At 44.7% G+C, this 144,179-nt stretch overlaps 1 protein-coding gene across 3 annotated transcripts; it reads left to right on the top strand.

The window, feature by feature from the left end:
- Positions 1-27,889: 27,889 nt before the first annotated feature.
- On the top strand, positions 27,890-136,943 carry LOC115473911 (serpin B6-like). 3 transcript variants are annotated; one of them, XM_030209130.1, is made up of 7 exons: positions 27,890-27,952; positions 71,053-71,227; positions 80,301-80,438; positions 89,802-89,919; positions 92,859-93,001; positions 102,124-102,291; positions 135,405-136,943. In XM_030209130.1, the coding sequence occupies exons 2-7, from the start codon at positions 71,063-71,065 to the stop codon at positions 135,807-135,809; spliced, it is 1,137 nt and encodes a 378-aa protein (XP_030064990.1). In that variant the 5' UTR covers positions 27,890-27,952; positions 71,053-71,062; the 3' UTR covers positions 135,810-136,943. The 3 variants fall into 3 exon arrangements, with proteins under 3 accessions (XP_030064990.1, XP_030064972.1, XP_030064981.1); XM_030209112.1 differs by lacking the exon at positions 27,890-27,952 and adding an exon at positions 27,995-28,132; XM_030209121.1 differs by lacking the exon at positions 27,890-27,952 and adding an exon at positions 42,158-42,224.
- Positions 136,944-144,179: the final 7,236 nt, after the last annotated feature.

The following is a 144,179-nucleotide window of genomic DNA, read 5'->3' as shown; positions in this document are numbered from 1 at the left end:
ATGCTCCATGGGATCTTTGGAGAAGATCAGGATATCATCCAAGTAAACAATTACCGTAGTATACAACAGGTCCTCGAGAGCGAAGTTTATAAACCTTTGGAACACTGCGGGAGCGTTACACAAGCCGAAAGGCATCACCCGATACTCGAAATGTCCCTCATGTGTATTAAATGCAGTTTTCCATTCGTCCCCCTGCCGGATATGGACCAAGTTGTAGGCCCCACGGAGATCCAACTTGGTGAAGATCTGGGCCCCCTGCAACCGATCAAACAGCTCTGGGATAAGGGGCAGAGGGTATCGATCCTTCACGGTGATGGCATTTAGGCCCCGGTAGTCAATACAGGGCCTCAAGGAGCCATCCTTCTTGGTCACAAAAAAGAATCCTGCCCCGGCAGGGGACGTAGAGGGACGGATGAACCCTTTCTGGAGATTCTCCCGGATATAGGCTTGCATTACCTTAGATTCCTCCCGGGACAGTGTGTAGAGACGGCCCCGAGGTGGCATTGTGTCAGCCATCAACTTAATAGCACAATCAAAGGACCGATGTGGCGGTAGCACATCCGCTTCCACGGGACTAAATACACCCGCAAACTCCCGGTATTCCTCTGGCAGAGTAGCTTGACAGGCTGGCACAGTTTAGGGGTAGCTACTACCGCGGGACAGCTGGATTCCCAGCCCTTCAAACAGGCCTCAGTGCAGGCGTCACCCCAGGCCTGGATCTTCCCTAAAGTCCAGTCTATAACAGGGGTATGGCACTGTAACCAGGGCAGTCCCAGCACCACAGGATGAATAGTGCGGGGTAAGATCAGAAATTGAGCCTCCTCACGGTGATCCTCCCCCACCTGAAGCCCCAAAAAAGGGGTTACCTCTGTGATAGGCTGGGGTAACGCAGTACCCTGGATGGATGTTACTTGCAGCGCAGGTCGATAGGGCAGTGTGGGCCATTCCATCTGCTGCAGGAGTTCCTGGCAAATGAAATTCCCCCCAGCCCCGGAGTCCAAGAGGGCACGGGTGGGAACCATCGTCTCCTGCCACCGCAAAGTTACCGGAAGTGTTATCAGATGATCAGGTAGGGGAGTAGAGTGCCCCAAGACCCCTCCCCTCAGGGCGCCTTGGGAGTGGTGTTTCCTGGCCGTGCGGGGCAAGTGCGAATGAAATGACCTGCCTCGCCGCAATACAGGCAACGACCGCCCCGCAAACGTTGAGTCCTCTCCGACGGAGTCAATCGTTGGCGGCCGATCACCATAGGTTCTTCGGAGGTCTCCCTAAGATCTCGGGAGCCACGGCGGGGGGAAGGTCCCTGACCAGGCCGAGACACACCCCTGGATCCCTTCCACCGGTCTGCTCGAGCTCTAGCCCTCTCCTGGAAACGGGTATCCACCCGGACACAGAGCGAGATCAGGGCATCCAGTTGCCCCGGGACCTCCCGGCCCGCCAGCTCATCCTTGATTCGATCCTGAAGTCCCTCCAGGAAGATTGCAGATAAGGACTCCTGATTCCAACGCAACTCGGTTGCCAAAGTCCGAAATCAAATAGCATAGTCTGCCACGGTCCCTTCGCCCTGTTGAATCCGCAGTAGTTCAGACGCGGCGGAAGACGGCCTTCCGGGGAGGTCAAACACCATGCGGAAGCAGCGTTGGAACTCCGCATAATTGTCCAAGAGTGGATCCTGTTGTTCACATAACGGGGATGCCCATGCCAGGGCCCGTCCCGTAAGCAAGGAAATAACATAGGCCACTTTTATCTGGTCTGATGCAAAAGCTTCTGGTTGCATCTTGAAGTATAAGTTGCACTGGTTAAGGAAACCCCGGCAGCTTCCGGGAACGCCATCAAATCGTGCAGGCTCAGGGAACCGAGGTCCCGGGAAGGACCCTCACGGACGGGGAGCCGCTGCGGCACCCTGGACCGCAGCGGCCTGGTTCTGTACCTGGACCGAAGATAGCTGAGAGCATACATTCTGGAGGGCCCCCGACAAGGCATTCAACTGCTCCTGCTGCTGCTGGAGAACTTTAGCCAGGTCCCGCAGGTCAGGTTGCGTAGGCGAGCTCATGGCTTCAGGTTCCTGTCTTGTCCACAAGGAGGGTGAGCCCTTAGGTCCCGCAAGGCCCAAAAGGACCTCAAAGGACAGCCGCGCATCCCTAAGTCTTCACCCGCGGCGACCGCCGTTCACCAAGGGTTGAGCCCCCAGCTGCAGGTGGTCAACGGGACTTCTGGAACCGCGGGGTTACCGGACTGGCCTGGGCTGGAACCGGGAGAGAAGCGGGCAGTTGGAAAGAAGAGTCCAGAGACTGGCAGCAGATCAGGACCGGCAGCAAAAGCATAATCGGGGTCAGGCAAGAGGTCAAGGCCGGCGGCTAGTAGAGAAGTCGAAGTCAGGTTGGAGGTCGAGGCAGGCAGCTAGGCAGAGATACCAGGAAACAGTCCAAATTCCAAAATCCGCAAAACCAGGAAAACAACAAAACACAGGAACCACGGAGATAGGCTTCGGGAACAGAACCTGAAGCAAAGAGCTAGCTCAGTTCCCTTCTTTAAATACAGTACAACATCAGCCGCCCCGCCCCCGTAGGAACAGCCGACCAATCTGGTCCCGGGTATCGGCAGAGCCCCTCTGATTGGCTCTGTCCAATTTCCCAGGCGGGACCACCAACTTGGCCTCCCAATCCGGCGCCTCAGAGGCAGAGCTCCGGGACCTCCTGCCCAGGAGGAAGGAAGACGCCGACCAACGCGTCCTGGCGCCACCTCCTTCGGTGGCGCGAACATCGCCCCCACAACCGGCGACCGAGAGACCAGCGGCCGCAATTGCCGGCCTCCGGTCCCGGCCGGAATGGCCATCACTGCGGCGGGGCCCGACTCCACGCCGAGGACTTCGGGCCGCTACCCCTCACCGCGGAGGATGCTGGCTCCCGCCCCCCGCGGCGGAAGAGCAGGTAGGGGTGCAGGACGTGACAGTTGTGAAATGTTTCCCTCGGGAAGAATTGTTTCAAGCGTTTGAATTTCCACATTGAGTGGAATATTTTCTTTGTTGTGGATGCCACTTGGTTCTCTAGTGTTAAGTTGCGATTTATTGTAACGCCGAGGATTTTCAGGCTGTCTGATATAAGAAGGGTGTAGTCTGGGGTGTTGATACTTGTGGGGTTGTCCGCGCTGTGTTGGGATGAGAGGATGAGGCAATGGGTTTTTTCTTTATTGAGTTTTAATTGAAATGCATTTGCCCATGAGTCCATGATGTTCAGGCTGAGCTTGATTTCGTTGGTGATTTCTGTCAGTTTGGTATTGTACGGAATGTATATTATAACATCATCAACATATATGGAAGGGTTAAGGCCTTGGTTGGATAAGGTCTTGGCTAGTGGGGTCATCATTAGGTTGAAGAGTATCGGTGATAGCGGTGATCCTTGCAGTACTCCACAGTCTGCTTTCCATGGTGGCGATATGTTTGAGTTCGATTTTACTTGGTATGTTCTTGTGGTTAGGAAGCCCTTGATCCAGCTAAGTATGTTTCCACCAATCTTGAATTTATCTAGTAATCTCAGTAATATATTATGGTTTACCTTGTCGAATGCCCTGAACATATCGAATTGGAGGAGAAGGATGTTTTTGCCTGTTGCTATTTCCTGTTTGAATTTGGCTAGGAGAGTGATTAGTACTTTTTTAGTGCTGTGGAAGGAGCTGAAACCTGACTGTGATTCATGCAATATTGAGTATTTGTTTATGTAATCTGTAAGTTGTTTGGTTACCATGCTTTCCATGAGTTTGACTGTCAGCGGGATCGATGCTACTGGGCGGTAGTTAGTGATTTCATTAGTTTTTTTCTTGGTATCTTTTGGTATCAGGGTGAGTAGGATATTGCCATTTTCCTTGGAGAAGAGACCTTGCTGAAGCATGTAATTTAGGTGGGATGTGAGGTCTCCTATGAAGCGGTCAGGGGCGGATTTTATTAGGTAGCTGGGGCAGATATCTAGTTTACAGTGAGTATTGGAGAACCTACTGATCGCTTGGGTAACAGGGGTGGGGGCTTGACTGGCACCGGCTATTTTCATGTGATGTCTGTGCAGATTGAATCTTGTCTTGTTTCCGTGTAACACAGCCAGCTGCAAACTATGCCAAAACATTTCACAAGACCCCACAGTCATTCACAAAGGAAAAATATTCAGCATAAAGGACTATTTTACATGCTCATCTTCCAATGTGGTATATATCATTCAGTGTAAAAAATGTAACGAAGGATGCTATATTGGAGAAACAGGCCAGATGCTTAAGACAAGATTCAATCTGCACAGACATCACATGAAAATAGCCGGTGCCAGTCAAGCCCCCACCCCTGTGGGCCAACACTTTACAAGACCAGATCACTGCACCAGTGATTTCACAGTAAGAATACTGAAAGGTAATTTTAAAACAATACAGGAACATAAGACCTTTGAAATAAGAATGATTGAATATTTTGACACACAACAAACAGGACTTAATAAGGATCTGGGTTTTCTAAGCCATTATAAACCATAAAGCTGTATTTCTCTGTTTATTACCCTCCTCTCACCTACCAACACCCATTCTGTTAGAATATCAATGAAATGCTTTGATGTCCCCATGCATACCTCCACCCTCCCTCTCTGTCAGACTGTCAAAGTAATGGTTTGATGTTTCTCTTATATATACTATCTGCTACCACATTTGCTTATTTCCGATCTGACGAAGAAGGGCAACCTTCGAAAGCTAATCAAGAAATGTATTAAGTTATGTCCAATAAAAAAGATATCATCTTATTTTCTTTTCCATGTTTTATTTTGTTTGATTTCTATTGATAACCTTTAAGAGTGGACTAACACGGCTACCACACCTCTGTTATTAATGAAGAGTAGATCAAGGTTTTCTGACATGATCCAGTCTGTTAGTACTGCTGTTTTGTTTACAGCGGATCTGGCATAGATGTACTTGGTTTATTTGGAATGGGTCTTCTGTGTTTGGTGATGAGTGGACTTAATAGTTGTCGTTTCTTTGTTAAGGTGGATTTGTTTGGGCCCTTCTTTTCCTTCTTTTGTGATTGCCCGCAAGTTGGTGTTTTTCTTTTGTTCTGGTTGTTGTCGGTTTGATGAGGTGTGGTGTGTCTGATCAAACTTTGATGATTGTGTAGGATGGGTATGATATTACTTTCTGCAGGTGGGGTGGTCAGTGTTGAGTGGATCAGTGTTAAGGAGTAGATTATTAGGAATAGTTTGGGGGTGTTCATTTTGGATTCTATTCTCTGTGACTACTGCTTTGACCGTGTACTGATAGTTGGATGCCTGATAGGCCTTCGTTCTTTGGTGTGGGATCTGTTGATCTGGTCTTGTGTGTAAAATTTAGCTTGCCTTTCAGCTGCTGAGATTGGTATTGGGTCCGGTTTCAGTGGTAAGTTAATGAGCAAGGGAGATGGGAGGGGGGAGTAGCTCTGAGTCAGGGTCCTCCTTTGGTCTATCTCACAGCAGCTAATGCTTCACACCCTCTTGCCCAGAGATTCTCCCGACTCCTGTTACCAGGGTTTGTCTGGAGACAAGCAAGGCGCAGTGCCTTGCGGGTGCATGGAGCCGAAGATAACATGGCGCCGTGCCCCGACGGGCATGCACGCCGAGGCCAGCGGGGAGCGAGCGAGGCGAGGGGGGCAGGGTCCCGTCTCCAGGGGCACCCCATTGGCAACAGGAGGAGCTACGAAAGGGGTTAAAAGCCCCTGGAGGGAGCCCAGACGACCTCTTCCGGTGTCCAGGGCAAGCAGACTGCAAGCAAGCAAGACAGAGGAGCCGAGGAGCGAAGGAGGACCGAACTTACATATCTTGAGAAGGCCTGAATCGTACACATTTACCTCTTTCAAGGGGCTTACGGTGGTTTGCTTTAATTTTGTAATGTCCGGTTTGCTTGCCTTAGATGGTTTGCCTTAAGCAGCGAGGCTCCAAATTCCGTTGCCTGCTTGGTAATTATCTCTAAACAGCTTTCAAAGGGGCTTAAGGTTGTTTGCTTTAATCAATAACGTTTGTAAATGTCCGGTTTGCCTGAATTAGATCGTTTCCCTTAAGCAGCGAGGCTCCACATTCCGTTGCTTGCTTTGTAATTACCTCTCAACAGCATGGGTTAAAAGGTCCGTTTTTCTCCTATTATCCATTCCCACATGCTGCGTCTTAGCCGTATTAGATACGCTGGTGCGCTGCACGAATGCACTTCACAAGCATCAGGGGGGTTGCGGGGGAGCTCGCTACACGTGGCTGCACTCCACTCATTTAGAATCGTGGACGCACTTTAAAAGTCGCAGTGGAGTTTAAATTTAGTAGAGCACTATCAATAATCCACGAACGTTTTTGACTTTCTTGCGCGCTACAGGTTTGCTGCTTTCGCGCCATTATTAGCAGGTGCGAAATTTCCACTGCTTTTCGCACGTCCAGCCCTCTTTTAATGATGTGTATGGGGCGGGGATTTTAGAATCCTTTAGATTGTAAGCTCTTCCGAGCAGGGACCGTCCTTATTGTTAACTTGTACAGCGCTGCGTAACCCTAGTAGCGCTTTAGAAATGTTAAGTAGTAGTAGAGGGCTGTATGCATTACGCGGGCTAGAATTACTTTTGCTTTCAGTAACTTGATGTTGTAATATTGTGGTTGGCCAGCAGAGGGCAAGGTTGTACTATGAATCTGCATGCAAGTTGCATCTCTCTTTTCTGGAAACGGAATGCAATGTGGTTGTAGGTTTTTCCGCCACTATGCTGATTTATGATATTCCCAGGGTTAAGGCTTTGATGATTTGCTCATTACCACATCAATTTAGTAAAACTAATTATCTTATGCATCAGCTTTACATACTTTGTGTATGCCTAACTTATGGCACTATGCTGGGCAAGTATTAAAATAGGTTTGGCCCTAGTCCATAAATAAATAAATTAATTAATTAATTAAATAAATATAAGACGTCGTTTAAATTGTCTTAATGATATAAGGCGACATTAATTATAGATCTTTAAGTCTAGTTAGATTCCTAAATTGTTATAATGTATGATGAGATCTTAACTGGCTGTCTTTTAAGTCTATTTAGATTCCTTGTGTGTCGACACTATTACCCTCCCCTCCCTCGCACAGAATGGAAACAACAGCAAAGCCAGATGCCGCGGAGGTGTGCCCCACATGAGAAGTCGGAATAGCGGAAGAGGAACACAGCACACCACAAGCGCAGGAAGGTGAGACAGCTGCATACGAGAATGACTCGATCGACGCAGCAGGGAAGAAGCGACCGGCAAGCAGTGTGAACAAAGGAAAAGGCCAAAGAAAGCTACCCGGCAAGAAAGCAGCCAGACAAGCCACCCCCGCAGCAGCAGCCACATTATCACTGAAAAAAAGAAACAAGAAGAAGGCCACAGAGGGTGCCCCTGGGCCAGCAAGCGGCGCAGCCGACAATTTGGAGACCCTCCAGTTACAACAGAGGCCAGGCGTGCCGGGAGGCTGGCCGCACCCGCCGACTTGCGCGGGATGGACTCCACATTCAGCGGTACAGGGCGCCGTACCTCAGGCGACGGACAGTCCGAGGCCAGCGGCAGGACATGGCCAACAGGCAGTCACGCCCGTGTGGCCATATGGCATGGGCTGGGGCTACCCTCAGCATCCTACATACTGCGGGGTATGGCCAGGATTCCCCCCCCCCCTCTTGCCATACATGGCAAACACCATGTGCTTCACAGCACCCAGCACCCGCAATGGCCTCGGGCACCCCAGACCCTGGTTACAGGTGCCCTACACCAAATATCCCCAGGCGGGAACCTGCTCACACGGAAAGAGCACCACCGCTGGAACACGCAGGTACGTCCAGCGGGGTGCACGGACATGAGAATGTAAATGTTAATACGAATTTGGGGGAGAGAACAGGCAGGATTGAAGAGAGTAGTGCTGTGAACGGGGGAGAGCAGGGCACGCACACTGAGAGAGAGGGAGTCAGCGGGGGGGCAAAACACGACAGATAAAGAGGTAGGGCCCTCATCAGGCAAGAAGGGAAAAAAGAAAAAGAAGAGGAAAGGAAAGAAGAAAAGCAAGCGCAGCGGCTCAGACAGTGAGAGCAGCTCAGATTTATCATCCTCATCTTCCACCTCCTCATTGGATGAGGACGATGAAACACAGAGCGCCGAAGGAGCGGTAGCTGGTACCAGGGATGACCGTCCCCCACCACTGGCAGCACTACCTCACATATGGAGATTAGTACCCAAATCCACCAGAAAAAAAGATAAAGAATAAGAATACTTTGACATATTTCAAGTGCTGGAAGGGAGAAAAAGGGACAAGAAAAGGAAAAAAGACACAAAAGAGAATACAATCACACGGGACAAAGGCACATCAAAATCAATAATCAACTGGCTATGGGCCTTCCTAAGGGTAATAGATGTAGCCGGACACGCCGATCCCACCCAATACAGTCCAATGCTAGCATATGCCCACAACATAGTGCAGGCGTACAAGGATTACGAGGGACACAGATGGTTGAAATATGACGAGAAATACAGGGACAGGATGGATGATTGCTCCGCTTTAGGGTGGGGGTGGAAGGATGTAGATCTGTGGTTACACAACATGACAAATAGAGGGGCAGTAGCCGGCACCCAGGGCAGATCCTTTCGCCCGGGAGGGTCAAACAGCGCGGGGAGAGCGTTGGGGTATCAAGAAGGGGCTTGTTGGCAATTCAACCGCGCCGCATGTACCCTGCCAAGCTGCAAATACAAACATGTATGCACCACGTGCTGAGCCCTACATCCTGCCATCAAGTGCATCAAGAAAACCCCAGACAGAACAGCCGCTCAACCCTAACATAGATCACAGGGTTATAGCACCTTCCCCGGTCAACCTACCCGCTATGCGGCCATGGTTGGCCCATTACCTGAGAAGAAAGGATGCATATATAATTGAAGATGGTTTTGCACATGGTTTTAGAATTCCGTATTATGGCACACGGATAAGAAGAGCAGTTAGAAATTCCCCCTCAGTGATGCGGCTACACCTGGAAGCAAAAGCGCGCATCACTAAGGAGGTGAGCTTAGGAAGGGTGGCGGGCCCTTTCCATCATATGCCTTTCAAACAATTCATCGTGTCCCCGTTGGCAATCATCCCCAAAAAGGAACCTGGAAAATACAGACTCATACATAATCTATCTTATCCTGCCAGCGACTCGGTGAACGATTTTCTCCCTCCCGAGGCAAGTTCAGTGCACTATGCCACCTTTGACATGGCAGTCCAGTTACTGCAGAAAGCAGGACAGGGATCCCTCATGGCCAAAGCAGACATCAAGTCCGCTTTTCGACTCCTGCCGGTGCACCCCGACAACTTCCCCATATTAGGCTTCAAGTTCGATGGGCATTACTACTACAATAAGTGTATGCCCATGGGCTGTTCAGTATCCTGCTCCATATTCGAATGTTTCAGTACATTTCTGCACTGGGTAGTAGAAAGAGCATCAGGGAGCAAGAACATCATACACTACTTAGATGACTTCCTGTTTGTGGGTCCAGCAGACAAGCTGACTTGCCAGTCCACACTTACCCATTTCCGCGCTGTCGCAGAGGCCTTCGGTATCCCTCTAGCTAAAGAGAAAACGTGGGGCCCGTGTACGCGCCTACAGTTCCTAGGCATTGAGCTGGACTCCTGCAATATGGTTTCTCGACTTCCCCTTGAAAAAATTGACAAACTAAAAATGATAATAGCAGAGGTGGTGAGTAGAGAGAAGGTCACACTGCGGGAAATTTATTTATTTATTTATTTTATTGCATTTGTATCCCACATTATCCCACCTCTTTGCAGGCTCAAAGTGGCTTACAATACATCATGGATAGTGGAAATGAGAAGAGGTTAGGCATTTGGAGTTACAGCAGGGTTTGATCCAGCTTGTTCCAGCTTGTCTAACTTGCCTGCTCACTCACTCCTACCTCTCTCACTACCTATGGCCCCCATTCACATTCTATTCCTCGCCCTATCCCTCCCCAATCTCTTCCCCCTCCCTCCACTCTATACCACACGAACTCACTACCCATCCCCCCCATCCTGCTCAATACTGCAATACCCTACCTACCCCTATCCCCCACCACCTCACCATCCCTACTGTCCTCCTCCTCCTTCCTAGCTCTCAACCTCCAACACCTCCTTCCTGCCATGAACCCTTCCCCATTCCTCCTCAGCGCATCCCGCCTTCGGCGCCTTCGTCGCCCTACCTCCCCCACCCTTCTCCGCTCTCTCTTGCTCCTTCTCCTGCTCTCCGCGGGAGACATCAATCCCAACCCAGGTCCACCACACATGTCCTCGTCTCATCTATGCAAACGTTCCCGCAATATCTCCAATCTCATCTCCATTCCCCTCCTCCCCCTTCCTCCCTCCCCTTCTTGTGTGCCCTGTGGAATGCCCACTCAATCTGCAACAAACTTACCTTCACCCATGATCTCTTCATCTCCCATTCCCTCCATCTGCTCGCCCTAACCGAAACCTGGCTCACCCCCGACGACTCTGCCTCAGTCGCAGCCCTCTGCCACGGAGGCTACCTTTTCTCCCATTCGCCCCGCACAGCTAGCCGCGGTGGCGGCGTTGGCCTACTACTTTCGTCCTCCTGCAGTTTTCAACCGCTCCTCCTACCACAGTCTCACTGCTTCTCATCCTTTGAAGTCCATTCCATCCGTCTATTCTACCCGCTGCCACTCCGAGTTGCAGTCATCTACCGCCCCCCTGATAAGTCCCTCCCTTCCTTCCTTACTGACTTCGATGCCTGGCTCTCCGTTTTTCTTGAGCCCTCATCCCCATCCCTCATTCTTGGTGACTTCAACTTACACACGGATACCCCATCCGACTCATACGCTTCTCAATTTCTCACCCTAACCTCCTCCTTCAACCTCCAACTGAGCTCCACCACCCCTACTCACAAATCTGGTCACTGTCTTGATCTCGTCCTCTCTTCTACCTGCTCGCCCTCTAATCTCTGCGACTCTGCTCTTCCCATTTCTGACCATCACCTGATCACATTCACACTTCATCACCCTCCCCCTCAGTCCCGCCCAACACTAACCACTACCTCCAGGAATCTCCAGGCTGTTGACCCCCCCACCTTATCCGCTACTATCTCTGATCTCCTCCCGTCCATCACGTCCTCCGAGTCTGTTGACAAGGCTGTTTCCAATTACAATGCCACTCTCTCCTCTGCCCTTGACACCCTTGCACCATCTGTTTCCCGTCCCACAAGGCGCACTAATCCCCAGCCCTGGCTTAACCCTTGCACCCGTTACCTTCGCTCCTGCTCCCGATCGGCTGAACGCCTATGGAGGAAATCCCGCACCCATACTGACTTCATTCACTACAAATTCATGCTATCCTCCTTCCAGTCCTCCCTATTCCTCGCCAAACAGGTCTACTACACTCATTTGACTAATTCCCTCAGCTCTAACCCTCGTCTCTTCGCCACACTCAACTCCCTCCTCAAAGTGCCCTCTGCTCCCACCCCCACCCCCCCTCACTCTCTCCTCAATCACTGGTCGACTACTTCCGCGACAAGGTCCAGAAGATCAACCTCGAATTCACCACTAAACCTTCTCCTCCTCTTCATCCTATCACTCACTCCCTCAACCAATCAACCCAGGCCTCCTTCTCCTCTTTTCCTGATATCACCGAAGAGGAAACCGCCCATCTTCTCTCCTCCTCGAAATGCACCACCTGTTCCTCAGACCCCAACCCCACCAACTTACTTATCACCATCTCTCCTACTATCACCCCCCCCCCCCCATCTGTCATATCCTCAACCTCTCTCTCTCCACCGCAACTGTCCCTGACACCTTCAAGCATGCTGTAGTCACACCTCTCCTCAAAAAACCTTCACTTGACCCTACCTGTCCCTCCAACTACCGCCCCATCTCCCTCCTACCCTTCCTCTCCAAAATACTTGAACGCGCCGTTCACAGCCGTTGCATTGATTTTCTCGCCTCTCATACCATCCTCGATCCGCTTCAATCTGGCTTTCGCCCACTTCACTCGACAAAAACGACACTATCCAAAGTCTGTAATGACCTGTTCCTCGCCAAATCCAAAGGTCATTACTCCATCCTCATTCTCCTCGACCTATCCGCCGCTTTTGACACTGTCAATCACGACTTACTTCTTGAAATTCTGTCCTCTTTTGGGTTCAGGGCTCTGTCCTCTCCTGGTTCTCCTCTTATCTCTCCCATCGTACCTTCAGAGGACACTCTCATGGTTCTTCCTCCACCCCTATCCCGCTCTCTGTTGGAGTCCCTCAGGGTTCTGTCCCTGGACCCCTTCTTTTCTCTATCTACACCTCTTCCCTGGGCTCCCTGATCTCGTCTCATGGCTTCCAGTATCATCTTTATGCTGACGACACCCAGCTTTATCTCTCCACACCTGACATCACTGCGGAAACCCAGGCCAAAGTATCGGCCTGCTTATCCGACATTGCTGCCTGGATGTCCAAGCGCCACCTGAAACTGAACATGGCCAAGACCGAACTTCTTGTCTTCCCACCCAAACCCACTTCTCCTCTACCTCCTCTCTCTATTTCGGTTGATAACACCCTCATCGTCCCCGTCTCATCTGCCCGCAACCTCAGTGTCATCTTCGACTCCTCCCTTTCCTTCTCTGCGCATATCCAGCAAATAGCCAAGACCTGTCGCTTCTTCCTCTATAACATTAGCAAAATCCGCCCTTTCCTCTCTGAGCACACCACCCGAACTCTCATCCACTCTCTCGTTACCTCTCGCCTTCACTACTGCAACCTACTCCTCACTGGTCTCCCACTTAGCCACCTATCCCCCCCTTCAGTCCGTTCAGAACTCTGCTGCACGTCTTATCTTCTGCCTGAACCGATACACTCATATCACCCCTCTCCTCAAGTCACTTCATTGGCTTCCGATCAGGTACCGCATTCAATTCAAGCTTCTGCTACTAACCTACAAATGTACTTGATCTGCAGCCCCTCCTTACCTCTCAACCCTCATCTCCCCTTACATTCCTACCCGTAATCTCCGCTCTCAAGACAAATCCCTCCTTTCAGTACCCTTTTCCACCACCGCCAACTCCAGGCTCCGCCCTTTCTGCCTCGCCTCACCCCAAACGTGGAACAAACTCCCCGAGCCCATACGCCAGGCCCCCTCCCTGCCCATCTTCAAATCCCTGCTTAAAGCCCACCTCTTCAATGTCGAATTCACCACTTAACCTCTACACCTCTACCCAGGAAATCTTGACTGCCCCAACTTGACATTTTGTTCTTTAGATTGTAAGCTCCTTTGAGCAGGGACCGTCCTTCTTTGTGTACTTTGTACAGCGCTGCGTAACCCTAGTAGCGCTCTAGAAATGTTAAGTAGTAGTAGTAGTGTTGGATGGTAATGGAAAGCATAAAAGTAAGAGACAGGAGGCCTTGATTTACATTCATGGTATAAGTGTGAGTTTTACATGACTTGGTCTTTGTGATAGGTCTTGTCGAAGAGATGGGTCTTTAGTAGCTTCCGGAAGTTGGTTAGTTCATGGACCGCTTTCAGGTTACGTGGTAATGCGTTCCAGAGCTGTGCGCTCATGTAAGAGAAGGTTGATGCGTGCATTAGTTTGTACTTTAGGCCTTTGCAGTTGGGGAAATGAAGATTGAGGAATGTGCGAGAAGATTTTTTAGCATTCCTGGATGGTAGGTCTATCAAGTCTGACCTGTATGCTGGGGCATCGCCATGGATGATTTTGTGTACTAGGGTACATACTTTGAACGTGATGTGCTCTTTGAGTGGGAGCCAGTGTAACTTCTCTCGTAGAAGTTTAGCACTCTCATATTTTGGTTTGCCAAATATGAGTCTGGCTGCCGTGTTCTGGGCTGTTTGGAGTTTTTTAAGTATTTGCTCCTTGCAGCCAGCGTAGAGTGAGTTGTAGTAGTCTAGATGACTGAGGACTAAAGATTGAACCAGATTACGGAAGACGGTCTCAGGAAGAATGGTCTTACTCTTTTTAATTTCCACATTGATTGGAACATCTTTTTGGTTGTGTTTTTCGCGTGATTTTCAAGTGTTAGGTGTCGATCAATGGTGACACCAAGGATTTTCAAGGTGTCCGAGATAGGTAGGTTTATCTTTGGTGTGTTGATGGTGGTGAATTTGCTTGTGTTGTATTGAGAGGTAAGTACTAGGCATTGGGTTTTTTTCTGCATTGAGTTTTCGCTGAAAGGCATCTGCCCAGGAGTGCATGAATTTGCAGTCATTGGTAGGCAACCTCAATTTTGCTTGCAGAGTTATTGTCATGGGTAGGACATTCCTGCGCAGATTATCCAGCTCAATGTCCGGGGTGAGAAAACCATCACATCACATCAGACTGACAAGGGACATGAAGGACGACCTCAGGGTATGGGATATTTTTCTGAGGCACTTCAATGGCAGAGTAGTATGGCTAGACTCACCAATATCCAACGCAGATTTGCAGTTATATACTGACGCAGCAGGTGGTGTAGGTTTTGGAATTTACTTCCAAGGAGAATGGTGCGCAGATGTATGGCCACCTAGCTGGAAAGAACAGACCATCACAAAAAATATCACCCTCCTAGAACTTTTCCCAATAGTAGTGGCAGTCGCCATATGGAGGTCGAGGCTTAGCAACAGGAGAGTAGTATTTTGGTCGGACAACAGAGCAGTCGTAGACATAATAAATAGGCACACTGCGTGATGCCCACTAGTAGTAGACTTGGCGCACGAGCTAGTAAGGTTGTGTAGTTTATTCAACAACATATTACTGCATGCAAAGCATGTCCCTGGCGCATGCAGCCCAATTGCTGATGCTCTTCCAGAAATTGGCACCACAAGTGGCGGCGAAAGGAGAGCCCGTACCCGGTTACCTATGGAGGTTCGGAGCCCCGAGGCATGGCGACTGCTGAAACAGTCCTTAGCGCCGCGAACAGAGGGGAAGCAGGGGGAAGGGGGAACTACAGAGCACTTTCAAGGTAGTTAACAGAGAGGTGTCACATATGTGGCTGGCTGTCTTTTGTTGCTGGCAGGTTGACCCAGAGGGAGTGGTTGTTTTTGATCAGGGAAGGGTAATTGGAAGACAATAGTGGGGTACTTAACTTAATTGTTCTTTGGAATGTGTTAGGCGAGGAATACTAGCGCTTGAATGCTGGTTTTAGATTTCGTAGAATCTTTCACTGAGTCATGTATATTTTAGCAGTCTTGCTTCTCTAGCTAAAAGGTCGCTTGCGTGCAGACCAGTCAATGTCAGGCTGATTCAATCATAGCCACAGGATCAGTGTGTCCTTTCCAGTTTGACCAACCCACACAAATCCGCACTCCTCACAAGCCCTGCATCTCTGACCTAATCATATACAGTGCAGGAGGCTCCTTCAGAGGCACTCTGAAAGTGTCCTCAGCTCCCCTAGCAATCTCTACATTGGTCTTTGCTGTCAGTCCCTTCAGAGCATGTCAGCTGCAGAGTCTTAGCATCCCACGGTGCAATAGGCAGTCTACTCACAGTGTGATATTCAGAAGCGCTGCCCAGGGTACCGAAACTCTGCTGCTCCGAAAGCTGTGACCGTGGTTGGGGTAGGAACTAGAGGAGAGGTAGCAGTCTCTACCGCCATTGTAGCTCTGCTCCGAGCCCCTCGGAGCCTGTCTTCGGGATGCCTCCGCTGCGCTGTTCCTGCATTATGGGACCTGCAGCACAGTGGCCTGAGAATCTGGGGAACAGGGCTCGATTCCCATTGCAGATCCTTGTGACTCTGGCCAGATATGACGAGCAGAACTGAATGCAATACTCTAGGTACAATCGCACCATGGAGCAATACAGAAGCATTATAGTATTTTTGGTCTTATTCACCATCACTTTCCTAATAATTCCTAGCAACCTGTTTGCACTTTGGCTGCCACCGCACACTGAGCAGAAGAGTTCAGCATATTATCTACAACGGTTTCTCTCATTATGTGGGTAGGTCATGTATGCAGGTCTCTGGAGCACTTTTAGTGGGTACCGCAGTGCACTTCAGGCAGGCGGACCCAGGCCCATCCCCCCTACCTGTAACACTTGTGCTGGTAAATGGTAGGCCTCCAAAACCCATTGTACCCACATGTAGGTGCCCCCTTCAACCCTAAGAGCTATGGTAGTGTTGTACATTTGTGGGTAGTGGGTTTTGGGGGAGGGGGGTTGGGGGCTCAGCACCCGTGGTAAGGGAGCTATGCATGTGGGAGTGTTGTCTGAAATCCACCACACTGACCTCTAGGGTGTCCAGTTGTTGTCCTGGCATGTCAGGGGGACGAGTGTACTACGAATCCTGGCCCCTCCCACGACCAAATGGCTTGGATTGGGACGTTTTTCAGCTGGGCGTTTTTAGTTTCCATTATCGCTAAAAAAAACAAACGCCCAGCTCAGAAACGACTAAATCCATGACATTTTAGTCCGAACAAATCGTATTTTCGAAGCGGAAGATGGACGCCCATTTTTTTTCGAAAATACGGTCTGTCCAACCCCTTCACATACCCGTTCTCGGACATAGACGCCCATGGAGATGGGCGTTCGCGTTCGATTATGCCCCTCCACATCTCTCAAAATCAGGTTTTAGGAAAGATTTTAGTAGGGAATCAGCTCATAGTACATTGCTTTCTTGAGGTGAAAACTTGGTTGGGTAGAAGCTCTTACGTTTTACTGATCCAGTTTGATTTAGCTGCAGTGTTTGATGTTATATATCATATAGCCCTATTAAATCTGCTAGAAGAAATTGGCATTGTGAGTCCAGTGTTGAATTGGTTTAGGGGCTTTCTTATCCTCAGAACCTATAGTGTGAAAATGGATAAAAAGTATTCCTCATCATGGACTTCCAAATGCTCTCCAGCTTTTTGCAATCTTCGCACTCCCATCACTACTCTGAGCTTTCTTGCAGCTAGCGCATGGACCCCGGAAACTCTCACTGCACCAATGCCACCTGTCTCCACCACCAGTGTCGCACCTGCACTCGCTCCTCTAGTCCCCAGCACAGGGCCACACAAAAGCACAACCTCTCAGCACTGCAGCCCTGTCACGGAGTCATGGGCGTAGTTTGGCTGTTTTATTTCTGTTTGCCCTCCAAATCCCAACTCTTTATCCTTCCTTACCAGCAACTCTCCATACCATGCCACATGGATAGAAAAAAATAATCCCCCCCCCCCCCAAAAAAAAAAGGCAGCACTTTCCCATCCTCCCTCCCACCCTTTGTGGCCAACACTTTTTTGTCTAGCCCTCCTTCCCCAGGTAGCACTTACCCTGCCCCTCCCCCTTTGGCATACATTTTTTCCTCGTGTAGCCCCCTCCAGTCCTCATGCAAGGGATAAGGTGGTACCCCCCTCAGGGCACCCAAAAGAGAGGATCCTTTAGGAAGGAGGATGAATAGGTCTCCTCACTCTAAACACTAGTCAGGCAGTTGTCCAAGGAAAAATAGAATGCAATTTATATTTTCAAGCTACACAAAACAAAACAAAAAAAATTGCCAACATTGGCTATACTCAACAAAAATTATTTGAATTAAATTTACTTACCTGGAACTCTAATATATATATATATATATATTCTTGACTCTGCATTGTCACAGTGTTAAATACAAGCATATATTTTGCATCCACAGGAGCCTTCCTCCTGCAACAATGACTGCAGAGCTGAACTACAGCATTTCCCCATAGAATTTCCCCATACAATATAACAGTTGATACTGATTTCATCTCAGTATCAGCAACATAACCCCTCTCCAGCAAACATACTGGGCCCGATATTCAGCTGACAGCAGTTAGTGTTTTGTTGACCGCTGCCAGATTTATTCCCGGATATTTCATGTCAAGCTGTGTCCATGCACCAGCACTGAATATCCAGGCATATGCAGCTGGATAGAGCATAGATTATGTGATATTCAACACTTAACTGGCTAGGATGAACTGCATTAAGATAGTACTGTGTTTGATGCAGTTATCCTAGCCACTTAAGTGCTTTATCCCCCTTACAACTCACTATAGAAAAATATTCAAATTGTGATCACCATCTCAGGAACAGAACAAACTTAAAGCAGATGGAGTTTTGTTTGTCCCAGTGCCTGCATTCAAATAGGGCCAGACACTTTATGAAACAACACAAAACCCTGCAAAAAGACACTCAAAACCTATACAGAAAACATAACACACCTTAACAGCCCTAACCTACCTATGAAAGAATAGTGCTATAAGCCCTAGAGCACCAATATACCTTCTACTGGGAAACTTCTGGACTGTTACACATTTCTACACAGTATCATTTGTATTATAAATGGTGGAATGAAACAGTAAGTTTGCAGTTTAAATATAAACTATTGAGAAAGAGAAATTTGCTACAGAATAACAAGCTAGCATTGCAGGGAGGAACGTTGCTTGAAGAACCATTGGAAGGTGGAAGGATAGAGTGTCTGGCGATGAACAAGTTGAGTATGTGTGGGTTTTAGGAGTGAAAAACAAAAGATGAAAAAAGATGCAAACCAAACTCTGTGAGTGGAAATAATTTATTATTGTTATAATTCTATGCTTTCTATCAAAAGAGCACAAAGTGTGTTGCATAAAGTTGTAAATAGAGTGCCTGAAATGATAGTAACAGTCAGGAGTGTACTGGTAGCACAGCAAAAACTTGCCTCAAAACCAGGCATAAAAACACATTCTCTATAAGTAATATAATTAGAGCTGCTATTTGTAGGAGTTAATAAATTGTACATTTGACTATTTGCTTTTCATCTAATTCAGAGTTCTTTCTAAGTACAAAATAAAATTGTTTTTCGGTGGTGTTCTGGTGCAGTTGCCGTTGCTGGGTACCAGCAGAGAAGTCGGGGGCACAGAAACAGAGTGAAGGATCCCAGGCAGACAAGGGGAGGGATGAGAGAATACTACAGGAAGTGGGAGTATTCCAGTGTTTATCCAGTAAACACCTATTTGATTATTTTTTTCACCAGTGGTGTAGGTTAAGCCCTAATTATAAGATCTTGCTTCTCAGAGGTTTACTATGTGTATAGTGCAAGGATCAGAAGATTGGGCTAATTAGAGCAAACTACTCTGAAACAGAGTTTAAATATAGAGGTAAAATTTGATGGACTAAGATTCAAGCTAGTGGCGTAGCCAAGGGTGGGCCCGGATGGGCCCAGGCCCACCCACTTTGGGATCAGGCCCACCCAGTAGCAGCACACCTATGATGTGACTGGCAGGGATTCCCCAAGCCCTAGCAGTCGAAAACTGTCCCTCCTGCATACTTTGTAAATAGCAGATCTTTGCCTGCAGCGAGTAGCAACTGATACATACTGCTCGCACCGGCCCCACAGCCTTCCCTCTGATGTATTCCCGCCTATGCAGAAACAGGAAGTTGTATCAGAGGGAAGGCTGTGGGGCCAATATCAACAGTGTGTATTATTTGCTGCTCGCTGCCAGTGAAAATCTGCTATTTCAAAGATATGCGGGGGAGGGGGATGTTTGAGAGACCAAATGGCATGCAGGTGAGAGAGGGTGAGACCATATCACTTGTGGGACAAGGCGGAGTTCTGCTCACCCATCTTGGGCCCAGGCCCACCCAAAACTGGGTGTCTGGCTACGCCCCTGAAATTTCAAGCAAAAACTACAACAAAGTTAATTGGACTATAATGGTCCAATTAACATGCATGGGATAAACACAAAGGAATCATGGTTAGAAGGAATGGTTCCGCGGAATCTTAGCAGAGATTGGGTGACGCCGCTGGAAATTGGGAAACAAAACGGGAGCTGGGCAGACTTCTACGGTCTATGCCCTGATCGTGACTGAATAGATAGGGATGGGCTGGAGCGTAAATTTTAAGGGGCTTCGACGTTAGCTTCAGAACTTAGTACAAGAACAGTGCTGGGCAGACTTCTACAGTCTATGCCCTGAGAAAGGCAAGGACAAATCAAACTCGCATATACATATAAAGTATCACATACCATGTAAATGAGTTTATCTTGTTGGGCAGCCTGGATGGACTGTCATTTACTATGTTACTATGTAACACTACATGCTAGCAGAATCCTTCACCTAAGTTGCACATGCAGAACATGGACAGATCTTCACGTGATACAAAATAGGGAAAAGAGAGAGGGTAGTGGAAGAATCTTCCAACATAAGACACTATCACACAGGTAATTGCCAATAAAGCCTCTTGAACAATCACCTTCGTATTAGTGTCCTATGTTGAAAGACCCTTCCACTACCCTCCCTCTTTTCCCTTCTACTTTTCATAGTGGTCATCTATTTCTCCATTATACAAAATAGGGAACCACAGAAAAACTGAAATAGAGATCTCCTCAAGAAATCCAGACTCTGTAAGCAGTGCAAACACTGGTAAAAGAGAAACAAAAATGTATTTTCTCCTGCACTCTGCAAAACACAAAAATAGAAAAGATGTACATTTCACAAAGAAGGCACATCTCAGGCCTTGAAAAGCATTAAATATATATATTTTTCTTTTCTACTTTTGTTGTCTGAGCATTTTATTTTTCTAGTTGAGTTGGTCCCTGTCTCTTTTTCCACTTTCCATGTGTCAGTGTTCTCTAAATTCTTTTCCAGGTTGGCTTTTCCATTTCTTCTCTCTCATCTTGTCTGTCTGGCACTGACCTTTCATTTCATGTCCCCCCTCCCTTTTTTTTCTCCTCTGCATTTATCCCCCTTTCTCTCACCTTTTAATCTTTGGTCTCGGTTTCACTTCTCATCTGCCTAGCTCTTTTCTCTGCTGCTGCCAGGACTCGGGAGAAATCGAGCTTCTTGACAATAGAGTCAGAGACTGAGCCGCTTACTGGCAGAAAACTTATAAACAGGAGATGGTATGAGGTTATCTAGCACATTATATGGGTTGAAGGAAGTAGGCAGATTTACAGGTTCACCCAAAACAATAGCAAACACTATTGAAAACAATAGTAAAAGATTATTAGAAATAACGGACTGCCTGTGCATGGTCCATCTGTAAAAAATCAAAAGCTATTCCAGTTGGAAAAGGTGGAGGACAAAAGATTTTTTAAACCTATTTGACAGCTTTTTAGTTTATTTGAAATCTCCCCATATGTAGATGCGTACGTCTAGTAGCGCTATAGAAATGATAAGTAGTAGTAGTAGATATAAATATCATGAAATAAAAACTGAATATCACTAAAACAGCTTCAAAATTATTGTAGCTGGTGGAAACAGCACTAATAAAGGCTGTATTTTTTGCTCATTTTTCTATACAATACAGTAATACACAGTCAAATTTCAGTGAAGATATCCTGTTTACTGATGGGTTCACCTTAACTGTTGTAATCTGCCTTGGGAAGCCTGGTGTTATAAAGATTGGAAGTAAAATTAAATTCTCCTTTCATTGGGGTACATGGAATCACATCTTCACCTTTTGTAAATTGATTATTTTATTTTGAGCATATTTCAGGGACAAGTGGTTTTCATAAGTCAAAATAATAAAAAATAAATATTTTTTTCATGCAGATCTCTCATTTGTTTAAAACATAACTAAATGGGCTATAAGCCCCTAATGCAGTCCATTGGTTTTCTGATATTTTGTCCTTGTGATTATATACTGTTCCAAACTGGAAATACAGTGAAACAGAATAATAGAATTCAGTAACATCCATCTTTATTCAAAGCATAGCATGTTGTTTGATAAGCTTCATACAGAACAAGAAAAAAAAAAAAAAACAGCTGTGAACCATCCAACATTGCACAATAAAAACGTTTACTGAACTCATGCTAGTTCATTTCTCCGCGCCAGATTTGTTCCTCTCATTCAGCTCCAACTCTTTTACTGCTGCTTTCCCTTAGCCATCAAGTGCATTTTTATAATATATCACTGCATTCCACAAAACAAAAGAAGAAAGTTCCCACAACCCTCTTTCTCTTTTGAAGAAAGATTTTATATGCTCCCAGGTTTCAACCTAATTCATGTTTAATGTGGGATATAAATGTCATAAATAAGTAAATAAATAGATAGAAACTCTAAAGGCCATGTTTACTAAGGTGCATTAGCGTTTTTAGCGTGTGCATAAAATTAGCGCACGCTGTGTAGGCACCCATAAGAATATTGTGGGCGCCTACACAGCTAGCGCATGCTAAAAACACTAACGCATCTCTAGCGTGGCTCAGTAAACAGGGCCCTAAATGTTGAGCACCTGATTTTCATAACAACATGATGCCTGTTTTAGTGGTGCTTTAGCAGGAGAAAAAAATGTCTGCACAAATACAATGTGTGTCCTTATAAGCAGCCCCTACAAATGACACACACTGATTACGATTTATAACAAATTACTACTCTACCTATGAAAAGTTATTCCGTTATTATATTTCCATACTGGCATGTTTGAAAATATAAGTGAGATTAAATAATAAATGCTTCCAGTACCAACAATAAAGAAAGACAACGTGACTGGGACGGTGTAAAAACCGGATACAGCGGAGGATCCCGAGGATCCCGCAGATCTGGCTTTTACACCGTCCCATTAACAGGGTAATGAGAATGTGCTGGAGCAGGAAGTCTACCTCCTTTCTGTTGTGAAGAACCACTGCACTGTTATCAAAATAGTGAAACCTGAACCTGTTATCTGTCCCTGTTTGTGACATGTTGGTTAGATGTATCATTGTAAAGTGCTATAAATTTATAAATTAAAAACCATTATTATTAAAACAGTACTCAAGATAATTGTTTCCTTCTACCTCTTTACTTTTATACAATCATTAAAAAAATAAATTTGAAAATACTAACAAGTCACTCTGAACTTCTGCATTCATGAATCATAGCAGCTGAAGAATAGAAAAGTTAAACATTTACACCTAGGAAAGATGGAATTTTTGAAAACAAGCAGTAGATTTATGAAAACATGATAACACATTACCACATATTATGAATAATTAACATGCTGGGAGCTATTTTATTACCTATGTGCATTAATACAATAGCACACTTACAAAATCCAACCCCTTATTGCAACATGCACATCCGTTGGCTGATGCAAAAAAAATGTTTTAATTTGGTACACAGCTAAAACAATATCTTGCAGTAAGTGTAGAAACATTACCAGAGCTATAAGGAAGCATTTCTCTTGCTAATATTAAACCTTGGGGCAGTGTAGTGCTTCAAACAAATAAGGAAGACACCATAAGAAGCATTCAAACATTGATAAGTAGACACAGAAATCAACAAAAAAAAAAAAAACAAACAATTAAAACCACAAACAGGACAAAGGCAATGGAGCACATAATTACTACTACTACTACTATTTAGCATTTATATAGTGCTACAAAGTGTACGCAGCGCTGCACAAACATTGAAGAAAGACAGTCCCTGCTCAACAGAGCTTACAATCTAAATTGGACAGATGAACAGACAGCCAGAGGTGGGGAAAGGGGAAATTGCAGTACTGGGGGTGGTGATAAGTGAGGATACTGAGTAAGAGAGTCATGGTTAGGAGTGGAAAGCAGTAGCAAAGAGATGGGCTTTAAGCCCAGATTTGAAGACAGCCAGAGACTGAGCCTGACATACCAGCTCAGGGAGTGTATTCCACGCATAGGGAGCAGCGAGATGGAAGGAACGGAGCCTGGAGTTTGCAGTAGAGGAGAAGGTGGACGACAGGAGATATTTACCCTGCAAACGGAGTTCACGGGGAGTACAGACCTTATTGGTGGAGAACAGAGACAGAATTGGAAATGAGAGAAATATGAACAATGTTAGCTGTTTCACAGGGACAGTTTTAATAACATCATTGCACTGATGCACACCCTATATCACTGCAGAGAGATTAGTGTGAAGGAATAGAACAATACTGTGTCCTACTAAGAAATTGTGGTTGTCACATGAAGACAGATAAAAACCATAGAATAGACAGTAATGGTTCAATACTGCTTGTCCAATATAACAATGGTATTAAATTCATTTGTGCTTTAGCACTAGCAGAATTATTACATAAAAAACATATAATGCTTTAGAAAAAAAAAAGTATTTTCTGTACACAAGCAATACAACATACATAACATTAATTTCATGTTTGTGTGCTAATGAAACACAATTTATATATCCCTACTCCACAGGAAAATAAATCTTTCACAGAAGTATCTAATAAAAGAAATGTCTCACAGTACAGAACAACAGCTTAAAAGAGTAATTCATCATTCCATAATGAAATTGTTAAAATGTTATCCTAAATCTTCTACATGGAGTAATCTGTGTTCAAGAAATAAAAAGAAAGAAAGAAACAATCCAAGCACCAATTAGATTTCTCACAAGAAAGAAACAGTTGCAGGTGATTCCGAATAGAATTCTTACACAAAAAGATTGTATGGAGGTGTGGAGGAGTTGGGTATTGGTTACTGCTACAATGTGTAGTATTGTATAATAATGCTAAAGTATGCATACATTTTTTAAAATTTGTTTTTAACAGTTGTAACATGTTGTTCTGTATGTGCAGCATGAATTATGTGTAGGAATTAATTTTTCACAACCACAAGAATAAAATGTGAAAACCTGTCACCTTCCACAACAAGAAAGATAATTGATTGATAGACTGAAATCTTCTTCTATCTTCAACAATTTAAAATGCATTGCATTAAAATGTAAAATACGTTACACTTTCATCCCAGTTCATATTACTGATTATTATCATTGCACCCATCCTTAAAATCACAAAGCAAGCAGTGTAATCTTTAAAGTAGTAATGCTCTGAGAAAAAAAGGTTAGATATATTTTATTTACAATGTTTTCCACTCTGCCAGCAGAGCTGTAATGGTGATAAACAAACATGTGCCATATTGGAAAAGTCATAAAACAATATTAATATTATGTTGATTAAATTTCTAATGGCTGTTAAATGGATTCAGAACACAGAACCACAGGTCAGATATGCATATCTAATAGTAATGTGCATTAACTTACCTTTGTGAAGAAACTGCAAAAATCTATTACCAAACTGTTTGCAGTGTTCCCAATGGATGTAGTTGGGGTCCTGCAAAGTACAAGCGATTTGAACAACTTCCAATGAATGTTCAAATAAATCAATGTAGTTTAGTGAACCTATTAAACATGTGCAATGCAATAGTATCTCTATCCTACAAAGTCCTCTACAGACAGATTTCTGAAGCACTAGTGCACCCTTTTATATCAGTACAATGCAAACCCCCATTCTGAAACTTGGCCTGATGGGAAAGGCATTGGAGATAAGCCGGCACCAGATTTAATCAGTAATGGTGTGACCTTTGTGTCACAGAACTGAAAGCACCTCTTTTTTTTCCTTTCATGTATTTTCAAAAACCCCATCATGTTTTCCACCATGAGCACTACAATTTGTTTCTTCATAATTGGTTATTATTCAATGTTTACATTTTCATACTTCACTGTCATCAAGATTGAATATATCAATGTTTAAAACACTAATATGTAAGGTTTTCTTTTTTATCACAATATCTGTTTCTTATTTGTCTTGCATTTCCTGACCACTGGATCTTGCCCCTCTCCTGTCAGTTACCCTGCATGCCCCCCCCCCTTCACATAGTAATTAGTGATGCAGCCTGCAAATCTCCACATAGGTTCCTTGAACACACTAATTATAAACAGTGCATGGTATGACTCATTCAATTACCTGGCCAGAGGAAGTAGGGAGGGGTGAGAGGTACTTGCATGAAACCAATGTTTATAGTTATCCATTGTAATTTAGCCCTTCTGATCACAAATTTTTTTTTTTTTTACATTTAGACCCCGCGTTTTCACACTCATGGCAGGCTCAATTCGGCTTACATATTATATACAGGTACTTATTTGTACCCGGGGCAATGGAGGGTTAAGTGACTTGCCCTGAATCAAAAGGAACTGCCTGTGCCGGCGGTGCCCACTTTTTGCCACACCTTAGTAAAATGACCCCACAAATTTTGAAAATCTCAATACATGCTCAAATTCATGTTTGCAAATATGTTATTTAGAGTACAACTGTAACAGCCAAAGGGCGTGAAGAAAACAGCTTGTGATATGACTTAATGGACCCAACTTTAAAATTATCAAAAAGCAATGATATATGAACATTTAAGACCACAAGGTTCCCTTTGAAGAGTAAGACCCCTATAATTTTAAAAATAAGATATTACGCAGCTTCTAATTTAACACAATAATGAATATTATCAGAATCCTTGTTTATTTTGCACAGGAGGCCGAAATACACCATGATCTTGGTGTACTTGGGTTCAGAGGGCCGGCATGCATCAAGATCTTGGTGTATTTTTGATTAGAAAGCCCACATACTGCAGGATCCTGGTCTGTTTGTGATGTCAGGGGCCACATAGGCTGGGATCCTTGTTTATTTCGCGCAGGAGGGCGAACTACACCATGATCTTGGTGTACTTGGGTTCAAAGGGCCGGCATGCATCAAGATCTTGGTGTATTTTTGATTGGAAAGCCCTCATACTGCAGGATCCTGGTCTGTTTGTGATGTCAGGGGCCACATAGGCTGGGATCCTTGTTTATTTCGCGCAGGAGGGCGAAATACACCATGATCTTGGTGTACTCGGGTTCAGAGGGCCGGCATGCATCAAGATCTTGGTGTATTTTTGATTGGAAAGCCCTCATACTGCAGGATCCTGGTCTGTTTGTGATGTCAGGGGCCACATAGGGTGGGATCCTTGTTTATTTCGCGCAGGAGGCCGAAATACACCATGATCTTGGTGTCCTCGGGTTCAGAGGGCCGGCATGCATCAAGATCTTGGTGTATTTTTGATTGGAAAGCCCTCATACTGCAGTATCCTGGTCTGTTTGTGATGTCAGGGGCCACATAGGCTGGGATCCTTGTTTATTTCGCGCAGGAGGGCGAAATACACCATGATCTTGGTGTACTCGGGTTCAAAGGGCCGGCATGCATCAAGATCTTGGTGTATTTTTGATTGGAAAGCCCTCATACTGCAGGATCCTGGTCTGTTTGTGATGTCAGGGGCCACATAGGCTGGGATCCTTGTTTATTTCGTGCAGGAGGGCGAAATACACCATGATCTTGGTGTACTCGGGTTCAGAGGGCCGGCATGCATCAAGATCTTGGTGTATTTTTGATTGGAAAGCCCTCATACTGCAGGATCCTGGTCTGTTTGTGATGTCAGGGGCCACATAGGCTGGGATCCTTGTTTATTTCGCGCAGGAGGGCGAAATACACCATGATCTTGGTGTACTTGGGTTCAGAGGGCCGGCATGCATCAAGATCTTGGTGTATTTTTGATTAGAAAGCCCACATACTGCAAGATCCTGGTCATCTTGGATAGGAAGGCACAAATAACTGCAAATCTAATTTGCTATAGTTTTTGACAAACGGAGATGGCTGCTGTTGGGGGACTGGCTTCAATTTGATAGTCATACTGTCTCCTGTGGACCAGATATACTTATCTCATGTCCCCTGAAGGAGATAACAGTTTTTAATTTTGGCACAGTATAAGACATCACAAGAAGAAAATATAAGAAAAGCACTGGACTGCATTTAGGGCTATTTGCCCATTTAGTTATGTTTAAATGAAAGAGATCTGCATGAAACAAAAAATTTATTTTTATTTGGAGTTATAAAACGGGACGGTGTAAAAGCCAGATCTGGCAGATCTGGCTTTTACACCGTCCCCAACGTGACTGCAGCAGCTCATAGGTTTGATTGCTTTGTTTTTTTAATTTATTTTTGTTTTTTAATTTATGAAAATTTATACATTTATAATCAAGCAAATGCTTGTTTGAAAAGCAATACATTTCAATCTGTTTAAAGGAAATAGAAAACAAAAGAAAAAGATTTGAAATTTGATTCATTGCTTTGTTTTAACTGTACGCGGAACGACGGCTGGGAAAAAGAGATTAACCTAAGTGGCTTCAACCTTTTGACGTAGTGCCGTCTCGTGTTCTCAATCAAACTTACTTGACAAGGAGTGCCTGGCCTCCCAGGCGGCAGCCTCTCCTTCTAGCAGTCTGGGTGTGTCACAGAGGAAGAATAGAGGTAATTGAAAATGAGACGTCTGCTGCCCCGCCCCTCCGCCGGCTCTACCCCCGCCTCCCTCCTTCTGCTTTATTTTCTACCAGAGGTGACTGGCAGGAACACACAGTGACAGCTCTTACAGACACATCTTTTTCAACTTCGATCACACACGAGCAGCGGACAGCACTTTCCATCTCTTGGGTATGTCTTCTCCTTCTCTACCTCCATGCATAGATGTGTAATCGGGAAGGAGATCTGTTGCGATCGTAGAACAAATCGAACATGTCTTCAGTGAGAAAATACTTTTTTTGGTGGTTAGGTGGTGTTTAAGGAGTATTGTGGGTTGTCCGTCTTTCTTTATGCAAGTAGTGTGCTGCTGCCGCCACGGGGATTCCCTGGGGGAGGCACGAGTGGCGACAGACCCCTTAGTGAGTGAACTGCAGGAGACAGCTGACTGGATTTAGCTTCACTTCGTTGCCTATCACAAACTAACCTCTTGAAAAGAGAAACCTCAGGTTTTGACTATTTTGTGAATAGCTTGGGTGTGGTTCTGTCTTTTTGTGAATGTTCATTCTTGCTTCTGAATTTCTTTATATTCTCGTATTTTCTGTGCGCATATGGATTCTGACAACCAACTCGGAAGTAAGTAAAGATATGTAAATATAGGCGAAATAAGGACATCATACTCAGTAGGATGAGCAAGATAAAACTTCCTGTTTTCTAAATGTTAAAAGAAGAAGCCGAGGATGATTTGTTGTCCCAGTGGGTTTTTTTTTTTTTTTTTTTAGTCGGGTGTAGGACTTTGGACTCCTGGCTCTATGCAAGTACAGCAGCAACTCCATTATACACAAACGTGAGAAATCTTCAGCCCTAAGCTATTACTGAGGTATAGGTAGAAAACAATGCGAAAACATTGAAGGTAGCATGGACAGGTAACAGGAGACACAGCAGGCAAAAGTAGAGGTCAGCCTCTACTTTTGCCTGCTGTGATTCTTTGTTGTAGAGGGATCCCCTGCTTTGTCTTGAGATGCCAGGGCCCACCAATAGATACATGATGCCCGCCCTGCCCTCTTCTATTTTTTTTAACTAATATGAAAAAGTATATTTTTATAAGTAACTAGTAAAAAAGGCCCGTTTCCGAAACCAATGAAACGGGCGCTAGCATGTGGGTTTTTTTTTGTGTGTTTGTGTATGTGTCACAGAGTTATTTTGTGTGAGTGAGGGTGCGGTGTGTGTGCAGGTTGCTGATGTGTGTCTTTTTTTGTTTTGTTTTTTGCTTGGGGGTTGGGGGATGTGTTGTGCTGTGCTGGCAAAGTGGGTTGGATTGGTGTGTGGCTTTGAGGGTGTGTTTCTGTTGTATTGTGTGTGTGTGGTTTTGTCTGTCAAGGAGGTTTGTGGAGGGGGGTCTTTCTGTTGGTGAAATGTAAATGTAAATTTTTGCACATACCCACAGCAGGAATATTCTTCTCTTGTTCCAGCGGTGGTTCTGTGCTCTCCGTGCTGCAGTGTTGCCAGGTGGAAAATTTTTTTCCCACCCAATCCAGCGTAAAAACAGCCCAAAACCCGCCCAAACTCAAACCCCGCCCCTGACACCCCCACCCCCGCGTCATCACCCCGCCGTCATCAACCCCGCCGTCACCGGCCCCGCCTCCCACGTCATCGGCCCGCCTCCCCCATCATCGGCCCCGCCCAAAACGTCACTAACCCCGCCCAAAATGTCACTAACCCCGCCCCCCGCGGCCGAAAAAACCGCCCGAAAAACCGCGGAAAAGAAAAAAAAGAAGCCCAAAAAACCGCGACCCGCCGCGGGCAAAAATTACCCGCGGCGGGTTGCGGAAAACCGCCCAATTGGGCGGTAAAACCGCCCACCTGGCAACACTGCCGTGCTGCACAGATAATGAGCCATTCTGCTGGGGAATGCTCCTCCCTTATTGTTGTTGGAATGTAATTGTATTTTACATGCATTGCCTGTCACCTATTATTTCTCTGTGATTACTCTGTGACCTCTGATGTGAATTACTTAGAGAGGTCACACAGCTATGCAACTTCCTGTGGGGGCAGATGCAGCACATGCAGCACATGGAGCACATGGAGCTCATGATCTCTCCTAACCTGAGAGGATCTATGGTGGTGTGAGCATCCATTACCATCTAAGCACATGGAAGGAGCTGATAATACAAATGTATAGTAATATGTATATATAAGCCTGTCTGATTATAATCTAACTACAAACTGTGAGTAAACAGATGTTTTGTTACTTCAACTTTAAAGTGACTCAGCAGTGAATTATTCAGGGGTGAATGAGAGAGAGATGAAGAAAGAAATTAACATTTCTAAAGCTGAAGCTGTGTGTACTAAAATCTGCTAATTATTTACTACAAATAATCCAACAAAAAGGGTTATGGGCCCAGGGCTCAGGAATTGAAAAAGAAGAGAAATATTACCAGGCAGAAAAAAAAGCCACATTTTTCTCTTAAGTTTTAAAGGAAAGATTCAGTCTGTCTCTCTCTCCCCCCACACAGCAGACAGAAGGCTAAGAAAATGGCTGAGGGAAGAAATTCACCATTTTTCTATTCTCTCAAGGTGCCTAGATTAACTGAGTTTAATTATCGGCAGTGGGAATTAAGATTCATATGTCTCCTTCGAGCAAAAAGATTAAATATATGCTTAGACCAAGACAGAACAGCTGAAAATATGGCTGAATGGGACAATGCAAACTATTATGTGAAGTGCATGCTTTTGGAAGCTCTCTCAGAGAAACAAGCCATATTAGTGGAGGGAAAAGATACACCAAAGGACATTTTATATAAACTGAGAACTATGTATGCAACTACATATGCAAAGCAGCAACCAATTTGGTTAGCAGAGTTGAATGAAACCAAATTAAGGGATAAAAGTAAATGTAATGATCACATTATGCATCTTGTCTTCATTTCAAAAGCTAGAACTTTCTGGAATTCCCATGTGTGATGCATTGAAAAGAGCATTTCTTTTTACCTCACTATCAAAGAAGTTTGATGTTTTTAGGTCTGTAAATGAGGCCATTGAAGGGCAATCTTTTGAACAGACAACATCAAAACTAAGGCAGGAATGCATAATAAATGATTCTGAGGAGATGTGTTCTCAAAGCAAGTCAGAGAGAAATGAAACAAATTTCTTGGCAAAGAACAGAGGAAGGCGGAGCTATGGGAAAACTCCACCCAAGGGCAAGCTGATTTGCTACTCATGTGGAAAGGAGGGACATGTATCTAAATGGTGTAAGGAAACACAAAACACTCCCTCTAGCTCACCTAAGCCAATGGAACTAAAGAATTTTCAAACCAGGAAATGTATGAAGGACAAAGATAAACACAAGGGCTATCTAATGGCAGAAAAATCTTTGACTATGGTAAATAATAATTCAAATGAAAGTACTTGGATTTTGGATTCAGGGAGCACATGCCATTTAACCAATTGTAAGGATTTCTTTCAGGAAATGTGTCCAGAGGAAGGTATTCTTAAAACTGCAAACGCAGGGACTGCTAAGATCCAAGCAAAAGGTATTGGATTCTTAAAATGCAAAGTGTCTAATGAAGTTAAAGAAATTCCTGTAAGTGATGTCTTGTATATTCCCCAAGCAGTTTGCAATATGCTTAGTGTATCTACATTAGATAAGAAGGGATTTGTGATTCATTTTGAAAACAGTAAGTGCACAATCTCTAAAAATGATGAAGTGTATGCTGAAGCTTTTATGCATAATGATGTTTATAAGCTGAACATTTCAGGTGAAGCCTCACATATGGTGCAAGTAAGGAAGAATGATGGTAATGTAGTCTGGAAATCTGGCACCGCCGCCTGGGACATCGTGATTCTAAGGTGATCCAGGATCTTTACAGTAAGCAACTGGCCACAGGCATTCAGATAAGTGCAGATGCTGGTAATATGGAGAAATGCATAGACTGTGTTACTCAAAAAGGTGTGAGACCCTCATTTCCTGCATACACAGGAAATAGGAGTAATAAAGTGCTGGACTTAATACACAGTGACTTATGTGGACCGTTTAATATCCCATCATTGGGAAATAACAGATTTGTGCTAATATTCTTGGATGATTTCTCTAGATACTGTGTGGCCTATTTGCTGAAAGAGAAAAGTCAAGTCACAGACATGCTGAAGAAATACGTAGCCATGGTGAGCAATAAATTTGAAAGAAAACCAAAGGTTCTTCAGACCGACAATGGTGGTGAGTTCACTTCACAAAGCATGCGCACATTCTAGAACAAGAAGGCATTCAGCATATCACAACAGTAGCTTATACACCAGAGCAAAATTCTGTTGCAGAGAGAAAATTTAGGTCACTTGTGGAAATGACCAGATGTATGCTGTCAGATAGCAATCTCCCTAAAAGACTATGGGGGGAAGCCATTCTCACAGCAGTGTACCTACAAAACAGAATGCCAACTAAAGGCGCTCAGCGCACACCACATGAGACATGGCATGGTAGGAAGCCAAACCTGTCACACATAAGAACATTTGGAAGTACAGCATATGCTCATGTACCAAAGCAAAGAAGGCATAAGCTGGATTCCACAACAGAAAGGGGCATTTTAGTTGGCTATGCTCCAGGACACAAAGGATATAGAATTTTGAATCTGAAAACTGGCATTGTTGGCATAAGACATGTTACATATTTTGATGAAAACAAAAGGGTTGATAAAGGCTGGATTATCCCAGATGAGCCTTATCATCCAGAATATGAAACTAGAACCATAATAGACATGCCAGTGTATATAAATGCCATACCAAGGCAGATGTCTGAAAGCAACTCACCTGTATCTAACGAGGAACAGGCAGAGGAAACAGACACAGAAAGGATCATTGAAGAAGACAGTACAGTTGGAGAAGGGGAATCAATTGGAGAAGAACTCTCAGATTTAGAGGATGCGGAAAGGTCAGACCAACCTGTTGTCAGACGCTCATCCAGGGAAAACAAAGGTGTTCCACCCCCAAGACTGTCTTACCTAACAAAGTCAGCAGAAGCTCAAGAGCCCTTAACATGGGATGAGATTGAGAAAATGCCAGCAGAAGAAGCTGCTGAATGGCATAAAGCTGCACAAGAAGAAATTGATGCATTGGATAAAAATAATACTTGGATTCTTACAAAATTACCTCCTGGCAAGAAAGCTATAGGATGCAAATGGGTATTCAAGTTAAAAAGGAATGCACAAGGAAAAGTGGAAAGGTATAAAGCCAGATTAGTGGCAAAGGGATATCTTCAAAAATATGGAGAAGATTTTGATGAAGTGTTTGCACCTGTAGTGAAACACACGACAATAAGAACACTTCTGAGCATTGCAGTCTCAAAAGGCATGCAAGTCAAACACATTGATGTGAAAACAGCGTTTCTTCATGGAGAAATAACTGAAGACTTGTACATGGAACAACCAACAGGTTTCATAAATACAAAACAAAGACAGCTAGTGTGTAAATTAAACAAAGGTCTTTATGGATTAAGCAAAGTGCAAAATGTTGGAATGATAAATTGCATGAAATATTGACAAATTTAGGATTTAAGCAAGGTGAAGCAGATAAATGTTTGTACACTAGGTGCAGAAATGGACAATATACATACATTTTAGCTTTTGTTGATGATCTGCTCATTGCAAGCAAAAGTGAGCAAGAGTACAAGGACATTGTAAAGTGTTTAAACCTCAATGTTGAGATAAAAGAACTTGGTAATGTGTCATACTATCTTGGTATAGAAATTGAGAAACAAAATGATGGTTCTTATCTTCTAAGCCAGAAGCAGAAAATAAATGAGCTTATTGAAAGTTTAGGTATGCAAGATGCCCAAGTTGTAAGCACTCCCATGATCACTGATTTTCTGAAGGATGAAACAGTAAGAGAACCTTTACCAGATAACATCCAATATAGATCAGCCATAGGTAAGCTTTTATATCTAGCTACCACATACAGGGCTGATATAGCAAATGCAGTAGGAATTTTGAGCAGAAGGGTCAGCTCACCTACCAAATCAGATTGGACTGCAGTTAAAAGGATGGTAAGGTATTTAAAGGGTACCATTGATTGTAAATTAAAGATTTCAGCCAATAGTAATCCAAAACTAATATGTTACTGTGATTCAGATTGGGCAGGGGATCATTCTGATTATAAATCCACAAGTGGATATGTGTTTATGTATGGAAATGTACAAATTTCATGGGCCAGTCATAAACAAAGTATTGTGAGTTTGTCTTCTACAGAAGCTGAATATGTGGCCGTATCGGAAGCGTGCAGAGAACTGATGTGGATTGAAAAACTTTTGCTGGATTTCGGAATAGCTGAAAAGAGACCAATCCAGATAATGGAAGTTAATCAGAGCTGCATCCGACTGTCACAGAATGACAAGGTTCAGTCACGCACCAAGCACATCGCAACGAAATACCACAACGTGCGAGAGTTGGTGAAAGAAGGGGTCATCAGTCTACACTATTGCCACACCAGTGAGATGACAGCTGACATCATGACCAAACCGTTACCCAGAGAACATTTTGTGAATCTGCGTATAAAGCTTGGACTTTGTATGAATAAATAATTGCATGACAGTTATGCATGAGAAGGGGTTTGTTGGAATGTAATTGTATTTTACATGCATTGCCTGTCACCTATTATTTCTCTGTGATTACTCTGTGACCTCTGATGTGAATTACTTAGAGAGGTCACACAGCTATGCAACTTCCTGTGGGGGCAGATGCAGCACATGCAGCACATGGAGCACATGGAGCTCATGATCTCTCCTAACCTGAGAGGATCTATGGTGGTGTGAGCATCCATTACCATCTAAGCACATGGAAGGAGCTGATAATACAAATGTATAGTAATATGTATATATAAGCCTGTCTGATTATAATCTAACTACAAACTGTGAGTAAACAGATGTTTTGTTACTTCAACTTTAAAGTGACTCAGCAGTGAATTATTCAGGGGTGAATGAGAGAGAGATGAAGAAAGAAATTAACATTTCTAAAGCTGAAGCTGTGTGTACTAAAATCTGCTAATTATTTACTACAAATAATCCAACAATTGTCACGTAATTTCCTCTGATTGGTCCGTTTTACGTTGCCTAGTGTTGTCTGGGAACGGTGTTGTGATGGTCCTTTGTGTTTCAGAATGTTGAGGGTGTTTTTTCTGATTGGTCCGTCATGTGAGGGCGGGGCAGAGAGACATGGTCAGTGTTGAGGCTTCACCACCATGAATCCATGAATCCTTCAGTGACTGACTGAGTGACTTCAGAACGTTGAGGGTGAGTTTTATAAGTACACTAGTAAAAAAGGCCCGTTTCTGACACAAATGAAACGGGCGCTAGCAAGGTTTTCCTCGGAGTGTGTATGTTTGGGAGAGTGTATGTGAGAGTGACTGTTTGAGAGTCAGAGTGAAAGTGCGAGTCCAATCCATGCTCCTCTGTCACCTGGCCCCTCCATTCATCCCTATCCAGCAATTCCCCTCTCTGCCTGAGGCCTGCCCTGCAATCCATATCCATCCATGCCCATCTGTCCCCTCCATTCATCCCTATCCAGCAATTCCCCTCTCCCTGAGTCCTGCCCTTCCAATCCATGCCCATCCATGTTCCTCTGTCACCTGGTCCCTCCATTTTTCCCTATCCAGCATTTCCCCTCTCTGCCTGAGGCCTGCCCTGGAATCCATATCCATCCATGTCCATCTGTCCCCTCCATTCATCCCTATCCAGCAATTCCCCTCTCCCTGAGTCCTGCCCTTCCAATCCATGCCCATCCATGCTCATCTGTCACCTGGCCCCTCCATTTTTCCCTATCCAGCATTTCCCCTCTCTGCCTGAGGCCTGCTCTGCAATCCATATCCATCCATGCCCATCTGGCCCCTCCATTCATCCCTATCCAGCAATTCCCCTCTCCCTGAGTCCTGCCCTTCCAATCCATGCCCATCCATGCTCATCTGTCACCTGGTCCCTCCATTTTTCCCTATCCAGCATTTCCCCTCTCTGCCTGAGGCCTGCCCTGCAATCCATATCCATCCATGTCCATCTGTCCCCTCCATTCATCCCTATCCAGCAATTCCCCTCTCCCTGAGTCCTGCCCTTCCAATCCATGCCCATCCATGCTCATCTGTCACCTGGCCCCTCCATTTTTCCCTATCCAGCATTTCACCTCTCTGCCTGAGGCCTGCTCTGCAATCCATATCCATCCATGCCCATCTGTCCCCTCCATTCATCCCTATCCAGCAATTCCCCTCTCCCTGAGTCCTGCCCTTCCAATCCATGCCCATCCATGCTCATCTGTCACCTGGCCCCTCCATTTTTCCCTATCCAGCATTTCCCCTCTCTGCCTGAGGCCTGCCCTGCAATCTATATCCATCCATGCTCCTCTGTCCCCTGCCGCCTCCATTCATCCTTTTCCAGCAAGTCCCCTCTCTCCCTTCCATGACCCCCCCCTCGCATCCATGCTCCTCTCTCTCCCATGTGCCAGCCTGGGCCGGCCTCTTTCCCCCCCCCCCCCCCCCCCCCGCTCGCATCCATGCTGTGGTTGGCCACCCTCTTCTCTCCCCCCCAACATGTGTTTTTTTTTTCTTCCACCCCCTCCCGCGAACCTGTCGATCCCCCCCCCCCCCCCGCCGGAACGCCGAAAACTGCCGCCGCCGTTGTTATACTACCTTCCCTTCCCGTAGGTTGTTGAATCATCTTAGAAAGTTTAACTCCGTGCGTCTGACGTCAGACGCACGGAGTTAAACTTTCTAAGATGATTCAACAACCTACGGGAAGGGAAGGTAGTATAACAACGGCGGCGGCAGTTTTCGGCGTTCCGGCGGGGGGGGATCGACAGGTTCGCGGGAGGGGGTGGGTTTCGAGGGGGCCATAGCGCGGGGGGGGGGGGGTGACAGCTGATTCCGAGGCAGTAGGAGGAGTAGGGAAACACTCCTCCCCTTGTCTTGCAATCAGCTGTTTTGACGTCAGTGACGTCAGTGCGTGTCTGCCTCACAGACCACCTCCAGCCAAGGAGCCACGGTCCCAAGCACAGAACGTTGGAGGTGAGAATTATTATATAGGATAAGCAATGCCATACTGGGAAAAGACCAAGGGTCCATCGAGCCCAGCATCTTGTCCACGACAGCGGCCAATCCAGGCCAAGGGCACCTGGCAAGCTTCCCAAACGTACAAACATTCTATACATGTTATTCCTGGAATTTTGGATTTTTCCAAGTCCGTTTAGTAGCGGTTTATGGACTTGTCCTTTAGGAAACCGTCCAACCCCTTTTTAAACTCTGCTAAGCTAACCGCCTTCACCACATTTTCCGGCAATGAATTCCAGAGTTTAATTACACGTTGGGTGAAGAAAAATTTTCTCCGATTTGTTTTAAATTTACTACACTGTAGTTTAATCGCATGCCCCCTAGTCCTAGTATTTTTGAAAGCGTGAACAGACGCTTCACATCCACCTGTTCCACTCCACTCATTATTTTATATACCTCTATTATGTCTCCCCTCAGCCGTCTCTTCTCCAAGCTGAATAGCCCTAGCCTCCTTAGTCTTTCTTCATAGGGAAGTCGTCCCATCCCCGCTATCATTTTAGTCGCCCTTCGCTGCACTTTTTCCAATTCTACTATATCTTTCTTCAGATGCGGCGACCAGAATTGAACACAATACTCAAGGTGCGGTCGCACCATGGAGCGATACAAAGGCATTATAACATCCTCACACCTGTTTTCCATACCTTTCCTAATACCCAACATTCTATTCGCTTTCCTAGCCGCAGCAGCACACTGAGCAGAAGGTTTGTGTGTTATCGACGACGACACCCAGATCCCTTTCTTGGTCCGTAACTCCTAACGTGGAACCTTGCATGATGTAGCTATAATTCGAGTTCTTTTTTCCCACATGCATCACCTTGCACTTGCTCACATTAAACATCATCTGCCATTTAGCCGCCCAGTCTCCCAGTCTCGTAAGGTCCTCTTGTAATTTTTCACAATCCTGTCACGAGTTAACGACTTTGAATAACTTTGTGTCATCAGCAAATTTAATTACCTCGCCAGTTACTCCCATCTCTAAATCATTTATAAATATATTAAAAAGCAGCGGTCCTAGCACAGACCCCTGAGGAACCCCACTAACTACCTTTCTCCATTGTGAATACTGCCTTCTCCATTGTGAATACTGCCCATTTAACCCCACTCTCTGTTTCCTATCCTTTAACCAGTTTTTAATTCAATTAGTTTATCTTGTTGGGCAGACTAGATGGACCATATAGGTCTTTATCTGCTGTCGTCTACTATGTTAATATTGGGTCTGTTTTCAAAGCACTTAGATTTATAAAGTTACATAGAAACCTATGGAACTTTGTAAGTTTAAGTGCTTTGAAAATGAGCCCCTGTGTATGCTATGATTGGGTCTAGCATATCTCTCTCTTTCTCTCCCCCCCCCCCCCCCCCCCCCCCCCCCGTGGATTAGAATCTCTGTGTCCAGGAACTTGTCGAAACCTTTTTTAAATCCAGATATGCTCACCGCTGTTACCACATCCTCTGGCAATGAGTTCCAGAGCTTAACTATTTGAGTACAAAAATATTTCCTCCTATTTGTTTTAAAAATATTTACATGTAATTTCATTGAGTCCCCCCTGGTCTTTGTGCTTTTTGAAAAGTGAAAAATCAATTCACTTTTACCCATTCTACACCCAGGGCCGCCGAGAGACGGGGCCGGGACAAGGCCGCCCCTGGGCCGCCCCCCGAGGTCACGGCTGCTCCACCCGCCACCGGGCCTGGCCCCTGCACTATATGTAAATCCTTCAAGAGGTAGTGTGTCATGATTTAGGCTCTACACTTTTTCTGATGTTTTGGTGCTACCTCAGTAAGGTCAAAACACAATCTCTCCACTGCAAAACACTATACACAAACTTGTGCAAAAACCCACTCATAACCTTACCAAACCATAACAGCACTAATTCCAAGGACAGGACGAGCTACAACCTTATGCATGGAAAGGCAGCACTATAATTACACCGGGCTCTAAAACACCAGTACACAACCTAATGAAAAACAAAACAAAAAGGGCTGCAAATACTACACACTAGCAGAATACTGTACCTTATCACACATGAAAAACACATGGCAACAGATATGACACAAAGAACTAGAAATAAAAAAAAATATGAAGGCAAAATACTGAACTAGAAAGTTACCTGAAGAAGTCAGACTCAGCATGCAGCAATACTAGAAAAATTCAGCAATTTCCCCTCCATCCATGAGCATTTCTCCTCACTCCCCTCCATCCATGTGCATGTACTTCCTGTCTTCCCTCCCCTCCATCTATGTCCAGCATTTCTCCTCTCTCCCTTTCCCTCCATCTGTGTGCATCTCCTTCCTGACTTCCCTCTCCTCCATCCACCCATATCCAGTAAATTTCCTTCACTCCCCTGCCCCTCCAATCATCCATCCATGTTCAGCAATTCTCCTCTCCCCCTGCCCTCCTATTCAGCGATCTCTTCTCTCTCCCCCATGCCTCTACCCTCTTATCCAGCGATCTTCTCTCTCCCCCATGCCTCTACCCTCTTATCCAGCGATCTCTTCTCTCTCCCCCTGCCCTCCCCTCTTGTCCAGCAATCTCTTCTCTCTCCCCCTGCCCTCCCCTCTTGTCCAGCAATCTCTTCTCTCTCCCCCTGCCCTCCCCTCTTGTCCAGCAATCTCTTCTCTCCCCTCCTGTCCAGCGATATGTTCTTTCTCCTCCCTGCCCTCCCCTCCCTCCGAGATCCAAGGCCCCCCTCCCTCCCTCCGAGATCCAAGGCCCTCCCTCCCTCAGAGAACCAAGGCCCCCCCTCCCTCCCTCCCTCTGAGATCCAAGGCCCCCCTCCTTCCCTCCTTCCGAGAACAAAGCCCCCCTCCCTCCGTCCGAATGTCAAAAGCGATCTTCTTACCTCGTGGTTACAGCGCGAGCAGCACACAGTGAAAATCGTGCAGGCTCGCGCTTCAGCCTTCCTTTGTCTGTCTATCAGCTGAGGTCCCGCCCTCATTTCCTGTTTCTGCAAGGGCGGGACCTCAGCTGATAGACAGACAAAGGAAGGCTGAAGCGCAGCCTGCACGCTTTTCACCGCGTGCTGCTCGCGCCGTAACCACGAGGTCAGATAAGAACAAGAAGATCGCTTTTGACATGATTCGGATGGAGGGAGGGACGAGGGAGGGACAGAAGGTGGGCCCTGGAACTCGGGTGAAAGGGACGGACGACGGGTGGGCCCTAGAACTCGACGGATGATGGGCGGGCCCTGGAACTCGGAGGGGAGGGGCAGAGCTATGGGCATGCGGCGTGAGGCCCGGCCCGGGGACTTTTGTCCCCCCTGTCCCCCCCTCTCGGCGGCCCTGTCTACACCACTCAGGATTTTATAGACCTCAAGCATACCACCCCACCCCCAGCTGTCTCTTTTACAAGCTGAAGATCCCTAACCTCTTTAGCCTTTCCTCATATGTGAGGAGCTCCATCCCCTTAATCATTGTGGTTGCTCTTCTTTGAACCTTTTCTAATTTTGCTATATCCTTTTTGCAATATGGCGACCAGAATTGGAACGCAATACTCAAGATGAGGTTGCATCATGGAGCAATACAGATACATTATAATATTCTTTGTCTTACTTACTTTCCTCCCTTCGGCTCACAATCCGGCATCTCTCCTCCCCTTCTCCCCAACCCGTGATTTGGTAAGTGCCCCCTTTCCCCTATGGGTTTACCTTCAAACTTGGGTTTACTTCTAAATGTCCCCAGCCTGTAGCTGCCCTGGAATCACACCTTGGAGAGAACTTCAGGGTTGCCGCATGTGCCTCTGCCGGTGAACTTTCAAGCTTATGTTTACTTCTAAAGGTCATGGGGGGGGGGGCTGACTTGCGGAAGGGAGAGGGAGGAGACGGTACAGAAATGCTGGACTGCAGATGGGGAAGAGTGCGAGAGATTGCCACCCCTAAAATCATGCTGCTGCCTGGTGCAAGGGCTGGCTCTGTGAGAGACACCTTCAAAATCTTTTATTCCATGGAAAAAGTTCACATGCCACAAAAATGACTGCTGTGATAGAATATATTTGAAACTGGAGGACTGTAGGACAGAGTGGGATGTTTGTTTGTTTTTTTAAATCCTGTCACACTAATTTTTTCCAGAGTGCCAGCATACCCTGAGAATCATGCCACTTTTCTGAGTGTGGATGAGGGAGCCTTGAATATTACAAGGATCTAGAGTAGGGCTTGATTAGTCCCAGATGCCAGATCACTATGCCATGGCACCGCCCCACTCCAGGTACATTTTCCTTAAGATGAGCCTTCGGAGCTCTGTAGCACCAAGGAAAAAAAGAGTAGTGGCAACCCGTAAGATGTGGGTGAGATGGAAGGAGTGTGGAAGTGTGGCTGCTGTAAGATGAGAGGGTTGATGGCTGGCTGGGTGAGGGTTGAAGGAATGTGCTGGGGATAGGGAGGGGCATTTGAGAGACGTACTGGGAAGTCAATGCAGAAAGCCATTGTGAGTCTAGCCGCATAGTTAGTGCACTTATTAGATGCAGGATTCGCAATTTAACACACACAGGAGCCATGGCTGCATGCTGTATTAAAATGTATGATCATTTAAGTATTCTGAGCAATGTAGAGAACTTTGGACGCACGCACAGAGAATTTTTTTCACCAGGTCCAGGGCAGCATTGAGGGAATCAGATAACCCACTAATGGCATAACAGTTGAGAACCTGCAAATGCAGGACTATATGATGAAGTCTTAATAAAACCTGAAACAAATTACAAATTGAAGATAGCATACATGATGATAGAATAATAGATAAAAATGGTTTGTAAAATCTAGCTTGTATTCCTATAACATGGCACACAAGTCATAAGATTATATAAAAATAGATTATGAAACTGGATGTTTCTATAAAAGATAAAGTCAAGATGTTCAGGGTGACGGAAATGATATGAAGTTTTGAAATAACAAAAACAAGAGATGTTTACCGGAAGAGACAGTTGGGTACAAATAGATGGACACCTGGGGGGGAAAAGAAATGTTTCAAAATAACTAGAACAGGAAAGAGTTGGTACAAGATGTTACAAAAAGTGCAAATGACCATCTGCCGGAAATTGGTACAGAGATATTGGGTAATAAGATGGAAAAAAATAGGTACTGCCATAGGCATCTATTGAGATCTTTGCCTATAAAAGAGCAAACATTCAGACAGAAAAGTTAGAAGCTTCTTCAACTCTTGACCGACAGCAGAGCTCTGTACATTTGAACCCAGATCTTTGTATTGAACTGAAGACATTCTCTTGGTAAGAATAAATAAGATATTATTCATGAAAACTATCTTTGTCTTTATTATATGCACTCTTTCCTTATCATCTGCTATACACAAATAAGCCACACACACTGAACCACAGACTAGATTAAAACATATATGTATATATATGTGGGAACATAAATGGCCCAGAGTACACCTAGATCCAGAAAGACAGAAAGCAGTGGTCATGGGGATCAGGTTTGAACTGCGGCAGCTGATGCCTCCCCAGAACAGACCCCCATGGGACGGGGTAACCCTGAAGGTTAGGGAAACAATTCAAACCCTTTTGGATGAGTTAACGCTCTTTACCCCTCCGTGTAGAGGGGTCAATAAGGGGTCTAAAAGAGGTCGGATTATAACAGTGGTGACCTGGCCGATCGCTGACCGTTCTCGCAGTCCTTCTTGAACGCCATTTGAACGCAAGAGGGGATACTTAATCTGTGCGTTCAATGTTCACTGTTTTCTTTCTGTCACTTTATTTTACTTTCTCTTTTTCTCTCATATTTCCCTTTTCAATGTCTTCTTCTTTCTCCTCCTGCCTCTCACGGACATTGCCCACTTGAGGGGTATTGGGCACTATTATTCTGTCCGTTCTCCCTTTTTTCCCCACCCCTCACTCTAATACTCTTCCATTTTTCTGCCCTCTTCCCCTGTTCCCTGCATGCCTTATTCTCCTGCGCTGGACTGGCACTATTGTTCTTTTGGTTCCTGTCCTTTTGTCATTCTGTCCATCTGATAACCACCTTATATGTCCTCTCTTCTTCCTCACCTATATACTGTCACTTTTGAGTGTTTGGTGTATGAAAGAGTATGAATGGCATCTCGGTTCTGGGCAGGGCGACCTAGCCTAGCAGATGCTGATTGTTTTTTCTTATTCCATCACGATTGTCATTAAGCGGTCTTATGCGGGCTATTCTTTGCCTAACGCCTTGACATTTCGTGCCTGCACCCCAGTACACTGCACTTCCCTGGAACCTTATATGTCTCCCTACAAATCATTCTGTTCTCTCAGTCCTCTGTCAGTCTAATAGCCCACAGCCCCCCCCTTCTTCCTACTCACACGCTTCAGCTGTCAGTTGTCAAATGTTCTCTGGCCCTCTAAGAAGAAAAAAATTTTATAAAGCGCTGCATTGAAACCTCCGATTTGGTTTTCACCTCATGCCTTTTTGTCACTCTACTTCAGTGCTTCTGTGACAAATCTATAGTTTCTATCTTATGATTCCTTGTAATCTTTTGAAAAAAAAAATAAATAAATAAAAACTGCGCAGCAACTCATAATTCCCCTTTTCACTTCAGTGACAGTATATGGCCGTCTTGTTGTCCGTAGGCGTGTTCGTTCCCTCTTCCATCTTTCTGTATGTCTCTTCCCCCGTCTCATCGTAGCACTCTATAGCTGTAGGAAACATCTGCTTCTTCCCAACGCTATTTAAAAGTGCCAGTGTTTTATTACTGTTATCTCTCATTGTCTCCCACTCCCCCTATTTTCTGCTCGTACTGCTTTGACTTTTAGGCGCTGCCCTCTATTTCATTTCATTTCCCCAAAACAATAGACCGTCTGATATTTTAATGCTTTCTCATTTTTTTCCGAGGTAAGTTTTAAACCCCGAGACATGTTTTTCTTTATTTCTACGCTGCCACTGACAGCTTGATAGACCTCATCGTGTTCCACAATGTGGTTACAAAGTTTTATAAGTGTATTTTACCTTCAAACATAAAATACAGTACTTTCCCTTCAGGAGCCGGCTTTCTCCTTCTTTCCTCTGGCTTGGTTTCTTGAGGCTTCCTTATTTTATTTTTGATATAGTGGATAACTGATGGCACACGTACTCTATAGTTTATTTGCATGGCCCCTTCATACTTCACTATTTTTATATTTTGACATTTCTTTAGCCCGGTACCGATACTTGTCTTAATAATTCAGAATAATGTCACCTTAACCTTGGTATGATTCATACGCATTTAGTTCCTGCTGAACGATGAACTAGTAGCATTTCAGGAAGGCCGTTGCATATTAAACCACAGAATTTGTTTTGCCGTTAAGAAGCAGGTGTTTTTGTCCCTTTAGAATGCTCTCGTATTGTGCTGGTGTTCTATGAAAAAGGGTGTATTGCATTGTTTCCAAACCATGCATTCATTTAATTTTGTATAACCTAGTTTCTTGCTTTTGCCATATTTCTTTATATGCATTATGTTCTCTATTTTTATTACATACAAACTCTGTCCAGCAAAAATATTTGTGCTTGAATCCTCTAAGTGTTACTTTCATGATGGCAGTGCTGGTTCGCTGCTCGGAATGTAAAGTATTTCTTTGACTTTTTCTGCCTTGCTCGTTTTGGATGATTAATTTCGTACTGCTTGCCCTAACTCCCTTCCTGTCAGCTGTTCCGCTCTATTGCTTTAGAGTCTCCCTTTCATAGTTTGTCGTGTGGCAAGTTTTTTTTTTTCCCCTTTTCCCTACCGTATAGTGAATGTTCCTTACCCGAAGAGCTTACATGTTCCTATTTGGCTTTAAAATATTTCTTTCTTTTGTCTTCCTTTTGTCTAACATATCTAGATATTATTCACTACTTTTGTATGGAACCTTATCTTTAAATCAATTATTTTTAAGTCCCGTCTTTCTGTTTTTTTCTTTTCTCTTTCAATTTAAAAGTGCGTAGCTGCTCAACTTCTTTTTTTTCTTTTCCCTGTATGTGCCGAGCTGTTTGGCCAGTGCCCACTTCCTTCCTCTTCTCTGCATTCTCTCCCTCTTGAATCTGCTAATCTTTAGCTTTGGCTAATTAGTTTCTGTTATAACGTCTTGCTCTGTATTTCTTAGCTATATCATTTTGTTAGTTATTTCTTTTACTATACATATTCCCTGTGACAGGTCTGTTGCCAGTTTCTAAGTATTGTCAGCCTGTGTCTCTATTTTGCAAGTACATGCCTTGAGAGCTTGCTGTCCGTTCGTGCGCTGTAAATGTTTTGTGCCTTTACTTTTGACAGACTGCCACCATCTTCCGTGTTGATTATACTTTTGCTTTTCTAACACACCCTCCCATTATGGGCGTACCTAGGGGCGTGATCGTTGATGTCACTCCATCCTTTGGGCCCACCCCTGATACGTCTCTCTCTATCCTGTCTTTCACTGTTTTTTTTTTTAATTTAACATTTCTATTGTGAAAGAAATTTATTGGACAATCAGTTGGATATTACTATAAGCAATTGATTGTTAGCATTCTAACCAAAGACTATTGTAAGGATATTTACATTTGATACCTTGCAATGTAATATTGGGAACTGTAATTGTGTGAGTCCGTTTTTGGATTAGGACAAACATATGCAGCATCTGTTTAGCTGTGAGGGGAAAATTGACGTGACAACCCGTTATGTAGTTTCCATATTCATACCCTTGTTTGTATGTTATTTTGGACTCCGCCATTTAGCTTACGGCATTGTTTTAAAACAGCATGATTTATATCCACTTGTTTCCTGTAGAACTGCCTGTCCCGTACTTTTAAGGATGCAAGTTAGATCGTAGACTACTGATTAGTTCTGCCGTGAACAGTTTGGGGTTTTTTTTTAATGTCACTTAAGGCTGTGAGACTGTGTTCGCGTTCTATTAATAAATGGTGTAGGGCATTATTCTCAGTCCAATCATATAATCAGTTTTCTGCAAGATGTTTTATGCTACATTTTCTCAGCATCCATAATTATTTTCCTATCTACTAGTACATATTCTTTTAAATCACTTATCTGTTGATAATTTAGTTGACGGCTCTCTAACTTTTTTGTATGTACCCTCTCCTCCGAACAGCAGTGTTTGAATGCTTTCGGTTTCATCTGTATGATCACAGCGCTGCATTATTGCTTGTCTAGAATGGGTTTTGTTTTTACAGTGTAGTATTATGCGAGCTGGGTTTCTTTAATTACAAACAAAGTCACTTTTATTGTACAAGTTTTTTTCCCTCCTCTGATATATGGTGAACATACGAAGTCGTTTGTTCATTGGTTCGCTCTGCTTGTCCATCAAAATCACTCTTGTTTCAGACTTTTATGTCTGTGTATGCAGCATAACAGTGTGAATGATTTTATTTTGTATCGTATTTGTTTTATTTTAGTGCTTTTGAGTTCCCTTCTTATGAATTATTTAGTAGAAAATCTATCGTCTAGTGACTCTTTTATGGTACCATCCCCCAAGAGCTTACATATGTTCAGTGTTACAAATCTTTCTTTTAAGTTCCTTTTTTTTTATTATATCTATTTTATCTTTACTATCTTTGTACTTTGTTTCAGGGGCTCTTCCCTGGGATAGGCTACCTTTTTATTTTGCTTTTTATTTCTATTTTCTTGTATATCAGTGTCACGCTATTGGGTTTGATACCGATGTCCGGGACTTACATCCATTTGAGGGCCACAAATCCTTCAATGGATGACGGTATCGCAATTACTAGGAGCAGACTTCCATTCCATTTTCGGAGTGGCCTGCGGATTCGGCATTATTGCCCACCTAGGGGTTACCTGTATAGATGATCGCCGTGACAATAAAGGGACGCCTAAAGACATTGGTTGAGATTGTATACAGGTTGACTCGGGCATCTAAAATCTTATAAAGGTTAGTTGTAGATGAACTCCTAACCAGGGCTTTTAGGACAGTTAGTTGTAGATGAACTCCTGACTGATTTAAATTTATTAAAGGTTAGTTGTAGATGAACTCCTAACCAGGATCCAGGGGAGGTTTTAGTTGTAGATGAACTCCTAACCAGCGGAGACCCCTGAGACCCGTGTCCTCCGACTATGGGAGCCTTTCTTCCGCGTCTCCCATATTCTTTAAGGGTACTAGCAACCCCCATTTGTTTTTTGGGGTTCTAACATTTGCAGTCTACTTTGGAGGATAAGTAATTTGGGATAGAGTAGAATATATATAATTGCTGACACCACTCCCTCTGGTACAATTTTCTTACCCTCTCCTTTCACCTCTGTGACTTTTAAGTGTTTGTTCCTTTAACCTGCGGCAAAAGCATTGAGCTTTCCGCCAATTAGTAATTTCTGTTCTAGGTTCCGTCACCGGGACGCTCTTGAAGACGCGTGAGTATAACAGTGTTTTGTATACGCATGATGCATGTTTTTGTTTAAGTAATTTTCCCTTGCACGTTATTTGTATACTTTAGTGGCCCCTATTATACATCTCAGAAATTTGACTTGACCCATCTCACTTATAGATATTGCATTATATTAATTACACTCTTCTATGAGTTCCTATGTGGATTGTCTTCCCCCTGTTTCAGATCCCACTATGTCCCCCTCCTCATCCCCTAGTCCCCTGGAAAGAGTCCTTAATTTCTTTCCCGCTGATAGAAAAGAACTTACCCGCTTATGTCAAACCTGGCATACCGGTTGGTCCGCTAAGGATCAAGGATTGGAATGGCCATCAAAGGGCTCATTTGATCAGGGCAAACTCCAAGCTTTGGTCTGCTACAATGAGTCCCACAAAACAGGAAAATCTAGGGATAAACATTTAGCTGCCATTAATAAATTCATACTTATTGCACAAAATCAGAACGATAGGAGTTTAGGTAAGTCCGATTGCGACCAAGCCCCCTACCAAGATCCAGTAACACCTACCGCCCCACCACCTTACGACGCAGCTGCCGCCGTAAGCACTACTAAGCTGCTACCATGTGCAGTGGGATATACCCCAATACTCCCTGGATATTGTGATAAACCTGTCACAAATCCTCACCTACAGAATTCTCAGGGATCCCAGACAGAGACCTCCTCATCTCAAGGATCACAGACGGCGACACCCCCGCTGCCTGTGGTATCTCCTGCCCCTATGATATTTGACCCACCTACCACTGTGCACATCGCTGGTGTTGTTGATCTATCTCCTCTTTCATCTCAAAAGAACCCTATCCCTATGTCCCAGGGGTCGGCACCAACTCAGCCGCCCGTAACCCCTGCAACAATACCAGTGGCTCAGACTGTTACTCAGTCGCCCGCTGCTATAACTGCACCAACGATGCAAGCAACTACCCAAACGCTAACTCCACAACCTCATGTCCATCGTACTATTGGACCCAGATACACTGCTGACAGCAGCGTGGCAGGCAGATGGGCCGCGGCCTGATATTAAGATTTTTTTTTTCTTCGCAGATCTTGTGCTCCCATTCCCTATGTACCACATGTTGCAGCTGCTGCAAGCCCTCCACTAAGGCCTGAAGTAGCCTTTCCATGTGTCTGATGTAATATTGGCGCCCTGAAGCATGGACTGACTGAGGGAACAAACATAAAAATCTGCCTGTCTGGCACTAACTAGACAGACAGACAAAGTTGCCAATTCCGCTGTTTGGCCGTGGAATTGGGCAGGTTTCGCACAACTGCCGCAGTTTTCTTTGAAAGTCGCAGGTTATTGGGTGGTTTTTTTTTTTTTTTGCCACCATGGCCGCAGGTTGGCTGCTTTTTCCTGTAGGGCTTCCAGTTGGACCAATAGAAGCCCCGCAGAGGCAGGTTGCAGGCTTCTTTTAAATGCCTGCAGTGCGCTTTGTGCGCACCCCCAGTACAGAGCAGACAGTGTCGGACAGACACACATACACTGTCCTTGGGTGGTCTGCTCCTGCAGGGCCACAGCATACATTCCTGTCTCTTGGCACAACATCACACTCTACTTATGTCTGGCCTGGCTCACCAGCTACCAGTGCAGTATCTGTCCAGTACTCTGGTCAAAATACAAAGTCTCTGAGGTTCCATCTGCTTCCTGGGTCTCTCTAACCCAACTTTGGCCTTGTGTTTTATTCTTCCTGGCAGCTGTTCTCCTGGTTCCTCTTCCTCTTTGAGTGGGACTATGGGGCTTAAGGTGACTCTGACTCTGTGAGGGAGTACTCTTAAGGGAAAGGGGCAGTGTCCTATACTCCCTCACAGGGAGCCGTTTGCCATTTTACTAGCAGAATGGGCCTTCCCTCTGAGGTCATACACATTAGCCAGGTGCTACCCTGTGACTGCTGCTATCTGACCAAATGACTGGCTCAATGTTAAGTCACCTAAGGCCAACCCAAATTATCTTGTTAAGGGAGAAAATCATATGTTGGTCCCGTGAAGTGATGTTCTGTGTTGCTCATCCACTGTGGGGCAGAAATAGAGCTGGAGGATGGGGCATGTGCTGAAAATAAAAATCCTTCTCTAATAAAGTCTCCCCCTTGGCATCTCTGCTCTCCTCAAGCCTCGCTGTGCATCTGAGATGTGGCATAGTGGCTCAGTAGATACTAACCATTTTGGGTATTAGCTCTAAGTCCTATTCATAAATGTTTCTGTGTGAGCCACAGACAACAGGAAAGTTATGAGATGTGGATCAATTGAGGAAGGAATAATGAGGATAGAGAAGTCTTGAGGCCATGAACTATTGAGGTTTTCTCATCCTCTTCCTCATCAGCCTCCCCTCTACCCCACAAAGCTAGGGGGGTGAATGCTCTGGAGGGGAATTGAAAGAAAAATTGTAAAATAGACAAAACCTGTGATGCTACCTTGAATTGTTACTATTAAGTAGTCTAATAGTGACAATTATCAACTAAACTAAAACACTGTTGCATCAGCCTTCTCTTCTTCTCCCCCACCCACCCAAAAAAGGTGCACAAATTGCATGACCCAATTAGGAATGTGCATTGTTAGCCAGAATTTACTTTTGTCTTTTTCACTGATCCATGCCAGTCAGCAGATGTCTGTCGGAAGAGGTGCTGGACTCGCCAAGAGGGGGTGGGACTTGCTGAGAGGGAGGGGGTGAGGACACTGGATTCACCGAGTGGGTGGGGAGGAGAGAGAGAGAGAGTGGTTGAGGTTCTGGACCTGTGAGGGGAGAAATGCTGGACTATAGGTGAGGGAACATGGGGGTGAGGGGGGAGATGCTAAACTAGGGGAGGAGACAGGGAGAAATTGCAGCCTGTGGGATGCTGGGCTGGGTCAGAGAGGACGGACAGAGATGCTGAACCACATAGGGGGTGGAATGAGAGAGACCATGTTGGGACACAGAAGGGAGATGCTGGTGTATATTCCTTTCTATACTAGGCCTGTAATATGGCCCAGCTAGCCCGCAGATTTCCTAGTTTGCTGTCTTCAGCATATTTTTAGTTTCTTCCTGCAGCTGCATGTAAGTTACAGTGCTTTCTCAGTAAATGGAAAGTACATGTTACATGTCAAGGTGACAGGAGGAAATGAGGCTATGCGGTCCATATATGGCAGATACAATTGGATATAACCTTGGTGGTGATGAGAGACTGAGGACCCTGCGAGTCCAAGATGTTCCAACGGAAATATGTGTTCAGAGAGGAAGGGCATCAGGTGTTTCATGCTAGCTTGCTACATGGTTTGGCACGTTGTGAGCACGCTTTACTGATAAGGAATTAGCCAATTGCCACAAAGTGTGCATGTGAACACAAGTAGGAGAGGATGGTAGAATACAGGAAATTGCCATTTTTGTGTATTACTATATTGTGTGGTGGAAGGAAACTGGATAATCCATATATGACCATAAGTTAGTTTTGGAGAAATCACATGATTTGGGAGAAATGAAACTTAAAACAGTATATATGTGATGGCTAAGAGTTTTTGCAGAGCAGTTTTGTTATTCAGTCTGTGCGTCTGGCTACTGAGTGACAACCTGCTCCAGAGAGAACAATTACTTTTGTATTGGCTTAGTGAGATACCAATAAAGATTTTTACTGGTTGTGCCTATATCTAAGTCTGATTGTCTCTTTTATTCCAGCCTCTAGGGCTAAAGTGTTTTCCCCTCCCCTGGGGCAAGGGACAGGATTGCACACTGGGCATGGGGGAGCATTGGGACATAGACACAGATAATGTTGGATGGGGTGTGTATGCAGAAGGACAATGCTGGATACAGAGAGGGGGTATGGACAGGTACACTGCAGTGATGTTAGACACTGGGAGGGGTAAGAACACAAAGGGGTGATGCTGGGTATAGAAGGATAAGGAAATGGGGGGCAGGGAAACAGAGGAGTGGTGATGGGTATGGGGAACCGGAATGCAGTGGGGCAATGCTGAACATAAGGGGGAGGGATATAGACACAGAAGAGAGATGCTGGACAGGGGAAGATGCTGAACATAGGGAGAGGATAGGGACACAGAGAAAATGGATGTTATACACAGAATAAATGTCAAGTGAACAGGTTACACTGACAAGAAAAATAGAAGAAAACAGTGACTAGGACCAACACAATAAGAAAAATGAAATGACCAGACATCAAAGGTAGAAAAATAATTTTATTTTCTATTTATTGATTGGAATATGTCAGTTTTGGGATTGAGTCTCTGCCAGAGCTAGTTTTAGACATGGCTGGGGCCTGCAAGAAAAACCTCACTCATTGGCCTTCAGTCTCTAGATTGGAATGGGCCACCCTTGGTGTCTCTGAAGTAGTGGCATGGGTAGTATTGTGAATAAATCAATTTCAAATTATAGAAAAGGATGTTAATACCAACAATAAGAGATTATTACAAAAATATAAAACAAACTCTTTAGAGGATAGTGGGCTATAAGTTGGGCCTCCTCTCTTTGCAATACTGCAGCCAAGAATATGTGATGTTCTGGGTGTGGCAACACATTTATATTTACAGTGGGAGTCGCTAACCAGAGGTACCACAGGTTAATGACTTTTGTGGTAAATATTACTGAATTTTGTAGCTGCAGTAAAAATGCATTCTTACCTCCCTCCAAGTTGTCCTGCCACCAGATATTTTGTACTATTAATTGCCCACTGGAACAGAACTAGGTAAAATCCATTTTTGGTACAATGTACATTCAATGGTTGTACTTCAGACTTTGACCACCTGTCAGGTGATAAAATTAGACAAACTCATCTATCAATTGTAGCAATTTAGGTACAATGAGCTCAGGTTTTGTTATAAGAAATATATACTACTAAATAAGGAAATGCCTTTTATTCCAGAATTTTGACGCATGACTATTATAGAGGGTTCCTGTTCCAAATTTATTAATATATATAGCCTTTTGGAAGGTCAGCTACTTAACTCTTGAATCATATTTATGAATTACTATCCAAAGCTGAACCCTTAGCTTGGAATTTATATGACTGCTCGATGCAATCAAAGGCTTTCTTCACATCTAGAGATATGGAAAAAGCTAGAGCCATCATTTGTTTAATAAGGCAGAGTAGGTGAAAGTATAATTCATTGTTATCTAGGGACTGCCTGCCTGTCTCTCTGCTGTAAAACCAACTTGATCTTGATGTATCTAGTCTTCTCTGAGGACAAGGAGGCCATGAGGCTCAATTTCAAAGCCCTTAGACTTACAAAGTTCCATAGGTTACTATGGAATTTTGTAAGTCTAAGTACTTTGAAAATATGCCTCTATATCTCACAACTGGATGATGTCATCCGACTGAGCTTAGTGCAGATGCTACCCAGGACGTGGTCTGTTTAAGAAGCCTTTGCCAGCATCCCACTACTTATACAGCTCTTCAACAAAGCCTACAAAGAGAACCCATAGCTTTACAAAACTACCCCATCATCTACCCAGCTATGCCATTTCCCTTTATATACAATTCTCCCTAACACCTACTTCACTCTTCCATTACTTAATCTTTGAACATTACCAATTATATCTGATACCCTGTAATCCTGTAATATCCATGTCATAACAAAACTCTGTAAACCAAATTGAGCCTGCAAATAGGTGGGATAATGTGGGATACAAATGCAATAAAATAAATAAATAGGTGCCTTTTACCCAGTGTGCAAGCACAGGATCAGCAGTCTTTGTTTTTCCGTGGGAAAGAGAGGTTGCAGTTTTGATCTCTCCTCAACGTGTTCATTTTCACTTTGTACTGGTGCCTTCACCACAAGGATTTTTGCCTATTTTTCTTTTTTTTTTTTTTTTTTTTTTTCTCTTTCCCTCCTTAGTGTCTAGTCATTTTTGTCATTTTTTTAAAGTTTTGTTTTTTCTTTCTTAAATCTCTGCTCCATCCAGGTTTCATTGACCATTTTTTTTTTTTTTTGGGGGGGGGGGGGGGTGAGTAGACTTCTTTTCTTCCTCACTGTTGAGCCATTTGATTTGACATTAACTGTTTTCCCGTCTATGACCAGAAGGTTCCCAGTGGCTTTAAGTTCTGTTCCCAGTGTAATCAGGTCATCTTCGTGGCTGATCCCCATAACTGGTGCTCCAATGCTTAGTGCCAAACCATGACGCTCATATCTGTGTCCTCTGCTCGCGCAAGCAAAAGAGGAGCCAGAGAGCAAGGGAGATCAGTGTGAAAACCTTTTGGCACCAAATCCACTCTGTTGATTTCCTTATGAGCCCCAATGGTGGATCATTTCAACACAGGGAGTGCACCAGCATCGAGGACATCTCTCCTGTCTAATGTCGGGTGATGTATTAGGGCCTCGGGTGCGGTCTGCATCAAAGGAGATACTGAGTGTTGTGACAATTCAGTGTCCTCTTCATTAGTACCACGAAGAGCAAGCATCGGTACTGGAAGCACTGGGGCATTGGCACCACTGATATCCGGGAAGCGTCGGCATCAAGAGGAGTGTTCCTCCTTTCTTGAAGAGGTGCTCATGCTGCAGCTGCTATGCAGATGGATGTGGGTTTCTGATTTGACTCGGACACCTTTGCCACAGCACAGTGCATTTGCATTAAGGACGCTTGTGCCAGCCACAGCACAATTCAGCTTTTCTTGGAGGCTAGGTTGTGCCTGTGCAGCAGCTGCTAAAGCCGTTGCCTTGGCAGGCATTGGAGTCTCGGTCATCCAATGCGGTAGCCCGCTCATTGTCAGGTAAGGAAGCTTCCCTGAGATTAGGTGGTGGATCTGTACCTCAGCGCCCTGACTGGCTTGGATGTTCCTCCAATAGACAAGAGGCACTCAAGGACTCAATTTCTCTCATGAAGAGTTCCTTGAGTCAGAGACAGACCAGTTGTGGAGAACCAGACTACTTCTCAGAAGAGAGGTCTTATGGTATACCCTCAGACCCTTCCCCTCCACAGGAGAGAAGGAAGCCTCCACCTGAAGTTTGCTCCTTCACCAGTTTTTCAAGAGGATGGGGGCTGTTTATCCTTTAAGTTAGAAATCAAAGAAGAACCTAGGGCAGAGTTGTTTACAGTTCTGGACTATGACTCTTATCCTAGGGAGGTGGTCACTACCATACCCCTCCACACTGTCCTCTGAGAGGAACAGATAAGAATTGGGAGACCCCATTCTGTGCAAGTTATTCCTAAGACGGTGGATTTGATATATCGCATCGAAAAGACTCCTGGATTCAAGAAAGCACAGTTGTCCCACTATTCTATAGTGGTCGAATCTGCTCTCAAGAGGATCAGGAGTTCCAGGACTCAAGCCTCAGCTCCCCTGGGCAGAGAGGCTTGGACACTGATTTCTTTTGGGAGAAAGGTGTTTCAGGCCTAGATACCCATTTCTTGTATCCATACCTACCAGCTCTAGACAAGTCTGTACTTGAGGTCCATGGCGCAAAGTGTGCAAGATTTTATGGACACACTCTCTCTGGAGCAGGCTACAAAGGTTCGCTAGCTGGCCATGCAGCAGAAGGTGTGCAGGAAGTATCTAGCAAGGGGCACATTTTAATACTTTGATACTCCCCAAAAAAGGTGGCCCCTTCTAACCTTCAACCGCTAGGATCTCTAAATTGTCCACCATGGTTATTCACTCCATTGGCGAAAACATCCTCCAAATTGCCCATGAGGGCATCTTACCTTGGCTCTCTGCTCAAGGAAGTACTTGCAGAGGAACTCTTTGCCCTTCTACAGACCAATTCAGTCAAGCCCATTCTACCAGAGCATGAAGGGAAGGAATTCTATTCCAGGTACTCTCTTGTACCTAAGAAAATGAAAGGATCTTGTCCCATCCTGGACCTCAGGTGCCTAAACAAGTATCCGGTCAAAGAAAAGTTCAGGATAGTTTCTCTAGGCACCCTTCTCCACATGAGTCAGGAAGATGATTTGTTATACTCTCTGACTTAGATGCCTATACCCATGTTCAGATACTTCCTAGTCACAGGAAGTATTTGATTTTGCATGGGGAAATGGCACTTCCAGTACCTCATTCTGCCCCTTTGGCCTTGCGTCAGCTCCCTGGGGTCTTCACCAAATGTGTAGTGGTAGTTGCAGCATCACTAAAAAAAGACTGGGAGTGCATTATTTCCCTACTTGGATGATTGACGAAGGAGGGTGCTCTTTAGTCCATGTAGAGAACTGTTCGGGTGCTGAAGCTACTAGGGTTCATGGCAACTACCCAAAGTCTAAAAATGAGGAGTGAGAACTGGATCAGACTCTTCAAAAACAGACTCAGGACTCCAAAACTGAAATTGTAGGTGTTTATTCAGGTGCTATTTACCTTCGATTTACAAACGGTCTTTTTAAAGACCAGCTTATGTTTATTTTAACAGACGTATCACCAAGGATTATTTGATTGTCATGAATATTTATTAAGACTCCTGAGGCAAACATGATATCGTGTCAAGTCACCTGAATAAACACAATTTCAGTTTTGGAGTCTTGAGTCTGTTTTTGAAGAGCCCGATCCAGTTCCCACTCCTCATTTTTAGACCAAGGCTCATTTTCAAAAGGGATGGACATCCAAAAAGTGACATAAATCGGCACTTGGACGTCCATCTCTCAGAGATGTCCAAATCGGTATAATCGAAACCCAATTTTGGACATCTCTAGCGGAAGTCCGTCGCAAGGACATCCAGATCTCAAGGGGGTGTATTGGAGGCGTGGTGAAGGCGAGACTTGGGCATTCCTAAGATTTGGACGTCTTTGAGCCATAATGGAAAAAAGCAGAGATGTCCATGACTAAAACTTGGACATTTTCACCTGGACTTGTTTTTATTACGAATAAGGCACAAAAAGGTGCCCAGAATGATCAGATGATTACTGGAGGGAATCGGAGATGACCTCCCCTTACTCCCCCAGTGGTCACTACCCCCCCCCCCCCCCCACCCTCAAAAAAACATCATTAAAAATATTACTTGCCAACCTCAGATGTCATACTCCAGGCCTATGACAGTGCATTCAGGTCCCTGGAGCAGTGCACTTCCATACCCCCTCTACCTGTTACAATTGTGGAGGAAAGGGCGAGCCCTCCAAAACTCACCAGAAACCCTCTGTACCTACATCTAGGTGTCCCCCTTCACCCATAAGGGCTATGGTAGTGGTGTACAGTTGGGGGTAGTGGGTTTGGAGGAGGGGTTTGGAGGGCTCAGCACACAAGGTAAAGGAGCTGTGTACCTGGGAGCATTTTAGAAGTCCACTGCAGTGCCCCCTAGGGTGCCCGGTTGGTGTTCTGGCATGTCAGGAGGACCAGTGTACTACAAATACTGGCTCCTCCTACGTCTAAATGGCTTGCATTTGGATGTTTTAGACTTGGATGTCTTTGATTTCGAAAATCGCTGAAAATCCAAGGACATCCTTGGTATTTTCGAAACGAAAGATTGATGTCCATCTTTTTTTCGAAAATGCGCTTTTCCCCACCTCTGGATTGGACGTTTTACAAAGACGTCCAAATCCCAACTTTGACATTTCTTTCGAAAATTCCCCTCTATGCCTACTCTGTGGGACCTTTGTGTTCTGTCCACTTTGGGTAGTTGGAAAAAAAAATACTACACAGTCCCACCTACAACCTGTACAGCTATTAGAATTCATTGGAGCCTTGAGACAGTACAAGCTTGGACCTACTTCCTGCATGTACAAGCAGATGCTCTAATTGCCATCATCGCTCAGATCTGCAGCGGCCAGAATGTCAAGCCTCAGCAGCTGTAGAAGCTATTAAGTCACATGGCCTTGACAGTTAATGTGATGCCCATGGCATGGCTCCGTTTGAGGAAAGTCCAGTTGACCCTAGCTTCCCAGTAGTCTCAGACCAGAGGGAACCTGATGGATGTCATCTACATCACTTCTAATTTGGCTGAATTGCTTCTCTGGCGGGTCATTCGCTCCAATTTCACCCAGGGACTACCATTCCAAATTCTTCCACCTCAGAAGTTTGTAACCACAAATGCATTCAGCTAGGGTGTAAATATAATAAATCACAAGTCCAAAAACTGTCACTAAATAGCAGCAAAAGCCTGTGTGAACATGTATGTGTAAAAGATATATAGTTAAAAAATAAAATAAAAGTTTTTTCCCTACCTTGGGAAGGTTTCTAGGGCGGGGGGGGGGGGGGCTCCTTGGTACTCCGTTGGGCTGCAGCTGGTCCTGGGGCTGCTCCGATTCATTTGGGATCTGTTTATGGGGTCTGGAAGCATTCCAAGGGTGGCCTGGAGGTCCGGGCATCTTCTGGGCCAATTTGGGCCTGATTCCAGCCGACATTGGTGGTCAGTGGCCAGTGGAGAGCTTTCAGAGGGTCCATGGCCGGGAGCTTGCAAAATGGCGACCAGCCACAAGTGAGGAGAAGCAGGAAACAGCCTGGCAGGAAAATTGTCTGCTTTTGGCCTAGCTTGCTGGGTGGGAGCATGTGCAATAATACGGTTTGGGCCGGCTAAATCTCAACATTTAGGTCAAATGTTGAGATCGCTGGGTTTACAGATGGCCGGCTTCAAAAAAAGTGGAAAAACAATTGAAGTGCTCATTAGGGATGGCTTTTTCAGTAGTACCAGTGGGATTTGAACTGGCCACCTCTGGATTACAAGACCGGTGCTCTAACCACTTGGCCACAGCTCCATTTACTTGGATGTCCCTCCATTTTGATTATGCCCCTTCAGGTCTCTCTCACAGACAGGGGTCTCTCTCAGCTACTCACAGACAGCTAAATGCGCTGTGATTGGCTGAGAGAGACCCCTGTCTGTGATCGACTGCAAGCCTGCAAGTCAAACAGGAAACCCAAATGTATTTTTTGATTGAAAGTGACTGTGAGATGGACATTTTTTTTAATAGATATTATAAGCAGGACATCCTTTTACATTCAGGTTGGATAGTAAAGTCTATGGTAGGCATTTATCTATCTGTTTATTTTTAACTGGTCTTGCAGCACCAAAAGCTGCTGCCATCTAGTCACCATGGGATCAGTGCACAGGAAAGTTCCGCATTAACACACAGTAAGCCCAGATTTTGCTCTAGCTTAGTAAGAGTCCCTAAATTATTATTTTTTTTTAAATACACAAAAATTCAAATAATTTAACTGAAGGGCCCCTTTTACAAATGCACAGTGGGCCTACCGCTGGCTTCCTGCGTGGTGATTCGGCTGTTCCGCCAGGCTCCTGGAGGAACTTGGCAGTAGTTCCGGCTCCCACCATGCACTGGAAAACAGTCTTGTATTTTCTAGCATTGGAGGCATGCCCAGTGGTGAACAGACAGCACCAAGCTATATGTCTGTTTTTGGCGGGTTCACAATTTAAAGGGGGAAAAAATAGCTGAAGTGGGAATCAAGCCTGGATCCCCTGGTTTACAGTCCACTGCACTTTTATTTATTTTATTTGTTACATTTGTATCCCACATTTTCCCACTTATTAGCAGGCTCAGTGTGGCTTACATAGTACCGTAACGGCGTTTGCCAATTCCGATATGAACAAATACAAGGTGAAATTCTGGTAGAATAAGGTTCAGGTATGATGAATACTTTGGTGGAGTTTAGGGGGAAGAGGAAGAGTTTGGATATCTCCATTACGGTCTTTGGTTTCATTATGTTGCAGATATCCAGGTTTATGTTGGTTCAGTGGGGTATGCCTTTCTGAACAGATTTGTTTTTAGGGCCTTTCGGAAATTTGAGTGGTCGAGCATAGTTTTTACTACTTTGGCAGTGCGTTCCATAATTGTGCGCTTAAATAGGAAAAGCTGGATGCGTCAGTTGTTTTGTATTTGAGTCCTTTGCTGCTTGGGTAGTGGAGGCAGTAAGGGCTCCTCCAGGAAATGGCCTCATGCTGATACCTTGTCTTAGTACACAACCATTTCCTTCCCCTTCACAGAAGAGAGTTTTTTTTACCGGTGGCGGTAAAAGGCTGCCTTAGCATGCAGCAAAGTCGCGCACCAACACCATCGCAGGGCCCCTTTGACACCGCTTTGTAAAAGGAGCCCAAAAGCTTTTGTTCCCACCCACCCCCAGTTGATTCCAAAGATCGCAAAGACCCAAAGGTGTGTGGGGAGCAAGATGAATGGGGTTCTGATTACATATGTGTGCATACTTTAGAAATATGTGGGAAATGGTAATAAAGGTGCTTTTTGGGGCCATCCTTCTCCTGCTGTTTCAGTTACTTCCCCTGTTCCAGAGTTCTGCAAGAGTTAATTGGGGACATTTTGGTGTGGTGGTTAACATTCTTTTTTTTTAACTCTTAATTTATTTTTTAAGCAAACGTAATAAGTACAGAAAGGAAAATTTTCCAGTCACCCTAGACCACATACAAAAAGGGGTGGATAAGGAAAAGTAGAAACTTATACCAATAAAGGAAAATATGCAATAACATGAAGACTTAACATGTATACCCCCATGCACCTTACTTTATATTGTCAACCATTTAAACAGCATTCTCAGGTTTTGATCTTTAAGTCTATGAAAGTCCTCAAATGTTCTGGAGAAAAGAGAGCACATTTCTGACCTCATGTGCAACTTTCTAACTCTTCCTACTTTCTTACCTATCTATATTTTACATCTTTGCTTTACCCTTCACTATCAGTTATAATGTTCTATTAAATATTGTGTTGACATTGTAAGTTGTATACCATAGAAAACTGCACTATGTATTGTTTTTGAATTTTTACTGCTGTAATTGCCTATTGCTCATGTTTGATCTATTCTTACTGTACATAGCCTTGAGTGAATTCCTTCAAAACGGGGGGGGGGGGGGGGGGGGGGGGGTGTAAATAAATCCTAATAAATAAATATTTCAATCCAAGATATTTAACTAAACATTTACACAGATATGCCAATAGAAAGGAAGCCTCCAGAGCTAATATAACTTTCAAAATATGCACAATAGTCCATAGAATCATCTACGGACTTGCACCAAATTACAAGACAGAACTTATCGATCTACTAATAAGAAATGTGACTAGAACAGCAAGAACCTGCCTAACCCTTCACTACCCCAATTGCAAAGGTATAAAATACAAATCTTCACATGCCGCCAGCCTCTCGTTTATAGGCACACAACTTTGGAACTCACTACCCAAAGACCTGAAACTCACAGAAAACTACCTACAATTCAGAAAAAGCTGAAAACACATCTTTTCAAGAAGTCTTTTCCCCCTGGATCTGCCTAATCCCACACCAACATACATCACAAAAAGTTCAGAAATGGAAAACAATAATTTCCATTTCTCACAATATGCTAATATATGAACCTTAGTGTTTAATGTACTTCTGTATTATGTACTAGACTTCTACAAATCTAAATTTTGTAACCGCCTTTTTAGCAATATGTAAGCCACACTGAACCTGCCATACAGGGGAAGGATACAAATGCAATAAACAAATAAATAAATAATATATCCTGCCTCAAAGCCAAAAATAATTTTCTATGCTCCTGTGTTGACTTAATTACATTGGGATAAATACAAACCTTTCTAAAGCAGAAAAGAGTTTGCAAATTCTTAAAGAATAACCTCATTACAACATTCAAGTCCTGTTCAAATACAAAGGAAACAAATAAAGTTGCCTTTCTGAATCTTCCGTTAGAGATATTTCCAGTATTTCTGAGACATTTAAAGCTTCAGATCTAATTCTTGATTCAAAATTTCAATCCCTTGGCCCATAGTGCCAGACATCTCATTCCAAAACTTTAGAAGAAACTTAATAAATGCTATTTATTGGTGAATAGATCGAGAAGAAAATTTCAAGACTTAATTAATTATCTCGTAATGGCATCTATGGGTGCAATTCCCAGCAACCTTGGGAAATTCAAGAGACACAAATTAAGCCTCTGATTAGTTTTCTAACTGCTGAATTGTCCTAGTCAATGTTTTCTTTAATAATAGCTAATGTTACTGTAACAGGGGGTTAAAATAAAGAAGAAAAGTTTTTTTACCTGGGGAGTCTTGTGGGGAAGTCCGGTCCCACCTTGTGGGGGAGGGGGTCGTTCTGGGGCTGTTCGGGCGGCCCGGAGGGACGGGGTGTCTTCTGGGCAGGTGTGGGCCCGATCGCAGTCCGGAGAAGCAGCGCCGTGTTTTTTTTATTCCCGGGAACGGTTGGGTACGTTCCCGGGGGTGGAGGGCCAGGCAGCGCCACGAATTGCGACTCCCGGGGACGATTGAGCATGTCCCCGGGGGTGAAGAGTTGTTATGGCGCTGCGGGAGGCATGTGGATGTCGGGGGAGGTGAGCTGCGGGAGGCAGCGGCAGCATTTCCGGGCTTGTTCCGGCGGGCCCTCTGCACTGTGAGGAGAAGAAGGAGGAGTCATCGCGAGTGTGCATGAGGCAGCGCGCGTCCTCGCGAGTAGGCCGAAGCCGGGGCCTAAATTTTGGGCCGGCTTCGGAGCTTTTTTTGTTTTGGCTCCGTTTTCGCGTCGGGTAGTCGTGGACCGGAACGGAGGGAAGGGGAAACGTCAGGAGAAAATCCCGGATCAGGTAAGGGGTCACTTGACCAAAAATGTTAATCGGGTGATTTTAAATTTGCATAAATAGCGTTTTTTATTTTTAAAAATTCGGGGTTTCAAGTTATTTAAATTTAGTTTTCAGATTTGGGTTCTGGGAATTTTTTAGGATTTTTGTGGTGATTTAGTTTTTCAATTTTTAATTTTTAAATAGGGGTTTTGGGCGAGTGTGGGTTTAACAGGGTTAGGAAAGGGTTAAATTGATAAATTTGATGGGGCAGGTTAAGGAAGTACTTATTGAATTTTTGGAATGGTTTTTACTGAGTTTGGGATTTTTGGAAGGGGTTTAGGTGGAATAATGGCGGGCGGACGTTAAATTGTGGGATATTTAAATTCTAAAAATACAGTTTAGTAGGGAATGGGAAGTTTAGTGGGCATAGTAAATTTGGGGTGATTTAACATAAATTTATTGTGGTTTTTAAATAATTTAGGAATTTCCCATAGATTTCTATGGGGATTTCTTATTTAAAATGGAGATTTAGTTGTGCTGCTCAGCATTCCGTTTGTCAGCAGGCAGCTGCGGAATGTTGAGCAGGACTTAGGATTGGCTGCTAGGGTTTGGAACCCCAAGCTGAAGGGTCCGTTTCCTAGGAAACGGCTTGGTGGACAGTTGGTCAGAGTGGTTTTGACCTTCAGAGAGTGAGGAAGCGCTGTGGTGTTGTGAGTGTGGAAAAGTGATTTTGGGTGAAAAGAGGAGAATAAATAATTTTAGGGTAATAGAATTATTAAGGGTAGTTAGTAAGTATGTATGTGTGATTAAAATTTAGAGTGAAGAGTGTTCCATTAAGTTGATTTTGAGTTTGAATGTTCTGGGGGAATAAAAGGTGATTGAGAGTGAAACTTAGGTTAGATAAGGTGAGGGGGGAGGTTAAGTGGTTGAGTTAAATATTTTTCAAAGTTGGGTTTTGGGATTTTAGGTGAGGTTAAAGGAAAGAATCTTCAAAGGCTGTATGAGTGCAGGGAAGATGAAGGAGCGGAATGTTGGGAAGTAAGGCTGGCAGTGGAATGTTGAGCTGCACTGCTCTGCTGCAAGTGATCAGACACTCTGTTTAGCCTAGGGCCTATATAAAAGAAAGCCTAGAATTGACATAGAGGGGTGTTTAAATTAATTTTTGTTTAATTTTAGCTAGTGTGCCCAGTTTAATATTATAAATTCCCAGAAATAGAATGTTCTAAACCATTTAAAATAAGAAGGTAGGGTTTTGCTCCCATTTTATTTATTAAGAGAGAGGTGTAGCACAAAGACGTCACGGAGGGAAGAGTGGACATCCGAAGTTTGGGCCCCACCGCAAGAAAGATCCTGTGTACAAATTTGGCGACAGCTAAGTACAATTGAATAACAAAGAGAGTTAAAGAATACAGATAACAGAAATAGACAAAAGTTATTACTTACCATAAGTCTCCCGGGAGTGAAGATCCTTGACACCTGTAAAGAAAAGAATAACAAAGAATCAAATTCTAAAAAGGGGTGGGTCGCTGATTATAGGGGTTTTTCTTAAACATATACATTTTCTTGTCTAAAAAGGGGTAGGGTGAATGTTCTAGTACTTATCTGATTTGTTCTTGTCTGCAATGGTAAAGTTGAGAAACCTGTAAAGAAAGGAAAAGTTAAAAGGTTAAGGTTGTGTAAATGTATTGATTCAACTAAGGAAACTGATAATAGAAATTCTAGTTTAATTATTACAAAAACTGTTGACTATTTTCATGCACTGAAACTGTGGGTGTTATTCAATAAATATAAAAATTATTCCATCTTTCAAGCTAGTCTGGTTTTCCTCAGATTCAGGAGTAATCCAATTTTTAGTTTCTTTCCCCCTTTAATTCTAGGAAGTAAAGGGCGGGGTTAGTGACCTGTGCAGCTTTCTGACGCTCAGTGGTGTAAAAGCTGGGAGTTGGCCACGACTAATACCATCAGACTTCCAGCCAAACACTGTTAACTGAGCGTGAGCAGAGCTGATTACATTACTTCTTGTAAGGATTTCACATAATCTTTAACTCTTTGAATCTGCGACGTAAATTCCAAATTTGTAGTTTCCAAACCTTTAGATAGAGAATCAACTTTACTCATAAGGGTGGAGACATCCAATGCCAACTTAGCAAGAGTCAAATCCACTTTTTCCAGAGAAACCACCATGTGAGCCTTCCTCACTTCCTCAGCGCTGAAGCTCCAGTGCTGATAATCTCACTGCTACACTTCTCAGCAGCCAGACCCCCAATTGGAGCTTCCATCACCACGAGGTTTGCAGTAGGGATTTTCTCCAGCATCGCAGGGTCAAGCAGGCGTGATGGATGGTTGAACACCGGGGGTGATAGTGACATCCAGCCCATGGGAAGCAAGCTCTCCTCCACCTGAATCCTCAGCAGGCTGCTCTCGCCTGTTTGAATTTGCAGGGATCCTGGTGGCATACCTGACAAATTGACTGCTGGACAGAGGATGAGTTCCCGGCTGCCAAGGATGCGGTCTTGACCTTCCTCTTACTATGGAGCATTTTGGTGAAAGGCAAAAAAAAAAAAAAAGAGCAAGTAAGATTGCTGGAGAATGCCAACCAGCTCATGCTGCCATCGTGTCTGCACCCGCCCCCCCCCCCCCTACTTTCTTCTGGTAGTCAACATTCTAATATCTTCTAACAATTTCCCATAGAAAGCAATTGGTTCCGTTATCTGAAAATACTGATCTGGTTCCTTTGGTTTTTAAACTCATCTAAAGTATTCAAAATTTCTTAGGTTTTTTTTTTTTTTTTTTGGAGGGGTGGTTTAGTACTTGCCTTTAACACCTATGTGCAAGCATATAAACACTTAGATGCCTGCTAATGCACGCATTTGCCAGTATTACACACATCTGTCTTGCATGATACACATGAGTGGAGCTCTCACTCTTACGTGTTACTTACAGAATACTGTAAGAGAGTGCATTCCTACAGTATTGTGTAAGTGCAGCACCTAAGCATTAGGCATGCTGATACCAGGTTATGCTAGTATTCTATAATGGAACCTAGGTGCTTAGGTTCTGTTATAGAATAGACCTACCATATGGCCTCGGAACACTTAAAATAGAAGGGCCCAGTTATATAGTTACCCACTTACAGAGCGTACAGACAGATATCTCTCATATTTACATTTTCCAACATAGGGTATGTTGAAGGAGTTATGTAAGTAAGGAAAGGATGTAGAGACATGAATTTAGGAATGCTTTCCAGTATAGATTTGTAGAACAGGTGTGTGTGGGACAGTTGTGGCAGGACTCTGACAAGAGTAAAGGATAAAGATCATGTTTTTGATATGCTGCCTTTCTGTGGTACAACCAAAGCAATTTACGTATTATATGCAGGATGTGGGGTTGTGTATGTATGTTTGGGTATGTGCATATGATAAAATGATCAATGTTTTGGGGTCTTGATGTAATTTTTTTTCCAGTATTGAGCAGCTTTATATGGTTTTAAGCTGTTTTTCACTCTTCACTCTTTCTTCTATTGTTACACTTTCACAGACACACAATGTTCCTGTCTGTAGTAACTGTTCAAAATCTAATCAGCAATTTGTAGACCACACTAGACCCAGCAAGATGTTTAAGGCAGTTAACAAAAAGAAGTAACTAAAAAAAAATGATGAATTACAAAATTACAATTAATGATAAAATACTAACTATAAAATGTATCAAAAAAATATTTTAAAGTCTTTTTGTAAGCGCATATAATTCATTTCCAAACGAATTTGCATAGGAAGAGCATTCCAAATTGTAAGTGCTTGACAAGAAAATAAAACTTCAAAATGACATTTTTGTCAAATGCCATTGAATGCAGGAAGATTCAACAAAAAAGATTCACACAGTCTTAATGAAGAAAAATATAAACCGGGAAGCATTTGAATAAGCAATTCAGAGGTATTACCATACAAGACCTGAAATATTATACAAACAGATTTAAAAGCAATATGTGCTTTAACAGGAAGCCAATGAAGTCTAGAAACTCTATCAAATTTTTTTTTCAAACGGAAAATCAAATGAACTGCCGTATTTGGAACTAACTGTAGTTTATACAAAAATTTGTCATTCATTCCAATATACAAAGAATTACAGTAATCAAGATGAGGTATCACCAGCATCTGTAGCAATATAGCAAAATGTGACTCAAGAAAGTACAATTTAAGTAAATGTAATTATTTCAGACGATGAAAAGTAAGTCTCCATAAACTTTTAATCTGAGATTCATAAGTCAGTGAATCAAGTATAACTCCTAGAACCAGAAATCACTGCGGATACCCAGGCCAAAGTCTCGGCCTGCTTATCCGACATTGCTGCCTTGATGTCCAACTGCCACCTGAAACTGAATATGTCTAAGACTGAACTTATTGTTTTCCCACCCAAACCCACTTCCCCTCTCCCTTCACTCTCTATCTCAGTTGATAACACCCTCATCATCCCCGTCTCATCTGCCCGCAACCTCGGTGTCATCTTCGACTCCTCCCTCTCCTTTTCTGCGCACATCCAGCAGATAGCCAAGACCTGTCGCTTCTTCCTCTATAACATTAGCAAAATTCGCCCCTTCCTCTCCGAGCACACCACCCGAACTCTCATCCACTCTCTCATTACCTCTCGCCTTGACTACTGCAACCTACTCCTGACCGGCCTCCCACGTAGCCATCTATCCCCCCTTCAGTCCATCCAGAACTCTGCCGCACGTCTTATCTTCCGCCTTAACCGATATACTCATATCACCCCTCTCCTCAAGTCACTTCACTGGCTCCCAATCAGATACCGCATACAGTTCAAGCTTCTCTTACTCACCTACAAATGCACTCGATCTGCGGCCCCTCCGTACCTCTCTACCCTCATCTCCCCCCTTACGTCCCTACCCGTAACCTCCGCTCTCAAGACAAATCCCTCCTTTCAGTACCCTTCTCCACCACCTCCAAATCCAGGCTCCGCCCCTTCTGTCTCGCCTCACCCCATGCCTGGAACAAACTCCCTGAGCCCATACGCCGTGCCCCCTCCCTACCCATCTTCAAATCAATGCTCAAAGCCCAAAGCCCACCTCTTCAATGTCGCCTTCGGCACCTAATCACTACACCTCTTCTCAGGAAAACTTATCTACCCCAACTTGACATTTCGTCCTTTAGATTGTAAGCTCTTCCGAGCAGGGACCGTCCTTAATTGTTAATTTGTACAGCGCTGCGTAACCCTAGTAGCGCTCTAGAAATGTTAAGTAGTAGTAGTAGAACCCTCGACTTTGTACCTTTAAGCACTTACCTCCTGCCAAAGTTATTGAATCAGGAATAGATAGTAAAGAGGTGATAAACCAAAGAACCTTAGTTTTAGCAGGATTCAATGTAAGCATATTCTTCAGATCCCAATACAGAATTCTATCGACACAATCTGAGATTCAAACAAAAGTATCTTCCAAAGAAGAACAAGTTGCTTCCAACATCAAAATATTGTCAGTGTATGAAAATAAGCATATTATCATCAGTAAAGGAAATGGAGCCAAGAGAACTCATAAAAAGATTATATAACATAGGAGACTAGTAAAAAAAAAAGGCCTGTTTCTGACACAAATGAAACGGGAGCTACAAGGTTTTCCTCGGCTCCCTTGCAGCCACCCATGTCCAGCGACCCTCCTCTCTCCCCTGCCCCCCCTGCAGCCACCCATGTCCAGCGACCCTCCTCTGGACATGGATCAGCTGTGAGGCATGTTTTTCCCCCCGGGTTCTGAAGTTATCATAATGGCAACGGTGATGTCAGTCAGATCTACGGAGCCTAGCAGACCAACTCGGAATGAGCCACGGTCCCAGGCAGCAAGTCAGAACATTGGAGGTGAGAATTATTATATAGGACAAGGAGGAGCCCTGAGGTACCCCACAATCTGAATGCCAGTCCTTAGAAAGAACCCCACATTTCTAAACCTTATAAGATCGATTTACCCAAAACTTTACCAAACCAATTCAGAACTGGACCTGCCAGACCAAGTTCACTTAGCTTAGTTCATAATAATTCATGGTCTATTGAGACAAATGCAGCGGAAATATCAAACTGTAACATGAACAGTTGTTTTCCCCTACATAAACGGTTACAAACTACTGTGGTCAAGGCAAGTAATAAGGATTCAGTGCTGTGTTGAACTCGAAAACCAAATTGTAATGAATGAAAGCAAGAATACGATTCAATAAACTGCAATAATTGTTTACAAACCAAAGTCTCCATCAATTTGGTAAGCAAAGGGATACTAACAATGGGCTTAAAACTAGAGGTAGAGGACAAGTCCAAGTCCTTAGATTTTGGAATAGGTGTTAATATTATGTGGTCCAAAAATAAAGGAAAATTTACTAAGAGTCAAAATATTGTTCAAAAAAAAGACACCAGCCATAAAATGATACTAGATGGAGGGTGAGCAAATAAGAAGGACATTCATCAAGCATGCAATAACAATTTGTAAGTTTAGGCAATAGAGTATTAACATCCTCAACAGTAATAGGCTTGAAAATATTCCACACTTGATTGGCAGGAATGCCTAAATAAGAATCATTAACACTGGCTACATGATGTATTTCAGGTACTTGAAACTGACTGTTCTAAAGATCTTCCCAAATTACTGAAATCTTATTACAAAAATAATCAGCCCAAATCTGGGCAGATGGTTGAAAATTGGTAGTTGAAACAGAATCTGCTGGAGAAGCTACCAAATTCTCTATCTGCCGAAATAACCTCTTAGCATCTACTTGATCAAAACCAATAATATTAGCATAGTAAGTTTGTTTTTAGCTTCTGAAATATGAAATTTATAAGACTTTTAAGGCAGCTCTCCATTTACCGTTAATGGCTATATCCTCCTTTTTTTTTTGCCAACTACTCGCCAGCCACCTGCAAGCCTGCCTCCTCTCCCTCAGACTCGCAAAACCATGGAGCTGATTTGGAGGAACAAACTATTTGAGTTTTTCAAGGAGCAATAGTATCTAAAGTTGTTACAATGATTTGATCCCTTCATTAATCATGACTAAAAATGAATTTTTATCTCCTCATACAGTACTACACATACAGATGGGTGTCCAGCTAAAGTGATATATGGCATTGTTAGATTGTTTTGTATTAATTCTTCATGAGAGTCTAAATTTGCTCCTTCATGTTACAAGATTTGGTGTGATAATTTGATCACATTACTTTAGTCTCCATTTTTAGTTTTTTGATATGCCATTTTGGCAGCAGTTCAGAAGAGCACCTATAAAGTGATATAGATCAGTGGAAATAAGCCTTCATATCATAAAAGTGGCATCAGAGTTTGTGATGATACCCCTCCTTCCTTCAAGTTGTGAGAGATAAATACAGCTGGGGACAAATAGCATAGCCCAATGATCTTCTTCGCTTTTTTATATGGAGGCCATGTTGGCAAAAAGGGGGGGGAACCCCATTCAATTTGAGCACTGGGCCCATTGTCAGATATAGCAGCCAGAAAGCTGGATGGAGGACAGGGGGAGTCTCCAATGACAACGTTGGCCTTTCTCCTCCCCCTTCTATGATGTAGTTGGTTCAACTGTACATGTGCCTTTAGAGCAGCTTGTGTGTAATTAAAATAGTCTGTTGTGCCACATTGCTTCTCTCTAGGCCCATTTTGCCCCCATGCACCCTATCCTTGACTCCTAGGCTATCCTAGCCCCTCGCATCCACCTCCAGTACTCTCCCTCTTTCCAGTTCTTCTCCCTCAGCCTTCTGTAACCCCTCCAGTCAGTCTTCACCATCTTGTTGCCAACACTCCCCCAGGTTTAATTTTCCCCCACACCTTCTCTGGAAGCTTGTTGATACCACCTAAGGCAATTCTTTTCTTGCAGTATCACATGGCCCTTGGTGAGTTTGAGCCACACAGTGAGGCTTAGGTACTGTTTTGAGTCCCTTAAAAATAGAATGTTTGTACATTTGGGAAGCTTGCCAGGTGCCCTTGGCCTGGATTGGCCGCTGTCGTGGACAGGATGCTGGGCTCGATGGACCCTTGGTCTTTTCCCACTGTGGCATTACTTATGGTTTACAATGAAATTAAAACAATTAAAAAAAAAAAAACAAAGATACGAGGAAATCCATAACTGATAGCAAGCTCAGGTGCTGAAGACCAAACAGTCAACACAAACACTCTCCAATTCAATCACAAACATTACTGAAACAACAACAACTAAGCTGTCATCAGCGTTGAATCATCAGCTATTTCTTTTCTTTTCTTCCATTGCAGAGATTGGTCAAAAAAAGATGCTATGAGGCCACATCAAAGCATTCTATACATGTTATTCCTGGAATTGTGGATTTTTCCCAAGTCCATATAGTAGCGGTTTATGGACTTGTCCTTTAGGAAACTGTCTAACCCCTTTTTAAACTCTGCCAAGCTAACCGCCTTAACCACGTTCTCCGGCAACGAATTCCGGAGTTTAATTACGCGTTGGGTGCAGAAATATTTTCTCCGATTTGTTTTAAATTTACTACATTGTAGTTTCATCGCATGCCCCCTAGTCCTAGTATTTTTGGAAAGCGTGAACAGATGCTTCACATCCACCTGTTCCACTCCACTCATTATTTTATATACCTCTACCATGTCTCCCCTCAGCCGTCTCTTCTCCAACCATTTTGGTTTGACCACAAGAGAAAATGTATATCAAATATAATAATCAATAAATGATTTAGGGTCGGTAGGAGCCACTATTTGCTTCTATTGGCTGATGGGTGGAAACTGCTGCCTCTAGGCCAAAAGGTTGTTGGGTCTAGTCCTAGCTGAAGACATTTCTTACTTACTACTAATCATTTCTATAGCGCTACTAGATGTCCTTACACTACCATTCCTACCCTAGCTGAGATAATATTTAACCATTTCTATGACCTCATGTGCAACTTTCTTTAAATCAATCACCTTACTTTTTAACTCTTCCTACTTTCTTACCTATCTATATGTTTTTACCTTTCACTATCAATTATAATGTTCTATTATGTATTATGCTGATATTGTAAATAGTATACCATGCCGCAGTTTGTATTGTTTTTGAATATTTTTACTGCTTTAATTGTTGATTGCTTATGTTTGATTTATTCTTACTGTATACCGCCTTGAGTGAATTCCTTCAAAAAGGCGGTAAATAAATCCTAATAAATAAACCCTCTCAATATCATCCTTCTCACTGTTTTTTCTTTTCATAAGAGAGACTAAGGGCATGGATGAGGGTGAAGACTGAATTCTAATGCTTTTCAAAAGTATTCATTATGTGGTGAATTGTAACAAATTTCTAAACAAACTTGTATTACATATATCTGTATTTCTGTTTCAGGTTTATAAAGATGGATGCGCTTTCTGAAGCAAATACAGCCTTTGCCCTTGATCTTTTTAAAACTGTGGGTAAACAGGGTGATCACAATGTGTTCTTTTCACCCATGAGTCTGTCCTCTGCTCTGGCCATGGTGTATCTAGGTGCCAGAGGTAACACTGCAGCCCAGATGACACAGGTATGGATGATTAAACTATATTGTTATGATTGGGAAATGTGCCAAAAATGACTAAAATTCTTGCATGCCTAAACAGATACCAGAGTCCTAAAATTCAGCCAATGAGGCATCTGGCATCCCTGAAGCCATCGGCACAAAACTCTGTTGTTGAGGTTCCATGCTGTTTTTAAAAGTGATTTTGTAATGGAAAGAAACTCTATTTTACCTTCAAAAAAAGACAAAGGATGACAAAAGGTATAGAAGACCAGTGGGCTCATTCTCAAAGGACCAAACCTCCAGAAAGTGGCATGTCCGCATTTGGACATTTTTCTCACAAAAACGTCCAAACCAGCATTTTCGAAACCTATTTTTAGACGTTTTTCTCTGAAGTCCGCCAGAAGTGCATCCAAACCTCAAGGGGGAGTGCCAGGGGTGTGTTCAGGGTGGAACTTGGGCATTCCTAAAACTTAGACATTTTTCAGCCATAATGAAACAAAACAAAACCGTCCAGGACTAAAACTTAAGACGTTTTGTCTAGATCTGTTTTTATAACGAATAAGGCACAAAAAGGTGCCCTAAATAACCAGATGACCACTGGAGGGAATAAGGAATGACCCCCCCCCCCCCCCCAAAAAAAAAAAATGTGATGAAAACATTACTTGCCAGCCTCTGTGCCACCCTCAGATGTTATACTCAGGTCCATCAGAATAGCATACAGGTCCCTGGAGTAATCTAGGGTGGGTGGGTGCAGTGCACTGCAGACAGGTGGACCCAGGCTCCTACCTCCCCCTACCTATTACACTTGTGGAGGAAACTGTGAGCCCTCCAAAACTCACCACAAACCCACTGTCCCTACATATAGGTGCCACCTACACCTGTAAGGGCTATGGTAGTGGTGTACAGTAGGGGTGGTGGTTTTGGGGGGCTTAGCAGACAAGGTAAGGGAGCAGTGGTGAGATGTGTACCTGGGAGCATTTTACGAAGTCCACTGCAGTGCCCCCTAGGGTGCTCTATTGCTTTCCTGGGATGTCATTTTTCCGTGATTCTAAGTGATGCCAATCTTTCTATTTTTTATCAGTAGATTTGGGCTTTGAATTCAGATCTATAGATAAAAAGGAGGTTTCATTACATATATATAAATACCAGAGTGCTATTTTTCCATACTTCATTTCAAGAATATACATTCCCTAATTACCTGTCCCAATGCAACTGAAGCTTTTACCTCCTCAGTGCATGTAAAGGGTTTCATCCCTTTGTGGATTCTCTGATGTCGTGTGAGGCTTTCTTTCCAACCAAAATGTTTACCGCACTCAGGACATGTAAATGGTTTCACTCCTGTGTGTATTCTCTGATGCATTGTGAGATTTCCCTTCCAGCCGAAGTTTGTACCACATTCTGCACATATGTATGGTTTCACTCCTGTGTGGATTCTCTGGTGCCCTGCAAACAATGCCTTGTTTCTGAAGCTTGTACCAAACTCGGAACATGTAAATGGTTTTACACCTGCGTGGATTCTCTGGTGAACTATGAGGGATGTCTTGCCTGTGAATCTTTTACCACACTGAGGACATGTAAATAAAATTTTACTCCTGTGTGGCTAGCACCACAGTCAGAACAAGCACTAGTCTCTCTCATTTTTCTGAATGTTTTGATATTTTGAAATATTAGTCTTCCTACAAAATAAGTTTTCAGATATAATAGAACTGACTGACTGATTCTACAGCAGTTTGAACTTTGTTGTCCTCTATGAATGCTTTCCTGTGACTGAAACTTTTCTTATGGTCTGTTTCCTAATGGCTTGATTTTTGTGTGTTTTGCATTTCAATGTTTTGGGGGTTTTTTTGTTTGAAGATGGACCGAAAAACAAAACATCCAAATCGCAAAACGTTTTTCAAAACAGTATTTTCAAAAGCAAAAGAGACTTTTTTTGTTGTTGTTGAAAATTACCTTATTTCATGTTCGGAATTTGGATGTTTTGTGTAAAACGTCCAAATTCAGATTTAGACGTCATATCAAAAATGCCCCTCCAGATCTCTTAAGTATGTAAAGGATTTTTCCTCGGTGATATAATGTGAAACTAAACCACTAACCAAATCTGTTCCCTTGTGACTTGCACGTGTATTATAAAAACATTTAGCCCTGAACTGCCCCTTCTTCCCTTCCCAGCTCTGAATCTATATTGTGCTGGAAAGCCTGAGTCCAAACACATTTCTAGCTTGACCCTAGTTAGCTGCTGTTTCACTCTTCAAAGTATTCAGGCAGATCATGTCCCACAGTTTCCCCTTTTTATGGCACTTTTATTCATTTGTTCATGAAAAATTTTAATATAACACTAAGAATAATCCTGAGCATCAAATAATTCATTTGCTATAGGCAAAGAAAAAGCAAAATACAAAAACATACGAAAAAGAAAAGTTGCAGCCTGCACTTTAAAGTCCACAATTTGGAGGTCCCAGAATAAGTCATAAACAAAAGAAACAGAAAAACGATGACATCCTTGCACACTAAAAGATTTACCTTCTAGAACTACTTCACACTCAAAAACATGAAGTGAAGGCTTATAAGCATATGATACCCCTTGATAATTCACCAGGTATTTAAAGGAGACTCTCAGGAAAGAAAAATACAAAAAGCTTCCAGCTGCTAAAACCTGGGTCTCTTTAAAAATAAACTGCCAGAGATCACATGATGTGATGAGCGAGGCGGTTGTAAACTGCTGCAGCTCTGGGACCCTCGCTGCCCAATCCACGACAATTTTAATCATATTCACATTTTCAGTGTGACAGACCTGTGACAAGAAGTTGGAACACTGCATGGACAAATTTCTAGAGAAATCACCCACTGTTATGGCACAGAAACTGGCTCAACAGGAGAAGGTGGAGAAGCAAAGATGGCAGACTTTCCGCCTCAGTGGTGTTCAAAGATACACGGTTGCTACAGTTAACTCTGGCAGTACACAAGGCACTGGAGCCAAAACTAGGTGCCTTGTCCCAGAAAATAGATGCATTCCAGGCCACTCTGGATGGGCTTGCAACATGCACGGGAAAACTGGAAACTAGACTGTGGTAGAAGATGATGTGGTGGCGTACATCCAGCAATGGATGCCTAGAGCAACAACTGCTGGACCAAGAAGCAAAGTTGGAAGACTTAGAAAATCATTTCCATAGGAACAATCTCCGCATTATTGGTCTGTCTGAAAAGATTCCCAAACGCAATTTAGCGAGGTCTCCTGGGCCGGCTACGTGGTGCTTTATAATCCCCTTATAATGATTACGACGCCAGGGTTGTTAACTGCATCCTAGCCGGCCATGCGGTGCTGGTGACTTACAATTTTACCAGTTTGTGGGCTATTGCCCTAGCAGCGACATACAGCGAGTTTCGCTTGCCAGGTCATGAGATGCGTGCTAGTGTAGTTAACCGCAACCTATAATGAGGTCTTTTTGCCTGGCCACGCGGCTCCTCGCCGGTGCGGCATGGTACCTACCCACTACCTACAGCGTGGGTCTCGTTGAATGAACATGCAGTGATGGCGACGCAGCGCACATATGGATTCCGGACCCCGCGGCGAATGCCATGGCAACGTAGCGGTCATGGTAAAAAAAAACCGAACCCCGTTGTGGCCAGCCACGCTGAAAAATTAATGCGGTATAAGCCGTCCATGCCTTTATGGCGACGGACCTTAAGCCCCATTATGGCCAGCCATGCCGGATTTTCAATTTAATGCGGCAAAAATGAGTGCGGTATAAGTCGCCCATGCTGTATAAGCTGCCGATGCCATGCAGAGCTATACAAGCCCCATTGTGGTTGGCCACGCCGTGTTATCTAGTTTGGTAAAATTTAGTGCGGTATAAGTTGCCCATGTTGTATAAGCCGCCCATGTCACGCAGCGCCATGCCATGTTTTCTACTCAGTCGACTACGGTTCATCCTAATCGTTACTTACCGATGCCATGTCTGCATGATTGGCCTGCCATGTGATATTTGAGATATGGGTTTTTGCAGAAACGTCCACATTGCGATCCTCGCTAGTCAGGGTCTTCTCTTGCGGGCCACTTAGGGGGAGTCCAAAATTGGCGGAACATGCACTTCGCCACGCGTAGTAATACAGTCGGCCATTAACCTACAGAGGCACGTATGGCAGCGGTGAATTTTGATAAGGCGGCCATTTGCAGGAGTACCAATTGTAAAAACGGTGGCCACTTTCAATACACCACCCATTTCGACGAGCAGTAAAATTTGAAAAAGGTGGCCATTTTTATGGCGCTAAAAATTCACTAGAAATGACATTCCAAATACATGTGTCTTTGACACACTGCATAGGCCGGACCAATTGATATCATATCGTTGGTGCCAGCCTAGCAGGACACAGTACTTCGGGGCGTCGGACAAACATATCGGTTACAGTATGCTACTCCCAGCTGCCGTTAGGACCAGGTCCATGGGGGGAAGGGTTGGTACAAAGGTGTTAGTCCTAGAAGGCCATGTGCACTTAGCGGCCATTTTGACTAGAGCGGCCACGTGAACTAATGCGGCTAATTTGAAAACGGCGGCCATTTTGATATAAGGACCACCGGTCTTACTGATTTATTTGCCGGGTGTACAGGAGCCCAGCCATTTAAATTTTAGCGGCCCATTTTGCATACGGTGGCCATTTTGACTACCAGGCCAGGCCAAATTTGAATGTAACGGCCATCGCCCGTGGGGCTTTAGGCCGGCCATTTAGGGAAGGGCGCACTGCGCAGACAGCACGCAGCTGGATATGCAGCTGTGAGCTGCACTAATCAGTAAGCTTGTGGTAATGTAGCTGCGCTAACTGATTAGCGCATGATCCCTTACCGCCTACAAAACAGGTGTCAGTAGGTTGTCACATGGTAATTCTTGTTAATGGTCGCATGCTAATGGCAACATGACCATTAATTTAGAAAATGGAAAATCTGCAATTTTCTAGCTGCGGTAAAAATGGCCTTAGCGCACGAGAGAGACCCACGTAACAGTGCACTAAGCCACTTTTTTTCCTCAGCTTAGTAAAAGGAGCTGTAATACGGCCCAGCCTGCACAGACATATTACATTAAAATGCACATAAAATACTGTAAAATTAACCTGCTGTAAATATCATCTTTACTGTCAGATGAAACATCTTAATGCTTAGAAATGCTTGCTGAAATACATATGCTTTTAAAACACAGAAAAGGTGACAAGAAAATGTCTCTGACAATGTTTAAAAAAATAATAATTTTATTACAACTTCCAGGACTCGACACGAGCCATGTTAATGCCAAACTGGCATGGCTCAGGAGTCTCTTATGGATGTTTATACTGTGAGCTAGCCAGCTTGCTCCAGGAAAATATGAAAGCGCTCTACAGAGGTTGTTCGGGATCAGAATTTGCGCTTTTTTGAGGCATTACCTTTTTCGAAATGCTCTAGGCTGTGAGTCCCCAAGTTCCGTTGAGACTTAGAGCGATAAAGGTTTAGAGTGCTTTCATATTTTCCTGGAGGCAGTTGGCTAGCTCACAATATAAACATCCATAAGAGACTCCTGAGGCAGGCCAATTTGGCCAAAACACGGCTCGTGTCAAGTCCTGATGTTTTAATAAATGTGTTTTGTCACCTTTGCTGTGTTTTGTGTGTGCTTGCGCTTGTGAAGGCTTGTGTTCTTCTATGTTTTTGTAGATAGGATACCAAGCATAAAAGTTAAAGATGCACTCACACACATACAGATCTCATTTCCGGCTTTTCACTTGTCATAACGTGTTTTATCAGTACATTAAAAAAAAATCAAAACCCAATCTTCAGTTTGATTTCACATCTAACATGCTCCTACATAATCTGTAATTCTGCATGCTGAGAGCAAGATAAGCTGCAACTTGTAGTGGATGTATAAAAAGTTTCATTTTCCATTTCAGGTTTCCTAGGTTGGCTAGTGTCATTGTGCGTGTTCACAAGAGAATTAGAACTACTCAGTTATTCCAATGATAGCTGCTTCATTTGGTCAAGGAGAAAAAGTTCAGTCAGGCAAAACCAATGATCTTGCCTTAAAATAGGTGGATATTTCTGAGGGTACTCTTAAAAAAATATTGAGACATTTATAAACTTACTAGTAAATAAGGCCCGTTTCCGACACAAATGAAACGGGCGCTAGCAAGGTTTTCCTCGGAGTGTGTATGTTTGAGAGAGTGTGTGTGTGAGAGTGACTTTGTGAGAGAGACAGATTGAATGTGTGTGGCTGCAAGTGTGTCTGTTAGAGAGTGTGTGTGTGAGATTGACAGTGTGTTTGAGTGGGTATGTGAGCGAGAGCGAGAGTGTATGAGAGTGATAGAGTGTTTGACAGTGACTGTGTGACACATAGAGAGTGAATGTGATCGAGTGTGAGACATAGCGTGTGTTGTAGACAGTGTTAGAGAGTGAGAGAGACAGTCAGTGTGTGAGAGAGAGAGAGAGTGTGTGTGAGAGATAGTGTGTGTGACGGAGATACATCCCCCCCCCTCCCTATGTTGGCTGGAAGGACCCCCCTCCGTCTGCATCTGCCACTGTGTTGTCGCAGGACCCCTCATCTCCTTGTCTGGTCAGTCTCCCCCCCTCCTTTCAGGTCTCCCTACAGCCCTTCTCTCAGGACTGTGGGTCGCCCCTCCCCCCTTCACCTGTGCTGTCAGGACCCCCTCCTCCGCCTCCATCTGTGGTCTGTGTACCTGTTCTGGCCCTCATCCTCCCCTTCTTGTGCCTGAACTGTTGCTTAGCCTGTGGCAACAGTGGAGAGAGCTGTGCAGGACCTCCTGTTCCAACCCCCTTGTCATGTTTGTAGAGAGAGAAAAGAGGGAAAAAGAGGAAAAGTGGCATAATGTTTGTAAAAAGGAAGAGGGGCACGGCAGGCAGCGACCAGCTATCAGCTGTGCAAGTGTAAACAAAAGAAAACAAAAAGGAGTTTTGTGCTGCCTGTTCAGTCCCAGCTCGTATTCTCTCGTATTCACTGCTTGAAAGGACAGGAGGGGAGGGTGCACAGCAGAAGCTGACTTACTTTGCCAGATGCGAAGCAAAAGCTCTTGCCCTTGTTAAACAAAACAAAACAAAAAGGAGTTTTGTGCTGCCTGTTCAGTCCCAGCTCGTATTCTCTCGTATTCGCTGCTTGAAAGGACAGGAGGGGAGGGTGCACAGCAGAAGCTGACTTACTTTGTCAGATGCGAAGCATAAGCTCCTGCCCTCGTTAGTTCTACATTCAGCTGCCAAGGCCACCGGAGAAAACAGAGGGAGGAGAAACGGGTGCAGAACTCCTCCAGCACATGTGCACAGCAAAGCGAGTGACGCTCCTCCCGAGTGACCCCTTCGCCTCTGACGCTCCTCCCTTCTTCTATTTGACTTCCCTGATAGGTCCCTCATTGGTGTGATGCTCCTCCCTTTTCCTGTTTCAGTTCCCTTTGATAGGTCAGAGCGGTGCAGCTGTGACGCTCCTCCCTTCTCTGATAGGTCAGGGCAGGGCAGAGATGTACTCTGATAGGTCAGGGCGGGGCAGATTCAGATCATGGCGGCGCACAGATGGACTGTGGTTAAAAGTGGTTACAGAGCTTCGAACATACAAACTTTTGAAGCCTCAAAGTGTGGTTCAGAACGTTCATGGTGCTTTTTATGTCCAGTTGGGGCGTGGCGTAGGTCACAGATGGGGCGTGGCTGAGGGCGGTGGTGAGTAGTCCGAATAGCCAGGAGGACTACAGCAGTTCAGGACTTCACTGCCACAGTTGGAGGGAGCTTCAGAACGTTCAAGGTGGGATTTATTTATATAGATAACATGAGTGTTGTTGTATAAGTATTTAAAAGTTTTTCAGTTCATACTGCTGTTAGCCTGTTTCACGTTTTTTCAACAGCATAGATCTTTGGTTCTTAGTAGTATATGATACTAGTAAAAAAGGCCCGTTTCTGATACAAATAAAAACGGGCACTAGCAAGGTTTTCCTCGGAGTGTGTATGTTTGAGAGAGTGTATGTGAGAGTGACTGTGTGTGAGAGAGAGAGAGAAACAGAGTGAATGTGCGAGTGTGTGTGTGACATAGAGTGAGGCTGTGTGTGTGAGAGAGAGAGTGTGCGGCAGGGGCCCCCCTCCGTCTCCCGCTCTCCTTCCCCTCCCCTTTTTCCTCCCCTCCCCCCTCCCAGCTTCAGGGTCGTGGCTCCCCCTCCCTCCAACTTTCAGGGTCCTGGCCCCCCTCCCTCCCACTCCCACGTTCAGGCTGGCTGGCTCCCTCCTTCCCTCCCTCCCACCCTCCGACGTTCAGGCTGCCTGCCTGCCTGCCTTTGTTTGTGGTCTGCTGCTTTTCGCAAAAGCTCACACTGGTCTGTCCATAAGGGTGAGAAGAGAAAGACTCAGGCGGGGAGGGAGAAGGAGCCCTTCTTGCTTTTACAGTAGCCAGGAAGCGTATTTTGGATGAGCGATGCGAATCGTTGAGTGTCAGTGCTCCGCCCTCGACGTCGTCGTGTTGTGACGCAAGGGCGGGGAGATGGTAGTCCTCCTTTTTTGCAGGTCGTTCGCGATGCGTCTGATGTCACATTTTGTCGTGTAGCAACGGGTGGGCGATGCGATTCGTTGAGTGTCAGTCCTCCGCCCTCGACGTCATCACGTTGTGACGCGAGGGCGGGGCAGACACTCATGGAGGAACAGCGATCTACAAATTTAGAACGTTTGGAGAGTTGAGGCTTCATTAGAATGTTGGAGGTGCGTTTTATTTAGAGAGGTATTTTTACCAAGGATTGTGGGGTGTGTTTTTGCATTTTTCCGGTGATAGCTGCATAGGGCATACTAAGGGTATCTTTGTAGCAGTGTTAAACTGTTTGTCAGAGTTGTGCTCTCCCTTAACCATAAAAAAACCCTGATTTCCAAGTGACAAATAAGGAGCAAATGTTTTCTTTTGATACTATCTGCAGCTTTTCCATTTTCTGGAATTATGGTGGGAGGCGAGGTGGGAGTGATTCTATAGGAATCTTTTGTGCTTGAAGTTATTAAGTACTACGTTGTGTGGTCTGTACAAAGCTGAGATTCTCTTGCAGAGCACAGTCCTTAGGGGACAAGAATAATGGGGGTCTTGTGGTTTGTGTATTTTTGTTTTCTGAACAGGTACTTCAGTTTTCCAAAGCCAAAGACGTTCATGCTGGTTTCCAGTCTCTTCTGGCAGAGATCAACAAACCTGGAGCAAAATATATACTCAGAACAGCCAACAAGCTTTTTGGGGAGAAGAGCTATGAATTTATTGAAGTAAGTTGATTGTATTTAAGTGTCCCACAGATTTATAGTAACCTGAAGAGAGGGAGATAGTTGAGAAGGAGGGAAGAGAAAGAGAGAGACAAAGTTGGCAAAGAAATGAGGCACTGGTAGTTGGGGGAAGGTGAGATGGAAGCATAATAAGAGTGGAGGAGTAGCCTAGTGGTTAGGGTGGTGGACTTTGGTCCTAGGGAACTGAGGTCAATTCCCACTTCAAGCACAGGCAGCTCCTTGTGACTCTGGGCAAGTCACTTAACCCTCCATTGCCCCATGTAAGCCGCATTGAGCCTGCCATGAGTGGGAAAGTGCGGGGTACAAATGTAACAAAAAAAAATAAGGGAATAGTAAATGGGAAAATTTGACATGGTATACTGTATATTCTCCGAGGACAAGCAGGCTGCTTGTTCTCACTGATGGGTGACGTCCACGGCAGCCCCTCCAATCGGAATCTTCACTAGCAAAGTTCTTTGCTAGCCCTCGCGCGCCCGCGCGCACCGCGCATGCGCGGCCGTCTTCCCGCCCGAAACCGGCTCGAGCCGGCCAGTCTTCTTTTGTCCGCACTCGGTACGGTCGTATTTTTCGCCGTGTCGAGCCCCGGAGAGTCGACCTCGCGCGTCCATATTGTTGAACGTGTTTTTTCTTCGGAAAAGCTTTTCTTCTACTCGGGAAGTGCTCCGGAACCCCTCCACCGGGTTTCGTTTCAATCCTCCCCGTATTTCCAGCTTTTGGCCCCGATAAGTTTTCTTTCGTCGTCGGGGTAGGCCTCTTTTCGGCCTCGGTCGAGATTTTCTCCCTCTAAAGTTTTTGGTGCTCTTTTTCCGTCATTTCGGACTTTGATTTCGCCGGCGTGATTTTTCCGCCCATGACATCGAAGCCTTCCAGCGGCTTCAAGAAGTGCACCCAGTGCGCCCGGGTTATCTCGCTCACTGATCGACACTCGTCGTGTCTTCAGTGTCTGGGGGCCGAGCACCGCCCTCAGAACTGTAGTCTGTGTTCCCTGCTTCAAAGGCGGACTCAGGTAGCGAGACTAGCCCAGTGGAACGTTTTGTTCTCGGGCTCTTCGTCGGCATCGGCACCGGGATCTTCGAGTGCATCGACGTCGTCAGCGTCCAGACCATCTTCCTCGGCCGCCCTTGCATCGAGTGCATCGAGGCATCGGGCCTCTGCATCGGCGCCGAGACATCGGATAGCTGCATCGACGCCGGTGGTACCGGGACCTCGTCTGCTGATGTCGTCGGACGGTGGTGCATCGTCAGGAGTGCAGGTGAGGGCTGTCCATTCTCCTGCTGGTGGCGGTGAGCCTTCGGGTGGGTCTCCTCCCACCCTGAGGGCTCCTGCGGTACAGCCCCCCCGAGACCGACCTTCTTCGGCCTCGGCCCCGAGGAAGCGACGGATGGATTCTACGTCCTCCTCGTCGGTGCCGGGGAGCTCCGGTGACATGCTTCGGAAGAAGTCGAAGAAGCATCGACACCGGTCTCCTCCCCGCGTCGGCACCGAGAGCTCTGGGTCGCCGAGGGATTCGGCACCCAGCAGGCATCGGCACCGAGAGGACCGCTCACCCTCTGTCCAAGAGGTGTCGATGCGCTCCACTCTGGACAGCCCGGAACAGCCTCCTCGCCCGGAACAGGTCCTGACGTCGACGCCTGCATCGACCTCACAGCCTTTCTCTGCAGCCGCTCTAAACGAGAGCCTCCGGGCCGTTCTCCCAGAGATTCTGGGAGAGCTGTTGCGCCCTACCCCTCCGGTACCGGCGGTGCTTGCGCCTCCGGTACCGTCGAGCGTGGCGCCGGCTGGCCCATCGCCCAGGTTGAGGTCCCCGACGTCGGTACCGCGTGCGGTGCCGGCAGCGGCCACCTCCCAGGAAGGCTCCCCGACTACGTCGGCGGAGGGAGCTTCGCCGATGCGGGCGAGGGAGTCTACCTCTCGACGCCCCCATCGTGGACGTGGCTCCACTGAGTCGAGCAGGGCGAGGTTGCAGACACAGGTTCGTGAACTTGTGTCTGACACCGAGGGTGAGGCCTCGTGGGAGGAAGAGGAAGATCCTAGATATTTCTCTGACGAGGAGTCTGAGGGTCTTCCTTCTGATCCCACTCCCTCTCCTGAAAGACAGCTTTCTCCTCCCGAGAGTCTGTCTTTTGCTTCCTTTGTCCGGGAGATGTCTACGGCCATCCCCTTCCCGGTGGTTGTGGAGGACGAGCCCAGGGCTGAAATGTTTGAGCTCCTGGACTATCCTTCTCCACCTAAGGAAGCGTCCACCGTTCCCTTGCACCATGTCCTAAAAAAGACATTGCTTGCGAACTGGACGAAACCCTTAACTAATCCCCACATTCCCAAGAAGATCGAGTCCCAGTACCGGATCCATGGGGACCCAGAGCTGATGCGCACTCAGTTGCCTCACGACTCTGGAGTTGTGGATTTGGCCCTAAAGAAGGCTAAGAGTTCTAGGGAACATGCTTCGGCGCCCCCGGGCAAGGACGCTAGAACCTTAGACTCCTTTGGGAGGAAGGCCTACCATTCCTCTATGCTCGTGTCCAAGATCCAGTCTTACCAGCGGGCTTGGTTGATGCTCTTCCCCCTGAGCAAGCCAAGCCTTTTCAGGAGGTGGTCAGGCAGCTGAAGGCGTGCAGAAAATTCCTGGCCAGAGGAGTTTATGACACTTTTGATGTTGCGTCCAGGGCCGCTGCTCAAGGTGTGGTGATGCGCAGGCTCTCATGGCTGCGTGCCGCCGACCTGGAGAATAGAATCCAGCAGCGGATTGCGGACTCGCCTTGCCGTGCGGACAACATTTTTGGCGAAAAAGTCGAACAGGTGGTAGAGTCTCTCCACCAGCGGGACACCGCATTCGACAAATTCGCCCGCCGGCAGCCTTCAGCTTCTACCTCTACAGGTAGACGATTTTTCGGGGGAAGGAAGACTGTTCCCTACTCTTCTGGCAAGCGTAGGTACAATCCTCCTTCCCGACAGCCTGCGGCCCAGGCTAAGCCCCAGCGCGCTCGCTCTCGTCAGCAGCGTGCGACTCAGCAAGGCCCCGCGGCTCCCCAGCAAAAGCAAGGGGCGAGCTTTTGACTGGCTCCAGCAGAGCATAGCCGACATCCAAGTGTCCGTGCCGGGCGACCTGCCAGTCGGAGGGAGGTTGAAAGCTTTTCACCAAAGGTGGCCTCTCATAACCTCCGATCAGTGGGTTCTGCAAATAGTCCGGCAGGGGTACACCCTCAATTTGACCTCAAAACCTCCAAATTGTCCACCGGGAGCTCAGTCTTACAGCTTCCAACACAAGAGGGTACTTGCAGAGGAACTCTCCGCCCTTCTCAGCGCCAATGCGGTCGAGCCCGTGCCATCCGGGCAAGAAGGGCTGGGATTCTATTCCAGGTACTTCCTTGTGGAAAAGAAAACAGGGGGGATGCGTCCCATCCTAGACCTAAGGGCCCTGAACAAATATCTCGTAAAAGAAAAGTTCAGGATGCTTTCCCTGGGCACCCTTCTCCCCATGATTCAGCAAAACGATTGGCTATGCTCTCTGGACTTGAAGGATGCCTACACACATATCCCGATACTGCCAGCTCACAGACAGTATCTGCGATTTCAGTTGGGCACACGCCACTTCCAGTACTGTGTGCTACCCTTTGGGCTCGCCTCTGCGCCCAGGGTGTTCACAAAGTGCCTAGCTGTGGTAGCAGCGGCACTTCGCAGGCTGGGAGTACACGTGTTCCCATATCTCGACGATTGGCTGGTAAAGAGCACGTCCGAGGCAGGAGCCCTGCAGTCCATGCAGATGACTATTCGCCTTCTGGAGCTACTGGGGTTTGTGATAAATTACCCAAAGTCCCATCTTCTTCCAGTGCAGAACCTCGAATTCATAGGAGCTCTGCTGGATTCTCGGACGGCTCGCGCCTATCTCCCAGAGACGAGAGCCAACAACTTGTTGTCCCTCGTCTCCCGGGTGCGGGCGTCCCAGCAGATCACAGCTCGGCAGATGTTGAGATTGCTGGGCCATATGGCCTCCACAGTTCATGTGACTCCCATGGCCCGCCTTCACATGAGATCTGCTCAATGGACCCTAGCCTCCCAGTGGTATCAGGCCGCTGGGGGTCTAGAGGACGTGATCCACCTGTCCACGAGTTTTCTCGAATCCCTGTATTGGTGGACGATTTGGACCAATTTGACTCTGGGACGTCCCTTCCAAATTCCTCAGCCACAAAAAGTGCTGACCACAGATGCGTCTCTCCTGGGATGGGGAGCTCATGTCGATGGGCTCCACACTCAAGGAAGCTGGTCCCTCCAGGAACGCGATCTACAGATCAATCTTCTGGAGTTACGAGCGATCTGGAACGCTCTGAAGGCTTTCAGAGATCGGCTGTCCCACCAAATTATTCAAATTCAGACAGACAACCAGGTTGCCATGTATTATGTAAACAAGCAGGGGGGCACCGGATCTCGCCCCCTGTGTCAGGAAGCCGTCAGCATGTGGACCTGGGCTCGCCGGAACGGCATGGTGCTCCAAGCCACATATCTGGCAGGCGTAAACAACAGTCTGGCCGACAGGTTGAGCAGGATTATGCAACCTCACGAGTGGTCGCTCAACTCCCGAGTGGTGCGCCAGATCTTCCAAGCGTGGGGCACCCCCTTGGTGGATCTCTTCGCATCTCGAGCAAACCACAAAGTCCCTCAGTTCTGTTCCAGGCTTCAGGCCACCGGCAGACTGGCATCGGATGCCTTCCTCCTCGATTGGGGGGAGGGCCTGCTGTATGCTTATCCTCCCATTCCTCTGGTGGGAAGACTTTGTTGAAACTCAAGCAAGACCGAGGCACCATGATCCTGATTGCTCCTTTTTGGCCGCGTCAGATCTGGTTCCCTCTTCTTCTGGAGTTATCCTCCGAAGAACCGTGGAGATTGGAGTGTTTTCCGACCCTCATCACGCAGGACGAAGGGGCTCTTCTGCATCCCAACCTCCGGTCCCTGGCTCTCACGGCCTGGATGTTGAGGGCGTAGACTTTGCCTCTTTGGGTCTGCCAGAGGGTGTCTCCCGCATCGTGCTTGCTTCCAGGAAAGACTCCACTAAGAGAAGTTACTTCTTTCATTGGAGGAGGTTTGCCGTCTGGTGTGACAGCAAGGCCCTAGATCCTCGCTCTTGTCCTACACAGACCCTGCTTGAATACCTTCTGCACTTGTCTGAGTCTGGTCTCAAGACCAACTCTGTAAGAGTTCACCTTAGTGCAATCAGTGCATACCATTACCATGTGGAAGGTAAGCCGATCTCAGGACAGCCTTTAGTTGTTCGCTTCATGAGAGGTTTGCTTTTGTCAAAGCCCCCTGTCAAGCCTCCTACAGTGTCATGGGATCTCAATGTCGTTCTCACCCAGCTGATGAAACCTCCTTTTGAGCCACTGAATTCCTGCCATCTGAAGTACTTGACCTGGAAGGTCATTTTCTTGGTGGCAGTTACTTCAGCTCGTAGAGTCAGTGAGCTTCAGGCCCTGGTAGCCCAGGCCCCTTACACCAAATTTCATCACAACAGAGTAGTCCTCCGTACTCACCCTAAGTTTCTGCCAAAGGTCGTGTCGGAGTTCCATCTGAACCAGTCAATTGTCTTGCCAACATTCTTTCCCCGTCCTCATTCCTGCCCTGCTGAACGTCAGCTGCACACTTTGGACTGCAAGAGAGCATTGGCCTTCTACTTGGAGCGGACACAGCCCCACAGACAGTCCGCCCAATTGTTTGTTTCTTTTGACCCCAATAGGAGGGGAGTGGCTGTAGGGAAACGCACCATATCCAATTGGCTAGCAGATTGCATTTCCTTCACTTACGCCCAGGCGGGGCTGGCTCTTGAGGGTCATGTCACGGCTCATAATGTTAGAGCCATGGCTGCGTCGGTAGCCCACTTGAAGTCAGCCTCCATTGAAGAAATTTGCAAAGCTGCGACGTGGGCTTCTGTCCACACATTCACATCCCATTACTGCCTGCAGCAGGATACCCGACGCAACAGTCGGTTCGGGCAGTCAGTTCTTCAGAACCTGTTTGGGCTTTAGGATCCAACTCCACCCCCCGAGGGCCCTGTTTGTTCTGTTCCAGGCTACACTCTCAGTTAGTTGGTAAATTTTTTAGGTCAATTTTTGTTATGTCCTCGCCGTTGCGAGGCCCAATTGACCATGGTTGTTGTTTTGAGTGAGCCTGGGGGCTAGGGATACCCCATCAGTGAGAACAAGCAGCCTGCTTGTCCTCGGAGAAAGCGAATGCTACATACCTGTAGAAGGTATTCTCCGAGGACAGCAGGCTGATTGTTCTCACAAACCCGCCCGCCTCCCCTTTGGAGTTGTGTCTTCCCTTGAAGTGTATTGTCTTGCTACATACTGGACTGGCCGGCTCGAGCCGGTTTCGGGCGGGAAGACGGCCGCGCATGCGCGGTGCGCGCGGGCGCGCGAGGGCTAGCAAAGGACTAGTGAAGATTCCGATTGGAGGGGCTGCCGTGGACGTCACCCATCAGTGAGAACAATCAGCCTGCTGTCCTCGGAGAATACCTTCTACAGGTATGTAGCATTCGCTTACTCAAATATAAGCCTATCTGATTTTAAGTTGAGAACATTTTTCCCCTTTTTATAGGGTGAAAATGTTAACTTGAATATAAGCCGAGGGCTTATATTCCTCTCCCTTGGTGACCAGCATTTCTCTCCCTTTTCCCTGTCCCTCCTCTTCCTCCCGCAATGAATAACATTTCTGCTTCGCCTTCCCCCCCCCCCCCCCACCCCCCAGCAATAACCAGCATTTCTCCTTACCACTAAGTATAGATGCAGACGCTGACACGGAAGGAACTGCAAACCTTGAGGACACACAGATGCTCAAAGTCCCAGACCAGCTCTGCTTGCAGTTAACTTCCGTGTCGGCGTCTGTGTCCAGCCTTAGTAGTAAGCAGAAATGCCGTTCACAGCGTGGGGGGGGGGGGGGGGGGGGTTTGAGTCGTACCAGTCACTGTTCGGGGGGGGGGGAGGTAGGTAGGAGAGGGTGAGATACTGGTAACCGTACGGGGGTTGGGGAGAAGGAGAGAGAGACATGCCGACTCTGGAACCCCAAAACTTTGGGCCCAAAAATCTCGACTTAAAGTCGAGTATATTCAGTATGTAGGCAATGTGGGGGAGGGGAAGCAGATGGAGGGATAAAAGAATGAGTTCTTAAAAGCGTGAGACATGCCAGGGGAGATCAAAGTTTATAAAAGTATCGCTCACTGGTGACTTGGCTTAACGAGAGAAAAGATTGAACAGGCAGAGAAGCGATTCTTCAGAGAGAGAAGCAATGAAAGAGGAGGGTGAGCATGACCAGGAAAAAAGACAATTTTAAAGAGAAAAAAAAATGGTAAGAACAACAAGCAGAGGAACCATGCAGAAATTCCTTTTTCGGAATGCTTTTCTGCCTATGTTAGTGGGGTTAGTTGGGTTTGTGATGGAGGTGTGTTTGACAAAGCAGATGTTTGTGGGTTGTTGCATTATGTGTGGAGGGTGAGTGGAGTTATTCATGGGTAAGTGGGTAGTGGTATGTTCATGCATATTCGCTTACCAAATTCTTTATGGAATGTTCCCATCTTATATGAATGACCTCATTGATTTGCCATCACGTAATGCTTCCGTTACCTCTAGAGAATACCTTACTTTTCACTTCCCTAGTTGCAAGACAGTAATTTATAAATCTATTCTTGCTGCTGATTTCTTCTACCAAAATACTGAAATCTGGAATTCTTTACCCAAATGGCTCAGACATGTAAGAGAATACATGGAGTTTCACAAACTCTTGAAAACCTACCTCATACAGTTCAAATTTCACTAAGGAAATAAATTAACCTATAATAATAATATTTCATTCCTAATTAGCATATCCTCTCACTTTAGATATTAATTAACTGTATTTAACCATGTCTTGACTCCATTGTTGTTTAGATAATGTCATTGTTCCTTCTTTTATATAATTTGTTTTCATAATTTAATTCGAGTTTCTACTTCTTCAGAACTCAGTATTAAGACTTGCAAATTTCTGCATCACAGTTCAGCTGTATAATGAATTTCATTGTTGATAATTTGTTCTTAATTGTGTAAAATTTCAATGTGAATCTTTACATATAACCCACATTGAACCTGAGCTTGCTTTGAGATAATGCAGGATAAAAATGTCATAATAAATAAATGTAGGACTGTATAAGTTATGTGGGGGAATAAAGGGGCATGCTTCTTGCAGTCCCAAGTTTAAAAAGAAAAAAAAAAAGCCAAACCACCTCCAGATAGTTTCCCTTTAAATGTTCCAAGATACAGTTCCTTTTAAGCAAAGTTTCTACAGAGAGGAGCAGAGATGTCCAACACCTTATATGACAGACAGACCCCCCACCTGGTGCATCACATGATGCACTGTGCAGGGCCAGTTCTTGAAAATGGTGACGTCAGAAGCAGGAACAAGCAGATACCGTTCCTGCCTCATTTAAGATGTGGAGTCGAGGGGGGGATTTTTTAAGTGGAGGGGGGGGGGGGGTATTAGACTACCAGGGATGGTTGCAGAAAGCAATCCAGGGCAGGTGGTTAGGTTGGAAGGAGAGAGGGGTTGCCAATGGATATTCCACTTAGCCATCTCATTTTGCTTCAGACCTAGGAAAAACGTTTCTGCACACAGCCAGTGTTAAAATGTTTTTTTAATTGAATGACTGCTTTACCATGCGTTTTAATGCAGCAATGGTTTCCGTGTGAGTTAACACCCACAATGAAACCCTTTCTGCATTGCTCAGCCAGTAAAACCTGTGTTAACACAATGTTAAATGCATGATAATGCTTTCTGCATCAGTCCCTTCAGATAGGACTGAGCTTTTCTCCTCCTAGCTAGGGAAAAAAGGCTTTGCCCAAACTAGTGTCCTGAGGGCCAAGTTGGAATTAAATATTATTTATTTATTTTGCAATTTGTTTATTGAGTTTCATATAACATAGCAGTGAATACATTTGCCCCTAGACACCTTGATCCTATCAGGGAAGCCATCTACCACTGCCATTAAATATTATTTAAAAAAATTATTGTGTAGCCACTGCTGCATAACAATCTTTGCCCAAACCATCTAACTTTGCGTTAGAAAACCAGAGAAAAAATTGAGGAATGGCTGAAAATGTTCATCCACCCATCCATCCTTACTATACCCCACAAAATAAAAAAAATTTGTGAGAGAAAGTGGGAAGAGAGGAAGAAATCAACTCACCAGCAAGAAGAAGAGACAAAATTAAAGCTTGTACCCCACCCCTAACTACTTGTCTCATCTTGCCATTTCTACACACATTTACACTTCCACTGAAGTATCCGTATGTGGTATTTTCCAGTAAATGTGTCAGAATCTTTTTCCAGGAATTCCTAGAAGCTACCAAGAAGTTCTACCACGCAGACCTGGAGAAAGTCGACTTTGAAGGAAATTCTGATGAATCCAGAAAGCTCATAAATGCCTGGGTAGAAGAAAAAACAGAAAGTGAGTAATTGCTACTGCCTCCTCCTACCTCTACCAGGGAGAAGATGGTCAAAGTTCTAGTCTCTGAGGGTGCAAAACAGGTCTGGTTTTCAGCATATTCAAAATACACATGTGAGGACCTGACTTAATAGAGGTTCCAGTCACCTGAATATTAACCTTACCTAGTTCTGAAGTTTTTTTTTCCCTGGTTATAGTATAGCTAGAAATGGAGGTGGAGCTTTTGCTGTGGGATTCAGTAAAGCAGGCAGTAGAGACTTGCATGGGAACGGGATTTGCGGGAATCCCGCAGGGATGGAAGCAGTTCCTGCGGGGTTCCCGTGGAAGTGTATGCTGCACTTGCACCAGCCTTTCACCTACCAAGTACCAAGTTCTTTGAGTTCTGTCTCCTCCTCCTCCTTGATTTAACAGTACAGATGCAGAAAGTCTGCATTAAAGAGGTGGTAGAGATACAAATGGTGATGAAATTCAAAAAAGCATGGAATAAACATAGAGGATCTCTAATTAGAAAATGGAAGTTATAAAAAAAAACTAAACTTAAAATGGCTGCATGTGTGTGGATGTGTCGAGTGACACTTGGCTGTGATGAACTAGGGCCGATAGCGGGAGATCTGTATGGTCTGTCTCATATATGGCAATCTGGTTTAAGAAGGGCTGGAAAAGGCTTAGACAGCAACTTTAGTGGCTGGAACATGAGGACAGTGCTGGCAATTGTTGCATAGTGCCAAAGATAGTGAGGGTACATTTTGTCTGCTTTCTGGGGAATTACATGGGTTTACAGTATAGCTCTGCATTGTTTTTGGGCCAACTTATGGCTTTCTTATAAGATCATGTGAGGGGGCACTTATTGATCAGGGGAGATTTTAATTTAGTCTTTAATCCATTGATGGATGCTACTCCAGTTAGATCTCCTCATACTAAAGGGATGAAATGGGCACTGGCTCGTCTTTTAAAAGACTATAAATTAACGAATTTGTGGAGGGCACTCTATCCAGCTGCAAAAGACCATTCTTTGTGCAACAGCCTGAGAACCAGGGGGACCAGGTTCAATTCCCAGTGCAGCAACTTGACTGGACAAGTCACTTAACCCTCCATTGCCCCGGGTACCCAGATTCTATAAAGTTCACCGAAAATCGCACGTGCAAATTTAGTCATGGTCCTGATTTGCATTTACAATTTAATAAGATAATGAGCCAATTAGTACTAATTGGCTTAAGCAATTATTGGCACTAATTAGATTTAATTGGATAGTACGTGTGTAAAGTTAGGTGCGTGATCTGTGCCTAAAATTTACATGCCGCCCTGAAAAAGGGGGTTCGGAAAGGGGACAGTCATGGGCATTTTGGGGTGTAATGGGAGTGTGGTTTTGAGTTATGTGTAATGCGTGCTCTGCGCTTAAATATAGGCATGTGCATTTGCACCATGTTTTCATTAGTGCAAATGGTGGCACTTAAATTTACATGCAACGTTAAAGCTTAAGCGTTATTCTATAAACTATGCCAATCTGTAGGCGCAGCTTGTAGAATAACGCTTAAGTGAAGGGGGGGGTCGGTGCCGTTTTATTTTTTTTTTTAATGCTCCATATATAGAATCCAGCCCAATATGTAAACCACTTTGATTGTAACCATAGAAAGGTGGTATATCAAATCCCATCCCCTTTCCCTTTCCTTTAGTATTTGTAATATTTTTTAGCACATTTGGTTATTCCTAATATCTTATTTTATGATGTGTTGCTTTTCATTGTGTATGATAGAAATAAAGAAGTTTAAAAAAAAAAGATTCAGCCAACGTAAGAGCAATCAAGGAATTACTTGGCAGAACTAAAATTCCCATAGTCTCACAGTGGCCACCATCTGGACTGTGTGCACACCCTACAGAATTTTTTGTGTATGTTTTTCAGGCTTGGCTTTTTTTTTTGGCTACCAATTCTTTTGCTTGTGGGTAAATTTTGGTCTAGTCCCACCCCAGCACTGCAAGGCCAAAGATTCCTTGTGATTGAAACTACTTTGTATATTTTATCTAAATGTCTGATTAATGTTTAACAGGGCCGTGCCAAGGGTCTGTGGCGCCCCCCCTGCAGGAGATCAGTTGGCGCCCCCTCCCCTCCGTGAAAATGATCGCTGCCCTCCCGCTCCCATGTCCCAACTGCCCACCCTCTTCTCCCCCCCCCCCCAAGATCCCTTTTAAATTTACCTCCATCCGGCAGCGAAGGCGCGGCGCTCCCGACGTCTCTACTAGTCTTCCCCCTTCGCTCAATGTCCCGCCTTCTTCTGACGTCATTTCCTTGAAGCCGGACGGAGGTAAATTTAAAAGGGATCTTGGGGGGGGGGGGGAGAAGAGGGCGGGCAGTTGGGACACGGGAGGGCGAGGTAAGCATGGCGCGGCGGGGCGCCCCCCCAGAGGACGGCGCCCTCCTGCCGTGCTTACCTCGCTTACCGTGTTGGCACGGCCCTGATGTTTAACCAGAGTTATTTTCTTGTGAATACAATGCATGCTACCTTGTACGTTACCATTAACAAGTATATATTAGTAAGGTGGATCATTGCTGAATTGAAATTTTTGTCTGATCTATGGTGAAGGTATAAGGGGGTTTATAACAGGGCTCAGGGATCCCCCGTCTCTAATGCCAGCTATAGTGTAGATACAGGGCAAATATGGCAGCCCTGGGTTACGTAATATGGCAATAAACTAAAACCACATCCATACAAAAATAATTGTGACTTTTCATGGCTGATAGCCAGAAAATTAGATCTGAGTCCATATGTTTTTTTTTTTTCTTCAGAGCAGAGATGTAAGAAGACATTTTTCAATAACTTGTTAATCATACCATGTTGCAAACGTTTCTTTACCTCATCCTTTCCCCCCACCACTGTAAACAGAAATTCAAGAGAAGATAGTGTCTATAATAATATAAACTAATCAATTGCCTTTGTTTCCCAAAGGTAAGATCCAGAATATCTTGTCTCCGGGAACCATCGATAGCCTGACCAGACTGGTCTTGGTGAATGCCATCTACTTCAAAGGGAACTGGGCAAATCAGTTTAATAAAGAACATACGAGAGAGGGACAATTTAGGATTAACAAGGTATGGGAGAATGGGGCTTAGTCCTGCTGTTTGAATCCAATGACTTTATTATTCACTTGTCCATCTATGTAGATACAAAGGAAAGCAGACTGCATTCAGTAAGCTGGGTACTTTACAGCAGGGTTGCCTATCTCCAGCACTTGAGAACCACAAATGAGTTTAGTTTAAGGGCCATGAGTCTGTTTGGCATCTTTATGGTGGCAACACGAACAGAATAACCAGTATGAAGCCAGCCAGGAAGCACATATTCACAGGTACAACAGTGACCACCTTTCCTTTAGTGTTGAACTTTGCAAGCTGTGTTATTCCAGGAAAAATAATTCTAGCTCCAAGCTGGTGTGTTTTTTGTTGCTCCCCGTCCCCCCCTAAACTGAGTTGAGATGGTACATCGTTTATTAAAATTTACTATACTGCCTTACTTGTGAACAGAAAAGTTCCTGGAGGAAGAGTCCATAGTCTGTTACTGAGATGGACATGGGGAAGATGCTTGACCTGGGACTGGTAACATGGAATGTTGCTACTATTTGGATTTCTGCCAGGTACTTGAGACCTGGATTGGCCACTGTTAAGCAGGATACTGGGCTAGATGGACCATTGGTCTGACTCAGTATGGCTATTCTTATGTTCATCCCATTCAGTACTTGATAGAGAATAGAAAATGATAAGTAACATTTGTACCAAATGAACACTGGTGGTAGTCTTGTAGTACTACTGCTAAGGGTCAAGCTACCATGCAGGACTATTGCGAGGGTTCAAAATCAGTGCCACTCTGAACCTGGTGTGGGAGGGGTAGGAGGTACTGGGGATCACTTATGTCTCATTTCTCTAGTCTGCCAGGGAGTTCTTGAGGTAGGCCCTGGGGATCCTATGAGGTAGATCTACCTCGTAGGATCCCCAGGGCCTACCTCAAGAACCTCGAGGAGCCGCTGTGGGATTTGAACTGGGCCCTTTGGTTCCCAGCCTGCTGCTCTAACCATTGGGCTTTGCCTCTGCCCCCTTTTGAAGAACTGCTTTTCTAAATCTGTTTTAAATAGAATACAATCCAGGAAATCAACTAGTCATAACTTGTCCTGCACCATTCTTTATCTCACAAATCAATTCCCTCTGTCATCTATTCAAGCTGAAGGGCCATAACCTGTTAAGCATTTCATTGTCAAGAATTCCTCCACCCCTTTGTCATATAGATGTTGGGGGGGGGGGGGGGGGGGCCTCTTTTTTTTTTTTTCCTTGCTTCTGACTATAAAAAACTGATGATTGAGGTCTACAAAATCCAAAGTCGTGTAGAACAAGTAGAAGTAAATCAATTTTTTTTTAACTTGTTCCTAAAGTACAAAGACTAGGGGACACTCAAGGAACTACAAGGAAATACTTTTTAAAGAAATAGGAGGAAATAATTTTTCACTCAACAAATAGTTAAGCTCTGGAACTTTTTGCCGGAGGATGGGGTAACAGCGGTTAGCGTATCTGAGCTTAAAAAAAGGTTTGGACAAATTTCTGGAAGAAAAGGCCATAATCTGCTATTGAGACAGACATGGGGAAGCAACTGCTTGCCCTGGGATTAGTAGTATGGAATATTGTCACAATTTGGGTTTCTTCCAGTTACTTGTGACCTGTCTTGGCCACTGTTTGGAAACAGGATATTGGGCTAGATAGACCACTAGTCTGACCCAGTATGGCTACTCGTATAATTGTGGCTGAAACTGCTCATTGTCATTCAAGGGTTATCATTTGCAAGTTGGTGTTGCAATTTTCAAACTAAGCCTGATCAGGGAAAATATCACAGCAGCTTTGAAAGCATTTATGACTGACTGCAGGAGTTTTGGAATATTGCGGGGGCTGTAGGTGTAGAAGGGTTCTCCATACAGACAGTCAAACCTTGTCTACTGTGCATAGCAGTTCAGTAGCAGAAGAAAAACCACAGGGACATCAGGCAGTCAAACTGGGTGATGGACAGTGCTTTTTGTTTCTTTATAAGAACATAAGAATAGCCATACCGGTCAGACCAATGGTCCATTTAGCCCAGTATCCTGCTTCCAGCAGTGGCCAATCCAGGACACAAGTATCTGGCAGAAACCCAATCAGTAGCTTTATTTCATGCTACCAATTCCAGGGCAAGGAGTGGCTTCCCCCATGTCCATCTCAATAAAAGACTATGAACTTTTCTTCCAGGAACTTATGCAAACCTTTTTTAAACCCAGATATGCTAACCACTGTTAATACATCCTCCAGCAATGAGTTCCAGAGCTTAACTATTTTTGAGTGAAAAAATTTCCTCCTATTTTGTTTTATTTCCTTGCCATTTCATTGAGTGTCCCCTGGTCTTCGTACCTTTTGAATGAGTGAAAACTCGATTCACCTTCATCTGCTCCACACCGCTCAGGATTTTGTAGACCTCAGTCATATCCCCCTCAGCTGTCTCTTTTCCAAGCTGAAGAGCCCTAACTTTTTAGCCTTTCCTCATATGGGAGACGTTCCATCCCCTTTATCGTTTTGATTGCTCTTCTTTGAACCTTTTCAAATTCCACTATATCTTTTTTTTTTTGAGATACGGTGACTAGGATTGAACACAATTCAGAAGGTGAGGTCGCACCATGAAGCGATATAGAGGCATTATAATATTTTTTGTTTCATTTTGCATCCCTCTCCTAATAATTTGTAGCATCCTGTTTGCTTTTTTGGCTGCTGCACACATTGGGCAGAAGATTTCAGTGTATTCTTTACAATGGCACCTAGGCTTTTTCTTGAGTGCCGACACCTAAAGTGGACCCTAGCATCAGAGAGCTATGACTCGGATTATTCTTCCCAATGTGCATCACTTTGCATTTGTCTAAATTAAATTTCACCTGCCATTTGGTTAGCCTTCCATCTTCCAAAGGTCTTCCTGCAATTTTTCACAATCCACGTGTGTTTTGGCAACTTTGAATTATTTTGTGTCATCTGCAAATTTAATCAACTCACTCATTCCGATTTCCAGATCATTTATAAATATGTTAAATAGCACCAGTATCAGTACAGATCCCTGTGGTACTCTACTAGTCACCCTCCTTCATTGAGAAAAATGGCCATTTAACCCTACCCTCTGTTTTCTATCCAGTAACCAATTCTTAATCGACAGAAGGACATTGCCTCCTATCCTGTGACTCTTTAATTTTCTCAGGAATCTCTCATGAGGTACTTTGTCAAAAACTTTCTGAAAATGTAGATACACTCAATGGGTTCACCTTTATCAACGTGTTTATTCACGCCTTCAAAGAAATTAAGCAAATTGGTGAGGCAAGACCTCCCTTTGCTGAATCCATGCTGACTGTCCCATTAAACCATGTTTGTCTATCCTGCTTATAATCGAAATAGAAAAACGCCTATATTGTGACCCAAATCGGGAGATAGACGTTTATCTCACAAAAACGAATAAAGCGGTATAATCGAAAGCCGAATTTGGACGTTTTCAACTGCACTCCGTCGCAGATGCGGACAAAGTTGATGGGGGCGTGTCGAGGGCGTGGTTATCGGCCGATCAGAGATGGGCGCCTTTCACCGATAATGGAAAAAAAATATGCGTTTGTAGCGAGAATTTAGGGCACTTTTCCTGGACCCTGTTTTTCCACGAATAAGGCCCCAATATGTGCCCTAAATGACCAAATGACCACTGGAGGGAATCGGGGATGACCTCCCCTGACTCCCCCAGTGGTCACAAACCCCCTCCCACCACAAAATATGCCGTTTCACAACTTTTTATTTTCACCCTCACATGTCATACCCACCTCCCTGGCAGCAGTATGCAGGTCACTGGAGCAGTTATTAGGGGGTGCAGTGGACTTCAGGCAGGTGGACCCAGGCCCATTTCCCCCCCCCCCCCACCTGTTACACTTGTGCTGGTAAATGGGAGCCCTCCAAACCACCCCCCCCAAACCCACTGTACCCACATGTAGGTGCCCCCCTTCACCCCTTAGGGCTATAGTAATGGTGTAGACTTGTGGGCAGTGGGTTTTGAGGGGGATTTGGGGGGCTCAACACACAAGGGAAGGGTGCTATGCACCTGGGAGCTCTTTTACCTTTTTTTTTGTTTTTGTAGAAGTGCCCCCTAGGGTGCCCGGTTGGTGTCCTGGCATGTGAGGGGGACCAGTGCACTACGAATCTTGGCCCCTCCCACGAATAAATGTCTTGGAGTTATTCGTTTTTGAGCTGGGCGCTTTCATTTTCCGTTATCGCTGAAAAACAAAAACGCCCAGCTCACAAATTGTCGAATAAAACATGGACGTCTATTTTTTGCGAAAATACAGTTCGGTCCGCCCCTTCACGGACCCGTTCTCGTAGATAAACGCCCATGGAGATAGACGTTTCCGTTCGATTATGCCCCTTCACGTGTTCCGTAATTTTATTCTTTATAATATTTTCCATTATTTTGCCTGGCACTGAAGTCAGGCTTACCGGTCTGTAATTTCCTGGATCACCCCTGGAACCCTTTTTTAAAAAAAAACTTTTATATAGTTTTTTACATTTACATTCCCAACATAAATTTAAGGGTAATATTCGAAAAAAAGACAAAATAATAATTTAAAATTATAACCAAGGTAATCCATTCCCCTTTAACTTTGTCCACAATTCACGGATCCAGATACTAAGCAAAAAGAATAGCTAAAAGAAAGGAAAGGTTACATCATTGGAACATGAAGAGAACTACTAATCTCGCTAATCGACTTACTAGCATATTAACATTTGGGTGCTGCCAAAGGCACATTGACACTTTCTTTAGAATTAATAAATTGTAGTAATTTTGAGGGATCAAAGAAAACAATTATTTATGTGTAGGGGATACAAGGCATCTACAGTGAAATGTCAACTTTAACAATGCTCCTAAGTTGAGAATTCTTGTTTTATATACCAAGAATTCTCTTCTTCTTTTCTGTGTATCCCTTGCCAAATCAGGAAAAATCTGAATCTTACACTTCAAAAACCCTGCATTAGCATGACGAAAGTAAGTCAGAAAAATGTTATTTCTGTCCATCTCTAAAGCAAAGGCAACCAATAGTGTGGTCCGTTCTGTCACCATCTCCAATAAACTTTCTAAAAATTCAGTCAGATTTAATTCCGGAGTAGTTTGAGGTTGTCCATTAGATATTTTTGAAGCTCCTGTTTATGCACTGGGCTCTTGCAATAGGCGGAAAGCCCACTGCCGGTATTCCCAGTACTTCCCCAAAGTATTTTTTTAACGTCTCTAAAGCTGGCATTAACGGCGATTTAGGAAAGTTTATAAACCTCAGATTGTTCCTGCGACTGGTTTTCAAGGTATTCAAGCTTACGTGCTTGAATATCCTTCTCCTTAATTAATATAGATGTAACATTTTGAAGTTTGGTAACCTCCCCTTCCAACATTGCGACCTTATTTGTTTGTTCTTGAATATTTTCAGATAGATTCCGAGAAGATTGTTTAAGTTTCATTGCATCTCCCTGAAGGGAGTTAAAAATAGTTAGAAAAGTAGTGTTTAAACCTTGGATTGCATCCCAAAGCGATTCTAATGTTACCACAGCCGGCCTTACCACTCCTCCGTTTCCTTTAGGAGTATCACTTCGAGCTAAAGATGAGGGATTCTGCTCCTCCGTTGTTATTTTGCTCGGAGTTCAGGCGCTAATGGGTCCCCCCCTCTCAACAAACGAGGGTTGCATTCCACCAATCACCTCAGTGTGCTGCTTCTCCGTCAGAACCAAGACACATCCAGGTCGCGGGGGGGGGGGGGGGGGGGGCTGTGTTGAGGGGGGGCTCAACAACGCTCCCTCTATGCTATGGTCGATGCGGATCCCGTCGGAGCGGGCGTCTGCTCTCTGAGCGCTCTCACCCCGAAGGTCTCTAAGGTAGTCTGGCACACTGCGGGACCTGTAGCTAGGTTCGGGGAAGTAAGAACCTTAGCTTTCCCCTTCCTTTTCCCCATGCTGTTATTCAGGGGAGCTCCTGGCGTCTTTCCCTCTCAGATTCTCGGGAGCTACAAGACGCTCACACAGCTCCAGTCGCCGTCTTGTATCCACCTCCCCTGGAACCCTTTTTTACTACTACTACTACTACTTAGCATTTCTATAGCGCTGCCAGGGTTACGCAGCGCTGTACAAGTTTAGACAAGGGGAAGGACAGTCCCTGCTCAAGAGAGCTTACAATCTAAAGGTAATAAGCTATGTAGTCAGTGTATGTATCTGGAATGGGGAAGGTGGTTAGGCGCCAAAAGCAAGAGAGAAGAGATGGGCCTTGAGTAAGGACTTGAAAATGGGCAGGGAGGGCGCACGTCGTATGGGCTCAGGAAGTCTGTTCCAGGCATAAGGTGAGGCGAGGCAGAAGGGGCGGAGTCTGGAGTTAGCGGTGGTGGAGAAGGGTACAGATAGGAGTGATTTGTCCTGAGAGCGGAGGTTACGGGTGAGAACATATGGGGAGAGGAGGGTAGAGAGGTAATGGGGGGCTGCAGATTGAGTGCACTTGAAGGTCAATAGGAGAAGCTTGAATTGTATACGGTAGTGGATCGGGAGCCAGTGAAGCGACTTGAGGAGAGGGGTGATATGAGAGTATCGGTTCACGCGGTAGATAAGACGTGCGGCGGAGTTTTGGACAGATTGAAGGGGGGATAGGTGGCTAAGCGGGAGGCCAGCGAGGAGAAGGTTGCAATAGTCAAGACGAGAGGTAACGAGTGAGTGGACGAGAGTTCGGGTGGTCTGTTCAGAAAGGAATGGGCGAATTTTGCTAATATTATAGAGGAAGAAGCAACAGGTCTTAGCTGTCTGCTGGATATGGGCAGAGAAGGAGAGGGAGGAATCGAAAATGACTCCGAGATTGCGGGCTGAGGAGACAGGGAGGATGAGGGCATTGTCAACAGAGACGGAGAGTGGGGGAAGAGGAGAAGAGGGTTTGGGTGGGAAGACAAGGAGCTCAGTCTTAGCCATGTTCAGTTTCAGATGCCGGTTGGACATCCAGGCAGCGATGTCGGAGAGGCAGGCCGAAACTTTGGCCTGGGTTTCGACTGTGATGTCGGGAGTGGAGAGGTAAAGCTGGGTGTCATCGGCATAGAGATGGTACTGGAATCCATGTGATGAGATCAAGGAGCCCAGGGAAGAGGTGTATATCGAGAAAAGAAGCGGTCCAAGGACAGATCCTTGAGGGACCCCAACAGAGAGCAGGACGGGGGTGGAAGAAGAGCCATTAGAAAATACTCTGAAGGTGCGATGGGAAAGATACGAGGAGAACCAGGAAAGGACGGAGCCCTGGAATCCAAATGAGGACAGTGTGTCAAGAAGTAACTTATGATTGACGGTGTCAAAGGCGGCAGATAGGTCGAGGAGGATGAGTATGGAATAGTGACCTTTGGATTTGGCAAGGAACAGGTCATTGCAGACTTTAGAGAGTGCTGTTTCTGTTGAGTGCAGTGGGCGAAAGCCGGATTGAAGCAGGTCGAGGACGGCCTGAGAGGAGAAGAATTCAAGGCAGCGGCTGTGGACAGCACGTTCAAGTAATTTGGAGAGGAAGGGTAGAAGAGAGATGGGGCGGTAGTTGGAGGGACAGGTGGGGTCAAGCGATGCTTTTTTGAGAAGTGGTGTGATTACAGCGTGCTTGAAGGTGTCAGGGAACGTGGCAGTGGAGAGAGAGAGGTTGAGGATGTGACAGATTGAGGGGTTAACTGTAGGAGAGATGTTGGTGGGAATGGGATCAGAGGAACAGGTGGTGCACTTAGAGGGGAGGTCCTCCCCTGGAACCCTTTTTTAAAAGTCAGTGTCACATTGGCCACCCTCCAGTCTTCAGGTACTACAGATGATTTTAGCAACAGGTTACAGATTACTAGCAGTAGATCAGAAATTTCATGTTTTGAGTTTTTAGTATCCTGGGGTGTATACCATCCAGTCTAGGTGGTTTATCACTCTTTTTAACTTGTCAGTTTGGCTCAGTATATCTTCCAAGTTCACTCATATTTCTTTCATTAACACCTTGTGTACTGCCCCTTCCCCAAACTGTCATATGATCAATGAATTTAGTTCAATTAGGAAGTACTTAAGATGCGTTACAGCCTTGGTGCATGTTATTTTCCCCTTAACGTGTGTGGGTTAAATAGCAATAACATTTATGGTGTTACAATAATATAACAGTTACTGCAAGATACATAGATGCAAAACATGTAAATACAAGCAAAATACCTTAGTACATTGTAAACTGAATAACACTGCTTGCAGTGAACATCATATGCTGCATTTTTCCTGCAAAAACATTCTCCCACACTGCATCTTAAAGGGCCAGGCAACGTACGATAAATGCAACGTATGATAAATGCCAATGAACCCTACTGGTAGTCTCGTAGTACTATCACTAAGGGGCCCTAGTGGTAGACTACTGCAAGGGGGTTGCAGGCACCATTTTGAACCCAACGTTGATGGAGCATGAGCAGCTGCAGAGGCACAACCAAACAGGTGAGGTTGTCCTTGAGGCACAACCAAACAGGTGAGGTTGTCAGGATATCCTAACTGGCTAGGTGTGCCCCAAGGACTAGGTTGAAAACCTCTGCCCTAGACTCCAGGGACTTCTAAAGGTAGGTCGGGGGCATGAGTTAGGATCCAGAAGGGGTGATGTATCTTAAATTGCCTGGCCCCTTTAAGATGCAGTCTGGGAGCATCACACCATGACTTAGTGGCCCAGTGCTCATAGGCAGTATGAATAGTGAAGCTTGTGAGCTTAATTGCAAGTTGTGTTATTGATGTATTGTAAGAGTGATTAATCTGCAGTACTGAGATACCCCAGGTTAGTCTCTCCCATGGTAAACTAAGGAGCACAACTCTTACCACACTTTAATAACTGCCCCCCCCCCCTTACTCATTTACAAGGCTGTTCACCAAAGTGCAGTAACCCATGGTAACATTAACAAGGCTTGCACAATCTTTGTTACAGTTTACCACTGCAGCCCCAATACACTTAATAGGGCCAATTTAGCAAATCACCGCACATTAATTCATGGTAAAGTTAGCATGATCCCTATTAAAGTATGTACAAATTACCACATTTTAGTGAATAGCTTGTCTATTTGGACTCTACTATGTATTGTGAATTGTTTTCAATTTTTTTTGTTTTCTTCTTGTTTTGTTTTTTGGTCATTTTATTTTAGAATGAGAAAAAACCTGTGGAAATGATGTATAAGAAAGCTAAATTTAATATGACATATGTTGGTGACGTGCAGACCAAATTCCTTGACCTCCCATATGTGGATGATGAACTGAGCATGATCATTATGCTTCCAGATGATATCCAAGATGACTCCACTGGTCTGGAATTGGTAAGATGTTAGCTGAAGTCTGGGAAGCATGGACTTGAAGGTTTATATTGTGTGTGTGACTGCTCTTAATTTTACACTTCTTGTAATGCAAATTCTTTTACCTCTTGATTCAATATACAGTGTTGAGAAAGATTGTGAACCTGCAGTGTAATAATGAGAATTATAGATTCTTACCATGATACCCTTGTTTAATTGTAGTCAAGTCTTATGCAATAAGGAAATAAATTAAGCCATTCTGTTTCTTGAGACACAATGTACAAGAAAGGAAAAGTAAGACAAATCGGTTATGTGAAATACTGAATGAACCCCTAGTTGTCTAACACAATTGACTAATTAGAATAATTGGATAACAACTAAGCCACTGCTGCAGAGTAAATTTGCACGATTAAGTCTGAGCATCTTGTCCTACATAAATTTGGTCTTCATGATAAAAGTTAGTAGGAGCTTGGAGGAAGTGATATCCACCTCGATGACAGCAGGGGGCTGAAGCGGCACCTCCACAGTCTTGTTCTTAGCATGTCCTTGCTGCATTTTTGAGTCGACTTGTCTTCACTATTGTATGCCAGTGATAACTCTCCACTTGGTGCAGTGAGTGGTGATATCCCAGCAACGTAAAATAGGGGATATGTGCAAGTGAGGGCCAGGCTCCACAAGAAGAATTCAAGATGGCAAAAGTCCAGGATTGCATGGTGGAGGACCCAGCTCAGGACATCAGAAACGATTTGAAGACCATGGTGGTAAATCTCTGAGCAGACCTGCTGCAGGTTAGAATATAATCCAGGCGTCAGAACTTCTGCTGGCGAAGGGTACCTGAGAGAGTGGAATATGGAGTTTGTTTGAAGGTGGTAGAGAAGCTCAGCGAGGTGCTTTAGGAGATAGCTGGTATGTCTGAGAGCAAAATGGAGATTTAAAATTGAGCATGCTCATTGAGCTTTTGCTTCACCATGTGACAATCATCTATGCGATATAGTAGTAAAAAGCTCTTATTGCAAGTGAGGAAACTGGACAGTTTTGTTTGGGAGGGGCACATGATTGGCATGCATGTGGATCTGGCCCCTGAGACCATAGGCGTCACTATGGAGTGGCAAATGCCACCCCAATTTCCCCACCTCCCTTGGTCCACTCCCTTCCCTGAAACTTGCCCTCCTGCAGTTCCTTCCTGCCTCGGGACTGTTAGCACTATGGGGAAAAAAAGACAAAATAAAGGAAAGGGTAGCCGGCACAGAGCCTCGTGTTGAAGCTCTGTCGGGCTTTGCCAGTCCCTCCCCCACAGCATCAGGAAGTGTGCATCAGAGGGTGCGGGACCGCCGGAGCCTGACTGAGAGCTCAGCATGAGTCTCTGTGCTGGCTGCCCTTTTCTTTATTTTGTTGTAGGTTTTTTTTTTCATGGTTTAGATAGTCCCGAGAGCAGAAGGAACTATGGGAGGAAGGTAAGCTTTAGGGAAGAGGGGAAAAGGAAAGGGTGGAGGTGAACCACCACTGGAGGAAGCCAAGAAAGGATGATGCTGGAAGGCATAGGAGCCAACTCTGTGGGTGCTTGAGGTTCCTCAATATCAAACAAATTCCTTGACTGTGTCTAGGGAGCAGTAATTTCTGTTGAGTTTAGCGCCCCCAATAATTTTGAAAAGTTGGCGCCAGAGAGGGGGCAAGAAGTGAGGAGATGCTGCTGAACCAAGGAGAGGGGAACAGGGAATTTTTTTTAAAAAAAGCTGGGACCTTTGTGGGGTGGAGAGGGTCTGATGTGGGGGCTGAAAGAAAGAGGCAGACTCTGGAATGGGAGAAGGGGGTTGAGGGCTGACGTGGGCTGAGGATTGAATTGAGAGAAGGGGATTCCATGAGAAGTAGGACACTGTTGTTAGCAGATGGTTGTGAGAGAAGGGGCTGATGCTGGGGTAGTGAGAAAGAGGATGAGGACAGACTATGTGGCAGGGGTGAAACGTACTCACAGAATGAGTAGTGTGGCCATTGGGGCTCTTCCAAAAACACTAGGAGGACAAAAAGGATGATGAAAAAAGCTTCAATTTCCCGACACGGCACCGTGTGGCTAAGTGCCTGCCTCAGGGGTCTAAAAGAGACAATATACAATAATGTAAATAATATTTCTCTGAGGACAAGCAGGCTGCTTGTTCTGACAATTGGGTCGTCGTCCGTGACGGCCCAGGAGAGCGGGAAAAACTTGCAAAGCAAAAATAAAGAATTCTTGAGAACGCTGCGTCGCGCGGGCCGAGCACACTGTGCATGTGTGAACGGCTTCCTGCCCGCGATGCGAGCATGCCCTCTTCAGTTCTTTTTGATCTGCAATCTGGAGTGTTCGTCTTTCTTCGCCTGCGCTCTTTTTTTCAGCTCAGGAGATTCGGACTTAGCGTTTACCGTTTCCCCTATTTTTTTCTTCTTTTACTAAAGTTATATTCTTTTTTTTTTTTTTTTAAAGTACTTTTCCTTTAACTTATTAGTTTTTTCTTCACCTTTTTAAGTTTCCTTCTTTTTTATTGCAGCTGCCCTTTAGGCTGCTCGGCCGGGTCATTTTTCCCTTTTTTGTGCCTTTTTATTTGACACGATAGAGTCTTTTAATTTCACAGCCGCTGTTTTTCCGTCCATGTCATCGAGGACTCCCAGAGGCTTCAAACGTTGTACTCGCTGCAACCGGACCATCTCGGGTACCGACCCCCACGCGTGGTGTTTCCAGTGCCTTGGACTCGACCATCTGCCAGCTGCCTGTAAGCTGTGTGTTTTTGATGAAGGAACGGACCCAAGTGGCTCGGGAAGCTCAATGTGAGAAACATTTTGCTGATCGGTCCAGTCCTTCGACGTTGGCATCGATATCGATACCAAGGTTGGCGACGTCGAGGGAAGCAGCGACATCGAGAGTCCAGGTAATGGCTGCCGAACAACCGCATCGAGCTGGGAACAGAGAGGCATCGAGTGAGTCTCCACCTATCTTGAGGCCTACTGCTATGCAGGCACCCCGGGACCGACCTTCATCGGACCCAGCCCCGAGGAGGTGTAAGGATTCCACGTCCTCCTCTTCGGTACCAAGGAGTCTCGATGACGGGCATCAAGCGAAGGCTAAGAAGCACCATCATCGTTCTCCTTCCATGCACGGTACCGAGAGCTCCGGGGAACCAAGGGATTTGGCACCCGAGAAGCGTCGGCGCTGGGAGAACCGCTCACCCTCCATACAGGAAGTGTTGATGCGTCAGTTATCTGGCAGCCTGGTACCGGCTCTCGAGCCCCCTCAGATTCTGCCACCGACTCCTGCACCGGCCCCCCAGCCTTTTCCGATGGAAGCTCTCGACGAGCGCATCAGAGCCCTTCTTTCAGAGCTTCTGGAGGGATTGCTGCACCATTCTGCTTCGGTGTCGGGGGTGCTTGCGCCTTCTGCACCGACCGCGGAAGCGGCATCTGGGCCATCACCTGTGGTGAGGTCCCCTTCTTCGGTGCCGCTTGCGGTACTGGCGTTGGCCACCACCCGGGTCGATTCCCCCTCGACGTCGGTGGAGGAAGCTACACCGGACTCCAGGCAAGGGTCTTCTCGACATCCCCCACGAGGTCGTCATTCTTTGACATCGAGGCGGGTTCGGGCTGCTCTTAGGGAGCTTTTGTCCGATAGCGATGAGGTGCGCTTGTGGGAAGAGGAGGAAGACCCCAGATAATTTTCGGAGGAAGAGTCAGATGGGGTTCCCTCTGACCCTCCTCCGCCTATTGAAAGAAGAATGTCTCCACCTGAGTCTTTCTTTTTCATCTTTTGTTCGGGAAATCTCTAAAAGACATTCCATTCCCTATGGAGGTTATGGATGAGCCCAGGGCCGAGATGCTCGAGGTCTTGGATTAACCTCCGCCTGCTGAGGTTGCAATGGCTCCTTTGCATAATACACTCAGAGAAGTGCTTATGCGTAATTGGTCATTCCCTCTTTCTAACCCAGTGGTGCCCAAAAAATCCAAGTCCCAGTATAGAGTCCATGGAGAGCCTGTAATGGTGAAGGCCCAACTTCCTCACGATTCCATGGTGGTGGAATCTGCTCTCAGAAAAGCCAACAGTACTAGAGACTATGTCTCAGCGCCCTCAGGCAGAGAATCTAGGACCTTGGATTCTTTTGGAAGGAAAACATATCAGGCTGTTATGCTCGCCGCCAAGATACAAACTTACTAGCTCTACACGAGCATCCACTTATGGAATTCGGTGAGGCAACTGTCTAGTTTGGTTGAAGCACTCCCTCCGGAGTTCCCTGAACCTTTTCACCAGGTGGTCAGACAGCAGAAGGCATGTCGTAAATTTCTGGCCGGGGTACTTACGACACTTTTGATGTGGCATCCCGAGTAGCTGCTCAAGGTATAACCTCCAACCCAAATGCTTAATATTTTCCTTTAGCATTTGGGTTGGAGGTTAGTGATTTGGATATGTTATGAGCTTCGGACTTTGACTTTACAGATACGTCTCTGGGGAAATCTTAACTTTCTGGTTGTTCAGTATGTTTGGTCTTGAATGTTTGTACCTTTCCTATATATTAATCGAGTTCCTTTCTTTCTTCTCTTTTTTAGTGTTGTTGTTATTATTGTAAACTGCTTTGATTACCTTAAGTTTAGCAGTATAGAAAATTTGTAATAATCCAATAAATAACATGACTTAGCTTAGCGGAGTTTAAAAAAGGTTTGGATGGCTTCCTAAAGGAAAAGTCGATAGACCATTATTAAATGGACTTGGGGAAAATCCACTATTTCTGGGGTAAGCAGTATAAAATGTTTTGTACTTTTTTGGGATCTTGCCAGGTATTTGTGACCTGGATTGGCCACTGTTGGAAACAGGATGCTGGGCTTGATGGACCTTTGGTCTTTCCCAGTATGGCAATACTTATTTAGTGATGTGCAGACTCTCATGGCTGCGTGTCTCTGACCTGGATCATAAGACCCAGCAGTGGATGGCGGATGTTCCTTGCCGGAGGATAATCTTTTTGGTGAAAAAGTAGAGGACATGGTCGATCCGATCAAAAAGCACCATGATGCTATGGATTCTCTCTCCCAACGGGCGTCTTCTGCTACCACCTCCTCATCCAGGAGGTTTTTTGGAGGGAAGAGAAGGGCTCCCTATTCCTACAACAGGCATAGGTACACTCCTGCTTCTCGGCAGTCTATTCAGGCTCAGTCCCAGCACGCTCGTTCCCGTCAATGACGTGCGCCTAAGGCCCCTAGGGCTCCTCTGCAAAAGCAAGGGATGGGCTTTTGACTGGCTCCAGTGCAGCATAGTCTCAGAAAAAGTATCCGTACCGGACGACTTGCCAGTCGGGGAGAGGTTGATATTTTTTCACCAAAGGTGGCCTCTTATAACCTCCGACAGGTGGGTTCTTCAAATAATCCAGTTATGATACACTCTCAATCTGATATCCAGGCCTCCAAGTTGCCCACCAGGAGCTCAGTCCTTCAGCTCCCAGCACAAGCAGGTACTTGCAGAGGAACTCTCCACCCTTCTAAAGGCCAATGCGGTCGAACCCGTTCCACCAGGGGAAGAAGGGCTGGGATTCTATTCCAGGTACTTCTTTGTGCTAAAGAAAATAGGGGGGATGAGTCCCATCCTAGACCTAAGGGCCCTGAACAAATTCCTACTCCGAGAAAAGTTCAGGATGGTTTCCCTGGGCACCCTTCTTCCCATGATTCAGGAAAATGATTGGCTATGCTCTCTGGACTTAAAGGATGCTTACATCCATATCTCGATACTCCCAGCTCACAGGAAGTATCTTCAGCTAGGAACGCAGCACTTTAAGTACTGTGTACTGCCCTTTGGTCTGGCGTCTGCGCCCAGAGTGTTTACCAAGTGTCTAGCTGTAGTCGCAGTGTCGATACGCAGACTGGGCATGCATGTTTTCCCTTATCTCGATGATTGGCTCGGAGGCAGGCGCTCTACAGTCCATGCGAATGACTATTCAACTACTGGAGCTACTGGGGTTTGTAATCAATTATCCCAACTCCCATCTTGTCCCGGTTCAGAAAGTGGAGTTCATTGGAGCTCTTTTGGACACACGGACGTCTTGAGCTTATCTCCCCCAGGCAAGGGCAGACAATCTCCTGGCCCTAGTGTCCTTGGCTCGAGCGTTGCAACAGATCACAGCTCGGCAGATGTTGAGACTCTTAGGGCACATGGCTTCCACAGTTCATGTAACTCCCATGGCACGCCTACATATGAGATCAGCTCAATGGACCCTAGCTTCCCAGTGGTTCCAGGCTACAGGGGATCTAGAGGATGTAATCCATCTCTCCACCGACTTTTGCAATTCCCTTCAGTGGTGGACCATTCGATCCAATTAGGCCATGGGACGTCCATTCTAAATTCCTCAGCCACAAAAAGTGCTGACAACGGATTCTTCCCTCCTGAGGTGGGGAGCTCATGTAGATGGACTTCACACTCAAGGAGCTTGGTCCTTTCAGGAAAAGGATTTTCAGATCAACCTCCTGTAATTACGAGCGATCTGGAACGCTCTCAAGGCTTTCAGAGATCGGCTAATCAATCAAATCATTTTAATTCAGACAGACAGCTTGCAATGTACTACACCAACAAGCAGGGGGGCACCGGATCTCGCCCTGTGTGTCAGGAAGCCGTCCGGATATGGCTTTGGGCTCACCACCACGGCATGTTTCTCCAGGCCACATACCTGGCAGGCGTAAACAGTCTGGTCGACAGGTTGAGCAGGATCATGCAACCTCACGAGTGGTCGCTAAACATGACTGTTGTCCACAAGATCTTCCGAGCGTGGGGCACCCCCTCGGTGGATCTTTTTGCCACTCAAATCAATCACAAAGTCCCTCAATTCTGTTCCAGACTTCAGGCCCACGACAGACTAGCGTCAGATGCTTTTCTCCTACATTGGGGGACAGGCTTTCTGTATGCGTATCCTCCCATACTTCTAGTAGGGAAGACTCTGCTGAAACTTAAGACTGTGGAACCATGATTCTGATTGCGCCCTTTTAGCCCAGTCAGATCTGGTTCCCTCTTCTTCTGGAGCTGTCCTCCGAAGAACCGTGGAGATTGGACTGTTTTCCGACCCTCAGAGCGAGGGGTCGCTTCTACATTCTCTAGCTCTCATGGCCTGGATGTTGAGAGCTTAGAAGTTGCCTCTAGGTCTTTCAGAGGGTATCTCCCGAGTCTTGCTTGCTTCCAGGAAAGATTCCACAAAAAAGTGTTATTCTTTCAAATGGACGAGGTTTGCCGTCTGGTGTGACAGCAAGGCCCTGGATCCTTTTTCTTGTCCTACACGGACCCTGCTTGAACACCTTCTACACTTATCAGAGTCTGGTCTCAAGACCAACTCCATAAGAGTTCACCTTAGTGCAGTTAGTGCTTATCAGCAACGTGTAGAGGGTAAGCCTATCTCTGGACAGCCTTTAGTTGCTCGCTTCATGAGAGGTTTGCTTTTGTCTAAGCCCCCTGTCAAACCCCCACCAGTGTCATGGTATCTCAACGTCGTTCTCACCCAGCTGGTGAAAGCTCCTTTTGAGCCACTGAATTCCTGCCATCTGAAGTACTTGACCTGGAAGGTCATTTTCTTGGTGGCTGTTACTTCAGCTCGTAGAGTCAGTGAGCTCCAAGCCCTGGTAGTGCATGCACCTTGTATCAAGTTTCATCATAACACAGAGTCCTCCGCACTCACCCTAAGTTTTTGCTGACGGTGGTGTCGAAGTTCCATCTGAACCAGTCAATTGTCTTGCCAACATTTTTCCCTGTCCACATACCCGCCCTGGTGAAGACAAGTTGCATGCCTTGGGCTGTAAGAGAGCATTGGCCTTTTACATGGAGCGGACAAAGCCCTATAGACAGTCTGCCCAGTTGTTTATTTCTTTTTTGATCCCAATAGGAGGGGAGTTGCCATCGGAAAATGCACAATCTCTAATTGGCTAGCAGATTGCATATCCTTTACTTATGCCCAAGCTGGGCTGACTCTAGAGTGCCATGTCACGGCTCATAATGTCAGAGCCATGGCTGCGTCAGTGGCTCAATTAAGTCAGCTTCTATTGAAGAGATTTGCAAGGCTGCAACGTGGTCATCAGTCCATACATTCACAACTCACTACTGCCTTCAGCAGGATACCCGACGTGACAGTCGGTTTGGGCAGTCGGTGCTGCAGAATCTGTTCGGGGTTTAGAATCCAACTCCACCCTCCTAGGCCCATTTCTGTTCTGTTCCAGGCTGCACTCTCACTTCTGTTTCTTTTCAGGTCAATCTACGTTATGTCCTCGCCGTTGTGCGGCCCAATTGACCAATGTTCATTGTTTTGAGTGAGCCTGGGGGCTAGGGATACCCCAATTGTGTGAACAAGCAGCCTGCTTGTCCTCAGAGAAAGTGAAGATACATACCTGTAGCAGGTATTCTCCGAGGACAGCAGGCTGATTGTTCTCACAAACCTACCCTCCTCCCCTTTGGAGTTGTTCCAGTTCTCTATTTTGCTCTTTAATTAAACTGAATAGGGCATGCTCGCGTTGTGGGCGGGAAGCCGTTCGCGCATGTGCAGTGTGTTCAACCTGCGCGACGGAGCATTCTCGAGAATTCTTTGTTTTTGCTTTGCAAGTTTTTCCCGGTCTCCTGGGCCGTCGCAGACGACGAACCAATTGTGATAACAATCAGCCTGCTTTCCTCGGAGAATACCTGCTACAAGTATGTATCTTCACTATATGTAAAGCATATATAAAAAGGGAAATAATAGATAAAATGCTCAAAATGCATGGATAAAAATAATGCACTAATCATAATGAAAATATATATCAATAAATATAGATATAAATTAAAATGCATCTATGCTGAAACACACACTGTCTGTGATGGGAAAAGAAATGCATATGAAGGAGACATAAGCAAAGAGAAAACAAATAGAGAGAGGGGGAGGAAAACCACGCGTTCTATATCTATCTCTCTATATATGTATATTTATTTTTTTAAAAAACAGTACATGCAGAGATCAGAAAGACAGGCTATAAAATGTGTAAGGCTAGGTGTACAGCCTGTACAGATGAGAAACCAGATCAAGCTTTGAGAGAATGTATGCAACCTAGGAGGTGTGGTGATCTCATGTTTGATAGGAGAGACTGTGCGCACTTCTATTGTATATTGTGTTCACATTGTAATGTAGCATACTATGCCAAACGTACTGTTTTTCGAATATTTTTACTGCTGCAATTGTCTGTTGCTTATGTTTGACTTATGCGTGCTGTACACCGCCTTGAGTGAATTTCTTCAAAAAGGCGGTAAATAAATCCTAATAAATACATTCTAATGTGCTTTTGTTGTATGGGTGCCTGTGGGTTGAAGAGGGAATCGTGAACAAATATGTGATTATACTACCAGGGTTTTCTTAGTGTACTGGGTGCTGTATTATGGCCTTATGGCATGGTCAACCAAATGAAAACTTGAACTACAAAAAAAGTTATTAGGCTCCCATCATGCCATGATCAAAAGAAATGTCAGTGAACCTGCTTAAAAGAGAAGTTTGTTTTCTTAAAATGAAGTTTAATGGCGTTGGCTAGTCACTGACTCATTTAACCCAAATATAAAAATAGATTTGACCTACTCTATTTAGTAATTGTATATAATACATTTAAGAAACAGGTAGTTCTATAGTGTTGGAGTTGAAAACTATTTAATTTTTATTTTTTTATTCTGTAGGTTTTGATCTTTAATTTTGTTTTTAGCTACATTGTTTAGTTTTTTCTCACTTTTTATAAAATAGAATGTGGCCTCTGTTATAATTTTATCATTGGAAAATTGATTAAATGTATTTGTTTAGCAGTCCTTTTACTAAGATGTGGTAACAGGGCTCTGTTTACTAAGGCGTGTTAGCATTTTTAATGCGCCTACAATTAACACACGCGCTAATGCACCTATAACACAGCTTAGTAAACAGGGTCCTCAGTGCGCGTTCAGGGGTGCGGTAGCCTTTTTAACGTGCACTAAATGCCAGAGACACCCATAGGAATATATGAGCGTGTCTAGCATTTAGCGTATGCTTATTTTTAGCACACGCTAAAAACACTAGTGTGCCTTTGTAAAAGGACCCCTAAGTGATAAATCATCTGGGGTAACAGAATGCATTGACACTTTAGCACATATCTTGCAGTTTTTTGAACAATAAAAGAATCCTACCACAAATTAATGTTTCCTGAAATTAAACAAAATTCTTCAAATAAATGTGCAACACAACAAACGTTTACAAAGTTTTGATAACCATAACTGCTTTTGAACTGGAAACATCTTAACAAAATGAGTAAGTTGTATATACAGCTCAGCAGCTCAGGAGGCTAAAGGGTAAAACCACTGTCAGAAATTTTGAGTCATACATCTCTCAGGATTTAGTCTGAAGATTCAAGTTATAACAGTGTTCTTATCACTAAAGTTTCTGTTGGCAGTGCAAACTGCTTTTATCTATGAAAAAACCTAGTGCCCACACCCAGCTTTCTCTTTATAAACAGTAATTAAATAAAGCATCCATTTTCCAATGGCATTTTATGAAAGTTGACAAAATCACTAATATAGGAGTGTGACGGCTTTCAGTTGCAAGCTTTTTCACCCATAACTTGACCTGAAGAGCAACATAATTGTGGAATGTAGAAAAAAAAAAGCATCATTTCAGAGGTGATTAAGGTTAGAAAATAACTGTGGTTAAATTTCAAGTGAAGCAACCATATGCATTGTTACTTTGACATAGTTTGATTTTCTTTTTTGTTTGTCTGTTTTTTGTTGTTACCTAAGAACATAACTGGGTCAGACCAGTAGTCTATCTAGAACAGTATTCTGTTTTCCAAACAGTGGCCAAGCCAGGTCACAAGTACCTGGCAAAAACCCAAATTGTGGCAACATTCCATGTTACCAATCCCAGGGCAAGCAGTTGCTTCCCCATGTCTGTCTCAATAGCAGATTATGGACTCTTCTTCCAGGAACTTGTCCAAACCTTTTTTTTTTACCCAGAAACGCTAACCACTGTTGCCACATCCTCCAGCAACAGCAAAGAGTTCCAGAACTTAGCTATTGGTGAGTGAAAAAATATTTCGATCTATTTGTTTTAAAACTATTTCCATGTAACTTCCTTGAGTGTCCCCTAGTCTTTGTACTTTTGGAACGAGTAAAAAAAATCAGTTTACTTTTACTAGTTCTACACCATTCAGGATTTTGTAGACCTCAATCATATTTATTTATTTATTTATTGCATTTGTATCCCACCTTTTCCCACCTATTTGCAGGCTTAAAGTGGCTTACAGAGTGTGATTATGACATAATCATTTTGTATTAACAGGTACATTTCTTATAGTTTGAATGATGACGAGTACAATTATTGCTGTTTAAAGATTGGGTAATGGAGGATAGACAGGGAAGTGTTAGGTCAGTTAGAGGTGAGCTGTGGTAATTGTGTGAGCTGTTGAAGTGGTTTGTAGGCTATGTATTTTCCTTGTATGCCTTTTGGAAGAGATGAGTTTTCAGAGATTTGCGGAAGTTAATTACTTCGTCAATAGCTTTCAGGTCTGTAGGAAGATCATTCCACAGCTGCGTGCTCAAGTAGGAAAAGGTGGTGGCATGTGTCAGTTTGTATTTCAGTCCTTTGCAACTGGGGAAGTGCAGGTTGAGATATTTGCAGGAGGATCTTACTGCGTTTCTGGGAGGCAGGTCCACAAGGTTTAGCATGTAGATTGGGGTGTCTGCGTGTATAATTTTGTGTACTATTGTGCAAATCTTGAACTCGACACGTTCTTTGAGTGAGAGCCAATGGAGTTTCTTTCTTAAGGGTTTAGCACTTTCATATTGTCTTGTCTGGAAGGAAGGTGAGCCCTTAGGTCCCGCAAGGCCCCGAAGGACCTCAAAGTACATAAGTACATAAGTAGTGCCATACTGGGAAAGACCAAAGGTCCATCTAGCCCAGCATCCTGTCACCGACAGTGGCCAATCCAGGTCAAGGGCACCTGGCACGCTCCCCAAACGTAAAAACATTCCAGACAAGTTATACCTAAAAATGCGGAATTTTTCCAAGTCCATTTAATAGCGGTCTATGGACTTGTCCTTTAGGAATCTATCTAACCCCTTTTTAAACTCCGTCAAGCTAACCGCCCGTACCACGTTCTCCGGCAACGAATTCCAGAGTCTAATTACACGTTGGGTGAAGAAAAATTTTCTCCGATTCGTTTTAAATTTACCACACTGTAGCTTCAACTCATGCCCTCTAGTCCTAGTATTTTTGGATAGCGTGAACAGTCGCTTCACATCCACCCGATCCATTCCACTCATTATTTATACACTTCTATCATATCTCCCCTCAGCCGTCTCTTCTCCAAGCTGAAAAGCCCTAGCCTTCTCAGCCTCTCTTCATAGGAAAGTCGTCCCATCCCCACTATCATTTTCGTCGCCCTTCGCTGTACCTTTTCCAATTCTACTATATCTTTTTTGAGATACGGAGACCAGTACTGAACACAATACTCCAGGTGCGGTCGCACCATGGAGCGATACAACGGCATTATAACATCCGCACACCTGGACTCCATACCCTTCCTAATAATACCCAACATTCTATTCGCTTTCCTAGCCGCAGCAGCACACTGAGCAGAAGGTTTCAGCGTATCATCGACGACAGCTGTGCAACCCCAAGTCTTCACCCGCGGCTACCGCTGTTCACCAAGGGTTGAGCCCCCAGCTGCAGGCGGTCAGCGGGACTTCTGGAACCGCAGGGTTGACGAACTGACCCAGACTGGAACCAGGAGTGAAGAGTGCAGGTGGAAAACAGAGGAGTCCAAAAACAGGCAACAGGTCAGGGCAGGCAGCTAACAGCGTAGTCAGAGTCAGGCGAAAGGTCAAGGCAGGTGGCAAGCAGAGTAAACCAGGAACAGTCCAAAAGTCAAAACCAATAGAGCAAGGAAACTCACAGGAACAAGCGGAGACTGGCCTCGGGAAACAGAACCTGAAGCAAAGTCCTATCTCAGGTCTGCTCCTTAAATATTGTAGCAATCAACCGCCCAACCCCAGCAAACATAGCCGGCCAATCAGAACCCAGTTACCGACAGAATCCTTCTGATTGGCTCTGTCCGACCTCCCAGGCGGGACTACAGCACTGGCCTCCCAATCTAACTCCTCAGAGGCGGAGCTTCGGGTTCCTGCGCCCGAAATTGAAGGAGACGCCGGCCCTCGCGTCTCGGCACCATTCTCCCCACTGGTGCAAGCACGGACCCCATAGCCGGCGATCGAGAGTCCGGCAGCTGCGATCGCCAGCCCACGGCCTGGGCGGCTATCAGCGCGGCGAGCCCCGACTCTCCGCCGCGGTTTCAAGAAAGCCGGCCCTCGCCGTAATGGACGCCGGCTCCTGCTTCCCGCGGAGGAGCAGCCGGAGGGAGCGACTGATGTGACACATAGTTATTTTTTCCAAATATGAGTCTGGCTGCTGTATTCTGAGCTGTTTGTAGTTTTTGATAGTTTGTTCTTTGCAGCCAGCGTATAATGCATTACAGTAGTCCAGGTGACTTATTACCATTGATTGTACCAGGGTGCGGAAGATATGTCTCGGGAAGAAAGGTTTTACTCTTTTGAGTTTCCACATTGATTGGACCATTCTCTTTGTTGTATTCTTCACATGAGTGTCGAGTGTGAGGTTTCAGTCGTTAGCCACTCCAAGAATTTTTAGGCTTTGCGCGATGGGGAGAGAACAGTATGGTGTGGTTATTTTGGAGTAGGTGTTTTTGTTATGTTGTGAAGTTAGTACAAGGCATTGTGTTTTCTCTGCGTTGAATTTCAGTTTGAACGCATTAGCCCAGGAGTACATGGTTTGGAGGCTTTGATTGATTTCGTTGGTGATTTCGTTTAGATCCTGCTTGAATGGGATGGAGATTGTGACATCGTCTGCATATATATAGGGATTGAAGTTTTGATTGGCTAGGAGTTTGGCTAGTGGTATCATCATTAGGTTGAAGAGAGTTGGTGATAGTGGGGATCCTTGGGGAACTCCGCATTCAGGTGTCCATGGGGATGATGTGTCCACGTTGATTGTGACTTGGTATGATCTTGTGGTCAGGAATCGTTTGAACCATTTGAGAACTGTGCCTCCTACTCCGAAGTATTCTAGTATATGTTACAGTATTTCATGGTTGACCATGTCGAAGGCGCTGGACATGTCGAATTGTAGGAGGAGTATGTTGTTGCCGGTGGCAATTGCTTGTTTGAAGGCGTTCATTGCTGACACTAGTACCGTTTCTGTACTGTGATTTGTCCGGAATCCTGATTGTGATTCGTGCAGAATTGAATGTTCAGTCAGGTACTCAGAGAGTTGTTTCGTAACTATGCCCTCCATGAGTTTAGTTATGAGTGGGATAGATGCTACTGGGCGATAGTTAGTTAGGTCCGTTGTGCTTTTCTTCGCATCTTTTGGTAGTGGGGTGAGTAGAATGTTTCCTTTCTCCGTGGGAAAGAGGCCGTTTTGAAGCCTGAAGTTTATGTGCTTCGTAAGGTCTTTTTTGAATTGTTTGGGGCCTGATTTTATTAGGCTATTGGGGCATACGTCCAATTTGCATTGTGACTTAGCGTATTTTCCGATCTATTTTGAGAATTCGTCATAATATATTGTGTCAAACTTGGTCCATGATCGATCTGCTGGGCATTCCCCTGGTTTTGGGTCTAGGCATTCAAGGATGCTTGTGTACTCAGTTTTATTAGTAGGTATCATGAGTTGTAGCTTTGTTACTTTTTCGTTGAAGTACTTTGCAAGATTGGTTGCAGATGGGGTGTCTATGCTGTTAGAGGTGACCAGTGTGGTGTTTAGGAGTTTGTTTACAAGTGTGAAGAGTTTGTGTATGTCCTTGTAATTTGGTCCTATTGTGGTTTTGTAGTATGTTCTTTTAGTTTGTCTGATAGTGTATTTGTATTTCCTTTGTAGTTGTTTCCAGTCATTGAGTGTATGTTCATCTTTTTTCTTGATCCATGCTCGTTCTAATCTTCTGACTTGTGTTTTTAGTTCTTTCAGTTCTTCATTGAACCATGGTATGGAATTTATCCTGTGTGAGGTCCTGGTTTGCATTGGTGCTATGCTATCTAGTACTGTTTTGCATCTGTTGTCCCATTCTTGGAGAAATTGGGGGGAGTCTATGGGAGTTGTCCATTCATCTGTAAAGAATTGTTGCCAAAATGTTTGTGGGTCAATTTTACCTCTCGTATTGTATGTTTTAATCACTTGTTTTTGTTGTATCTTTTTTGTTTTCCAACGTAAGGAGAGGTTTGCTTTGTAGTGATCGGTCCATGTCGTGGCTGTCCATTTTGTATTTGGAAGTGTGATGTTGGATTCTGATGGGAATTTGTAGGTGATAATATCTAAGGTGTGTCCTTTTTTGTGAGTGGGTTGCATGTTTGGCCAGTGGAGTTCCCATAGTTGGAGGAATTCCTTGCATTCCATTACATTGTTTGAGTTGGTATCTTCCAGATGGAGATTGATGTCTCCTGCTATAAGAAGGTTCTGGGTGGAAACGCAAGTGTTCGAAATGAAGTCCATAAAGTGTGTTTGTGAATCTTGCCATTTGCCTGGGGGTCTGTAAAATAGGATTAGGTTTAGGTGATCGCGTAGTTTGGGATGATTAATTCTAATTGAGGCTATTTCAAGGTGGGGTAGCATGGATTCTGCTGTTGTTGTAATTATGAATTGAGATTTATAGATTATTGCTATGCCTCCCCCTCTTTTTCCTTCTCTTGTCCAATGGGTTATTTTGTAGCCTGGAGGACAGAGCTCTAGGATTATTTGCAAGAAGTCTTTATTGTGCAACGAAACTGTATAATCATAACATGCAGAAGTCAATAAAAAGGATGATACACAAAATTGTCAGACAGAAAAAACAGTGTTCCCCTACTTAACTGATCTTCAGGAAATCCTCCTATCCATATAACACTCTACAGTTTCGCCTTTTCTTCAATAACAATACAGAACTTCGGTTTTTTTCAAATTTTAAGTTTTTTAGTTCTCCCCCTCCCCCTCCCCCCTCCCAGCCTACCCCATGGTGGATACAATAACCGAAATGTTTTCAGTACACTCACTTCAATAACCAGTAAGGTCTCACAGAACACCGTCCGGAATTTGACTCCATACTAAGTGCCACTTCCCCATGTGGTGTTTACGTTCAGCAAGTAATCTCTCCATCTCTCTCACATATCTCAGTTTATACAGCCACTTAGCTACCGGTGGCACTCCCTCACGTTTCCAGCTGGATGCCACTACCACCCTTGCTGTGGCAACTACATGGTTCGCCAGTTTCTGCTGGTGTGGCGCTAGGCGTGCTCTCCGGGCAGAGAACAAGAAAACCTCAGGAACCCAAGGAATCGTGCACCCCAACCAATTCTGAAGCCTGAAGTGGACCGCCCTCCAGAATGCTCGAACCCTGACACAGTCCCACCAAATATGCCCCATGGTGCCCTTGTGACCACACATCCTCCAGCATCTATCCGAACAATTCGGAAATATCCTCTGCAGGCGTAAGATACCACCTATTTAGCACCTTAACTGCATTCTCCTGCAGAGGAGTATGGACAGACACCCCCACAGCTCCTCTTTCTAATCTTTCCCACACATCTTCTCCCAACGTCCTTCCTAGTTCATTCTCCCACCTCCCTCTATGGATCCCCCTACAAACCGACTGGTGACTTATGTTTCGATAGAGGTGACTGATCAGGCCACGAGAGGAGCCTAGCTTCTCACAGATCTCTTCTAGATCCAATTTCTTACGTTGCACCACCTCACGCACCGCCTTAGTCTGCAGGAGGTGTGCCAATTGACAGTAAGCAAATTCCCCTCCTTCAACTCCAGGGTAACTATCCCTCAGCGCCCCAAAAGTTAACAGAGAATCGTTGTCAAAGAGCTGGCCCCAAGTTCTCACCCCTACCTCGTGCCATTTGGTGAACACCCCCTTGGTAGTGCCCGGTAGGAACATAGGATTAAATGCTATAGGAGTATGCCTAGTCAGAATACACTGCCTCTGAGGGAACAGATTATCCCAGTAGTGAAGGGTTATAGCCACCGAGGGGCATGTTCCCTCCCCCAGTTTACGAAAGGGTCGCGGCAACCACATTAACACACCCAATGGAGTCTCCCCCAATGAGCTTTGCTCTATGTGAACCCACTGACGATCTGGGTAATCTTGATACCACTCAAGTGCCGCCTTCCCCTGCGCTGCTCTATAATACCAAACAAGGTTAGGGACACCCAGCCCACCTCTCTTCCTATCCTTGTATAACAAGGACCTCGCAAGCCGAGGGCGCTTTCCTGCCCAGACAAACCGCACCATTTTATCTTGTAAGTTAGCTAAAAATCGTCTGGGCATCATCACAGGCAGCACCTGGAAAAGGTACAGCAAGCGAGGTAAGATGTTCATTTTAAGAATAGCTATTCTGCCAAACCATGAAAATGCCATGTCTCCCCATCTCTCCAGATCTTCCCCGATAATCCTACCTAGTCCCTTATAGTTTGCGTTAAAGAGTTCCGTAAGGTCCCTGGTCAAATTTACCCCCAAGTATTTAATGTGTGTACGTGCCCACCGAAAGGGGGATATTCCTTTTAAGGACTCCACCACTTCCTCTGCTAATGTCACATTCAGCGCCTCAGATTTTGCCATATTAACCTGGAATCCAGATACTGCAGAATATTCTGCTATCATTCGCTCAAGATGCAGGAATGTAGACTGGGGATGAGTCACCATCAGTAAAACATCATCTGCAAAAAGAGCCAGTTTATGAACTCTGTCCCCAACCCGCACCCCCGTTATGTTAGGGTCAAGTCGTATCTGAGCTGCGAACGGCTCCATCACCATGGCGAACAGTAACGGTGACAGAGGACAACCCTGCCTAGTCCCCCTATACAATGTGAAGAGTTCTGAATTACCTCCATTAACCCGAACACAGGCCCTTGGAGTCTCATAGAAGGCCTGAATCCATCTTTTAAACTGTAGTCCAAACCCCATGGACTCCAAAACCCTATACATGAATGACCAGTGAACCCGGTCAAAAGCTTTTTCCGCGTCCAGGCTCAAAAGACAAAGCGGTTTCCGATTTCTTTTAGCCAGCTGCATGATATCTACCACCCTCCTGATGTTATCCATGGCTTTGCGGTGAAGCACAAAACCCACCTGATCTGGATGGATGAGCGTCGGGAGAATTTGGGCCAGACGGTTTGCCAGTACCTTAGCCAAGATTTTTACATCTGCATTTAATACAGATATAGGTCTATAAGATCCACACTCCAAGTGATCTTTTCCTGGCTTGGGTAAAACGGCTATCCAAGCCTCCAGCATGGATCCAGGCAGGGAACCACTCCCCTTCCCCACCTGATTAAACACATCTGCCAATAGGGGGGCTAACTCAGGGGCAAATTGCTTATAAAACTCATTTGGCAAGCCATCCAGACCCGGTGACTTACTAGACGGTAGGCTTCGAATAGCCTCCTGGATTTCTCGAGGGGTGACCGGTTCATCTAACGCTTGCTGTTGTTGGTGGCTCAAAGAAGCCATCTCACTGTCTCCCAAATATTGATCTATTAACTCCACGGATGGATTAGTTTCCGGGGTATACAAGGTTTTATAAAAGTCCCCAAATCTCGTGCGGATTTGTTCAGATTTACCCAAAACAGTCCCATCAACATCTCGTATCTTTAGTATAGTGCGCTCAACTTTTTGCCTACGCATCCGAATGGCTAGGAGTCGTCCCACCTTATTTGCAGATTCATACGAGCTCAACTTAGTCTTAGCTTGAATCATGGTAAGGTGTTCAGAATAAATGGAATCCAACAACAGTCTTTGGTCACTTAACTGTCTCAAGACCCGGGGCGACCCACTAGCTTTATGTTGTGCTTCTAATATACGAATTCTTTCTGTGCAGTTCGCTATTTGTGCTTTACGGGCTTTAGATTTTTTACTGGCCAATTGCAGAAAGTAGCCCCTGGACACCGCCTTCATGGCATCCCACACTGTACCTAGAGAAGACACCGACTCTAAGTTAAATTCAAGGTATTCCTTCAACATTGCTCTATAACCTGCCACTACAGTTTCCTCCTGCAAAAGGCCCATATTCAAAGTCCACCTCTCTTCCTTTTTCTCAGCCCTTATATTAGGTAGCGTAGCCCATACTGGGGCATGGTCCGAAAAAGTCACACTACCTATCCCCGCCTCAGGATCCCATTCCACTAAAGCTACGTCTAATAAGAGATAATCTATACGGGAGTACGAGTGATGCACTGGAGAAAAGAATGTGTAGTCCCTTACCCTTTGATTATTTACCCTCCATAAGTCCACTGTCCCAAGTGACTGTGCCAGGGATCTAAGTGCCAGAGAGTCCTTCTGTCCCTCACTACTTGTGGCTCCAGAACGGTCAAGAGCCGGATTCATTACAGCATTGAAGTCCCCTCCCAGGACCAAGGAGCCCTGTACAAATGTGGCCAAAGAGGTCTTCAATTTTGTAAGGAAGTTCGCCTGTCCCGAATTTGGAGCGTAGATGGATGCAATTGTCAGATCAACTTGGTTAACTTTAATATGTAGGAAGATATAGCGTCCACCCGAGTCCCTCTTAACTTTGACCACCTGTGCCCCTACTGTGCTGTGTATTAATATCGCTACCCCTCCCTTTTTTGATCCCTCTGCAGAAGCAAAGTATGCCACCGGATAGTCCGAGTGTGAGAGTAGCCTTTCATGTCTATTCCTCAAGTGAGTTTCCTGTAAAAGAACCACATGGGGCCTATGCTGTCTCAACTCTGCATACAATTTCTGCCGTTTCTGAGGCATATTCAGCCCCTTCACATTATAGGATAAAATCTTTAAGTCTGTACCCATCATATAGTGACACACTGGATTTTCCCAGCTATCTCTCTCCAGGACAGTTCTGTGCTGTGCCAGCTAGTGTTACCCTTTGATGTATCCACCATGCTCTTCTCCCCCCCCCCCTCCTACCCTGTCCACCCGCCCCCCCCATCCTCCCCTTTACAAAGCCCCCACTCCTTCCCAACCATTTGCACCAATAGAAGGACTACCTCCTCCATTGGGGATCTGAGGAAGCTTCCCACCGTCCACACCATGCCCCGCCATTCTTCCACCCCCCCCAACCCAAGCTCTATATTTAACCAACAGCATTAACTCAACCAACATCAAACCTTCAAACAGCATCTCATTTCCCTATCAAGCCCCTGATACATCCAATTTACTTCCACAGCGAGTCTACCTCCCAGCAGAGCTGAGCAGGCAGACCATATGTTGTAGTTTAGTAACTAACCCTTTACAGCACACCTTTAATTACAGTTTATATAGCGATTTTGGTATATTTACCAGCCCAAGGAAACATTCTCCAAAGAGGAGTTCTCTCCACTCTTCAGTTCCCTGAGCACAATGTCCCAGTGTCACAGTCCAACATATTTAGTCCAAGTCAACACTTCTGACTGCCTCGCTTTGTGGAACCCGGAACTCTCTGCCATCTCTGCAAATTCGCTCTCGTGGATGGAGTCACCGCTCTGGGGGGTATCTTAGCGGTTACCAATTCTGCAGCACGAAGAACCTCCCACGCTTCCTGCAAGGTCTGCATCCTGTGTTTATTGCCTTTCAAACTGAAGTTCAGAGAAAAGGGAAATCCCCATCTATATTGGATTTGATTCTTGTTCAGGATCTCCAACACAGGTCTCAGCTGTCTCCTCAATTGCAAAGTGTATTGCGATAGATCCTGGTAAACCTGAACTGGAGTACCGTTATAGTCCAGACTCTTTGCCCGTCTGGCAGCCACCAAGATTCTCTCTTTAATATCATATTTGTGAAAGCGCACAATAATATCCCGTGCCTGCTGCTCCTTGCGCGCTCCCAAAGCTCTATGTGCTCTATCTAGCTCACAATTTGCAGGCCCCGCCTCAGAATCCAACAATTTAGAGCACAGCGAATGTACAATCTCCGCCACGTTTTCGGAGTCGCCTCCTTCAGGGACACCTCTGAAATGGAGATTGTTTCTCTGTCCCCTGTTCTCAAGATCGTCAAGTTTGTATTCCAGCTGTTCGTTTTTTTGTTTGAGCTCCTGCAGTTTGTTGGCATGTCTATTTAAGGACTCCGCTTGCTCATCCAATTTCAGCTCTGCCTCCTCCACCCTGCCGCCAAGTTCTCGTAAGTCCGAGCTCAGTGTGTCCATCCGCTCCAGGATTTCAACCTTAGTTTGTTTAATCTCTGTCTGTATAGTTGATAAAAATTTTCGGAGCTCACTAGACATGCCTTTTCGCGGTGGGGGGGGAGCTCGCGCATCCGACATAGACAGCGCTGAGTCCGAGTCCAACATGGACGCACGCTCGGGTGATTCGTGCGGTTTGGCGGCCCTGTTCGCCGTGCTTTTCTCAGCCTTATCCACATCCTTTTTTCGATTGGAAGCAGCTTTACTCATCTCTTCAGCCGATCAGAAGGCAGATTCACCCCTTTTTTCAGTTTTTTTATTCCGTTAAATCGCTTATTTTCGCTAAATAACAGAGTTGGGGGAGAGAGCTATGTGGCTAAGCCACCATGCGGTCCGATGACGTCACTTCCTCAGAGCTCTAGGATTATTGGATCTTGAGTCGTGGATCCACGTTTCAGTAATAAGTAGGAAATCGAGGTGTTCATCCGTTATCCAGTCAGTTATGGTTTTATTTACTACCGATCTTGCATTGATGTAGCCTATTTGTATTAGTTGCTGGTGTTCGGGTTGATGGGAATTTCTATCAGTTGTCTTTCTTTTTGGTATTTGATTTTCTTGAATTCTTTTTGTCCTTTCTGTTGGTGGTCTTCATGGATGGCAGGTTTCTCCTGTTTTTTTTTTTTTTTTCATTTTTTTGGATAGGCATATTATGCGTGGGTTGTGTGGGTGGTGTATGAGGTGCGGGTCTGTTATTGTCTATGTTCGTGATTATGAGTGTTTGTTGGATTAGGGTGAAGTGGTAGATAATTAGGAATAGTTCATTGGATTTCATCTCAGCAATGCAAGGCAAAGTAAAACAGGCAAAGCAGATAGAGCGCTTAAGGCAGGCAAAACAATACCAAAGTTATAGTGGGAGTGAGTCTACCCAGCTCACCTCAGAGTGAGAGAAGAAGAAGAAAAAAAAAAACCCAAGCAAGGAGTTTAGTAGCAGTAATGCCTTCCAGAGCATTTAAATTGAGGCATTAAGATCGCGGGCGTCCTAGCTCAAGCAAAGGAATGTAGAGCAGAGCAAGCAGTTCCCTCCTTCCACGGTTCGATACTGCTTTCCAGGCTTCGGCAGCACATGTGGGCGACTCCTCTCTTTGTTCTACACCCGGCGTCTCTCCTTCGGTCTCGGTTCCTGGACTCCGGACGGCCTCACGCAATGATCTCTTCTCTCGTCGCTGGACTCGTCTTTTATCTCGGATCCCCGGCCCACTAACCTGGTTGGCAGTGTCGGTGTCGTGATGTTGGTGGCCGGCAGATAGCCCGGGCGAGGCCGCTCGATCTCACGCTCCTAAACGCAGTAGGCCCAGCAATTCAGCCAACCACTCACCCATTGCTGTGCGGTCCCTTCTGCTCGCCTCGCGGTTGAGTGGCTGGGTCCACCACAGATCCCACAGTCAGGCTAGGCAGTCAGCTCGTTCGCCGGGGTGGCTGCTCGAAGTCGCACACTGCAGTTATAGCTCATCTCCACTATCCTTGTGCCTCTAAACGTCTGGATCGTGCTCCGATTCACGGCCCAGGGGGTCTGGATCGGTATGGGGCTCCTGAGGGTCGGAGGGTTGCAGTTGGCCTTTAAAGGGCAGTAGTTTCCAGGGGGAAGGTCAGTGGGCCGTCTCGGTTGTTTTCCTGTCCTCCCCCATGTGGGCCTATACTCACATGGAGTTTATCCGTGGTGAGGAGCAACTCGTAATCTCCCGGTGATTTTGTGCGACGTCTCAGCAGTGCGACGTTAGGTTTTCTTTGTTAAGGGAGATTCGCTATTTGCTTTCGGCAGCTCACCACTTCTCGACCGGGATCCGAGCTGCATGGCCGCATGGTCAGGTAAGGTCGCCACTGGCAGTGCCCAGGTGTCGGTTTTGTCCCTGCGGTGGCCGCCCAAAGCCGCTGGAGTGCAGCTACGGCTCGCCCCTGTTGTTTTACCATCACTGGATGCTCAGGTCGCTCACCGAGCAGCAGTTCAGAGGGCCAGATCAGCCCGGGAGCACTTTGGCTCGGGAGCTTCTTACTTGAGCTCCTGTCCGTCGGCCATCTTGTTACACCCTCATCCGTCTCTTTTCCAAGCTGAAATGCCCTAACCTCTTTAGACTTTCCTCAAATGAGAGAATTTCATCTTCATGGTCCAATCTTCTCAGAAATACACAGTTCAAACGCAGAAAAATATTAAATCCACACAAAATCACTTCTCAGTCTTCTTGAATAATAGCAGGAACTAGGGGCCTCTAGCCTTCTACTGGTTTTTTTTTTTTTTTGTGATCCATGTCTTCCTTTGAAGTTTATCAAATAACCAGTTTCTGTCCTAATACAATCTAGGCAGATCTCTTTGTCTCAGTCTTGAAACAAACCTCTCCTAAACTTGCTAAGCTATTGAGTCCCTCATGAAACAACACCAACCTTTCTTTTGAATGAAAGTGAGCTCCTTATCTCCTCTGTTAGACCAAGAGGCTCCTCAGATCCCTGGAAAGCTTCAGCCCATTGACACTTCCTCAGCTGCTTTCAACTCCAAACTCCTTGCACACATCCTCGTGGTGCGGCGTCACCTTCTATATTATGAACTAGAGTCAGTAAATGGCACAAAAAAAAATCAGTGCTCAGTGCTATTCTGTAATTGGCACTGAAAGATGAACACCCATTATAGAAGAGCATCGAGTGCTGATTTCAGTGCCCAAATTTGGGGGCAAGGACTTATGCCTGCTGAACGTAGGTGTAATTCATGCTACCTAATTTGAGCACACATCCCCGGTATTCTATAACACTGCATGCAAATTGTAGGAATGTTGTTGACCCACCCATGCATCTCCCATGGCCATGCCCCCTTTTGCGTTGCACGCAATGGAATTTGGGTGCATATTGTTATGGAATAGCGCGTAGCAAGATGTGTGTACAAATTCAAATTGGCGCCAATTAGCACCCAATTATTGACACTAATTGGCTTGTTAGCAGATTTTGTTGGGTGCACATCTTGGATCGGTGCCCAAATATTGGCATCCAATTGTAGGTACCATATATAGATTACACTAATGCAATATATTTGGAAGGTGGTGGAGTACTTAATACTACTATCTCAAATAACAAACTTCACAGGAAAACACTTAATATAAGAATACAATATAAAATATTGAGCACAAGGAGGAAAAAGCTGACCCTGACCAAATTAATTATCTCTGGATTTCAAAAAGAGTCCCATGTGTCTATCATCGGCATAAAAAACCTCCTGTGTGTTTTTTTTTATTTCCACTGTATTGTCATTAGAAAAATGTTGATGCTTAGCCCTTATAACACCACTTCTGGTCCTTTGACGGTGGCCAGCGTTTTATTAACTGCTTCATGGACTTGTGGTGGGCACTGATCAAGAGCCAATATTACACAGATTCAGAGAGCATGGCTTACTCTACCACTCTCATATCAGGCTCTCTCCCTCTCCCCCAAACTCTTCCTTTAGCAGAAGATTCCTCATTTTAGCAAACACACATCCCTTAGTAGAACCCTGCAGGTCTCTGCTAACAACATATGGCAGAGACCTAGTATACACAACTTTATCTCCCACCTATTCATTGAGGGTATCCTGAAATCCTGACTGATTCTAGGTTCACCAGGATAAGTGAAGGAATTACTGAAGTACGTTATATTACAGTTACTAAATGTTACTCCTACATGACAAAATAACAATGCATTTGGTTGTTTCACTTGAAATGTATCCTCTGCATTGTATTAGTAAAGTTTGTCCTGTAACCCTGATCCCATCTAAAATGAGGCTAATATGTGTGTATTGTACTACATTCCACAATTATGCTGCACTTCAGGTCTGGTTATAGATAGGAAAGGTTTGCATGAAAAAGCTGCCACTTGTTCCTATATGTATGTCATTTTTGTCAGCTTTCATAAAATGTCATTTGTAAACATGACTTATTTAATCACGATCAGAGAGAAAGTTGTGTGTAGGCACAAGGTTTTGACAGAGCAACCTAGAGCCTGCCCCTGCTTTTATATATGGGAATAAAAAAATGTAAAATGAAGGTGATACATTTAGAGGGGCATTTTCAAAAGAAACGTCCAAGTTGGGATTTGGACGTCTTTGTAAAATGTCCAAATCCGAGGGCAGATAGAACTGAAAAATGAACTTGCGGAGCTATTGTTAGTAATATGTAATTTATCCTTAAAATTGAGCGTGGTACCGGAAGATTGGAGGGTGGCCAATGTAACACCGATTTTTTAAAAAGGTTCCAGGGGAGATACGGGAAATTATAGACCGGTGAGTCTGACGTCAGTGCCGGGCAAAATGGTAGAGACTATTATAAAGAACAAAATTACAGAACATATTCAAAAGCATGGATTAATGAGACAAAGCCAACATGGATTTAGTGAAGAGAAATCTTGCCTCACTAATCTACTACATTTCTTTGAAGGGGTGAACAAACATGTGGATAAAGGTGAGCCGGTTGGTATTGTGTATCTGGATTTTCAGAAGGCGTTTGACAAAGTACCTCATGAAAGACTCCAGAAGAAATTGGAGAGTCATGGGATAGGAGGTAGTGTTCTATTGTGGATTAAAAACTGGTTAAAAGATAGAAAACAGAGTAGGGTTAAATGGTCAGTATTCTCAATAAAGAACGGTAATTAATGGGGTTCCCCAGGGGTCTGTGCTGGGACTGCTGCTTTTTAACATATTTATAAATGACCTAGTGATAGGAGTATCTAGTGAGGTAATTAAATTTGCTGATAACACAAAGTTATTCAAAGTGGTTAAATCGCTGGAGGATTGTGAAAAATTGCAAGAGGACCTTACGAGACTAGGAGACTGGGTGTCTAAATGGCAGATGATGTTTAATGTGAGCAAGTGCAAAGTGATGCATGTGGGAAAGAGGAACCTGAATTATAGCTACGTCATGCAAGGTTCCACGTTAGGAGTCACAGACCAAGAAAGGGATCTAGGTGTCGTCGTCAATACGTTGAAACCTTCTGCTCAGTGTGCTGCTGCGGCTAAGAAAGCAAATAGAATGTTAGGTATTATTAGGAAAGGAATGTAAAACAAAAATGAGGACGTTATAATGCCTTTATATCGGTCCATGGTGCGACTGCACCTCGAATATTGTGTTCAAGTCTGGTCGCCACATCTCAAAAAACATATAGTGGAATTAGAAATGTGCAGAAAAGGGCGACGAAAATGATAAACGGGATGGGACGACTTCCCTATGAGGAAAGGCTAAACCAGCTAGGGCTCTTCAACTTGGAGAAAAGGTGGCTGAGGGGAGATATGATAGAGGTCTATAAGATAATGAGTGGAGTTGAATGGGTAGATGTGAAGCGTCTGTTTATGCTTTCCAAAAATACTTGGACTAGGGGGCATGTGATGAAGCTACAAAGTAGTAAATTTAAAATTAATCGGAGAAAATATTTCTTCATTCAATGTGTAATTAAACTCTGGAATTGGTTGCCGGAGAATGTGGTTAATGTCATTAGCTTAGCAGACTTTAAAAAAGGTTTGGACAGCTTCCTAAAGGAAAAGTCCATAGACCATTATTAAATTGTGCTTTGGGGAAAATCTACTATTTCTGGGGTAAACAGTATAAAATGTTTAGTACTTTTTTGGGATCTTGCCAGGTATTTGTGACCTGGATTGGCCACTGTTGGAAACAGGATGCTGGGCTTTATGGACCTTTGGTCTTTCCCAATATGGCAATACTTATGTATTTATGTAAAACTGTATCTTTGGAAAAAAAAAAGATGGACGTCCATCTTTCGTTTCGAAAATATCAAGGACGTCCTTGGATTTGGACGTCCTTAGACATGGACGTCTTTAACTTTTGGCGATTTTTGAAACCCTCAACACTTTCCAAGACCACTTTCTAAATCGGGTAGTGCTAGGTTGAACAGACAATTGGGACACGATGTGTTACCCGAACAAACAAGGGGGAACAGGTTCCTATCTCCTCTGCCAACAGGCAGTCCAGATGTGGACTTGGGCAAGTTCCAGACACATACTATCAGAGCTGTGTACCTAGCCAGAAAGCAGAATGCTGTAGCAGACAAATTGAGCAAAGTTCTTAAACTTCACAAGTGGTCCCACAGCATGTCGGTAGCTCATCAAATTTTTAGCAGCAGGAGGTCCCCATAATAGATCCCTTTGCATCTTCTCAGAACAGCAAGCTTCTTCACTTCTTTTCCAGACTCTATGCTCCCAGCCGTGTAGCACTAGATGCTTTCCTGATCCATTAGGGAACAGACTCCTCTGTGCCTTTCCCCCATTTCCTCTCATTGGGAAAACCAAGGGACCATGATGCTAATTGCCCCCTACTGGCCATAGCAAGTCTGGTTCCCTCTAAGATTAGTCGCCCAAGGAACCATTGAGGTTAGATCCCTTTCTGACTCTAATAATGCAGAATGAAGGATCCCTCTTACATCCATACAGTTCCCTGCTCTGTAGCACTAACGGCGTGATTCACAACAACAATAGATTTAGCTTCTTTAAATCTTTCTGAAAATGTCTCTAAGATACTCCAAGCTTCTAGAAAGCCTTTTATGCAAAAATGTTACCTTTTCAAGTGGAAACAATTTTCCCTCTGGTGTATAGTTAGAGTACTTGATCCTTTTCGATGCTCTCTTCCACCTTTCTAGAGTACCTATTCCATCTTTCTAATTTGGGCTTGAAAACTAACTCAGAGTACATTTGAGTGCTGTTAGTGTGCTCCTATAATAAGTCAGTTTCTGTCCATCCTTTGATAGTTCAATTCATGAAAGGTGATTTCCTATGAAATAAACCTATTGAACCAGTAGAATGAGATCTTAATGTCATCCTTACAGTTTTAATGAGACCTCCATTTGAACCACTCCGTATCTGTTTTCTAAAGTTCCTTACTTAGAAAACACTTCTTAATAGCACTAATTTCTGCCAGATGAGTAAGTGAACTTCATGCTCTGGTGGCAGACTCACCTGACACCAGGTTCTAGCGGTTGTTCTTCTAATTCGCCCTGAATTCCTTCCTAAAGTAGTATTGGAATTCGCCTCAGTCCTTCAACCCTAACAGATTGGGGATTCCCATCACCAAATGTATTGTCTCCACTTGGCTGGCTGGCTGACTGTATGTCCTGCACATATCCTCAGGTTGGGTTGATCCTTCATGGCCATGTCACCGCTCATAATGTGAAAGCCATAGTTGCTTCAGTAGTACATTTCTGCTTGGCTTCAATAGAAGACAGTTTCAAAGCAGCAACATGGCCTTCTGTCCACACCTTTACTGCTCACTACAGTCTGGAGTGTCACTCCAGCTAGGGATAGCCAGTTTGGACAAGCAGTCCTGCCCTTTTTTTCCACCATACTCACTTTCCACTTCAGGTACTAAGTTATTTATCCAAATTGTGAGCCTGGCAGCTAGTGAGTCCCACATGTGAGAATATAATGCCTGCTTGTCCTTGGAGAAAGCATAGTTACATGTAGCAGGTGTTCCCCGAGGACAGCAGGCATATTTTTTCACATCCCTCCTGCCTCCCCTTGAAGTTTTCTTAGCTTTTGTACTATACTGCTGGTACCGCATTTGAGCATTAGGTGGGAAGGCACCGTGCATGCATGGTAGGAGCACTCCCTCAAAGATTTAAAGTGATAGTACACTTAGCAGTATCCGTACCAGATTCCGTGGATGGCGTCGCCCACCTGTGAGAATGTGTGCCTGCTGTCCTTGGAGGTCACCTACTATAGGTGAGTAACAGTGTTTAATGGTTACTGTAATTCAGATTTCTTTTGTATAGTTCTATGTATTCTTGGCTTAGTATTTCGGCATTTGTTTTCTTGCTAGGCCTTTAAGAGTTTTGTTTTGTTTGTTTTTTAAATAGTAACTTTTTTTTTAGTCTCCTGGTTACATCATAAAAGGGGTGGTGCTGGCAACCTCACTCGATTTAAGGTTTAGGGCCTGCCACTGAAGTCATCACACTTATGGCACCCCATAAGCCATTCATAGGTTCTTCCTTGTGGGCAGCAGGAACAAAGAGAAAGAGATACTTCATATGATTTTGGAAAAAAAAGAGATGGCACTCTTATCCATACAGTGTTGTCTAGAGACTTCTGAAACAGAAGAACCAGAGACTTGATTGATAATGTTGCAAAGATGTTGATTCTGGGTGACCTTTAATCTACCGAATGTGGAAGTGACCTAAAAAAAATTAGAAGCTTGGGCTATTGATCAGCAGTTAAGATTTAATGTGAAGAAATATAAGGTGATGCATCTGGGGTGCAGAAATCCAAAGGAGCTGTATGTGATAAGATGTGACAGGTTGATACACATGGACCAGGAAGGAGACCTTAGTGATAGTGTCTGAATATCTCAGGGTGGCAAAATGATGTCACAAGGTGGTAGCCAAGGCCAGAAAGATGCTTAGCGGCATTGAGAGGGGCATAACCAGCAGAAGAAAGGAGGAGTTAATGCCCCTATACAAGTCATTGGTGAGACCAAATTTGGAATACTGTGTTCAGTTATGTGTACCTTGGAGGAGTGGAGGGAGAGGAGATATAATACAGACATTTAAATACTTGAACAATATTAAGGAACAAAACAACCTTTTCAAAAATTAGAGAGACAGTAGAACTAGAGGTGACAAAATAAAGTTGCAAGGAGGGAAAATTAGAAGAACATCAGGAAATACTTTTTCAGAGAGAGGGTGATGGATGCATGGAATGTTCTTCCACTGAAAGTGGGATCAGTTTGGGACCGAATTCAGAAAGGCATGGGATAAACCAGTGGCATAGCTGCAGGGGGCCACAGGGGCCTGGGCCCCCCAAAACTGGATTTGTCCTCCCCAAAACTGGATCTGTACCCCTGATTCGGGTGGCGGAGGTCCCCAACCCCCGCCAGCTGAAGCGTTTTTTTTTTCAAGCTCTGGGTCACATTTCCTGTCCTGCTTTCTCTTCCCCTCACATCTGGCACGCTTGTTTTAGTGAAACTGAGCATGTGCGCATGCTCAATTTCATTAAAACGAACATGCCGGACATGATGTGAGGGGAAGAGAGAGTAGGGCAGGCAATGCGGCGCCAGAGACCAGTGGTGGAAAACACGCTTCAGCTGGTGGGGGTTGGTGACCCCTGCCAACCAAGGCATGTGCAGCGGTAGTGCTTCAACTAGCAGGGGTTGAGGACCCCCGCCAGCTGAGGTATGTGCAGCAGTGGTGGGCAGCAGGACGGCGGTGGGGTGGAGGGGAGGCAGACCAAAATGTGCCCCCTCACTTTGGGCTCTGGCCTCCTCCCACCTCGAGGTCTTGCTACGCCCCTGGGAAGATAAAAAAAGATGAAGATAAAATAAAAGTACTGAGCATTTCTGCTCACAGTAAAACATAAATAACTCACACTTTAAAGATAGAAAAAAAATGCAAAGATGGGAGTAGACTGCACCAGGCAACTATTACAATCCTAAAGACAAGAGGGGATGATCTGCATGGAGTCATGGGTACAACTCTAGTCACCTTTCTTTTCAAGCAAAAATGAGTCAGGTTTCTCTTTATCTGCTACTTTTTAGCCTGGATTCTCTATATGGCGACTAAATTTGCACAAGCGAATTTGACAGTATGGCCAAATTGCTTGCACAACTTAATGGATTAACACTAATTAGAATTTGTGCATGTAACTTTCTAATCATATTCTGTAAAGTGGTGCACGTAAATTCTAATGCACAGATCTCAAAAGGGGGTGTGCCTATGGGAGGGGAATGGGCAGGGTGTGGACGTTCCTAAAAATTACACACACTGTTATAACATATCCATGAACTGCACCTAAGTTAGGCACGAGCATTTACACCAGGTTTTAGTTGGCGTAAATAGACACGCCTAAACTTCTGTCGTGGGGACGGGCGTTGTCCCCAGGAATCTATATATCATGGTTTGATTTCTGAGTGGAATCAGGCATATTCTATAAACAGTGTGCATAACTTAATTGTTTAGCTAACCAGCACTATTAATTAGATGTTAAGCAATTAACAGCACTAATTGGCACTGAGACTTAAACACACAACTCACTTAGTGTATTCTGTAACGTGGTGCGTCTAAATTCTAAGTCGCATTGTTGAAAAGGGGGCATGGCTATGGGCATTTCTACAATCTATTCACATTATTATAGAATACACCCAATTATAGAATAAACCTAATTTAGGCATTGGGATTTACACCAGCTGAAACAAGGTCTAAATGAATATGATCAAATTTGGTCATGTGGAGAGATGCTTGGCGTATTCTATATATAGCGCAAAAAGTTAAACCGATTCTATAAAATTTTGGCGTACTTCAGAAAATACACCTAGGTGGATTCTTTTTCCATGTGGATTTTTCAGGTGCCATATATAATCTAGCCCTATGTGTAGTCTATAAACCGTGCTTTACTTTAGGCAAGGTTTATAGAATAGCGCTAAACGTGGGGGGGGGGGGGGGGTTTCAGCACCATATATAGAATCTGGCTCCTTAGATCTTTTTAGTACAGTTAGGACGGCCCCACGAAGGGGCAGGGAACCCTTATGATCAAAACAAGATGGGCATCCATCTTTCGTTTCAGTAATACGGTTGGGGACGCCCAAATCTCAACATTTAGGTCGACCTTAGAGATGGTCGTCCCCGGTTTTCAGCCATAATGGAAACCAAGCCCATCTCAAAACGACCAAATCCAAGCCATTTGGTCGTGGGAGGAGCCAGAATTCGTAGTGCACTGGTCCCCCTGACATGCCAGGACATCAACTGGGGACCCTAGGGGACACTGCAGTGGAATTCACAAATTACCTGGTGTATAGCTCCCTTACCTTGTGTGCTGAGCCCCCCCCCCAAAACAAAAACCCCACTCCCCACAACTGTACACCACTACCATAGCCCTGAGGGGTGAAGGGGGGCACCTACATGTGGGTACAGCGGGTTTCAGGTGGGTTTTGGAGGGCTCACATTTACCACCACAAGTGTAACATGTAGGGGGGGATGGGCCTGGGTCCGCCTGGCTGAAGTGCACTGCATCCACTAAAACTGCTCCAGGGACCGGCATACTGCTGTCATGGAGCTGGGTATGACATGAGGCTGGCAAAAAAAAAATTTAATTTTTTTTTTTGAGTGGGAGGGGGTTGATGACCACTGGGGGAGTAAGGGGAGATGATCCCCGATTCCCTCCGGTGGTCAACTGGTCAGTTCGGGCACCTTTTCACGGCTTGGTCACAAGAAAAAATGGTCCAAGTAAATTCGGCCAAGTGCTCGTCAGGGACGGCTTTCTTTTTCCCATTATTGTCCGAGGACGCCCATCTCTTAATCACGCCCCTGTCCCGCCTTTGCTATGGTGCTGTCACACCCCCAGGAACTTTGGACGTCCCCGTGATGGGAAGCAGTTGAGGACGCCCAAAGTCGGCTTTCGCTTATGCTGATTTGGGCGACCCTGAGAGAAGGACGCCCATCTCCCGATTTGTGTCGGAAGATTGGCGCCCTTCTCTTTTATGGCAGGCTTATATAAAATAAGTCTCACACACACACGTCCTGGTTCGCTTTTGTCTGTCTTCCATTCCCAGCTCCCTTTGAGAGGACATTGTGAGCCTGTGCTTTTGTTTTTATATGCATTTAAAGGGCACCTAGGCTCCCACATTACCATGCGTAAATGAGTAGAATACTAGCGCTAGCAGGGTGCCAAAGCATTGTTCTGCCAATCCCCGCTTAACACACAGCATGTATTTTGCAAGGAGGCATGCAGAGGGGTGGAACACAGGCAGGACATAAGTGGGGCTCCCACATACACAGGTAAGTTGTGGGCATCCCTGCCATGTTTAGGCACCTGCACATACACCAGATTTATGTCTGATGTAAGTTCAAGAACCTACATTTTAGGTGCGCCAATTCCAGGTTACGCTACTGTTCTGTTACACAGATTCTGGTATAAAATAGTCTCTTACCATGCAGTTTTAGGACAACTAAATGAAAATATCTACTTACAAAATTGCCAGTTATATTTGGGTTGTTTTCTTTTCAGCTTGAAAGAAAACTCACCTATGAGAAATTTGTGGATTGGACAGACCCAAAAATGATGGACTCTAGAGAAGTGGAAGTTTATTTACCCAAATTTAAGCTGGAGGAGACGTATGACCTGAAATTGGTTCTAAGCAGTATGGGAATGTCTGACGCCTTTCATATGGGCAAGGCTGACTTCTCTGGGATGTCACCCAAGAATGATCTGGTCCTGTCCAAGGTGATCCACAAGGCCTTTGTGGAGGTGAATGAAGAAGGCACAGAAGCAGCAGCTGCTACTGCTGCAGTCATGATGCTGCGGTGTGCGCCGATGTTACCAAGATTTGTAGCTGACCATCCTTTCCTCTTCTTCATCGCCCACAAGAAAACACGCAACATCCTTTTTTGTGGAAGATTCTGCTCCCCTTAGTTCCCCTTAATATATGTCAGTCTCTTGCTCTTCTATTCTGTTTACTAGTTCATAGCCTGGTGAAACTTTTAGTGAGGATATCTGATCCCCTTCTCCAGCACTCTTCTCCCCAGCACTCATTTTTGGTCCCATCTCCTACATGTGCAGCTCTGTTCTTTCCCTTCCTTGCTGTCCGGCCACCCCATCACATAACTCCTAGAACATGACGATTTATCCAATGTTTTGTGCATAGTTTTCAAACGAGTGTATGTTGGCTTGTAAATTGGCGTCCACTGGCAAAACAGTGACAACACACACAGAACCAGCAGCCAATTTTATTAGATTTAGAGATTAGCAGAATACTTGGGGTGGCCCCAGAATTCACCACCCCAACCTGCCCCAGTCTCTCATTCTCTCTCCCCTCCACCCAGCACACTCTTTCCCCCAGCACTGTCTCTTTCCTCCTTTTCCCTTCTTTGCTCCCATGGCTCACCTGCTCTTGTGGCATCACAGGTCTTTAGTTCCCGTGGTACACCTACTGCTACAGGAGAATTCTGTAGCGCCAGTTTTCTACATCTGCCACATGTCTGTCCTGCACCCTGGCAACAAGAGAGATTCAGCTAGATGTATTTTATATTGAGAGAGATTCTATGAAGGTAGAAAATCCATTCTAAAAGATATATATTTATAGCCTGGACTTGCAGTAAGTCTGATTTGAATTTAAGACAGAATATATTCACCACACCCTTTAAGTATGAACACATTCTGTTAATATGAATGCCCTTGAACTGTGTGATTAAGATGTGTGTAAATTCCGTTTGATAATACATCGCTAACTAGTATGCAAAGAATCTGTCTCTGGGAACCAAAATTATGTTTTTCTTGTGGAGAGGAAATGATTCATGCATCTGAACTTACGTTGCCACTGTTCTGAATTTCATTGACTTGTTATGGCAGGGTAATACTATATTGTCAAATTGTTGAAAAACTAGATAAATTTATAAAGGCTAAAACCTTATCAGGAGCGGAGGCCATAGTTCAAACAGGTCTGGTGAGTTTGTGTTCTTAGCTTGATCTAACAAAGCTTTGTTTAACATGAAGTGGCCTTGTGTCAACAATTCTTTGTTGCAATCAGAAATAAAAGAATATATATTAGGTTTTATGTTTTTTGCGTGTTTTTTTTATTTTTATCATTATTTTATTGCAATAATAGAATTTTTCTTCCTTTAAAGGGGTACTATCCCTGTCAGTAAAATGCGTATTTGAAAATCACTGATTTGGTTAGATCTTTTCCTTTACAGATTTTCTTTTTTGTTGTTCAGTTTTTTTTATTAAGTACAATAAAACAGTTCTTATGCAAATATGTCCGATTGCAGATCGACTTACTAATAAACACACAATAAGAACTGCTGTCAAAGAAAAATGACTATTGGTAGCAAATCATATACCTCAATAGTGGAAAAAGCCTCAAAAAGCTTCCAAGTCTTGAGTTGATCTGAAGAAGCTATGTCGGGTCAAAAGGACCCTACTTTCATCATAGGCACAAAAAACCGCTACTGCTTAAACTATTTAAATTTAATTAATTTTGCTTGATTTGTATGGGTAAACTTTTACTGTAGTACTCTCATCATTAAATAAACACCACACTTATCTTAATGGTGGGTGCTTCATAGATCGCGTAAAACGCTGAATTCTTCTCTCTCCACAAGTGCGGGGCCGAAGATGGCCAGCGTTTCGCAAGGCTGCTTCAGGGCCTCTAACGCACTGTCTAATTCACATTAAAGAAAGCACTACAGTTAAATCATAACTTAGAAAATCATAAAAAATCACACACATACTTGGAAGAGAAGTCAGCTCAAAATGTTACGCTCTCCTATTGACTCACAGACAGGTCAAAATGGCTGCTTTATAAAAAATCTGACGTCAGACTCTGTCAAGTCAAAACGCCAATAGGAAAGCTCTAAAAAAAAGTGACTCCAATCAACCCGATGATTTAAACCTGTCGGGTGCAGGGAATGTAATCTAAATATCCATTTTTGCTCACATTGTAGCAGAAACTTCTGATAATCTCCACCTCTTTTGGTTTGATACATAGATGGAAGCACCACACATCTCAAATCCTCAAAGGAGTGTTGATGAATATTACAATGCGTCGCTAACGGCAGCCCAGTCCGTTTGGTCCGAATAGAGCTCTTGTGCTCACTCAGTCTTGTGGTTAACATCCTCATCGTCTGCCCCACATATATCTTATTGCAAGGACATTGCAGACAATAAACTACCCCACTTGATCTACAGTTGGTGTATTGTTTTAATACATAGATCTTGTCATCAGGGGGATTCGTGAACACATGGGTCTCGTCCATAATCGAACAATAGTTACAGGCACCGCATCTCCAATGGCCATTCATATTGTCAGGGGGTCCAGCAATAGATGACAAACTTGGTAAAACTGCTGGACATAAATGTTCTTTTAAATTTAAACTCCTGCTATATGCCAACCTCAATTTAGCGTTCTCAAAGCCTGGTAATGTATTTATTAAATTCCAATGTTTCTTCAAAGTCTTCACTATTTTAGGGGAGTCCATACTATATTGAGTAACATAAGTAATGTGATCATCTGAAACATTCAACCTGTCAGTCCTCAGGGTCAATAACAACTCTCTAGTGTTCCATCTAGCCCTTTTATAGGCCTTCCGTATTATATATTCAGGATAGCCTCTCTTCGCTAATCTCTGTGAAAGTCTTTTGGATTGCACTTTAAACTCATCATCCGTGGAACATATACGCCGATGTCTTAGAAACTGAGAGAAAGGTAAGTTGTCTTTTAAAGGTCTTGGATGACAACTATCATAATTTTAAAAAGTATTCCTATCAGTCGATTTATGGAATACAGTGGTGTTAATCTCTCCATTCGTGTTAGTGATCAATACATCCAAAAATGAGATTTGCGTTGCATTCATCTGTGCTGTGAACTTAATCCGTGGATGACTTCTATTTAAGACAGACACAAACTGCAGAAGGTGATCTTCATCGCCAGTCCATAATAGGAAGATATCATCAATAAATCTGACCCAAAGGGCCACGTGCTGATAAAGCTCAGTTGTATAAATGAATTTCTGCTCAAATGCCCTCATATATAGATTTGCCACTGACGGTGCCATGGTTGCTCCCATGGCAACACCTGACACTTGCTGGAACAGCTGATCATTAAACAAGAAAAAATTTTTCTTCATCGCTAGTTCTGCTAACGCTAAGATAAAGGATGTAGGGAACCGACTAGGTTCTCGTTCTTCTAAGAACATTTCGATCACCTCAAGGGCTTCATCTTGTGGTATAACTGTATATAAAGAGGACACATCTAAAGTAACCATAATCATACCACTTGCTTTTCCATTGTATGGTTCTAATAATTGTAGAAAGTGGGTGGTGTCCTTTATGTAAGATGCCCCACTTTTTACAAAAGGTTGCAAAAAACAATCCACAAACATCGAGAGAGGTTCTAATAATGAGCCTCTACTCGATATGATAGGTCTACCTGGCGGATCGATAAGTCTCTTATGAATTTTAGGCAACGTGTAGATAACAGGTATCTTAGGATTCATTGTGTTCAAAAAATGAAATTCTTTCTGTGTCAAGATCCCTGTCGCATAGGCTTCCTTTGTTATTCTCAAGATATGCTCTTGAAGCTGAGGCGTGGGATCTTCTGGCAAAGGCAAATAATCTGTGGACACTTGTAATTGTACTGAAGACGATTTAAAATCACAATGGCCCCACCCTTATCTGCTCTTCTAATAGTAATTTCTTTGTTATTTTTAAAGGACTCCAAAGCATCCTTCTCACTTCTTGTTAGATTACCTCTAGAGTTTCTGCGTGGAGCTCGTTCGAATTCTTCGAACTCTTGAAGAACTAATGTACGAAAAGCAGAAAGAATAGGATGTAACGGTCCAGGGGGGAGCCATTTCAATTCTCTTTTCACTATCGATACATCTGTTCTGCGATCTTCATTCTCGCCAAAAAACAACTTTAATTGTAGTTTCCTTATGAATTTCTCTAGTTCCATTCTTATTTGAAAGGAATCCACATACTTAGTAGCTGGAACGAAGGAAAGACCTTTAGAAAGTAACCTGATTTCATCTACTGACAGTATATAGTTGGATAAATTTACTACTGCCATTTCTTCTATTGAGGTCAGGAATGCGTGGTTGGACGTTGTTGACCTGACTCTTGCGCGGGATAATCCCCTGTCCTTCCGCCTCTCTTCGCTCTGCTCCCACGTGCTTCAATCTATGTATCAAACCAAAAGAGGTGGAGATTATCAGAAGTTTCTGCTACAATGTGAGCAAAAATGGATATTTAGATTACATTCCCTGCACCCGACAGGTTTAAATCATCGGGTTGAGTGGAGTCACTTTTTTTAGAGGTTTCCTATTGGCATTTTGACGTCAGATTTTTTATAAAGTAGCCATTTTGACCTGTCTGTGAGTCAATAGGAGAGCGTAACATTTTGAGCTGACTTCTCTTCCAAGTATGTGTGTGATTTTTTTATGATTTTCTAAGTTATGATTTAACTGTAGTGCTTTCTTTAATGTGAATATTTCTTCCTTAGACAGTGCGTTAGAGGCTCTGAAGCAGCCTTGCGAAACGCTGGCCATCGTCGGCCCCGTACTTGTGGAGAGAGAAGAATTCAGCGTTTTACGCGATCTATGAAGCACCCACCATTAAGATAAGTGTGGTGTTTATTTAATGATGAGAGTACTACAGTAAAAGTTTACCCATACAAATCAAGCAAAATTAATTAAATTTAAATAGTTTAAGCAGTAGCGGTTTTTTGTGCCTATGATGAAAGTAGGGTCCTTTTGACCCGACATAGCTTCTTCAGATCAATTCAAGACCTGGAAGCTTTTTGAGGCTTTTTCCGCTATTGAGGTATATGATTTGCTACCAATAGTCATTTTTCTTTGACAGCAGTTCTTATTGTGTGTTTATCAATAAAACAGTTAACCTAACAAAACAGAAATGGGCCCTTTTACTAAGTGGCATTAAGGCTACTCAGGGACAGCCTGACCATTAGGCCACGTGAGGCTGCCGGCACCTCCTTTTCCCTTCGGCCACCTCTTTGATGTAACTTCTGTTTTGTCAGAGACAGGCACCCGCAATATACGGAAGAGGCAGGTGCCGGTGGTAGGGCAGCGTATGGGAATCCCTGCCGGATTTGGAACGTGACGAGGTGAACATCTCAAATGGGCTGGAGGTAAGAAGGGGAACAGCATCTTGGCCCGGGAGGGGGAGGCATCTCGGCATGGGGTGGGGTCCATAGGGTTACCATATGGCTCCAGAGAAAGGAGGACAGATTGAGCCAGTCTGAGTTTTACTTCCATTGCTTTCAATGGAAGCAAAACCTGGACTGAATCAACATGTCCTCCTATTTCTGGAGCCATATGGTAACCCTAGGTGGGGGGAGGCATTAAATACACTTTTACAGATGCACTATAAAGAATATTGCAAGGCTGACGGGAGGAACAAAAATAACCAGATTTTTGGTTTGTAAATCTGGGACACAGGTGGGGCATGGCAGGGCCTCCCAGAGCAATTTCCCACTATAAAAATGATAATTTACTAAAAATGTAAATATTCTATTACTTTATATCTTTAAAAATAAATTATTTAGTTTGCTTAACAAAAATATTTAGGGTTCAGTACCAAAGTCTTAGGCTGGGTGATAATGTCCTACATAAATGAGAATTCATTATGCAATGAAAAAGCCAAATCAGATGACAAAATCCAGCTGTTCGCATGTAGCTATGTGGGGCATATGTAAAAGGTTCTGAATTTTTGTATTGGGTCTCAAGACATTGTATGCTGATGAGTTATCTATCAGAGAATAAAAATATTGAATCTTCAGTGTCCCTGGCTTGGTTTTATTGTTCAGCATCTGAGAGAAATGCTGCATATAACAAATGTAAACAGCTTTGGTTGTACCACAGAAACGCAGTAATCAAATCCATGATCCCCTGTCTTACCTGTTTTTTTTTCTTTTTCTCTCTGGTTTCTTTCTCCTTTTTCAGTTCTGCATGCCCTCCTTTATCTGTTCTCCACCAGTGCATATTTGAATACATTTCCTTCTCTATGTACGCTTCTACCCCTTCCTCTTGAAAATCTTTTCCTATCCTTCCTGCTCTTCTGACCATTCCTTCTCGCTTTCCGCATAAGGTTATCTCTTCCACTTATATCCTTCCTCTAGCATTTTATTCCCACATTTTCTCCATCCTGATAAACCTTTACTCTGTTCTCCCCCCACCCCCCCAGGCCAGCAAATCTTTTTCTCCCCTCTGACCCCTTTCTCCTGTGGCCTAGCATCTCCATCTTTCTTTTCTCTATCCTTCCAGTCCAGCATCTCTACCTCTCCTTGTCCTCCCCCTTTCAGTCCAGCCATCTCCACTTCTCCATTTACCTCTGACCCAGTCCAGCATCTTTACTTCTCTTTCTGCCCCCCCCCCCCCCCCCCCAGCCCTTACTCTTCCCACAAACCTCCCTTCATGGCTCCTTTTCATGTGTTCTGGTTTCAGCATGAATAGAACAGTACTGCATGGCAGATCCTCCACTCCAGTACTCTACCAGTCTGTGCTGGATCTCACCCCCTCCAAGGGTGTTGACAAGAGGGGGAGTTGATAGCCCACTCTAGGGAGGCGGGCAAGGGCAATACTACACCCATGCTGAATGTCAATTTGGCACCTCTTTCCCCATTACTAGAAAACCTACTAAAGACTGTAAGCGACTGAAACTACTTTGTTCTACTACAACTTGTATATAATTCTTACAAAGCTTTAGTCCATGGTTTTGCCTGTATCATCCAAGTTTAAGTAAACCCATTGGTTCAAAAGTATAACTCTGGCCAGGCCTGATATATTGGATGAAAAATGAGTGCTAAGTAAGTAGATTAATGTGCATTTGGTCTCCCAGCTCTTGCTCATTCTGGCCCTGATCCCACAATACACGCTGTAAAATTACTAAAAGTATTTATCCTGATGATCACTGGACAAACAAAGGTTAAAATTGTACAGTGAAAAAAATCTGCTAATTTACAATGGGACAAAAGCTACACCCTAGGTGCTCAATACAAGGAGGTCAGGCTAGTGAATTTAAAGACGCTGACTTCTGTGGGCTGAATCTGATCCGTATCTTTAATGTTAGGCCTAATCTGAGTAACAGCATTAACTAAAAGGGATCTACTACTACTACTATTTAGCATTTCTATAGCGCTACAAGGCATACGCAGCGCTGTACAAACATAGAAGAAAGACAGTCCCTGCTCAAAGAGCTTACAATCTAATAGACAAAAAATAAATAAAGTAAGCAAATCAAATCAATTAATGTGAACGGGAAGGAAGAGAGGAGGGTAGGTGGAGGCGAGTGGTTACAAGTGGTTACGAGTCAAAAGCAATGTTAAAGAGGTGGGTTTTCAGTCTAGATTTAAAGGTGGCCAAGGATGGGGCAAGACGTAGGGGCTCAGGAAGTTTATTCCAGGCGTAGGGTGCAGCGAGACAGAAGGCGCGAAGTCTGGAGTTGGCAGTAGTGGAGAAGGGAACAGATAAGTAGGATTTATCCATGGAGCGGAGTGCACGGGAAGGGGTGTAGGGAAGGACGAGTGTGGAGAGATACTGGGGAGCAGCAGAGTGAATACATTTATAGGTTAGTAGAAGAAGTTTGAACAGGATGCGAAAACGGATAGGGAGCCAGTGAATGGTCTTGAGGAGAGGGGTAGTATGAGTAAAGCGACCCTGGCGGAAGATGAGACGGGCAGCAGAGTTTTGAACCGACTGGAGAGGGGAGAGGTGACTAAGTGGGAGGCCAGCAAGAAGCAGATTGCAGTAGTCTAAACGAGAGGTGACAAGGGTGTGGATGAGGGTTTTGGTAGAGTGCTCGGAAAGAAAGGGGCGGATTTTACGGATGTTGTAAAGAAAGAAACGACAGGTCTTGGCGGTCTGCTGGATATGAGCAGAGAAGGAGAGAGAAGAGTCAAAGATGACCCCAAGGTTTCGAGCTGAGGAGACAGGGAGAATGAGAGAGCCATCAACAGAAATAGAAAACGGGGGGAGCGGGGAGGTGGGTTTGGGGGGGAAAATGAGAAGCTCGGTTTTGGTCATATTTAATTTCAGGTGGCGTTGAGACATCCAGGCAGCAATGTCAGACAAGCACGCTGAAACTTTGGTTTGGATGCAAGGTGAGATATCAGGGGTAGAAAGGTAGATTTGGGAGTCATCAGTGGATCCGGAAGTTATGCAGGTGCTGGCCAATATTCAGGGCTGGAACCCACATACCTAACCAGGCAAAGATAAGACTTGCTTTTTATACCTTAGCAACTGAGTTGTCCTAATCATACTTTTTGATACA

The sequence above is a fragment of the Microcaecilia unicolor genome, chromosome 1, assembly GCF_901765095.1.
Source record: "Microcaecilia unicolor chromosome 1, aMicUni1.1, whole genome shotgun sequence".
Taxonomy (NCBI): domain Eukaryota; kingdom Metazoa; phylum Chordata; class Amphibia; order Gymnophiona; family Siphonopidae; genus Microcaecilia; species Microcaecilia unicolor.
The sequence above is the reverse complement of the archived record's forward strand: the minus strand, read 5'-3'. Positions and strand labels throughout refer to the sequence as shown.

What these genes read in the sequence shown, in the direction of transcription:
- LOC115473911 (XM_030209130.1), top strand. Translation starts at nt 71,063, where the DNA reads ATGGATGCGCTTTCTGAAGCAAATACAGCCTTTGCCCTTGATCTTTTT. An exon ending in GACAATTTAGGATTAACAAG is followed by an intron (nt 93,002 to 102,123) that starts GTATGGGAGAAT and finishes ATTTTATTTTAG; the next exon opens with AATGAGAAAAAACCTGTGGA. An exon ending in ACTCCACTGGTCTGGAATTG is followed by an intron (nt 102,292 to 135,404) that starts GTAAGATGTTAG and finishes TTTTCTTTTCAG; the next exon opens with CTTGAAAGAAAACTCACCTA.